Consider the following 144,179-nt stretch of genomic DNA (forward strand, 5'->3'; position numbering starts at 1 on the left):
AAACAATTTTAAGTTTGCTGCAAATATTTATTTCGAAAAGTAAGTTTTATAGATATTAAGTGTATTTGAGCGTATTTAACATTGCAAAGATCATTATAAATGTTAAGTTGCAGTCCTTAGTTTAGTTACTTTATTTTAATTCTTTTTATCATCTTCTTTTTAAACAGCTAAACCTACATAATAATTTTGAGTGCACAACAATTCAAATTAAGACAATTCAATTCTGAAATGTTTTAACGAAGGATCTAAACTTAAAAAGTTATATATCATTAAAAAGATATATAAAATCATTTTTCTGTCTTATTTAACATATAAAATCCTTTTTCTAGTATATGTTTAATATTTATTCAATTATGTTTAAAAAAAAACACATTTTAGTATAGTAACTTTTACTAACTGGTAAATTTTTGATAGTATTTTATATTTTTTTTTAAATGCTTTAGTTGTAAATATTAAAAAAGACCTACGATAGAACTTTTATTTTTTTCAATCTTTTAATACCTTTTTAAAATTGTTTTCTTAAACTTTTTTGTAAAAATTTGATTTTCATGCACGCAATTTTTTTTTCTAGTTGTTTTTTAGTTTTTATATTTTTTTTTCTTATACTCCATGCAAACATGCAAAAAAATCCTTTGCAAAGTTGTCTTCGTACATATTTGACTCTTTGACTGGTTTCTAATTGAGTTATGTATGCGATTAATTCAAATTTAATTGCTCTGGTTTGCCAAGAATTTAATATTTCCACATCTGACCCGCCTGTAAGCTGTTGATGTTGGACTACTATTAAAAAAGTATGTTTAAAAAAAAAAAAAATTAGTTGTAGGTCTATTTATTTAAACTCCTATGGTAAAAAAAAATTATTGAATATAAACTCAAAAAATTTCTAAACGTTAGTGTGATTAAATGGATTTTTCATATACTCTTGTATTGTTTTAATGCTGAATTTCATAAATTAAGTCAATTATCATCATTATGTGATACAGTTTTTGTATAAGATCTAGAGACTGAAAACTAGTCCTATATTATATCTATAGAACTATTTGTATATACATTAAATTATTTTTTCATTGAAGTATAACAATTGCCATTAAAATATTATTACTATGTTAAAAATTTCTTTTATATTTTTATAGTTTTCAACATTTAATACTAATTGTAATAATTTTTTAATTACATTTTAATTGTACTTAATTTTAGAAGTAGAGTTCTTTTAATAGTGTTTTCTGCTTGTTTTTTCAAATAGATACATTGTTCAAACCGTCTTGTATATTCAAACTGTCTTGTCAAAGTAAAATATTGAAGTAAGATAGTAATAAAATTAGTAAGTATTTAATTATAACTAGTGGTCCTAACAAATTAAGTATACCAAAATCCATGGGTTATAATCTAAAACTTATTTTATAAACATCTCAAAAAGTGTTCAAAAGTTTTCAAAATAGAAAAGGGTTTGTATTTTACAGCGTTTTCTTCGTTTAAAATATGTATGATGCTTTTTGAGTTGTGGCCTTTTTTTATGTAATTAAATTTTTGGAATTTTATTTGTCTGAATATAAGTATTCTACTTTCTTGTTTTGTAAAATAGTTTACGTTTTTGTCTTTTACTAAAATTCAGGTTGACTCATAAATCATAACTAATTGTTTTAAGTTTTGCCAAAGTTAGGTTGTATTTAGTAATTTGTTCTAAGTTGACATGATTTGTTTTAAATCATAGATCTTTAATTCCGCAACTATATTTTAAAAGTAGTTTGTGTTTTTAATAATTTAGTTAAGTAAAAAGTGTAGTAAAATGTACTATAACTAAACAATAATCATTATTTATAATTGTATTTTTGTTCTCGGAATTATGCATTATTTTACAAATCTTTACAAATTTTTATTTTATTGTTGTTAATATACCGGAATTATTAGTTTTAAACTTTTATTATTTGTTGTTATATCACTTTTGATTATTATTGTCATGATTTTAGTTAATTTATAAATCTTACAACTCAAACTAGTTTGTTGCTACTCAGGTTAGTTTTTCTGCACCGACTTTTTAACTATATATATATATATATATTGTACATATATATATATTGTACATATATATATATATTACTTTAAAATTTGTTCCTGAATATTCGTTGGTTGCAATTACAAGATACTTGTTTACGTAAATACTTATATTACACGTTTTTTTTTAAATATATAACTCTGTAAATAATTAACTTTTTACATTACTTGATATAATTTTTTTGAATTAAATAATGTATTGTTTAATGAAATCCGTGAACTTCTGTATATGATAATCAACTTTCTCAACATACATTACACTTATCAAACTTATCTATAGTACCACTACCTATATCCTAGATTTTATTGACAAAAAGTAAATACTAAGTATAATAATTTAAATATAAACAAAGTAACCGAACTATGCTACATTATATTTACTATTTTTTATTAAATTTTATAATTTTAGTTTTTAACGTGTTTCTAAAAATGCATATATCTTGCTAGCTGTATTATATTATAAACAAAAAAAGCAATTATGTCTTCTGATGAAGAAAACTCAAAGTTGGATTATCCATCATTTTTAACCAGTTTTGAAGATGAAGAAAATGAACAAGTCGACCTTGTAGAATGCGAATTTGCAACGGTAGTTTGGAAATATTTGGATTTTTTGCGAGAGATAGCAGCAAAATTAACGTTAGTAGATAAAAGCAAAAAAAAGAGAGAAAAGAGAAAATTCTCAGCTATAAAAAACGAGTTGTTTAATTTTCTTATCGCCCATAAAAAATTTTACGACATTAATGAAATAACAGTCGAGCTAGAGTATGATTCAGTTGTATACATAATAACATTTAATATCATAGACCATGGCAATGAATTTATAAAGTTGGAAGAAATTATAAAAATTCATGAAGCAGTTAAAGCAAATAAAGAAATAAGGACTTTTATAAATTCTTACAATAGAGAAGTGCTTGACGCTATTAGATTAAAACAAAGAAAGTCAGTCTTAACAATACAAGATGTTCACCAGTTTTTAAAATACAATTTATTAGTTGAAAAAAGCAACTTTAACACCAAATGCTCAAACTATGCAGACCTACAAGATTACATCGAACAAAGAATCGAAGACTATCTTAATGAAAAAGTATCTGTTGAAAATATTAATCACATGTCTTTTAGATTTCAAGGATCTATCGAAGACTATGAAGATGAGAAATCATGTAAGGTTTGCTTATATGATTACGAAACAGATCAAGAAGTTTGTCGTTTACCGTGCAATCACTTCTGCTGTAGAGTTTGCACGGAAATAATGTTTTCAACTCCTAACAAAAAATTACAATCAAGTTTTTTGTGTCCAATATGCCGAGATGATTGTACTTAACTGTAATTTTTGTGAGCTATAAATAAACTTATAAAAGAAAGAAAATTTGTATTACTAAATCATAAATTATCCTCAAGTTTTTATTTTAGTAAGAAAACAAAAATTATGTAAACATGAAGATTTTTATTTTCCTGTTTCGTCGTTTTCTTAAACTGTTTTATATGTTGTTACTATGTTTTATTAAATTTTTTAGTTGCATCGTAATTATAAGTACCTTTATATTGTTGATTATCCTTTGCTTTAATATTACTTTAATGTTGAACACATTTTCACTTTATAAGCTAAATTTGAAACTTTATTTTTAACTGCTTAGTGTCCATTTGGTGATAAAGCATGAAATAAATATTTTTCGGAATATTTGAGTCTTATGTATATTTTAAAAAGAATTCATTAAATTAATAAAAAATATTCTAATTTCTAAAAAAGAATTATTTTCAGAACTAAACTATTTTGATTTAGATTTTAATTTCAGTTCAAAAAAATCACTGTTCCAAGTACACAAATGAAGCAAGTTACTTATTTTAATGTCATTATTATGATTTTATGATTTAAATAGAATTTAAATTTTACTGATCTTAAAGTTATTAAAAGTTATATTAGAAATTTTTATTGATATGTTTTAAAAAAACATCAACATAATAACAAAATACTTTTCTAAGATAGAAACTATAAACTTTGTATGGAATTGTTATACGGTCGTAGATCTTATTTTATAACTCAGTTTAGTACCTTTAATATTAAGGAGTTTGAATTGCAATAAAATATCAATTGAACTTTGTTTTTAATTTAAATATGTATGAGTCAATTTAAATGTCCTGTACAAGACGTTAAAAGGTGTCTAAGTGGTGTGCAACTCGAATAACAGAAAGGTTCTTTGTACATCAGGTACTAGGACCAATTATTTTAAGCCTCTTTTTTATTTAAAAAACTGAAATAATAATAAACTATAAAATTCAAAAACACGAATTCAAATCTTTGTTTATAGTTTCTGTCTAAACATAAATAAGAATCCTTTTTTGTTGTTGAAGAACCTGGTTTTATATGAATGATTTAAGACTATTTGCTATTTTCCATGTACTTTCTATAAATAATATCCTAAAAAACTTCAAATAAGTACCATTTGAAGATTAAAACAAAGGTGAGTACTTTTAATACATTAAATATCAATGTGATTAAATGTTTTGTAATTTGGTAATTTGTACTAAAATTTAATATCTTGTTTAATAATCATACTGTTTTGGAAACGTTTTGTTACTGATATAGAGAGTTGTAAAAATTTTAACTTATGTAAGTTTTTAATTTGTGGAATACCTCATGCTATTAAATTGATAATAGTTGTTGTTTAAAAATTTTATAGTAAGGCTTTGTTCCTGTAAATTTTCATATTCTACTTCAGGACTTTTATAGTAAAGTTTATTATACAGGTATTACAAATACTCAACTCAATATATTTTTCACTTAAATTAATTGTGTACTGATGATAAAATACTTATTTCAACTTTATCATGCACTGCTTTTAAAGTCTTCTAGGCTTGTTTTCTAAAGTATTTACCAGAAGGTTTTATATTATATTTAAACGACGTAAAGCATTTGTTACAAAAATTTGTTTTCAGTTAAGCTTTTAGTGAATTAAATGATATATATTTATATATATCTATATCTGTAAAATTAAGCAAAATCTATAAATTTACTAAACACAATATACATATAAAACTTTATCTCCTACATAGACTCTCCTCATAATATTTCTAAAACCAGTAGCTACCTTTGAAAATATGAAATAAGAGAGATAATAAAGTTTAGTTGAAAAAAATTAAATAAATTGCTGCCCTTAAATCGTTAACCCTACTAAATTAGATACAGATAATATATAATTTATTACTATTTACTTGTACACTTCATTGCTGGAGAGAGTACAAATTAAAAAAAAAAAAAACAGGATTTTTTTTTTTAAGATATGGCATAAAATCTGTATGATTTGTTATATCTACATTTCATTTAACTTGCACAGTTATGTATATAGTTATACAAACGTTAAGTAATATATAAGATAATTAGTCTAAGAACCTCAATTTTTACAAAAATCCTTCATGCATAACTAAAACAGAGTTACCTAAATCCCTGAATTCTGGAAAAACTTTTTAATTTTAATTTAAATTTTAAACAAATTTTTACTTGTAAAATGATAAAATTTTGATGAAGCACGAAAAAATTGTCATATACAAAAAATAGTTTTGTGTTATTTACTTTTGTATTTATTTTAATACATATTAAAAGTAGCATTGTAGTATCTTTTTAGTGTTTTTTACTGTTATACAAAGAAGTTTATTCTTAACTTGGATAAACAAACTTTTACTCTCAAGAACTTTTAAAATATTAAGAATACCTAAAAAAAAACTTAAAAAGTATTTGTTAACCCTGTTAAAAAAACATACTTATTATTTTATAACTAAAAAACGTTTAATGATTTTTTTAAAATGTTTTAACAACTTTTAAACGACTTAAGTACGGTATACAAGTACGGTTCTTACTAAAAAATTTCTATAAAAAAATGATTACATAACAAAATACATAAATCTAAACTTTTTTGTATATTGCTGGATCACTATTCAACTATACATTATTTTTTTCTGATAATTTTTTTGTTATGTTGTATTGTTTTTGTATTACACATAACAGCAAACCAAAAAGAGTGTTCAGGTGTATAAAATAAGGTACGTAGTACTATAATATTATTTATATTTTTTTTAGTAACCAAAATGAACTTATTAAAATGGCTAATAAAAGCTACATTTAAATATAACTTTAAAGTTTATAGTTTATTGAACGACAAAAAAAAAATCGCTCAAATATTTGGTCCTAGGACCTGGTGCAAAAAGAACCTTTCGGTTATCTAATCGCACAACACGGATACCTTTTAACGTCTTGTCCAGGATATTTTAAAAGGATCAAAAGTATTTTGAAGTTTATCCATCATTTTACCTTTTTTAAAAGTTTTTGTTTCATAAAATGTAGAGAGATAACAAAGTTAGTATTTTTAATTTACAAATTATGCAGCATTTTTTTTTAATCAGCTTTTAAAAGTAATTGTTTAGTATTGTTTATTTTTAGATAGAAGCTATAATCATGGTTTAAGAATATTGAAAATTACTTTAATAGTAAAAAAATTGAATTCTATAAAATAATATTTGTTTTGATTTTTGTTTATATGGTCTTATTGCATTAGTAGTAATCGTAAAGTTAATATATTTTTTAACTTTAAGTATTTTAGTTTTATATAGAGATGTGCTTACTAAAAAACTATCAGTCAAAGATCAGATATGTTTGGACCGCTCAATACCAACCCGTATTTCTAATCCGATCAAGTCTAAGAACCACTTACCGACCAAGGGTAAGGCTTAGAAGTAACAGTGATAGTTTAAAATAAATATAAAAAAACAAATAAAAATAGAAAACAATAAAAGTTTTTGTGTGGAAGTTATGCTTGGGTCGGATTTGAACGCGAGTAATAATTGTAAGTATACCAAATACTTTAGTTTTGTTTAAATAAAATAACTGTGTTTACCTATCGTAATGATGCATCAATATTGAACTGAATCAATATAGTTAGCGTATATTTGTATATATACTCTATGTATTTTTTAACCTTGTGTCTTTAAATTAAAACTCAATTGAAAAAATATGCATAACAAATTTTTTAGCCTTTAACAATTATGTACAATAGACTACCGCTTAAGTACGCAAATTGAACCCGACCAAAAAGTGCGTACTTAGCACGGGTAGTGCGTACTTTTTGACGACATAGTATAATATGAAATTTAGTTGTTTGTTTTCTTTCTTATAACTAGCTACCAAATAATTAAGCCAAATAAAAAGTATTTTAATTTTAATTAACATTTGATAAATAATTCAAATTTGCAAAAATTTTTAATATCTTTAAAAGGATTAATTTTCTTATAAAAAGTTTCTACATAATGCTAGTAGTCAATAGTCAAGCTAAGTTTAGTTTATTTAATACATTTATTATAATTATCCATTAGCTAAAAAATGTTTGATTTTTTTTATATGAAAAAAAAAACGTTTCAGGTTTGTTTTTGTGAGAAAGTTTATATCAGTAGAAACATTTATAGTATAAGTGCACAATGATAAGATGCTCATTAATTTTTTGTTAACTTTAGTTTTTTTGTTGTTGTTGCTTTTTTTATGTGTTTATTTTGACTTATAAAAAATTATAACTAGTTTTGTATTATATCACATTAAAATTAGCCTTTCTTTTGCAGATGTTCTGAAAGTTTTTGAATAAAAAAAATTTAGAAATTTAAAAAAATGGATGGAAAGCGCCAAAAAATGACTCTATGGAACAAGTCTTTAGAAAAAATCTAAGTCTAAGAAAATTTAATTTTTTTTTGTCTTTCTAGGTAAGTGCGTACTTAAGGCGAGGTGCGTACCAAAAAAAGTGCGTACTTAAGCGGTAATCTACTGTAGTTAATAATTTTATTTAACATTATTTGTTCATAATTATACTAAAAATAATACTTTTAACTCAATGTTCAATTGTATCGGAAGCAAACTTGATACATAAAAATAAAGTCATATATTGTAAAACAAAAACGATTGAAAAAAATATTTTATAAAAGCCAAACTTGTGTAATATGTTAGACTCATCAGCAACCCTGAAAATATTTTTTAAATCTAAAACATCTAAATAGAGTATTAAAAGCAAACTTTATTTATTTTATAGATTTATGCAATATAACCTTTGCTAATATCATAAAATTTAAAAGATTAACATTATTTTTAACTTTTTATATTATACTTTTTTTTCAAGTGGTTAATATTCATAAAACTGTTTACTGTGCCTCTGAAACAATGTTAAGCTATATAAGTTGTCGCAAAATGTTAAAGTTATAGTTCTAATAACTATTTACTATATTTTCAACAAAAAAGACTTTTTATTGTATATAATATTCATTAAAAACAAAATTAATTTCGTAAACTGTTTTAAAAAACTTTGAGCTACTTGCTTTTAAGAACACAGTAAAACTTTCGAAGTATTTTAATTCTTAAAGAAATTAATGACATTTTACTTTGAGCTCATATTACTTGCTAAAAACTTTTAGTTTTAATATTCTTGTTTAAATAAACAAATTGTTCAAAATTTTATTAAAACTTTTCATCATTAGTCCACCTTTGTATTATTAGATTCTTTATTGTTTTTTTTTTATAAAACGTCTTTATTTCTAATTGTATTTTAAACTTTATTGAACTTTTTTTAATTTTAAGAATATGTGAAAAATATGGAATTATACTTTAGATTACTATTAATAGATGTTTGTTTTAAGTTAAATTTAGTTTCATAAAATTAATTTTAATGTTTTTTGAATAAAAACTTTAGTCTCTCCTTCTTGAAAATGCTATAAAGTGGTTTCAACCTACATACAAAACTCAAAAGTATGTTATAAAAGTTTTAAACCTCACACAATTAATTATAAAATATATTCTTACTTTTTAATATTTCTGAATGTTTAGTGTAAGTTAGTTCGTGCTAGTTAGAACCCGTAAGAGTTTGCATTGTTCCAAATATTCTTTTAATACTAAACACTTAGTTCATATACAAATATCCTGACAAATATCTCTCAGACTTTTCTTACTGTTACTAAACCATAAGATACCAATTGCCCCCTTAATGCTTAATTTCCAAGATTACCCCTACTAGTTATTTAATTTCACTTAACTATTATCGTCGAAAATAGCGAAATATCGCATGTTATTCAGATATAAACTTAGATACTTTTCTATTTTATAACAATGGCAATACACATTTAGATATTAACTATAATAGATATATCTTAACAAAACACTTCATTTAAACTTGTACTACATTTTATAATTATTCTATTTTTAGTTCTTTTGTTTTTTTAAACAAACTGGTTTATTTAATTTTAAAGGACAATTTTTTTTTGCTGCTTTTATGATTTTATTTAACATCATAAACTGTTTTCAAAATAAAAATACTCGTTAGTTTTGTAGCCCTGGTAACATACCAGTTTTTTCTTATTATACCAGTTTGTTATGTATATTTGATCCAAGTCCATTTTGTTTCATAAAAATTTTTAGATGCAATTATTAGTTCTTAGCAGTATTGCTGTTTAAATTTTCATTTGCAGTTATAACTTACCTTTTACAGTCATTACATAGGTTAAGTATTCTTAAAGTTGGCATATACTTTTATTTGTTCAATTATAGCCATTCAGATAGTGGTTGCTTATAGCTGTTAATTTTGAAATATACATGTTATTTTAAGCACATGCTCTGAAAGTGATTTGTAAAGCAATTTTTTTCATGCCCTTAACATACTTTAGTTCTACATATTGTTTTTAGATTACAGAATTAAAAACTTTTGGGAAAGGTTTAGACAGGGTATGAATTCTGAGTTTTAAGCCATAAGTGAACAATAAACTTACGAAATAAAACTTGTATATCACAACATTTTCTCTGAAAGCTTTGTTTGTAATATTAATATTGATTATTTTATTTTTTCTATTAACTTATAACCTTTTGTTTTCTGTTTATAAAATTTAGCCATTTAAATTTAAACTTATTTACAAGTTATCTATCTAATACAATAATTTCATATGATTTTAGTAGAAAAATAAACTGTCTTTTAAAGTAAATTTTTAAATTGTTCAAAGTAACCTTCTTTTAAATATATAGATAATTACCACTAATTCTGCTGTATAAAATAAGAAGCTTTTTGTTTGTATTTGTTGCTCATTTACTATATGGTATTAATTAGAAATATGCACATGTCAACTTTTTTGATTTTACTTTTTTTTTGTAAGAATCTAGCCTATTTGGAAATTTTTTTATAACTTTAGACTTACTTATTAATTTTTTTTTTCGAGAATATTTGGTATTACAATACTTGTTTGTTTTTTTATCAACTTATTTTCTAATCTTCTCTCAGCCTTACAGGGTTGTCACTTTACCTAAAAACCTGGAAAAACCTTGAAATTGACAAATTAGGCAAAAAAACCAAAAAAATCTGGATTTTGGGAAAGTTTGGATAGAAACAAGGAAAAATCTCGAATTTTTAACAAAAATCATTAAAAACCTGGAAAAACGTGGAATTTTTAACGAAAATAACTAAAAAATCTTAAAACCTGGAATTTTGAACAATTTTAACATGTTCAGTAGTAAAATTTCGATTTAACTAAAAATTCTATCATATAAATAAAACAATTTGCCATCATCAATTTTTTTAATATAAAAAAACATATTTAAAGTAGTCTCATAGTATCGTGTTAATGCTTACATATTTTCTAACACAGTTTCTCACATTGAACTTAACTTAGAACTGAAATAAAACGCAAAAGTGTGTACATTTAAAAACCTGAAAGAAATTTAGAAAACTTAGAAAAAACTTGATAAAAACGACAACCCTGATCCTTAGCAAAATAAAATAATTGAGAGGTAAAGGCATGTAGAAATAAATTGTATCACTATACTATACTTTCTGTGATTTTGATAACTAAAAAAAATGCTTAAGAAATTATTTTTTTTTACATTCAGTTTGTTTAAAATTTTAGTTATGATATTTTATATAAATATAAAAACCTTTTAATTTCCTGGCGACATATATCAAAACCTTAATTTTAAACTACATTTATAATTTTGGTTTCAAGTTGTAAAAAAAAAAAACTCAGGCTGTCTCAGGATTGTTGGCTGTGTTTTGCAAAATTTAAAGCTAATTTACTTGAATTTATATCTTTTTATTATACATTGTTATTTTATGATTGTTGTATTGCTGTCATTGTAAGATATGGATGGTGATGTAATGAAATGCTGCATTTACTTACATTTCCTATGTGTTGAACTTTGAATATGTAGAGTCACAAAAATCCATTCAACTGTAGTTTAATTTAATATTGTTTTATTTAATGTAAAGTACCTCCTGATGGAATCTTATAAAAAAAAAATAATTATATGTCGATTTTTTAATAATGTAGTAAAATATAGTTATTATTAAGATCATTTTTGAACTTTTTCTGTTGAGTTAGATTTAAGTAACTAATAAGTTATAAAGTGTTTTAAAGATTACTTCTCTGTAAAACTTGAAGTTGTTATTAAGTTTGAGCTATTTCAAGTGTTCAAATAAGTTAAAACCTCTGGCCTATCTAGAATTTTTTCTAAAACTTAAAACTATATTATAAAGCATTTTTTCTTCCTGAATATATAGTATTACAGTAATTGTTTGTTTTTTTATCAACCCACCCTAATCTTCTTTTATACTTACAGGGTTGCCTTGTTTAGCTTGAAACCTGGAATGTGAGAAATTTTGAGAAAACTTGGAAAAACCTGGAATTTTTAACAACTTTACCATGTACAGTAGTAAAATTTCGATTTGCCTTTAAAAATGTATGACATAAATAAAAAATTTTCATCATCAAACACTTTTTTATTAAAAAAATATTTAAGTAATTTTAAAATATCTTTTCAATGTTTTATAACTATTTAACATAGTTTTTATCTTAAACTTAACTTTATACTGAAAATAATCTCATAAATGTTCACTTTTACAAACCTGAAATTAATTTGAAAAACTTAGATAAATTTTAGAAAAAACGAGTGCCAATTTTTTTATAAGTATAAATTATTTTAAAGAACTTTTCATAAGCTTAAAGATGCTTTTTATGGTTTTAAAAATCTCGAATTATTTCTTGGTATATGACCAGTCAAAGTCGGACCGCATAATAGGTTGCCTATGAGAAGAGAAAACTAAAACAAAGAAAATTACTATTTTGCTTAAAATCTATATCCTCCTACATTTTTCAAGCAATCTTCTTCAAACCTTCACAGTCTAAGCTTTATAAAATAACAAAAAAACGCTACTTGTAGATTAAAATTAAATTAAATTTTTTTTTTTTAGTTTCGATCATAAAATTTTTATTTTTTCAAATTATAAAAATTCATAATCTATTTTTGTTTTATAATGTAAAAAACATTTCCTGAAAATTTTGAGATAATTGCTTGAAGAATGAAGAAGGAGATAGATTTTTAGTAATTTTTTAAATTTCTAAGAAAATTGACCCTGAAAAATTTGCGGTCCATACATTTATATCGGAAATCTTTTACAAAAAATTTAATATCTCAAAAAATAAATGATATTTTTGAGTCATATGAAAACTGGCTTATAGTTTGTAATTAAAACTTTCATATAAAAGACAAAATTAATTTTTGTAAAAAAAAGGGTTTTATCCCCTATGGCTATCAGCTTTTTTTTATTTTGTGAATATCAAGTACCTACTGATAGAGTTTTTAAAAACGACGTTATTTGCACGATGGTTTTCTAATACTGTTAAAGTATTCTTAAGGTCATAGGGGATAAAACATTTTTTTTGATGTCTTTAAATGTCTTATATCTTAAGAGCTAGATTTAAGTAACTCAAAGTTTTTAAATGTTTTATAGCTTACTGATCAATAAAATTTGGAGTTGTTATTATTATTATTGAGTTTGAACTATATCAAGTGTTCCTTACCTCAATTGTCTTGTCTGAATTTTATAAAATAGCATCTAGTTGATAAAAGTTAATAATTAAATAAAGTAGGTATTTACTGAGTATACCAATACCCACATTCTACAGTGGTACACTTAATTTATTTGTACTACTCATCATAATTAAGTCCTACCTTAAGTAATACATATCTTATAACTACTAGATGCTACTTTATAAAAATCAGACAAGAAAATTTAACAATGTATCAATTACAAGGATGCCACTTATTGTTAAAACCTGGAATTTTAAACAATTTTTACATGCCATGTCGAAAAATTTTTATTTGACACATAAAATCTACTATATAGATACTTTTTTTTTTGTCAAAACAAAAAAAAATTAATTACAAAACACATTTTAAGTAGTTCTACAGTATCTTTTCAATGTTTTATTCAAATAACACAGTTTTTTACCTTTATTTTTATTTTCAACTATAAATAGACCCAAATACAAATACTTTAAAAGTTTGGAGAAAATTTTCCAAAAGTCAGTGTCAAACCTGCTATTGTAAAAACAAACCACTAACGCTATTACATCAACATTAATTTAAAAATATTGGTAAGTTTTATAAATAACTTCAAAAAATAGAACTGAGTAATAATTTAATTAGATTAAAAAGTTTTAAGTTTTATTCTTCTAAAGTTATTTATAAAATTTACTTATATTTTTCAAATAGTGATGTTATAGTAGCTTTTAGTGGTTTATTTTTACAATAGAAAGGTTGTCGCTTACTTTTGGCAAATTTTCTCCAGGTTTTGAAAATTTCTTTCAGGTTTTTAAAAGTATTTGATTTCGGGTCTGTTTTTAATTTTTAATTAAGTTTAAGGTGAAAAACTGCTTTAAGTAGAACAAAAACATTCTAAACATACTGTAGAGCTAATTAAAATGTGTTTTTTAATTGAAAATTTTTGATGATGACAAAACTTTTTATCTATATGGTAGATTCTTTTTGTCAAACCAAAATTATAGTTTTTTTGTTTTTTTACTTGTAATACTTTATTTTAATCTAAAATCCTTCTATTTTTCTAGTGATATTTATCAAAACTTTAATTTTTGGTTTCAAATTCGAAAAAAAAACTTAGGCTGACTGAAGATTTTTTAATTTATCTTTGCAAAATTCAGGCTAATTTACTTCTATTAAAATTTTTTATTATACATTTTTATTCATATGTCATTATATTTGTCACGTTGTAAGATATAGATGGTGCAGTAATTAAATGCTGCATTTACTTGCATTTCCTATGTTTTGAATTTTGAACATAACGAGTCAGACAAATCCACTCAACCGTTACTTTAACTCAATGAAAATTTTAAATTTTATCTATTATTTTGTGTTAAGTACCTACTGATGGAGTTGTATAAAAACTAAGTAATTTTTATGTTGATTTTCTAATATAAAGTTATTATTAAGATCATATTTTAATGTTTTAAATCTTTTTTGTTAGATTTTAGTAACTAAGAGTTTTTTAAGTGTTTTATTGCTCACTAAAACTTTGTTGATATTAAGCTTGAGCTATTTTAAGTGTTCCAACAGTTATAAAAGCAATTTATCATTTTTAATTTTAGTTCTTTTAATATTTCACTGTTGTTCATTTTATAAAATAGATATATTACCTCAGTTGCCTTATCTGATTTGTATAAGATATTATTTAGTATTTATAAGGTAATAATTAAATAAATTAGGTATTAAATTATGAGTATACCAACACCCACATCCTACAGTGGTACACTTAATTTATTGGTACTACTCATCAAAATTATATCCTTCCTTAAATAATATATATCTTATAATTACTAGATGCCACTTTATAAAAATCAGACAAAACAGTTTTAAAGAGGTTTTTTCATCAATGTATCTATTAAAAGGAAGCCACTTAACCTTGAAACCTGGAATTATGAACAAAAATCACTATTAATCTGGAAAAAACCGTAATTTTAAACAATTTTTCATGCTAAGTAGTAACATTTTGATTTGACAAAAAAAATCTACTAAATAGATAAAAATTATTTGTCGTCAACAAAAATATTTTATTAAAATACACATTTTAAGTAGCTCTACAGTATCTTTCTGATATTTTATTCTATTTAACACGGTTTTTTACCTTAAACTTAATTTTAAACTAGAAATAGACCCTAAATCAAATACTTTTAAAAATCTGTAAGAAATTTTGAAAACCTGGAGAAAATTCGCCAAAAGTCAGTGACAACCCTATGTTGTAAGAATAAACCACTAAACGTTATAACAACAACATTATTTAAAAATAAAAGAAGTTCTATAAATAATTTCAGAATAATAAAACTAAATAATAATTTAAGTTAGGATAAAAAGTTTCAAGTCATATTTTTTTAAAGTTATTTATAAATCTTACATATATTTTTAAATAGTGTTGTTGTAATTCACAAAGTGCTGCATTAAATTCAGAGCTGCAACAATGTCAGAAAAGTCAGGAAATAATAAAAAAATGACAAAATTAAGAAAAACAGGGGTTTTTGAAAAATAGTCAGGAAAATCACAAAATTTGAAAAAATGTCTGATTTTTTCAGTTTAAGTTTACAAAATTCTTTATTTTTCAAATTCTTTAAATAGTAAATTTATTAAAAAGTCCTTCAAAGTCAGACCAAAATTTCAAAAGATTCTAGAAACTTTCAAAGTAACTTAATTTTTAATGCAATAACCACTATAAAATAATAAAATAAACATTGTAAAACTGCAAAGTTATTCTATTGTCATATTGAACAACTAACCTACTTGAACAAGCAGTTTTTGCGAGCTTTTCAATATTGATGATCTGTGACAATGACACTTCCATAGAGAAACTCTGGTATTGACACACAAGTTTATCTTGCAAAGATATAAAACCAAAGTGACTTTTGTTTTAGTAAATAACTAAGTTCTTGATAATCAATCACTAAAATTAGATATTCATATAACAAGTTTATGTGTATATTCTTTATAGTTTTTTTTTAAAGTTCTTTAAATTTGAAAAATAAATAGCTGATTATGTTTTTAACTTGCAATGTATTTACTTCATTTTACTTTACTACAAATAATTTTAAATTAAGAGTTTGAATTACAAAAATCAGAAAAACTTTAGTAAAAAGTCAGGAATTATTTTCAGCTTGATCTGTGGCAACCCTGTTAATTGTAGCTCCAAAACAATTTTAGAAATTTTTTTGCATAAAAACCTTGTTTATATTTGAAATGCAGCTGACACAGAATGTGTAGCAGCGATAATTAAATATAAGCTTTAAGCCTAACAAATTTATCATTAAACTTGATGAAAAAAATCAGAAAAACCAAAATGATTGATTTTTTTTTCCTTTTTTTTTCGTAATTGCAGCTCCAGTGTGCCATCCTACTCAACGTCCCTGGTCCTGGTTATTAATGTAATAACTCATATTACAGATTTAAAAAAAACATGACTAAGTTATCAACAATATTTTAACAGAACTTGTTATATTATTTTATTCAGGTCAATAATATAAGTAAGCTAATTGTTGTTTTCAGAATTCCGTGAACTTATGTCTTATAAAATAACTTTTCTAACGTGCCTAACATGTCTTATACTTAAAAACTATAATGCCACTAACTCTATTTAAGATTTAATTGATCAAAACAAACTAAAATGTTAAGTATAATAGCTTAAAATATAAAACAAGTAACTGATCTATATTATACTGTATTAACTTGATTATATGTTGATAGTTAATAATGTGTCTCTAACAAATATATATATATATATATATATCTTACAGCAGAAATTATAAATACTACTAATATTTAAACCATAATGTCTATCGATAATGAAAATATTCAAGTCAATAAACCATCTATGCTAACTAGTTTTGACGATTTTATAGAAAATGTACAAATTGACATTGCAAAAAACGAATTTACTAAGGTAGTCTCGAAATATTTAAGATTTTTGCTAGTTGTAGCTAAAACATTAACGGAAATAAAAAATGATGAAAATGAAAAAAAGAGAGAAAAGAGAAAATTCTTAGCTATAAAAAAAGAGTTGTTTAATTTTCTTAACGCACATAGAAAGTTTTACAACATAAATGAAATAACAGTCGAGCTTAAGGACATTTCAGTTGTATATAAAAAAATGTTTAACATTATACAACATGGTAATGATTTTTTAAAACTAGAAGACATTTTAAACATTAATGAAAAAGTTAATGAAAGTAATGTTGAAAAAATAAGGACATGTATAAAAAGCTACAATGAAGAAATACTTGATGCTATAAGATTAAAACAAGGAAAATCAGTCTTAACAATACAAGATATTTACCAGTTTTTGGAGAACCATTTATTATTTGAAAAAAGCGACTTTAACACTAAATACTCAAACTATGCAGACATACAAGATTACATAGAACAAAGAATTAAAGACTATTGCAATGAAGAAATATCAATTGAAAATATGAATCAGATGTCTTTTAGGTTTCAGGGATCTATCGAAGACTATGAAGGTGAGAAATCATGTACGGTTTGCTTATATGATTACGAAACAGATCAAGAAGTTTGTCGTTTACCGTGCAATCACTTCTGCTGTAGAGTTTGCACGGAGCAAATGTTTTCAACTCCTAACGAAGGGTTACAGTCAAATATTTTGTGTCCAATATGCCGAGATGATTGTACATAATTATGTTTTTTTTTTGTAAAACAGGTCTAAAATGCACGAGGTTACTAAATTGAATAAATGCACAAAGTTGCACCAAGTCAAATTTGCTCGAGGCCAAATTTGCACGAATTACATTTTTGCACAGGAGTAAAAAAATACAGAAAAAAATATAAATAAAAAAAAACAAAATAAACAACTTATAATGATATTTGATATACAAAAAAAAATTGCTGACTGAGGGTAATGGTTAGGATAACAGTGATAGTAGTGTAACCGCTTGGTAGCGGTTTAGAGTTGTTTCTAATTAGGGGTTTTTTCTGACTTGTTTACTTCTTGAAGCTGTACCGCGTGAGCGGTAATTGTCTCTTTTTTACTTTCTTTTTTTTTCAAGCGAGTATAAATTAAGAATATCGCGTAATTAGTTCAGTTCAGTTTTTCTAGTCTCTACTTCATTGAGTGGTCTGAACTCAGTGGAGCTTTTTGCTACACTTAAGTTTTAATGGTTTCAATCTTGTTGAAATGATTTCGATTTTAGAATGTTTTTTCTGAGTTTGGTTTAAACATGTAGTGTTTAGTTTCTGTTATTCTAGCGTAATGTTGTGCAGTTTTTTACCCTCTTTTCGTTTCGCATTTCATTGTAAATATATTCATGATCACAAATTCGAACTCAATTTAAATTAAGTAACTGATTTATTAAACATTTAGTAAATGGTAAGTAATTCATATTAGTTTATTTAAGCAATTATAATTTAAGCGTTATCTTGGGGACTTCTACTTTATATAAGTTAGAGCGCACGTTGCGTATTGAACCAGGCCAAAAATAGTTATATAAGTAGAACCTTTACGAGATAGCGACAGTAGAAAAATATAAAAATTAAAACTTTATAGAAAAATTATTAAAAGAAATTATCTAAAAAAAAAACTACTAAAAGAGAATAAGGGTTAGGGGTAACAGTGATAAAATAAAAAACTTTAAAAAAATTACTAACCGAGGGTAAGGGTTAGGGGTAACAGTGATAGGAAAAAAAAAATAAATTAATATAAAACAAATAAAAAATATATAATAAAAATTTTTAATTTGTACAAAAATGTCTTCGTGCAATTTATTCCCCTCGTGCAATTTTGTACGCTCGTGCAATTTTAAAAGCTACCCGATTTTTTGACCTTTCATAATAAACTAAAAAAAAGAAAGTAATTGTTGTATTACTAAGTCGTTGTATATTGAATTTTTTTTATAGTTTTTTTAAATTTCACAAAAAAAAAGCTTTGTTGCTTTTTCTAACTAAATTAAGTCTATAATTTTACATATAGGAGTTTACTTCAGCACAATTTTTTTTTTTATCCTTAATCTAAAAAAATTAATTTATTGGCATTATTTTAAAAAATTTAGTAAAAATTTTAATTGAATAATTAATTTATTTTAAACAAGTAAAAGAGTATTATTATTAAAACAAAAACATATACTTTAAAAATATATAAGTTTTCAAAAATACATAAGTTATTTTCAAAAACGCTTCATCGCATTTTAATATAAACGCAAAAAACATATCAAGTAAAAATATTTACGAAGAAATTTCATATAAAAATAACAACAAAATAATACAAGTATGATTGTAAAAAAGAAATACACAATCATTTATTCTTTTTTTTTTAAATGATCTTAACTGATTTAAGTGTAATGTCTACTAATAATTTCATACAGCAATGTATACTACAAGACAAATATTTACAGTGAAAAAGTTATACATTATTCATTAACAGTCATGTGCCTTATCCGGACGTTTTTTTAAATTAAAATCTGGATAGATCCAGAACTAAACAATTGTTTTTCTTTTTTTTTATTTAGTAATGGTAAATTTTATTTTATTTATTTTTTTTTTCTGAAATAATATAAATAGGGCAGCCAGAATTTTAGAAAAGTTCTTTTGTAAGTCGGTTCACGGTTGTATTTTAAAAAAACATTTGGTGGACTATATAGTTTTTAAAAGTTATGGTAATTAGTTTGTTTTACGTTGAAAGGGAAAAATAAATTAAAATAAAATTTTATCAGCACGACTGTCTAGAACTATACGTGTTTATTTTATATATTTATATATAAATTTTATATAAAATAAACAGGTTAAAAATAGTTAGACATTTAGTTCAAAAATTAAAATAAGGTTTCGATGTTTAAATTTTTTAAATAAATGTAACATTCATAAAGCAAGAAGAATTGTTCAATATGAGTTCGTGCAAATTGATTAAAATATTTTGAACTGTATTAAGTTTTTACGAAAAGAATTACTTTTCTTGAGAAAAAAAATATTAAAAAAGCAATAGAAGTTTAAGTTCACACAAATATATTCTAAATTTTTTTGTTACAACGAAAAAATATTCATATCTCTAAAGCAAGACGAATTATTTTATGTATGTTTGTCCAAATTTAATATGAGTTATTAATGCCATTAAATTTTTACTAAAACGTGTTTGTTGCAAAAAAGTGTTTAAAATTATTTGATTTTAAATGCTTCTTTATCCCGGCTCCGGTTGATCCAATGAATTCCTAATTCTTGAGTGTTTGATTTTAAATAACCCTTTCAAGACGTTCACTTTTTAATTTGACATTAGGTTCAGTCCTACAGTTACATATTCTGTCTGTTTTGCTAGTAATTTCAGTATGTTTTATGTTAAAAAAAATTAATAATGTTATTCACATTTGAAAGCCTCACTTTGTTTTTTTTATTGAACTACTACTTTTCTTAAGTTAAAACGGAAGGTAGCTTGATAAAAAAAGTCAATCATAGTTTTAATTTATAAATAAAGAATTTTAGTGTTAATAAATAAACAAAAAGAAATCACTGTGTTCAAATTCTAGAAGAACTTAACAATAATTTTCAAAACTTAAAGATTCAATTTAGATATGTTTATAGCTTGATATAAAAAGTCAATCAAAAGTTTAATCTATAAATTGAGAATTATATTGTTAACAAATAAACAAAAAATGATCACTTTGTTTAAATTCTAGTAGAACTTACTAAAAAATGTATTGCTGCCACCCATAGTTGGCAGATTTTAATTAATTTTTACAAAAGTTATACCAAACAATTTGAACTTTTGTAATAATAAAAGTTTAAAGATTTAAAATTGAAGAGGAAGTTATAGTATATTTAATTTTTTAAATTATTATAGTTGTTAAAAAAAACGACTTGACAAATTCTCACAAGTTTTTAACTAATGTGAATTTCTATTGAGAATTTTAATTAACCTGATTGAAAATTATCGTAAAACTTATTTTATACCTACTCAAGTTTTATAGTTTATATTCATAGTATTTACATCTAGTATTATGAATTCTATATTTAACTATTGTTTGAATCAAAAATCCACAGTTTTAAAGTGTACAAATGAACCAAGTTACCTATTTTGATGTTAAATAAGGTAAATTCAGTATACGCTCAAAACATTTGGTCCTAAGGCCTGTTGCAAGATAATCTTTTAACGTCATGTCCAGGACTGATGACATCATTATTTTAATGATGTTATTATTTGAATAAAACTAACGTTTACTGAGCCTTAGTTATCAAAAAATATAGAATTAGTTGTTTTTGATGTATTTAAATAAAAACATAAACACAATAACATAATACTTTTATATAAAAAATAAATTGAAAAAATCTATTAACTTTTTTTTTAAATAGTTATACAGTTTCAAAATATGTTTAAAAACTCAGTTTAGTAACCTCAAAATAAAGAGTTTAAATTGCAAGTAATTTTTTTTCTTTCATTGAGTCTTTAATTTAAAGATCTATAAAAAATTAATTAGTAACTTATTATTTATAGCTTCTGTTTTGTTTAAACATAAAGATGAGTTCTTTTGTGATGTTGAAGTACCGGTTGAATATGACTGTTTTTAGACTATTTATTGTTTCCGATGTATTTGCTAGAACTAATGTCATTCTACTTTTTTCTCTTAACTAAAAAATATCGTATGAACTATTGAAATTTTAAAAGCTTATTCAAATAATATCGTTTGATCATGAATAAGTTTTTAAAGAACATTATAGATAAACGACATTTTTGTGCAGGCTGCTATATTATTATTCTTGAAAATTTGTAACTTTTTCTGCCATAGATACCTGGTGGTATATAAAATAATTAATTGTTTATAACTGTTTTTTAAATAAACTTAAGTAAAATATTTACCATTTGAAGATAAATACAAAGGTAAGTATCTTTATTGCACCTAATATAAATGTAAGTAAAGGTATTAAAAATTGATAATTTATTTTAAAATTAAAAATCTACAGTTTAATAACTTAACTGATCTTTAAATGTTTTGTTGTTGATATACATAACTGTAAAAGTATGTTTTATATAGTTTATAAAAAAAGTCTAATTTTTCTACGACTTAACAGGTTCGCCACAAAATCAAAATACTCAGTACACTTATGATAACTTAGGATGTTTTAATTTTTTTTTTGAAATTCTAGGATATCTCAGAAAAACTCGAGATATTTTAGATTTGTTTACAAACTGAGACTTGCTCAGGTCAGTTTTTTGTTTAAAAATCAGGTTACTTTATTTTAAGAAACTCAGTACAGCTTTTCTATTTATATAAATGAGACTAAGTTGTTTTAATTTCAACATTTGGAGATTTTTTAACAAATTTTGTTAAAGAACCTTATTTTTAATGATTTAAAAAAAAAAGAGTTTCAAATAGCTCATAATGAGTCATACTAAGATTAAGGTCACTCAGGACAGTTTTTTTACTCGAAACATGTATAAAAATATTTTTTATAATTATTTAAAAACCCAACGTCTTTTGCTAAAAATCTGGAAAACTTAAAAAACTTTAGGCTTGAGAAATTTCGAAATCTACACATTGGTTTAAACATAATTCACAATAAAAGCTTAAAAAAAACCTGAAGTTTTTAACCAATTTTACATGAAAAGAAATAGAATTTAGTTTTAACACAAAAAAATCATTTAAATAAAATTACTTGCTATCAATAACATTTTTATTTTATTTAAAAAAACACATACATTTAAGACACATACAATAAAAAAACACATACATAAGTACTTTTTCTTTTCAATTTTGTTATACTATTTAAGACAGTTTTCTACCTTAAAGTTATTATTATACTAAAAATAGACCTCCAAACTTGTGATTTTGAAAACCTGAAAGAAATAACTCAAAATCTATTGGCAACCCTGTAAATATCAATTGTTAGGACCTACACAAAATATATTATATGTAAATAAATATGAAAGTTTTAGTTTTAAAAATATATGCATATGCTTCAGAAAATTGTATTTATTTTTTGCAAATAGGCAAAAAACTTTTTTCACTTAATGGCACATATGCAAAAATTCAATAGCCTCTGAATTCAAAACTTGTTTTATTTAAACACCTAAAATAATTTTTTTAAATAATCTTTGAAAACTCTAAAAGTATCAATTAACTATCTTTCAAATATTTTTTATTATTTATAGCAGCTTTTAACCTTATGTTTTAATTTATACTAGAAATGGAAAAAAAAACGCTCGTACTATCAGAAATCTGCAAGAAATTCAGAAAATATTTAATAAATTTTCAAAAAATATTTGACAATCCTGATTCCTGAATAAGTTACGTTTGAGACATAAGCAGAGTACTATAAGCTAACCTTAAATTAATTACTTAAAATTATAGAAGTAGTATCAGATATTTTTTCACTAATCCGTAATCTTAGTATTCAATTCAATAAGTATTCTTATAAACAAAAGGTTTTAGAATATTACTATTAAAATATTTTAAAAGGATGATCTTTATCAGTTCATAGTATAAACACTTGTATTTATAACTGTCATTTAACCATTCTAATAAAATAGTTTTAGTTATTAGAATTAAGACAATCTCACATTTAAGTTTTGATTTTTAATATGTTTTTTTTTTTAATTATATATATACTTACTATCTTAAATTGAAAAAGATCCAAAAGACTTCTATTAATGTCATTAGTCTGTATTCTTTTATATTTACAGTAATTTTTCAAAAGAAATCAAACATTTTAAAATGTTAATGGAAATAAATAGTCTATTTGAAAAATGTATATTTAACATTAAGAGCTTGAAAAACTTTTTCTAAATTAACTGAACTATAACTTACTGACGATCATAAAAAATTTTACATTTCAATGTGTGAAACAGCTGTTTAAATTAAAGTTTTTATATAATTAGATAAATATTTAGCTCTAATTTAATTTGTCGAGCACTATTAATCAGAACTTTTTGTAAAACCTTTAATATATATATATATATATATATATATATTTAACTTAAAAATTTGTTGTTTAATATTCGTTGGTTGCAATTACATGATATTTATTTACGTAAATATTCATGGTACAGGTTTTTTAAAAACATATAACTCTGTAAATAATAACCTTTTTTTCATAACTAGAAATAATTTTCAAAATTAAATAATGTATTGTTTTATAAGTTCCATGAACTTTAGTATATGATAATCAACTTAATCGACACATATTACACTTATTAAACTTATCTATAGTGCCACTACCTATATCCTATATTTTATTTACCAAAACTAAATGCTAAGTATAACAATTTTAAATATAAATCAAATAACCGAACTATGTTACACTATGTATACTATTTTTTATTAAATCTTTTGTTTTTAGATTTAAATGTGTTTCTAAGTATACATATATCTTAAATATGTATCATATTATAAACAATAAAAGCAATAATGTCTTCTAATGAAGAAAATACACAGTTGGATTCTCCATTAATGTTTACCAGTTTTGAAGATGAAGAAAATGCACAAGTCGACATTGTAAAATATGATTTTAATGAGGTTGTTTGAAAATATTTGGACTTTTTGCAAGCTATAGCAAGAGAAATAACGGTAGTATATGGAAGCGAAAAAAAAAGAGAAACGAGAAAATTCTTAGCTATAAAAAAGGAGTTGTTTAGTTTTCTTATTGCACATAAAAAATTTTACGACATGAATGAAATAACAGTTGAGCTAGAGGGCAGTCCAGTTGTATATAAAAAAAGAACTAATGTCATATACCATGATAATGATTTTATAAAACTAGAAGATATTATAAAAGTTAATGAAATAGTTAAATCAAGAAATGCAAATTGAATATGGACACTTTTAAAACCTTACAAAAGAGAAGTGCTTGACGTTATCAGATTAAAACAAGAAAAATGAGTCTTAACAATGCAAGATATTCACCTGTTTTTGGAGAACAATTTATTAATTCAAAAAAGCGACTTTAACACAAAATGCTCAAACTATGCAGACTTACATGATTACATCGAACAAAGAATCGAAGACTATTTCAATCAAAAAGTATCTGTTGAAAACATTAAACAGATGTCTTTTAGGTTTCAAGGATCTATCGAAGCTTATGAAGACGAGATATCATGTCCGGTTTGCTTAAAAGATTACGAAACAGATCAAGAAGTTTGTCGTTTACCCTGAAATCACTTTTGCTGTAGGGATTGCACGGAGAAAATGTTTTCGACTCCTAACGAAGGAATAAGGTCAAATATTTTGTGTCCAATATGCCGAGATGATTGTACTTAACTGTAATTTTTGTGAACTTTTATAATATACTTAAAAAGGAAGTTAAGTTGTATTACTAAATTATCAGTTATCCTCAAGTTTGTATTTTGATATGAAAACTAAAATTATGTAAACATAAAAAATTTGATTATAAAATTTCGTCGTTTTCTTAAATTGTTTTATAAATTGTTACTATGTTTTATTACATATTTTAGTTGCATTATAATTATAAGTACGTTTATATTATTAATTACGATTTGCTTTATTATTGAACACATTTTAACTTTATAAACTATATTTGAAACTATATTTTAATTTAACTGCTTAGTGTAAAGATAAATCATAAAATAAATATTGTTCGGAAAATTTCAGTCTTGTGTATAAGTTTTAAAGAGTTTATTAAAGTGTTAAAAAAGTATTTTAATTACTAAAAACGATTTATATTCAGAATTATACTATTTTAATTTAAATTTGAATTACATTATGAAAAATCACTGTTTTAAGTACACAAATGAAGCAAGTTACTTATTTTAATGTCATCATTATTATATAATTTTAATAAAATTTAACGTTTACTGACTCTTGAAGTTATTAAAAATTATAGTAAAAATCACTAGTGACTAAAGTTTAAAAAGCATCAACATAATGACATAAAACTTTTCTAAATTGGAAAAGATTGAAGTAAAACTATAAAATTTTTTTGGAATTGTTATACGGTCGTATATCTGCTTTTATAACTCAGTTTAGTAACTTTAATATTAAGAAATTTGAAATGCATTAAAAATATTATTTTTAATATAAATATATATAAGACTAATTAAATGTCCTGTACAAGACGCTTTAAGGTGTTTAAGTCGTATGCAACTCAATAACAGAAAGGTTCTTTGTACACCAAGTCCTAGGACCAATTATTTTAAGCCTTCTTTTTTTCGTTCAAAAAACTAATAATAAACTGTATAATTTAAAAATACGAATATAAGTCATTGTTCATAGTTTGTGTTTTGTCTAAACATTAAGAAGAGGTCTTTTAAACTCTATAATTCAAAAATTCTGTTGTTGAAGTACCTGATTTTATATGAATGATTTAAGACTATTTTCTATTTTCTTAGACTTCCTAGAAATAACATTATAAAAAACTTAAAATAAGTACCATTTGAAGATTATAACAAATGTGAGTATTTTTATTACATTAAAAATCAATGTGATCAAACGTATTGTAATTTGATACTTTGTTCTAAAATTTAGTATCTATTTTAATATCATACTATTCTTTAAACGTTTCGTTTTTGATATATTTAACTGTTAAAACATTTTCTACGTAGTTTTTAGAAAAGTCTAGATTTCTTTCTAAGTTAACAAGTTTCCTACACACTCAATATACTAAGGACACTCTGGATGTTTCAACTTTTTAAAAATCACTGGATGGCTCACAATACTTCGGGATATTTTCGGTTTGTTTTTTTATTTGTAAAATCAGACTCACAAAGGATATTTTTGTTGTTGATAAAAAGCTTGAATAGTTTTAAGAATTCAGAGAATCTCAGTTTAGTTTTTCAAGATTTTAAATGAGCTTTAGTTTTTTTCTGTTTCACAACCAACTTTTTTAAACAATTTTATTTTTATCGATCTCGAAATAAAGGGTTTAAAAAAGCTCACAATGAGTCAGTTTAAAGTCACTCATGACACTTTTTTTTACTCAAATAGTGACAACCATGAATCAAGTATAAATATTTAATGACTTTGTTCAAAAACCTCATAGATGTTTAATTCATTTTTAAAAGGTTTTACTAACTATTTGTAAACATTTACAGGGTTGCTAAAAAGCCTTGATTCCTTAGAAAATTAAAATCTGATAAATTTTTATAAGTAAGCTAGAATTTTGAATAGAAATTGATATAAAACCTTGAATTATAAGCTGTATTTAACGTAAAGTTATAAAACTTTGAAATCTATCTTTTAAATAAAATTCCATATTTTCTAAACTTCTATTTTATTTGAAAACATATTAAAAATACCTTTGTAGTATTTTTTATTTATTTATTACTATTTAAGACAATTTTCTACCTTAAAGTTATTGTAATATTAAAAACAGACGCACAAACTTTTACTTTTTTAAACCTAAACGAAATTTCTCTAAAACTTTTGGCAGCCCTGCATACATCAATAGTTATTTACACAAAATATATTATTTGCAACTTTGTCAGAAAATTGTTTTTATTTTCTAAAAAATAATAACAAATTTTGTCACTTAATGGTACCTATGCAAAATTTTGCTGTCCTGCTTTGATCTAGTAAATGAGTATTAAACGGGACCGGCTAAAAATTGTACGAAAACAAATTTTCACAAGGGGACAAAATTCAACAATTGTACAAAATTGCATGAAGACAATTTTGATCCAAGGGTCATTTTGCAGGGAGGTAAAACAAAGCAGAAAAATAAATGTATACAAAACACAGAAAAATGAAAACTTAATGTAAAATAATTAAAAAGAAAATTTACTGAACGAGGGTAAGGGCTAGGGGTCACAGTGATAGTAAAAATAAAAAATAAATAATGAAAAATATAATAAAAAGAAAAACAAATCAATAAAAAAAAGTTACTGACTGACAGTAAGGGTTAGGAGTAGTTTTGTTAAATCAATAAGTTTATAAAGTTTTTACTTAAATAGAAAATTACTTGTTTTTTAAAAAACCTGGAATAACTGCTCAAAAACTTTTGACAACTCTTAAACTATTGTTTTTTTTCTTTTAAATTTTTTAATACTTTTTAAAATAACTTTTTACCTTAAATTTTAATTCATTCTAGAAGTAGACAAACACGCTTGTACTTACAGAAATATGGAAGAAGTTCAGAAAACCTTTAATAAACTTCAAAATATATTTAACATTTTTGATTCCTGAATATGTTACGTTTAAGACATAAGCAGAGTACTATAAGCTAACCTTAAATTCTTTTAATTATAAGAATAGTATCAGATATTTATTCACTAACCCAAAAACTTAGTATTCAATTTATGAGTATTCTTATAAACTAAAGGTTTTAGAATATTGCTATTAAAAATTTCAAAAAGGATGATCTTTATCAGTTCATCGTAAAAAAACTTGTATTTATTACTGTCAATTAATCATTCTAGTATCTTGGTTTAAGTTATAAGAATTAAGACAACGTCACATTTAAGTTTTGATATTCAAAATGGTTTTTAGACAATAAGTTATATATATGCTTAATATTATAAATTATAAAAGTTCTAAAACACTTCTATTAGTATCATTAGTCTTTATTCTTTTATATTTACAATTATTTTTCAATAGAAACCAAACATTTTAATATGTTCGTGGAAATAAATAGTCTGATTGAAAAATATATACTTAGTATTTAGAGCATTAAAAACTTCTTCTAAACTAACAATTAACCAAATAAGCAACAGTTATTACTTATACTTAATAATTAAAAGTTTAAAAACTAGTACTAGTTTTAAAATAGGATTATTATAAAACTAAAACAAAAACAAAAAGAAAACTTGAGAAATAAATTCCTGCTTTACTTTAGGTTTTGCATATATTTTTTTTTTAATACGATGTCTAATTTAATAATTTAAACTAAGCAATTTAAGTGACAGTAAATAATTTTACTCAATGATTTTAAAAAGGTTAAGATAATTTTTTTCAAAATTAAAATTTATTTTTTCTTTACATTCAATCTAGTTTTTAATCACTATACCCTTGGCGAATACTATTAAAAATACAGTTTACTAGGACAATTAAGCAACTTAAAAGATATAATATTTAATTTTGTTGTTTATAAATTTGTCTTAAGTTAAATATTAAAATAACATCTTATACTTGTTTTGCTTTAAATTTGCTTTAAATGCGGTAAAAATTCCAATGAAAACAACTTTTATCATAATTTTTTAATAAGCTGGTACAAAATAATTTGTGTTTAAGTTTTCTGTTATAGTCTAACTAGACTCTAGCTATTTGAAGAAATAAAAAATAATTTTATTAAAATATAAAAATCTGACAACTCATTAAATTTAAGAACTATACACCTAGTACCTATTATAAGTGGAAGCATTTTTATATATACAACAAATAAATACTGTTTAACTAAATAAACTAATTAATGATTACTTGCAATATCGATTAAGAAAATAAAAACAAAACTCATTAAAGTTAAATTTGAAAGGTAATAGATTTTGACTTATTTTAGGTTAATTTTGTACAAAAAAAAACAATTATAAGTTTTACAGTAGATTTCTAACTTTCTAAAATTTTCAACCATTAAGTTTTTATTATTATTGTAATGTCATTAGGTAATTTAAATATACCACGTATTTAAGTCAACTAGTACTTACGTTTCATTTAAAGAGTAACAAGTAGTTTCATTTTAATGTAACATTTTATTAAAGTAAAAGTTTACTAACGTTTTCAACCAGTTTTATTTTAAAGTATAAAAAGTATTACGTTTTAATAAAAATGTTATTAAAGTTCCCATTGTTTTTACTTTAGCTGGTTTGATATAGCAATGTGTATTTTGTCAATAGCAATTCTTAAACTACAAGTTTTTGCTCTATATCAAGATCGGTAATAGCTTATTTTAATATTTAAAATAAGTCATTTTAAACAGAAATATAGTGACATTTTAACTAAATTCTCTTAAATATTTAAAATTTAATTTTTTTTTGCAATTACATATTTTTTCTTAAGTCAATAATTTGTTAATTTTTTAGTTAAATTATTAATTTATTAAAAAACTACGAAACTTCAGTATGATAAAGTTTAAACAGCTTAAATACTAACGATGCTTAAGTAGTTATAAATATATTAATTTACTCGAAGCATTAATTTTCATTAAGGTGGTAAGATAAAAATTATGTTTTATTCTCATTTTAGTAATATAATGGTCAAAAAAAAGTGTTTTATTCTTATTTTATTCAAATAATGGTCAAGTTATTTAAATTACATTGTCAGTTTTTATTGAACTATAATCAACATTTGACAAGAAACATTAAAAATAATGCTTACAAGCTTGCAAGAAATTGCTACTATATAACCAAGTTTGAAAATTCTTTTTTTTTTAATTTTAAGTTTGCTGAAAATATTTATTTCTACGAGTAAGTATTATAGATAGAAAGTTTATTTGAGCGTAATTAACATTGCAATAAACATTATAAATGTTAAGTTGCAGTCCTTAGTTTAGCTCCTATATTCTAATATTTTTTATCATCATATTTTTAAAGAGCTAAATCTACATGAAGTCCACGATTATTCAATTCTTTAATTTTTCTATGAAGGGTCGAAACTTAAAAGAGTTATATACATTTTTTTTAAAATTATAAATCGAATTTTGGTCTTGTTAATATATGAATTTTTTTTTAGTATATGTTTATTATTTATTCAGTTATATATAAAAAAAACTTTAAAGTATAGTAACTTTTACTAATTGTTAAATATTTAACAGTATTTAAAATTTTTCTAAAAAAATACGTTGGATATAAATACTAAAATGACCGACAAAGTTATTTTTACTTTTTTCAAACTTTTAATAGCTTATTAAAAATGTTCTCTTAAAATTTATTGTAAGAATTTAAATTTTCATACATCCTTTTTTTTTTCTAGTTGGTTTTTAATTCTTTTTTTGTAATCTCATGCAAAAATGCAAAACTTCCTGTGCAAAATTGTCTTCGTACATATTTGACTCGTTGACTCGTTCCTAATTAAGTATTGTTTTCAATATATTAAAATTGAAAATCTCCAGTTTGCCAAGAACTTAATATTTTTACATCTGACCCGCATGTAAACTATGGTTAACCACCATTAAAAAAGTATGATTTGGAAAGAATTAAAAAATAATTGTAGGTTTATTTGTTAGAATTCTTACGATAAAAAAAGATTATTCAAAATTAACTAAATAAATTTCTAAAACTAACTGTAATGGACATCTTTCATATACTCTTCTGTTGTTTAAATAATGAATTTCACAAATTAAGTCAATAAGTATCTGAGCTAAAAGAATCATCATTATGTGATACATTTTTTGTATAAGATCTAGAGACCGAAAACTAGACCTATATTATATCTATAGAACTGTTTGTATATACATTAAATTGTTTTTTCATTGAAGTATAAGAATTGCCATTAAATTATTATAATTTTGTTCTAGATTTCTTTTTTATTTTCATAGTTTTCAACATTTAATTAAGTTTTCAAATTACATTTTCACTTTATATTATATTTTACTTAATTTTAGAAGTAGAGTTCTTTTAATAGTGTTTTCTGCTTGTTTTTTCAAATCGATACATTGTTCAAACCGTCTTGTCTAGTCAAACTGTCTTGTCAAAGTAAAATATAGTAGTAAAAAGTAAAAAAGCTAGTAAGTATTTAATTATAACTAATGGTCCTAACAAATTAAGTATACCAACATCCATGGATTATAATCTAAAACTTATTTTATCTACATCTCAAAAAATGTTTAAAAGTTTTCAAAATAGAAAAAAGAGTTTGTATATTTTACAGCGTTTTCTTCGTTTAAAATATGTATGATACTTTTTGAGTTGTGGCCCTTTATTATTTTTTATGTAAATAAATTTTTGGAATTTTATTTGTCTGAATTTAAGTACTCTACTTTCTTGTTTTGTAAAATCTTTTACGTTTTTGTCTATAAATAAAATTCAGGTTGACTCATAAGTCATATCTAATTGTTTCAAGTTTTGCAAAAATTAGGTTGTATTTATTAATTTGTTCTAAGTTGACATGATTTGTTTTAAATCATAGATTTTTAGTTCCGCAACTATATTTTAAAAATAGTTTGTCTTTTTAACAAATTAGTTAAGTAAAAAGTATAGTAAAATGTACTAAACCTAAACAATAATTATTATTTATAATTGTATTTTTGTTCTCGGAATTATGCATTATTTTACAAATCTTTACAAATTTTTATTGTATTGTTGTTAATATACCGGAATTGTTAGTTTTAAACTTCTATTAAATGTTGTTATACCACTTTTGATTATTATTGTCATAATTTTAGTTAATTTATAAATCTTACAACTCAAGCTAGTTTGTTGCTACTCAGGTTAGTTTTTCTGTACTGACTTTTTAACTATATATATATATATATATATATATATAAATATGTATATATTACTTAAAAATTTGTTCCTGAATATTCGTTGGTTGTAACTACATGATACTTTTTTACCTAAATACTTATATTAAACGTTTTTTTTAAATATATAACTCTGTAAATAATTAACTTTTTAAATTATTTGAAATAAATTTTTTTTAACAAAGCATTTTTTTTACGAAATCCGTGAAATTTTGTAAATGATATTTTCTCAACATACTTAAACTTATCTATCGTGCTACTACCTATATCCTACACTTTATTGACCAATTCTAAATGCTAAGTATGATGACTTTAAATATAAACCAAGTAACCGAACTATGCTACATTATATTTACTATTTTTTATAAAACTTTATAATTTTACTTTTTAACGTGTTTCTAAAAATGCATATATCTTGCTAGCTGTGTTATATTATAAACAATATAAGCAATTATGTCTTCTGATGAAGAAAACTCACAGTTTGATTCTCCATCATTGTTAACCAGTTTTGAAGATGAAGAAAATGAACAAGTCGACCTTGTAGAATGCGAATTTATTAATGTAGTTTGGAAATATTTGAATTTTTTGCGAGAGATAGCAGCAAAATTAACGGTAGTAGATGAAAGCAAAAAAAAAGAGAGAAAAGAGAAAATTCTTAGCTATAAAAAAGGAGTTGTTTAGTTTTCTTATTGCACATAAAAAATTTTACGACATGAACGAAATAACAGTCGAGCTAGAGTATGATTCAGTTGTATACATAATAACATTAAATATCATAGACCATGGCAATGAATTTATAAAGTTGGAAGAAATTATAAAAATTCATGAAGCAGTTATAGCAAATAAAGAAATAAGGACTTTTATAAAATCTTATAATAGAGAAGTGCTTGACGCTATTAGATTAAAACAAAGAAAGTCAGTCTTAACAATGCAAGATGTTCACCAGTTTTTAAAGAACCATTTATTAATTGTTAAAAGCAACTTTAACACAAAATGCTCAAACTATGCAGACCTACAAGATTACATCAAACAAAGAATCGAAGACTATCTTAATGAAAAAGTATCGGTTGCAAATATTAATCAGATGTCTTTCAGCTTTCAAGGATCTATCGAAGACTATTTATATGAGAAATCATGTAAGGTTTGCTTAAATGATTACGAAACAGGTCAAGAAGTTTGTCGTTTACCGTGCAATCACTTCTGCTGTAGAGTTTGCACGGAGAAAATCTTTTCGACTCCTAACAAAAAATTACAATCAAGTTTTTTGTGTCCAATATGCCGAGATGATTGTACTTAACTGTAATTTTTGTGAACTATTATAATATACTTAAAAAGAAAGTTAATTTGTTTTACTAAATCATAAATTATCCTCAAGTTTGTATTTTAGTAAGAAAACAAAAACTATGTAAACATGAAGATTTTGATTTTTCTGTTTCGTCGCTTTCTTAAATTGTTTTTTAAGTTGTTACTATGTTTAATTAATTTTTTTAGTTGCATCGTAATTATAAGTACGTTTATATTGTTGATTACCCTTTGCTTTATTATTACTTTAATGTTGAACACATTTTCACTTTATAAGCTAAATTTGAAACTTTATTCTAACTGCTTAGTGTACATTTGGTGATAAAGCATGAAATAAATATTGTTTGGAAAATTTGAGTCTTATGTATATTTTTAAAAAGAATTCATTAAATTAAAAAAAAAATATTCTAATTTCTAAAAAAGAATTATTTTCAGAACTATACTAGTTAAATATAAATTTGAATTTCAGTTCAAAAAAATCACTGTTTTAAGTACACAAATGAAGCAAGTTACTTATTTAATGTCATTATTATGATTTTATGATTTAAATAGAATTTAACGTTTACTGATTCTAAAGTTACTAAAAATTTTATTAAAAATTTCTATTGACATGTTTTAAACAAGCATCAACATAATAACAAAATACTTTTCTAAGATGGGAACTATAAACTTTGTATGGAATTGTTATACGGTCGTAAATCTTATTTTATAACTCAGTTTAGTACTTTTAATATTAAGGAGTTTGAATTGCATTAAAATATCAATTTAACATTTTTTTAAAATTTAAATATGTATAAGTCAATTTAAATGTCCTACACAAGACGTTAAAAGGTGTCTAAGTGGTGTGCAACTCGAATAACAGAAAGATTCTTTGTGCATCAGGTACTAGGACCAATTGTTTTAAGCCTCTTTTTTATTTGAAAAACTGAAATAATAATAAACTATAAAATTCAAAAACACAAATTCAAGTCATTGTTTATAGTTTCTGTCTAAACATAAAAAAGAGCTCTTTTTTGTTGTTGAAGTACCTGGTTGTATATGAATGATTTAAGACTAGTTGCTATTTTCCATGTACTTTCTATAAATAATATCATAAAAAACTTAAAATAAGTACCATTTGAATTTAATAACAAAAGTGAGTACTTTTATTACATTAAATATCAATGTGATCAGATGTATTGTAATTTGGTACTTTGTACTAAAATTAAATATCTGTTTTAATAATCATACTGTTTTTGAAACGTTTTGTTACTGATATAGAGAGTTGTAAAAATTTTAATTTATGTAAGTTTTCAATTTATGGAATACCTCATGCTAATAAATTGATAATAGTTGTTGTTGTAAAATTTTAAAAAAAGGCTTCGTTCCTGTAAATTTTCATACTCTATTTCAGGACTTTTACAGTAAAGTTTATTATACAGGTATTATAAATACTAAACTCAATATACTTTTCACTTTAATTAATTGTTTACCGATGATAAAATACTTATTTCAACTTTATCATGCACTGCTTTTGAAGTCTTCTTGGCTTGTTTTTTAAAATATTTACCAGTAGGTTTTATATTATATTTAAACGTAAAGCATTTGTTGCAAAAATTTATTTTCAGTTATGCTTTTAGTGAATTAAATAATATACCATTATATATATGTAGACATGAAAAATTTAGCAGAATCTATAAATTTACTAAACACAATATACATATAAAACTATATCTCCTACATAGACTCTTCTCATAATATTTCTAAAACTAGTAGCTACCCTGGAAAGTATGAAATAAGAGAGATAATAAAGTTTAGGCTGAAGTTGCGCTGACCGTTTGGACTGCCCGTTATGGTGATGGCTAAAGTGGCTCTGATCGTTGGCGCTGGTCGTGGAGGTGCTGGCTTTGGTGGCGCTGACCGTTGACGCTGGCCGTGGTGATGCTGGCTGCGGTTGCCCAGACCGTTGGGACTGCCCGTTATGGTGCTGGCTAAAGTGGCTCTGATTGTTTGCGCTGGCCGTGGAGGTGCTGGCTTCGGTGGCGCTGACCGTTGACGCTTGCCGTGGTGATGCTGGCTGCGGTTGCCCAGACCGTTGGGAGTGCCCGTTGTGGTGCTGGCTAAAGTGGCTCTGATTGTTTGCGCTGGCCGTGGAGGTGCTGGCTTCGGTGGCGCTGACCGTTGACGCTGGCCGTGGTGATGCTGGCCGTGATTGCTTAGAACGTTGGTTTTCATCAGGTCCTGCTGCATTACCTAACGCTGTTTGTTGTATGCGGAGGATCACCTTCGGTTGATTTGAAGGTGTGGACACTTCGTTTGCTGGACGGTTGACCACGCCGTCCGAGGTATTTCTGGTTGGTCTTGGTTGAGGTGGGAGTTTCTGCTGAGGGGTTGTATTATGTACAGTTCGAGCAGCTTGGGTGTGAGATGGTGTGGCCCCAATCACTCTCCCTCTCACTGTGGAGAGTTTGGGAGCTGTTTTTTTGCATGGAGCGGGAATATGACTTAATTTCGCATGGTACATCTATGGTCAACACAGGTGTGAGCATTTGCACCGAGCCTCTGATGATTCCTGCATATAATTTTATCGTTGTCGGCTCTCCACTGCCGTTGTGTTCGCCCTGGCCTGTTTCGATTTGGGCGCGGAGCAGAGTGGTAATTTACGTTCGTAGCTCGCGCCTTCGCTTCTTGCTCATCTGTGTCGAGCATCACTTTCCAAGCATTTCGGAAGTCACTCTCACAAAGGTGAAGTTTTTAAGCAATTTTTTAAATGGGGAGGTGCTAGGTGTATTGTGACAAACTTTTCCAACATCCCCTCACTGCGGAACTCTGCCAGCAAATGGCTTATTTTGTCATCGAGTTCCCTACTTGACATGGCTCCTCTTTCGCTCTGCGGCAGAAGTATGTTGCTCATTCGCTCTTGCCCGCTCATCAGGAACTCTTTTAACGTTCTGCAGTTTCTCTCCTCTGTTCTATATCTCTGTGTAAAACGTTCCCGCTCCTTCCAGGTTACTAATGTTTCCAGCATTAATCCAGCTTTCCAGCATCCCTTTGTTCCTTCAAATCTTTCATTCCCTGTACTATCTCCTCCTCACTCTGTTCTTGAGGTGGTATTTGAATAGGGGGTCTCATGATGTTTTGGAGGGAATAGCCCATGTTAAGGTTGTTAAGATGGAGTTGTTGTTTGGATGGCATAGGTGAGTTTCTTGCTGCAGGGATGGAGCTGTTGCTAGGTGGTCCTGTCACCCTTGGTGGAAGCCCGTAGTTGCTTGGTGGGGAAGTTCGTTGGGGTGGGTCGCTTTGTCTGGGTAGACCACTTGGATTAGACTGGTCTCTAGAGGCGGTCATGCTAGGTGGCCTGAAGTTTGCCTGTGGATGACTGACCACATTGCTGCTTGGGGTTGTTCCTCCTCCTGGTTACCTCCTGACTGATGCACCCCTGCGCTCATGTCGATCTCGGCACTTGTTTCTATACTCTGTGTCTCAGACTCAATTAAAGCGTGATCAATGTTACCTGGGTCACCATATCGTACACTCACGGATGATACTTGTCCAGTGGGACAAGACCTGTCACGGAGCATTGCGGACGAATAGGCCGGGGCTTGGTCTAGCAGTCGGTTACTGACTCGTCTTGTAAAGTTAAGCTCACTCTCATTACTATTACTGGCCATGATGGAAGTTATTTAGGGAATAGAGGTGCTAAAGCCACACTATTGAATTACACGGATGATATTATTTAAACAGGGTGTAGGGGTGCTAAGCCACACTATTGAACAATTAGTATCAAATTGATATAACTTAGTTTGATAGAAAAACGTTAAGAAGTGAGGAACTGCTTGCAAATTATTTACTAAAATCACAATGATTTACACTTATGAATAGTGGTAGCAAAAACTAAAACTTATTTAATTATAGCAACAACCAAGTATAAATTAATTAACGGTTGGTTATTACAATATTTTACTCAAAGAATTCAATTACTTTAAAGCTCTTAAAATTAATCTTGACTGAGATAACTTTTAAAAGAAGCAAACTGTTTAAAAATCTTATTAAATTTATAGCAAAACACTTTCAACTAATAATGTGAATGTAGCAACCACAAAATTTATTCGTTTATAACCACTCACAATGTATAAACAAATCAAAGAATCTAATATAACACGAAATTTGTTGCAAAAACAATACCAAAACAAAATTGAATATAATCACTACTATTTATAGTCCGCTTCTATGTAAAATCCAATCTAAAAACTCCAAAAAAAAAACCAATCAAAACAGTAAGATTCGACACTACTCAAACTTTTGTTTGTTTGGCGGCAAAACAATATAACAAACCCTAAAATGTTTGCAATATTGAAAAGTTTATTTTATTTAGCCAGAGGCGTTACATCGTGTTAAATGTTTTTAAATTTGTTACAAAAGACTTCTAAACATTGCAAGAAACATTTCCTTAAAATTTGAAGTAGTTATCTCTAAAAACCTAGGAGAAGATATATTCTTAGTGATTTCTAGTTATTTGATGTTTTAGTTGTGCCTCCAATAAAAAACCTATTGTTGCCTCTGACTTTGACCGGCTATATCTCAAAAATTATTTTGAATTTAAAACCTGTAAAAAGCATCGTATACCTCAGTAAAAACTATATAAAATAAGATCACATTGCGAGAAAAGTGTTTTAAATCTCCTATTTCTTAAATTTATTCTTATCTTACACGGATGCATACTTCTTAAAGATGCTTTTTAAATTAAAGATAAATAATAAAAGACTTTTTATTTTATATAATTTTTTATAATAATATGTGCTTACTTACATAGTTATATAAACAAATAAAATTTGGAAGTGAATGGCTTTCATCACTCACAAATGTTTATATTCACAGGTAGGCCGACTTAACCACTCGTCCATGATGCCTGTAAAACAGCTGCAAATTTTGCGTTTTTAAATGTAAGATTTTTAACAATTTTTCAAAAGTTTTTGCATTGAAATTTATTCATGATTGTTAATTCAATAACAATACGATAACATAAATAATTATGTACCTATTTTGTTAACATAAAAAACAACTAAATCAATAATGACTTAGTTTAATCATTATATTTAATCAAGTATAATTCTTGCTATCAAAAAAACACAGAATAGCAAAACAAAAATTTACGTAATACACACAAATACAAATACACACACCTTTTTCTTTATTTTCGCCAAAAAAAATTATTTATTGTAAGTGTATATTAAAAACCTGATTGAGAAACTTTTTTTACTCAAATTTGTTTACATGTGATAAAAACCTCAACTCAAGATGTTTTATAAGCATTTTTGTGTTATTTTTTAATAAAAAAATTGTTTTCTCTGAGTGTTTTCCATGACAACAGCTTACATACAAATGAAAAATGTTTATTAAAAGAACAAACAATTAATAAAATTCATTACTAAACGGGTTATAAACCAATTAGAATTTAAATTTTGCAGTTTTGAGTTACTTTTTAAAAGTTATTACATAGGTTTAGTATTAGTAAAATTAGCATAAACTTTTATTTGTACAATTATAGACATTAAGATAGTTGATGCTTATAGTTGTTTATTTTGAATTATACATGATATATCAAGCACATCTTCTGATAGTTTTTTCTAAAGCAAATTATTTCATATCCTTAATTTAAATTAATTCAACAAATGTATTCATTTATTATAGATTAAACAATTTTTTGAAGGATTATATTTGGTATTATTTTTGAACTTTAAGTCATAAGTGAACATTAAATTTACAAAATATAGCTTGTATAAAACCATTTTTTGTTAGTGTAATGAATACGTGCATTATTCATTATTCAAAGTTGAGCTCAGAGAATATTTTGAGTTTGATACGCTTCATTGCACTAGCCAATGAGAATCATCTACGTGTTTCAAACTAATTCTGATGCAACTAAATATCAGAAAATAACAGTCAGTGTATTTGTAAGCAGTTGGTTAGTTTGGAGTGCAGCTGGAAACAAAAACCACCTTGAAGTGATTTGTGATTGTGTATTGTAAGTATTGTTTTAAAATTGAATATTTTAACTGGTATTTAATTGTTTAAATATTTAAACCAGGTTTATAGTTAAAAGTTTATTCTTTTACAGTTTCTTCTTTACTAAAAGTTTTATTTAATTTTTAGTTTATTGTTTAAAGTCTTTTAAATAGATTTAAATAGCTTGTAGTTTCTAAAAAGTTAGTCATAGTAATTTATAGTTTTGTATATGCTATTATTTCTTGTTGTGTTTTACATAAAAGATTCATCACTTAAAACTGTTTGTCTGATTTATATAAAGTAGCCTAGAGTAGCTTTAAGTGTTTTTTATATATTGTCCACTGATAATTACAAATTAGCACTTATAAATTAGTTATAGTACTATGTCCAACTTAGAGAATATTAATGATAAGTTGCCTGCAGCGGGTCCTGAAAATAAGCCTGTTAGAAGGTCACCCCGCTTGCAGGAAAAGTATGAACAAAACGGTCAGGTTGACTATCTGCCCACAGTAAGTCACCCTGACCCAATTGAGGCTTTAGATGTTGGGTCACCAACATCGGTAGCCCACATTAGACACTTTTGTTTGTAATAATGCTACGGATTGTTTTATTTGATCTACTAGTGTACAACATTTACTTTTTATTAATTAAATATTATTTAAAATTAAATTTTTTTAAAAGTTATCTATTTAATACAATAATTTAAAATATTCGTATTGAAAAATTAAATGTTTTAAAAAAATATTTTTAAATTGTTATAAAATAACCTTCTTATAAACATTTATAAATTTACTACTAAGTCTGTAGTACAAAGAAAAAAATTTGTTGTTTGTATAGTATTTTGCTAATTTACTAGATAGTATTAATTTAAAAACTATGTACATGTCAATTTAATTGAACAACTTTAGTTTAGTATTAGTCTTTCTTTTGTAAGGTTCTGGCCTATTAGAAAATTTTAGACTAATTTATTAAGATATAGATATATTTTTCTTGATACATTTAGTGCTACAATACTTGTTTTTCACCCTTACAGGGTTGCCACTTGAGCTAGAATTTGAAAAAAAAATAATAATGGAAAAACCTGGACTTTTGAACAATTTTATCATTGTAAATTTTTGATTTGACTTTAAAAACCTATCACATGAATAAAAAAATTTCCATAATCAAAAATTTTTTTATAGATTTTAAAAGTAGCTTTACAGTGTTTTTTCAATGTTTTATAAACTCAGTTTCTTACCTTAAACTTACCCTGATAGTGAAAATAGACCAAAAAATGGGTAGTTTTAATAACCCTGAATAAATTTAGAAAACCTGGAAAAATTTGGAAAACCTGGAAAAATTTCGAAAAAAACTAGTGGCAACTCTGATCCTTATCAAAATAAGATAGTTAAGAGGTAAAGGCATGTAGAAGTCAATTGTACTTTCTGTATTTTCAATAATTTAAAAAAATAAATGAGAAAGATTTTTTTTAATTAGTTTTTTTAATAAACTTATTTATTTTTAAAATAAAAACCTTCTTATTTCCTGAAAAAATATATATAAACCTTCATTTTGAACTAAATTTTAGTTTTTTTTGTTGCAAATTAAAAAAAAAATCTCAGGCTGACTGAGGATTTTTTGAATTATCTTTGCAAAATTCAGGCTAATTTCTGCAATTTATATCTTTTTATTATACATTGTTGTTTTAGATCATTTAATAGTTATATTAGTGTTGTTGTAAGATATGGCTGGTGGTATAATGGAATGCTGCATTTACTTTCAATTCCTAAATTTTGAGTTTTAAATATATAGAGACAGACAAATCCACTCAACCCTAAGTTTAACTCAATGTTATTTTTAGATTTTATTTATTATTGTAATTGTAAAGTACCTACTGATAGAGTTGTTAAAAAAAAAGTAATTTGTATGTTGATTTTCTAATATTGTTGAAATATAAAGTTATTATTAAGATCATATTTAACTCTTTAAAATCTTTTTTGTTAGATTTTAGTAACTAAGAGTTTTTTAAGTGTTTTGTTGCTCTCAAAAACTTAGTAGACATTAAGCTTTAGCTATTTCAAGTGTTCAAAGAAATTATAAAAATAATATCTATTTTTCAAATATAGTGTTTCTATTATTTTATTCTTGTTCATTTTATAAAATAGATACATTACCTCAATTGTCTCATTTGATTTGTATAAAATATTATTTAGTATTTATAAGGTAATAATTAAATAAAGAAGTTATTAAATTATGAGAGACCGACACCCACATCCTACAGTGGTACACTTAATTTATTGGTACTACTCATCCAAATTTAATCCTACTTTAATAAATACAGGGTTGCCACAAACTCGGAGAACTCGATAATTCACGGAAACTCAGGGAATTTTTAAGTTGTAGAAAATCTTAAGGAAACTCAGGGAGACTCAAGGAATTTCAATTTTTTTTTTAATTTCAGGGAAACTCAGGGCAGTTTTGATTTTTTCTAAAAATTGCAGGGAAATTTTAATTTTTTTTTTAATCTTAGGGAAAATGTTTTTTTAGATCTAGAATTAGATTTAGTTTAATCCTGTTTCAAAATTTTGTTCAAAACAGTTAATTTTATTTATTTTCAAGTGCTTATTTAGAAATTTTTTAGCCTTGCGGCTAGTTATTCAATATTCTTAGAATTAACATTGTAATTTTTTAATAAATAATAACATTTTTAAGAATTTGAAATAATTCAGGGAAACTCTGGGAAGTTTAAGGTTACTCAGGAAAGATTTTATGACCCAAAGAGTGGCAACCCTGTAAATAAATATCTTATAACTACTATATGGTACTTTTTTAAAATCAGACAAGACAGTCTTAATGAGGTTTTTTCATCTATGTATCTATTACAGGGATGACACTTAACCTTGAAACCTGAAATTTTGAACTAAAGTAACTTAACACCTGGAAAAAACTGGAATTTTAAACAATTTTTACATGTCAAGTAAAAACATTTTGATTTGACACAAAAAATCTACAATATAGATAAAAAAATGTAATATAAAGAAAAATATTTTATTAAAAAATTAACTTTAAGTAGCTCTACAGTATCTTTTTAATATTTTATTCTATTTAATAAAATTTTTTACCTTTAACTTATAGCTATATATAGAACCAATTACAATTTTTTTTTTAAACCTGGAAGAAATTTTGAAAACCTGGAGAAAATTTGTTTCAAGTGAGTGACAACCCTGCGATTGTAAAATTAAACCACTAAACTCTATTACATCAACACTATTTAAAAATCTATAAGTAAGTTTCTTTTGAATAGTGTTGTTATAGTAGCGTTTAATGGTTTTTTTACAATAGAAGGGTTGTCACTGACTTTTGGCAAATTTTCTCCAGGTTTCCAAAATTTCTTCTTGGATTTTAAAAGTGTTTAATTATGGGTCTGTTTTTACTTTAAAATTAAGTTTAAGGTAAAAAACTGTGTTAAATAGAATAAAATCTTTCTAAAGATACTGTAGAGCTACTTTAAAAATGTTCAAAAAAAATATTTATGTTTATGGTAGATTTTTTGTGTCAAACCAAAATTTTTGTTTTCTTACTAGTAATTTTTTTAGTTATCTTATTTTATTATATGCTAAAACATTTTTACCTTTCTGGTTTTTTACCTTTAATTTAACTTTATACTGAAAATAGACACAAAACTGTGTACCTTTTAAAACCTGGAATAAATTTGGAAAAGCTGGAAAAATTTAAAAAGAAAACTAGTGGCAACCCTGATCCTAATAAAATAATTGAGAGTTATAAGCATTTAGAACTAAATTGTATCCTTTTACTAAACTTTCTGTATTTTTGATAGTTAAAAAAAAAGTGGTTAACATATTTTTGCAATTAGTTTATTTATTTTTTTTAACTAGTATATATACTATATATAAATACCTTCTAACTTCCTGGCGACATTTAAAAAAACCTTAATTTTAAACTAAATCTTTGATTTTGGTTTTAAATTGTAAAAAACAACTCAGGCTGACTCAGGATTGTTTTTTTCAAGTTGATCTTATCTTATAGAATTTTTCCGAAACTTAAAGAGGCTTTTTATAGTTCTAAAAAAATCTAAAGATTTTTTAAGATATGACTAGTCAAAGTCGGGCCATATAATAGGTACCATATGGGAAGGGAAAACTAAAACAGCGAAAAAAGTCTATTTTATTTAAAATCTGTCTCCTTCTACATTTTTCAAGCAATCTTCTTCAAACTTTCTTAGTCTAGTCTTTATAGAATTTAAAAAAATCCTACTTGTAATTAAAAAAAAATTAAATAAAAGTTTTTTTTTTTTTTTAAATAAAAAACATTTTTTTTGTCATAAAATTTTATTTTTTTAGATTATAAAAATTCATAGGTAATGTTTTTTTTTTATAATGTAAGGAACATTTCCTGAAAATTTGAAGAAGATTAGTTGAAAATAAAGTAAGAGATAGAATTTTAATGAATTTTAAAATGTCCAAGAAAATTGACCCAGAAAAGTTTGTGATCAATACAAGTGTATCGAAAATCTTTTACAGAAAATAAAATATCTTAAACGTATAATTACATTTTTTATTTCTTTAAAAACTGGCTTATAGTTTGTAATTGAAGCTTTCATATAAAAGCCAAAATTATTTTTTGTAAAAGTAAAGTGTTTTAACCTCCCTTACTATGGTCTTAACTCATTGTTTAGCTATTAGCTTTTTTTATTATTGTGAATATAAAGTACCTACTGATAGAGTTGTATAAAAAAGACGTTATTTGTTGTATGGTTTTCTAATACTGTTGAAGTATAAGGTTATTTTAAAGACCACATTTGAATGTCTTATATCTTTTAAGCTAGATTTAAAAACTAAGAGTTTTTAAGTGTTTTATTGCTCACTAAAACTTTGTAGATATCAAGTTTGAACTATATTAAGTGTTCAAGTTATAAAATAAATTTGTATAGTATAATTAATTATTTTTCTTATCTTAAAGCTATCTAAAAATTTTTAATTATTTTAGAGAACGCACCTTTGTCTTTAATTAAAAAAAAAAATTGGTTTGGGGTTTGAATTATTTCATAGGGTCCCTCCAAAAATAAAGGGGTTTTTTTTTTCATTAATATGGTATTAAAATCAAAAATAAATATTTTTTATTTATTTGTTTTTTTTTCCTTTGTTTGCATGTTATTTAAACTGTTATATGTTTATTTTATAAATAATGTTAATATCTTTAACGATTTGGCCCCAAAGCAAAATGATGTATATTACACTATCATTTGCCTTGGCCATTTCCTAGATAAAACATTGATAAAAGGATAAAAAAATAATAAGAATATGAATTACAACAAATTTGAGTAAACTAAAATAATTTAATTAAATTTGTTCTAATTCACATTCTTATTAATTGTTGTAAGGAATGGATGGTTGAATGAAATGCTGCAATTACTTTTGTTACCTAAATTTTGAACTTTGAATATAAAGAGTCAGATAAATTCACTCAACCATAACTTTAACTTAATTTTATTTTTATATTTTATTTATTATTGTTTGTGCTAAGTACCTACTGATAGAGTTGTAAAAACCTAAGTAATTTGTATGTTGAATATTGTTGAAATATAAGGTTGTTGTTAAGATCACTTTTGAGTGTTTTAAATATTTTGTGTTAGATTTTAGTAATTAAGAGTTTTTTAAGTGTTTTATTGCTCACTAATACTTTGTTGATATTAAGCTTGAGCTATTTCAAGTTTTCCAACAATTAGTCACAAGTTATTAAGTAAATACTAACTTATATTTCATTTTATAAAATAGATACATTACCTCAATTGTCTCGTTTAATTTGTATAAAATATTATTTAGTAATTATAAGGTAATAATTAAATAAAGAAGTTATTAAATTATGAGAGACCGACACCCACATCCTACAGTAGTACACTTAATTTATTGATACTACTCATCAAAATTAAATAATCTATATTTTATTATTACTAGATGCTACTTTATAAAAATCAGACAAGAAAATTTAACAATGTATCTATTACAGGGATGCCACTTTACCTAGAAAAAACTGGAATTTTAAACAATTTTTATATGTCAAGTAGAAAAAATTTTGATTTGACACAAAAAATCTACTATATAGATAAAAAATTATGTCATCATCAAAATTTTAATTACAAAACACATTTTAAGTAGCTTTGCAGTATCTTTCTAATGTTTTATTCTATTTAACACAGTTTTTTAAATTAATTTTCGTAACACAAATACAAATACTTTTAAAAGATGGAAGAAATTTTAAAAACCTGGAATAAATTTGCCAAAAGTCAGTGGCAACCCTGCTATTGTGAAAATTAACAAATAATTTAAGTAAGATTTATAAATAAATTCAAAAAAACAGAACTAAATATTAATTTAAGTTTGTTTAAAAAACTTTAAAACTATAAATAGTTTAAACTATTAATTATATAAAAAACTCTTAAGCATCAAAAATTGTATAAATAGTATTGTTATTAATAAGTTTTTATCCAGTTTTTATTCTATAATAAAAGGTCTAGTTCTCAGTACTTAGGTCTTATCAACAACAACCACAATAATAAATGTAAATAGAGAAAGTTAATATTTAGCTTTGTTGCATAAACACAAATATTACGATTTTCTTTACTTAAACTCCATATTAAATCTTCAAAATAAATAATACAAGTAAACGTTGCTTATCCATTATATGTATCAAAATCATCAAACTGTAATTTATGAACTGTTTTAAATATCCCATATAAATCGGTAGCAAACACTCATGCAATTTTAATTGAGATCAGGTAATGAAAAAAAAGAGAAAACAAATAATAAGTTGAATAAAATTAAGACCAGAGCTATATAAAAAATTTAGAAAAACCTGAAAGAATTTTAGAAAACTTGGAATAATGTTTTTAAAAACAAGTGGCAACCCTGTTAAAACTATTAATAATTTTATTAATAATGATCTTTAAAAAACTTTTTATAACTTTTGGCTTGGACAGCTTTTTTTTTTGTATCTGTGTTGACCACTTAGTTTTGATAAGAGCTACCACAATGTCAGAAAAAACTAAAAAAATGACAAAAGCTTGGAAAACAGGAAAATCTGGAAATTTTACGAAATTTGAAAAAACGTCAAATTTTTTTCGTTCAAATTTACGAAATTCTTTATTTTCCAAAGCTTTCAACAGTGAAATTTAATTTAAAATTCTTTAAAGTAAGACCAAAAATGGCAAAATTTTCCCAGAAACTTACGAAGTAATTTGATTTACAATGCCTTCAGCTGGTAAAAAATAATAAAACATTGTTTTTAAGATTGCAAAGTTGTTCTATTACAACTACCCTACTTTAACAAGCAAATGTTGTCTGCTTTTTAGTATTGATGATCTGTGGCAAGGACACTTCCATATAAATCTATGTTATCTACACAAAAGTATTTCTTGAAAAATTTTGAAATCAAAAAATTTGTTTTAAGTAAATAATTAAGTTCTTAATAATTAAGCACTGAGTTTATATTTTCTTATTATCAGTTTATGTGTATACTTTACATCTTTATAGTTTTTTGAAAATTTTTCAAATTAGAAAAATAAGTAAAGTATTATGTTTTTAACTTGTAATGAATCTACTGCATTTTACTTATTGTTTATTTATTTTTTTATTATGACAATGTAGAGCGAGACAGCAATGACCTTATATGGAAGTGAACTCATAAAGCACCCAAATGAGTAAGAAAATTAAAATAAGTTTAAATTAAGAGTTTGATGAAAAGATATCAGGAAAATTTTAGTAAAAGTCAGAAACTTTTTCTTAGCTTGATCTGTGGCAACCCTGGTAATTGTAGCTCCACAAAATACCTTTCAACAACTTTTTGTGTACAAAACTTGTATATGATGTATATAAAATGCAGCTGACACAGATTGAGCTTGCAGCGAAACTTCACCAAATGTTTGAAGATCAAATATAAAACATGAAAAGCTAACAAACTTATTGTTGTATTTAATAAACAATGCAGAATAACTAAAATTGAGAGAAGTTTATTTTCTTCTTTTTTTTTTTTGAATACGTGTAATTGCAGCTCCAGTGTGCAAATCCACGCGACACCCCTGGTTGTAATTACATATTTTTTATATAAATACTCATATTACAGGTTTTATAAAAGTGCATAACCCAACAAATAATAACGTATAACAGAACTTGCAATATCATTTTTATATGCAAATAATAAAAATCAGCTAATTGTTGTTTTATAAATTACGTGAACATTTGTCTTCGATAACCTACTTTCCTAACATGCCTTCATATATATAATGCCACTAACTCTATCCTAGATTTTATTGACAAAAAAAATAAAGTGTTAGTATAATAGCTTAAAGTATAGAACAAGTAATCGAACTACGTTATATTATATTAAATTGATTTTATATTGATAGTTTATAAGGTGTCTCTAACATATACATATATCTTACAGCTGAAATAATAACATCTTATAAATAATAATACCAACAATGTCTACCAATGATGAAAAAGAACAAGTCGATTCTCCATCACTGTTAAGCAGTTTGGAAGATGAAGAAGAAGCACAATTCAATTTTGCCAAACACGAAATTGAAAAGGTAAATTTGAAATATATTGATTTTTTGCAAACTATAGCTAGAACATTAACGGAGTTAGAAGATGACGAAAACAAAAAAACAAGAGATAAAAGAAAATTCTTAGCTATTAAAAAAGAGTTTTTAAATTTTCTTAAAGCTCATAGAAAGTATTTCATCATAGATGAAATAACAGTGGGACTGGGGGAAAACTCAATTGTATATAGAAAAACAATTGACATTCAACACCAGGGCAATGATTTTCTAAAATTAGAGGACGTTTTAGAAATTAATGAAGTAGTTGATAAAAATACTGAAAGACATGTAGGGGTCTTTTCATTATTTAACAAAATAAAAATACTTGACCCTATAAGATTAAAGCAAGGAAAATCAGTCTTAAATATGGAAGATGTTCATAAGTTCTTTGAAAACAATTTTCTGTTTAAAAAAAGTAAATTAAAATCCAAGTGCTGCTCAAATTATGCAGACCTAGAAGATTACATCGAACAAAGAATTGAAGACTATTGCGATGAAGAAATATCTGTTGCGAACATGAATCACATGTCTTTTAGATTTCAGGGATCTATCAAAAACTATGAAGATGAGAAATCATGTCCGGTTTGCTTAGGTGATTACGAAACAGATCAAGAAGTTTGTCGTTTACCGTGCAATCACTTCTGCTGTAGAGCTTGCACGGAGATAATGTTTTCAACTCCTAACGAAGGACAACAGTCAAATATTTTGTGTCCAATATGCCGAGATGATTGTACTTAACTGTATCTTTGTGACTTTTGATAATAAATTTTTTTTTTATGAGTGTGTGTTACTATGTCATTGTATATATTAATTTTAAAAATCACGAAATAATATAAAAGTAAAGCTTAAAGCCTTTTTTTATAACCAAACTAAGTTAGATGATATAAATAATTCATATTTTAAAATAAGTAGTTATGACTGTTATTTACAAAAGTTTATATTTTTAACCTCGATATAAATAAAATTAATTTATTGGTATTATTTTGATAAGTCAACCAATAACTTAAATAAACAAAAAATTTCTTTCAGATAAGTAAACACATGTTATTTTAAATTGAATACTGATACCTTAAAAATACATAAGTTTTCATATTCGCTTTATAACATTTTAGTCCAAACGCTAGAAAACTTATAAAGTAACGATATTTACATAGATATATGATATAAAACTAACAAAAGTCTAATACAAATGAAAAATTATACGAATGTTGGTACGATTTTATTTCAATTAATTTAAGTATTATAAATAAAATGTAACGTCCACTAGTCATTTTAAAAATTAACATTGATAAATTCAAATATAAGACATTATTAGTGATATACATGATCCAACAGGGATGACGCGTCAGCGGGGGTTTTGTAGAAGTTGCTACGTCTATAAAAGACATTAATAAAAAACTGTTTAAACATTTTAACATTGTTTTTGAAGTGGCCTTCTCAGGGTTGCCGCTTTACCTGGAAACCTTGAAAAACTTGGAATTTTGAACCAAAAAAAACTTGGAAAAACCTTGAATTTTAATATTTTTAAGATGTTCAGTAGTGAAATTTCGATTTGATCCTAAAAGTCTATCATATAAATAAAAAAAATTTGTCATCCTTTAAACATTTTTTATAAAAAAACGTACCTTTATATTATTTTTTCAATGATTTTATACTATATAACACAGTCTCTTACCATAGACTTAACTTTATACCAAAAATAGACCCAAAAATGTGTACTTTTATAAACCTGGAAGAAATTTTGAAAACCTGGAAAAATTTTTGAAAAAGAAGTGGCAACCCTGCCTTCTTCAAAGAATTCGATTTAAAATGTGACCATTTTAACCAAAAAACCGGGCGATTTTTATGTAAAATTTGTGTATTTTAGTAAGATAAAAAATTGCTAATGCAAAATTTTCATACGAATTTCATCATAAAATTAGAATGGGCAAATGAAAATACCCTATAACTTAGGGGTCGGTAGGCAGTTTGTGCTCGCGGGCCAAATTGTAAGTTTCAAAATTTTTGAGAGCCGCAGTTTTAGTTTTAGCCACACTAATTCATAACCTTTATTCAGCTTTTTATTTAAAATGACTCTTAGCTACACAAAGAATGCCTATATAAATTATACATATTTAACGGAATTAAGTTTACATTGACTAATATACTAAAGTTTTAATAAAATATGAACTACCTTAAACAGTTTAAAAAGTGGTTTATAGTACAAAACATTTATAAAAGTGGCCTTTATAATTTTTTAATATTATCAACCACTTTTTCACATTTCTTTAAAGCTAACTGTAGAAAATAATTATTGCGTTTTAAATAATTTTCATTGGTTAGTAACTATTTAACTAAATAAAATTAATACCTATTTGTATGGTAAAAATATTAAAATAGTATTTTTAACAACATAAATACTTGAATATTTTCATAAAATACCTCACTAGATTGTAACTTATTTGAATTTTTCATCGTTGCCACTATAAAAACAAAAATGTTTGAGTTACATCAAACTAGCCTAACTTAATTGAAAAATTAAAAAGCCAAAAATAAATTTCAAAAATCAAAAGTTTAAATACCTAGTTTAAACCTAATTATCTTAAAAGAGTACATAATATGTAAGACTGTTTTAAATTACAAATAATAAACTACACTACAGTCAATAAAACTGTTCTGAGAATTCGAAGATTTATTCTAATATTTCAAATAAAAATTTCACACACAGTTAGTTTTTAGAAATGTCTATAACAAGTTTAAACTAGTATAAGATTTTCAAATTTTCATTCACGCCTGCTTATTTGACAACCCTGTTTTAGATAAAACTAGTGAAATAAAGAAAAGAGGAGTTTATTGACAGTGAAATAAATATATACTGCAAAAAATATTATTATAAATCAGCTTAAAGGACACTTAAGTTTCTTAAATATTTTAAGAAAAGTATAAAAATTTCTTAAGTTATTAATGAAATCTAAATTTACTTTTTATTGACCATTGTAGCAACTATCTATTGCTTTATCTGCAATAAAAGTATTGGATTTAATAAAGAAGAAAAGTTAATTTAAAAACGAACTATAAGAATAAAAAAATAATGGTTAGGAGTTATTGCTAGAACCGAAAAAAAAAGCGCTTAAGTCAGTTTTAACAAAGCATATGATTTTCTTCAGTAACTACATAGACTGATCATAAAGAAACTGACATGGCAAGTTATAAAGTAGCAAAAGTAGTTACTAAAAATGAGACAACGTTTATAATTGAAAAATTTATAAAATAACTTGTGTTGGCGGTAGTAAAAAGTCTTTGTTTATTTCTTCAATTGAACCAAAAAGTAGTGTTTAGAAAATGTCTGAAGATTTCAAGCTACATAAATTAAATTAAAACTTTAATCGATTTGTTTAGATGAGAGCACTCGTACAACAATTATTGCTTATCTAAGAATACTTATTAGATGTTTTTTACTAACTTAAGTATAATTTTTTTTAAATGGTTTAAAACGAGCATCTCCGTACATTGTTGTACATAGGAATTAACTTTAAGTGCACAAAAAAACTTCTAAATTAATCTAAATTTGTCAAAACTGAAAAAAAGTAATCTTTAATGCTATTTTATTTTATATGTTTTTGTGTACATTCAAATATAAATGATAGCTATATAACATCTATAAGAGAAAATAATGTAGAAAGTATGTTAAATAAAATACTTAAATTGTCAAGAAACGACATTTAAATTAGTTATTTTCATTAAAGTGATGACTATGATAATTTCTGTTTAAATTTACATAAAATAAAAGAACATTATACTGCGAAACTTTATAAATTGTAAGAGATGTTAACGATAAGAAATTCAAAATAGTTGGTAATTTTATATAAAACTACAATTATTACGTATTTGTAAAAACTGGTTTTTTATGTGTTGTATAAACATAACATATGTCAAACAAAAACATTTTATGCTGTTTTTAACTTTATAAATAATGTAAACACTTCGAAGGTTCCATAAGGATATAACTTAAATCTAGTTTAAACCTTTTAAACAGACTTTTATACTTTATGACGTAACTATTTTTCGCTAGACGTTTCAAAACTCATTCTATATAACTAAATTTGTACTACTAAGTTACAATTTTTTAGCTAAATTATTATACGCTGAATGAAAATAATTAATAAACCTTTTTTCAATGAGTGACTTATGTTTCAACTTTGTAGTTAAATATTAGCAGTTTTATAACTAATTAAAAGTTAATTAAAAAAACCTTAAAACAGTTTCTACTCTAAAAATTAGACTAAGTAGCGAGTTAGATTCATCAGCAACCTAACAATATTTTTTTAAGTCTAAAATGTCTAACTGAGGTATTTACAGCAAAGTTTTATTTTAAATTATTGTTTTATAGACTTGAACAGTATAAAATTAGCTGATATTAATGATTCAAAAGGTTAACGTCATTTGCTACTTTTTATAAAATATAATAAGATTTACAAGACACACAGTTTCAGTAAAATAATATTTAGAGTAGTTTCAATCAGTAGAGTACAAAACTAACAAGTGATAAGATTTTACAAAGTTATTAAATAATCAATTAATCATAAAGCAATCAAGAGATTGATAGAAGACAAAAGCTGTTAGTAAAAGTTCAAACCAAATAAGTTTATTTTCGTTAAAATTGATCTACAGTATAACTAAACATAAATAAAATGAAAACAATTCTTATAAAGTGTTACGGAAATAAAGAAACAGTTTAGTAAAAACATTTTAGCCTACATAAAACAGGTTTCCTTAACAAAATACAAATGGCTTCTAATTTAATCAAATCAAAAACATTATTACTAGTTTTAATAATTTTAAATCTATTTAGATTATAACTGTTTGCACAAGTTAAATTATTAACCAAATGTTCTGCAATAGATAAACGTTTAGATGCATTCAAAACATTGACCAGTATATCATTTTTCTTATCTGAAAATCAAAATTTCTATACACTCTTTGGTACATGCTCGCTTATTCTTTTTTTAGATGTCTTGTTAGTAATCCAATATAGATTGCTTTACAACAGCAGCTGTAGTAGTAAATTACCATACTTATATTTAAGTTTGGTATTGGATCCTTACCACCTTGTGTTAATAGTGGCTTGGAAGTGAAGAAAACTCCAGGATTTGCTGCAAAAAAAAAGTATTTCTTATTAGTTGTCTAGTTTTCTTTTCTAACGTTTCCGAGCTTTTATTTATGAATGGAATTTTTAAAGTAACTACATATTTCTCCGGTACTATTAATTTTATTCTATCTAAATTTTTCAATCGTAGATGAATTGATTTGTTAACTAGCTCTAGTCGGTAACCGTTTTTGTTATTAGTAACTTAATCTGTCTGAATTTACTTTATAACAATTCTGGGGAACAAATTTTGTGTGAACGATGACACAAAATTATGATTAGATCTAATTTTTTCTTTAAACTATAGTTCGATCGAACAAACTATGTGAAATGTTACAGAAAAAAGTTTAAATACTTTAAAAATTTCATTCATAAATGAAAGCTCGGAAAAGTTAGAAAAGAAAATTTGACAACTAATAAGAAATACTTATTATGCAGCAAACCCTAGAATTGTCTTTACTTTAAGCCACTATTAACACAAGGTGGTAAGAATCTAATATCAAACTTAATCAAAAGTATGGTAACTTACTATTACAGCTGCTGTTGTAAAGCAAGCTATATTGGATTAACAACAACAAATCTAAGGAAAAGATTAAAAGAGCATGTACCAAAGAGTGTATAGAAATTTCGCTTTTTAGATAAGAAAGATTATATACCGGTCAAGGTTTTAAATGCATCTAAACGTTTATCTATTGCAGAACATTTGGTTAATAATTTAACTTTGGCGAACAGTTTAATCTTAATAGATTTAAAATCATTAAAACTTATAGTAATGCTTTTGATTTGATTAAATTTGAATCCATTTGTAGTTTCTTAAAGAAACTTTTTTTTGTAAGCAAAAATGTTTTAACTAAACTGTTTATTTATTTTCGTAATACTTTTTAAGTGTTGTGTTTATTAATTTATGTTTAGTTTTACTGTAGATCAATTATAAAGTAAGTAAACTTAAATTATTTTAACTGTTACCAACTGTTTTTGTCTTTTTATCATTCTCTTGATTACTTTATGATTACTTGGTTACTTTATAAGTTCGTAAAATCTTATTACTTGCTAGCTTTGTACTTTACTTATGTAAATTAATTAAAATGTATTTAGTTTTATTGAAATTGTTGTTCTAATATATCTTATTGTACAATTACTGGTCACTTATGTTTACAATATTTTTAATATATTTTTTTATATTTTCAAGTAGTTAAATTTAACAAATTTGCTCAATATAAATGTGCCTTTGATGGAATGTTAAGCTATATAAATTGCAACATAACGTTTTAATAGTAGTTCTATTTTTGTTTTACTATAAGCTCAGTGAGTTAAACTTAGTTTATTGTATTTGATTTTCATTAAAGCAAAAAAAAAATGAATTATTTTAAAAAATTTTAAACAACAAAGTTTTGTGAACACAGTTACAACTATCTAAGTATTTTGTTTATTTTATCTTATATGTATTTTTATTTCTTCAAAAAGTTTATGACAATTTAATCAGATTTTATAATATTTAAAAACACTTTTAATTTTAGTATTCTAGTTTAATAAATTAGTTTTTCAAAGTTTTATTTAACATGCTACTAAAATAGTTCAAACTTTCTGTCCCTAGATTCTATATTTTTCATATTTTATAAAACTTTTTTTTATCTCAAATTGAAGTAAAACAGTATTAAATATTATTTAGGATTTTAAGTGTATAAAACAGTATTAGAATATTGTTTTCAATTATTACTAATGATGTTCGTTTCAACTCAGTTTTTGTTTTCAAAAAACTCAATTTTATTTTCTTTGAATAAAACCTATAGTTTTCCCTTTTTTTAATTATATAAAATGATCAAAACATCTACACAATACTTTCAAGTATGTTGTAAAAATTTTATACCTCAAATCGTTTATCTTAAATTAATAAAACATTAATTAAATTAACTAAAATTATCACAACCTCTATACAATACTTAAAAGTAAGTTGTAAAAAATTTATACCTAAATCATTTATCTCAAATTATTATTTTTACCTTTTTATTAGGCGAGAAAATCTAATGTAATTATAACCCGTAAGAGTTCTTATAGTTCCGAATTATCTTTTATAATTACAAATTCTTAATAAACTTTCAATTACACGATAAATTCTGACAATTAACCCTCAGACGTATCTTACCATTACTCTTTATTACAAACTATATAACACCTACAGCTCCATTATTATCCAGTTTTTATTATCGCCCCTTACGAGTTATTTATTTTAGCCAAAATGCGAAATACTGCACATAATTGAGCTATAACTTAAGTTACTTTGATATTTTACAATAATTAAAATACACATTAAAAGTTAACTATAAATAATAATTAATATAAATAATAGTTAATAGTTAATAGTAAATAGTTAATTAATATAAAGTACATATGTTTTAACAAAATAAACCATTTAAACTTGTAATAAAGTTTATATTTATTTTATTTTTGATTCATTTGTTTTATTTAATAACCGGGCTTACTTAAATTTTAAGAACAATTTTTTTTTGTATTTTCTGTTTTTCTTTTTAACATTAAAACTGTTTTTAAACTATAAACAGTTGTCAATTTTGTGGCCCTGATATTATACCTATACATTATTATATATTTTTTTAGTAAAAGTCCATTTTGGTTTATAAAGATTTTTTGATGCAATTATTAGTTTATAGCAGTATTGTTGTAAAAAGTACTTATATTTCATTTTTGCAGTTTTAATTTCCTTTCAATAGTAATTACATAGGTTTAGTTTAAAAAAAATAGCATAAGCTTTTATTTGTACAAACATAGACAATAAGGGTTGGGTGCTTATACAGGGTTGCCACGAGTTCAGAAAAAATCGGAAAACTTAAAAATCGGAAGAATTTAAAAAATGATAAAAGTCAGGTAAAAATAAGGGTATTGAAAAAAAGTCAAGAAAAATCAGGAAATTTGACAAAATTAAAAAAAAAGTCCGGTATTGTCAGTTTATATATACAAAATTCTTTATTTTCTAAAACTTCAAATGGTAAAAAAATAATTTAAAATACTTTAAAGTCAGAAAAAAAATTCCAAAGTTTTCCTAGAAATTAACAAAATTGTTTTATTTCCTATACCTTCATCTGATAGAGATAAATAAAATATCCATTCTAAAACTCCAAAATTTTTCTATTGACATATTGAACAAGTACTCTTGAACTTGAACTTGAACTTCTACTTGAACCAGCAGTTTTGTAAGATTTATTATTGATGATCTGTCACAAGAACACTTCCATAGTGAACTGATATATGAACAAAAATTTATCCAGCATAATTTTAGAATCAAAGTTTTTTTTATATCTAAATAATGGAGTTCTTAATAATTAAACAGTTAGTTTAGTATTTTATGTTACAAGTTGATTTGTGTGCTTTACCTCTTTATAGTTTTTTCAAAGATGTTTAAATTTGTAAAATAAGATTGTACTTACAGTTACAAGTATTTGAATAAGAATTTTAGTTTTTAGAATTTTAAGTTTAAAGCAAATAAGTGCTTGATATTGATTCAAACTTGTTACTATGCTTTGTTTAAAAAGCATACACTTTTTCCCATATCTAATAGAAACATAATAAAATCCAAGTATAGATGTGTGTATTAAAATACAAGTTTTTATTTTATACTTAAACTGTTGATAAATAACTACTAAACATACTAAATTTAAAGGAAAAAAACATAATTTTTTTGTAGTTAGCAACCAGGTTATCTATATAAATCTGTTCACTTTATTTTAACTGTATTAACTTACAGTTCTACAACTAAAGTTGTAGTATAAACATATAATTTAATCTAACCTTGTGAAATTCTATAATCTATGAAAGCAAAACTCAACTAATAGTCTAAACTGTATTAGATTAGTCTAAAATTCATTAAACTTTTAGTATTCACATGATCAATGGTTACTTAACAACTTTTTAGTTGTTAAACTCTATTGGCTTAACGATTTCAGACTTGATTATTAAAAATATTTAGCAGTAGTCTTCAAACCTTTTTATTAAACATTCTACTTTAACCTCAGAATTTTATAACAATTCTTAAGCTTATTTATTTTTAAGATGATTATTAAGTGAAGCTAAAATTAATTAAAAATCATTAAATGTTTGTACAATAATTAATATCAACAATTTAAACAGTAGATAAATTTATGGATTTATTAGTGATTTGTTAATGTTTATCTAGTATTGTAGAAAATATTACCTTGTTTAATGTTAAAATTTTAAATCAAGTACAATTATTTAAAAAAAACTTAGTAGTTTTAAAATCTTAAAATAGTAAAATATTTTCTAACTTTAAGTTAGATATCTATAAATACTTATTACTTATAAATTCTTATAACAATTTAATGTGTTGACTAAAAAAAAGTTTAAAGACCTTAATATATATTTACTAGAATAAGACATTAGTTTTAATAAAATATGAAAAACTTAAGAGGTGTTTAAGACTGATTACAAGCTTATTATAAACGATTGTTTACTAGTTACAGGTTTCTAAAAAAATGGTTCACAAAACGGTTAGCTAATCTTTTTATTATAAAAACAAATTAAGATTATAGAGTAATCTACATTATACATTAATTATAATTTATTTAGCACATACTAAACCTCAATTGTTTAAGTATAAAATAATAATAATAAATTACTTATGCATTTTTATAATTTTATATTACTTTTAACCACAGCTAAAAAAGTTTCGACTAACTCTGCAGAGAAACATAACAAGTTCAAATTTTAACTAACATCATAACTATCTACAAGTTATTTTTAGCTTTCAAGTAAGGAAAAAATCAAATTGAAAATATTTCTAGTTTATAAATAGTCAAACTATAGATAGTTAAATAGTTTCATGCAGTCGAGTTGTTTAAAAACAATGTAGAACTAAGCATTAGAAAATTGAAAAGAATATCCAAAAAATTTTCCCGCTATTGAATTTAGTCTTATTAAGTGCTTATATAGGTTTTTAAAGCATAATTTTGTTCGTTTTACATCATCTTACTGTTTAAACTATGATTTTAATTTAAAAAGATATAAATGTATGTAATATACTCATATCGCACTTAAAATGTTAAACAAGTTCAAGTGTGGTTTTTTGAAAGTAGGTAGTAAAACGTTTAAACCTTATTCATAATTTTGCTGAAAAAACAGTTAAGTTTATTTCAAAAGTACATTTTAAAATTATATAGTATTTGTATACAACAACATAATTCAATTAAATCTTCAAATAAAGTTTTTAAGAAGTTCCTGATGGTAAACTTTTAAATTATATTATTCTTTTATCTTGACTCTAAATAATTTTAAATATTTTGTAACAACAAACGTAAATATCTCTTTTTGAATAAAACAAAAAAGGTTGTACGAAGGTTTTTTTTCAAAAAAATTAAAATTATTAAAATAAAAAAGTTTTCCATTTTCATTCTTAAAATATTAACACTTCTTTTAAACCAATTTTTTTTTAAATTATATCAGTTTTCAGGAATTGTTTAGAAGGTTTAAATTTAAGATTAAAATCATCCTATTCAGATCATAAAACATAATATTTATTAACTTGAGCTTGACTTACAGCACATGAATAACAATAGTTTTGCTCTGATGGATTTGGTCGATTTTTCCTCTGGTATTTTATTTAAGTAAGTATAACTAAAAAAAATTATACTAGACATTTAACTTACCTAAAAAAAGGATTTATACATAACTATAAAGTTTTTCTACTTTCATCAGTAAATAAATTACAAAGATACATGAAAAAGTTAAACAGCCTCTTTTGAAAATAAACATCTTAACTGATGTGGCTTAATAACTAAATTGTTTAAGTTTTTCGCATATACATTTGACTATAACATTAAAAAATATAAATAAAAAAGTTTGATTAAATTTATTACTTAAAACAATGTTTTTATTTTATGTGAAGGTAAATGAACTGATGCTTTTGCTGTATAAGAAAATTCTATAACGTGTTTGTATTTTTCGATGATATTTAAGTACAAAGTATTTTTTTAATTCAATACAACTATTTTAAAACTAGTATTATATATTTTAATATAGACTTTTAAAGCAACAATACTTTTGTTTAACAAATTTGTAAATTTAAATGAATTATTAAAAGTTTAAAATTAATAAAGTAATGGACGTTTATTATGACAGAAAAATAGTACTTTTACTAAAGCATGATAAACAAGTGTTTCAACCTACATAAGATGTTTAGATTGTTTTTAGTAATAAACTTTTTTTCTAATTTAAACTAACTTTTAATAAAATTATATAAGCACAATAATAATTTTAAAATTCTAACTATTTTAATGAGGTTATTAATTATAAACAGACTATTTAAATTATCATTTTTAATACATATTTGAAAACATCAATAATTGACAAATTTAGATAAATAAAAGCTACAAAAAAAAAAAGTTTTTTTAAAAGCAAATGATTGAATATTAAACAAATAAAATTATTAAAGCAAACAATAACAACTAATAAGAAGTACGCTATTAAGAGAAGAACATTCTTAGTTAAAATGAGATAATAATGTATGTCTAAAATATATGATTGTTCAAATTTGTTCAAAGTTATTTTACATCTGTTTTTTTTTTTTTACTGAATATCTGTAATAAAAAAAGAAGGTAGTATTAGTTTAACTACATCTTCATAAAATTTATATATAATTCCAGCTGTTTCTTCAGATAAATTTCTAGTTGTTAAGTAGAAACCTGTTATAAAAATAATAAGTTAAAAACACTGGTATTATTATATAAATACAGTTAAAATTTGTTTGTTATGGTTTTAGGTTTTGTTAAGAATATAACTAAATTCTATTTTTAGATACTGTTACTATGTAACCAGAAATTATTTTAAACTTAAACTATAACTAGAGCTTAGTAAATACTAAAAATTTTAAATCAATGCTAAACATTAAGACCACTTTTTTTAGTATTTAATACTACAAGTTATCAAAACAATAAAAGAACAAACCTAATTTGTTTTGTAGACTATATTCCAGTATATCAACAATAACTTCTAAATAGTGTTTAGAATATTCAGAAGGCATTAAATTAAGAGCTCTAACTGCAGAACTTGGAAAGTGATTAGTGTTAGAAACGCAATACTCAAAAGTTTCTATTATAACTGCATTAACTTTTTCAAATGTTTGACATAAAATAATATTTTCAATTAAGTATTGATTTTCGAAGATTAGGAACTTCAGATATTTTTTCTTAACAATCTTTAGGTATCTTACTAAAGCGTAGACTTTTAAAATTCTTTCTTGATATTTTGCTTTTTCCTGACACTTAGTTGTTGTTTCATTTAATCTTTTTGTTAACAAGAAAGTATTGTTTTTCCGTTGTGTATAGCTTCTATTAGCTGTTTTGATATAAATAAGAATAAACATTTTGTTTAATTTTTAATTTTTTATTGTAAACTATCTATATAAGTTAAATTCTTCTTTAGGCCATTTATAAAATAATAATTAATCATTATGTAGAAAATATTATATATACTGAACGTTAGTTTTTTAAAATAATGATTTATTAGTTTTCAAAACTTAATTTACAACCTTTTTGCTGAAGTGAAATGGGTTTTATATTTCTTTGTGTTTCAGGTAGAATCAGTATTATCGAAGGTTTTTGTTTAAATTCTAAACATTTCTTCGTTTTTTGATAAACTTTGCCTATTTTAATAATTATAATGATATTATTGTTAAAATTAAAACAACTATCTACATTGTATAAAAATATTGTAATAGAGTTGTTTATAATTCAATACAATTTTTTTTATTGTAAAATTTTACTAATATAATAAACGACTAGTAGATTTTTTTTTAAGTTCTGAAATTTTTTATAATTTAAAAAATTACCTATTATTGAAGATTTCAACCATTTCTCGTATTTTGTGATCTTTTTATCTGAAAAGAATAACAACTTTTAAAAAAAAAATTTAAATATTAAATTATCAAAAGCCAGTGTGGAAGAATATTATAACATTATTTTTAAAAAACACCTGAAATACTCTTCATTGCTTGATACCTATATTTGTAATAAATGAGTAATAAGTTTTTATTAAGTTTGTAAAAAAAGTTCTAATTGTTTAAGATACACTGAGAAAATACTTGAATCTTTTATTACATTACTGATATACTTTTGGTTAACAGAATAAAAAACTAGTATGTAAAATGTCTAATTAAAACCATAAAGAACAAAAATATTTTTTTTAACGAAACTTCAATTAAAATTTAAAAAAAACTACCGTTACAATTACATTTTTTCTCTATGTTAAGTAATCTCCCATATTTTTTATCATCGTAAAAATGTTGTTTTAAAACGATTGATAACGGCCTTTGTTTAATAGCTGTAAATATTGAAATATGTTTATAAACTTATTTTATTTACTTATATAAACTAAAAATAAATGAAGAAGTAGACATTTTTTTAATGTTTTACATATAAGTTTTCTTTCTAAATAATTTTTTTAAAACTGTTTAACTGTTTTAGTTTTTCATTATATTTCATAACTTTTTTTTTGTTAATTTTTACAACTACTAAATACTAACCATTTTGCTTGATATCTTGCTGATTTTTTTCTACAAATTTCATCATTTTGTATTTTTACTTTTGTCGTATGAATTTCAATAAGTTATTCAGTTAATCTGTTATTTACATCATTAAATTAATCCAACAGATTGTTTAGCTTAGAAATTTTATTTTTATTACTTTTCATCTTTTAATACATATATATATTATATGTAAAAAAATACGAGTTTAATTGATTCACGTTTTACCACAGTAATATATAAGATTAATTTAACTTATTATACTATTATAATTTATCTTTAAAATTCGCTGCCTTAAAAATAGTTGATAAATATTCTTTTTATATGCTTTCTTTATTTTTCTATAATAAGAAGCTATCTTTAAAACTTCGCTCTAACTTTTATTTTACTAGTTTAATGTGTTTAAGTTTTATCTTTACTTAGACATAACATACTACTAAAGTTGTTTTTCGTTAACAACAAATTAGTTTTATTCTTTTTTTTTCTCGCAAAAAAATACTTGCAAATAGTTTGCAAGTTTCGATTAGTAACTTTTGTTTTTTTATTTATAAGTATTTTTGAAAGTATATATAAGTAAATTTTTGAATTTTTGTGTAATTTCAAATTGTGTATCATTGTATTTTGTAGTCAAAACAAATAAAGCTTATATCTTAATCTTCTTTGTTTTTACTTCAATAGTTTATTGTTCTAAAAGGATTAAATACAGTTGTTTTCGTTCGAAAATACAAAACATCATAAAAAATATTTTTATTTAGTAAAGTGTTCATTTAATCTTTCGTGTATTAGTAGTTTATTGTAACTAACTTATTTCCAGTTAACCTTAAACCAAACTAAGATTTTTTTAAATGAAGTGGAACCTATAAAAATTTTATAACTTTAACTTTGTATATTGTATAAAAACCTAATTTTTAATGTCAAACTGCTAAAGATTTCTATAATATACCTTATAACTATTACTTATGACGTTTAGACTAATCTATTATTATATATGTTTTTGGAGATAAAAGTGTTATTTTTTAATAAGCAAGTGCTTTGAAGAAGTTAATTTATTTGTTCACTTTTTTTGTTATAGCGTTGTTTGCTTACGATGGTATTCTCAGTAGTACTAACTTCGCGATACATACTGAGAAACCAACTTTAAATATGACATATATCATTAAAATATTCAATGTTTAACATTAAATTTTGTTTTATAAACTGAATGAAAATTCTTATCTAAAAAATTATTTAATAAGTTATTTGAATCCATTATTTTTTATTTCTCGTTAATTAAATAAACGATATTAATTTACTAAACAATTTAAATAGTTATAACAACATTTATTCTGATTTTTTATATATTTTAGTTGCAACATGCTGAAAATACATTATACTGTTTATTGTTCATAATTATTACAGGTTTCTACCACCTTTGTTAAACATGCTTTATTTTTGTTGCAATATCTTTTTATTTTTTTTTCATTGCAAAAAAAATTAATAATTAAATAATAAAAAAAATATAAAAATATAAAACCAAGTAAAACAGTCAAATTTTAAAGTATAGGACGATTTTTAAAGATCTTTTACACAACAGCTATTTGTTAATACGTACATTCTTTTTTTATTTAGTTAGTTTTTAAAAACATTAAACACTTTAAAACTCAACTAAAGTTTACAATATACCTTTAACTATAAAAATTTTTAATTAATAAATCAGTTAAAAGTAACTTTGGATTAGTAACATAGTTTTTAAAGTTTTATTTATGCAAAAAAAAAAAATTGATAAAATAATATTATAAAGAATCTAAAATCTGGTTTAAAAACAAAATTGTTCTATTTAATACTTTAGACAGCGTGTAATTTGTTAATTTATTGAGTCAGATGGTTATAAAAGCTAGAAAATGATATGTACAACGAAGTAAAAGTATTTTTTCTTAGCTTTGATTTTCCTTCAAAATGATTAGCAAAAAATCTTTGTTCAAAATTCATCATATTTAAATAAGCCGTATTTTAATAACAATACTAAAAAAAGTTTAAATTTTTTGAAAATTTTGTTAATTTATTTCATTTTGCAATCTGTTTTTAAGTTTGTATAAGCATCTGCAATAATAAAAACTATTTCTATTAAACTAATTAGTTTTTTTATTTTGAAATAAAAACTACCAAAACATATTAAAGCTAAAAAAGTATGAATTTTGAGCGTTAAATAATAAAATATTAAGCAAACATACTAATTCAAATTATAAAAAAATATCTTTCTTTATTTATACTATGATTATACTATATACTCTTAATCCATGTTCGATGCATTTTAGCAACAAAAAGTATGCCGATAGCCTTTTAGGTAATAACCCCTTTAACGAATGAACTGACGTTATCTATGCGTTGAAACAAGAGGTTTGCTCATACGAGAGAAGCGAATTTATATTGCTCTGCCGGCGTATGAAAAAAACTTTTTACAAAATTCAACAAATTTTAAGATGTTTAATGTTATAGTCATAGTTTTAATGTTATATTATCTATTGTTTTGTGATTTTTAGTTATTTGTATAGAAAAAAGTTAACTCTTCTACATAGTTTCATAATTACGTCATAGGCTTTTACTTTTTTTTTTTTTTGTTTTTGCGTGTTTTTTTTTTTTGTAATAAGCATTGTTAAGTGCAAACTTTATTGTTTTTATGAAACATATGTAATGTTCTTTGTTAGTTACACATAAACATACGTTATGTATTTGTTTTAAATTCATATTTTTGCAAAAAAAATTTAAAATTCTTTCATAACCTCTATCGAAGGTTATTATATTATATTATTATCTATAAGTATATATATATATATATATATATATATATATATATTAAATTATATAATAATATTATTATATAATATAATAATTAAAATTAAGAGCACAGCCAATAGCAGATGGTAACAACCCTGTTTGTAGGCTGTGCTTAAAAGAATCAACAGCCGTTATGTATGCGTTAAAAAAGGAAAGTTGTTTAAATAAGAGGAGCGAATTTATATCGTCTTGTCTACATATAAAAAAGCTTCTCTTAAAACACAACAAATTTTGAAGCATTTTATAGTCAATTAACTGTTGTTTTCGTTGATTTTAGTTGTTTGATTAGTTAGAAGGTAGATCGATTTTTGTACTGAATATTTGTAATGTACAATATTACGTCATACTGTTTTTTGTTTTTTTGCATAACTTTTGTATCTTTGTTTAGTACAGTGCTTTTTATTTTGAATTTAACTGGCTGATGATTAAAGTTTATGAAAAATTAAAGCTTTATGAAACATATGTTCCAGAATTTTTAAAATCGCCATTTTAATAAATTATATATATATATATATATATATATATATATATATATATGTAGAAAATATTTTTTTTTAAGTCTGAACAAGTTACAGAGTGTTTGTTTGAATTACCGAAAACAATTTGTTTAAAAACTTTGTTTAGAAACTTTTGTTACGTAAATGCACTATTGTTAAGCAATCTCTATTTTGTGTTTCTACTTGTAAATTAATTTTGTTTTCAAAGTGCTTCAGGTTTAGTGAGGTTTAACAAAAAGTTTTTAATTTCAGTAGTATTAGTCAAACCTAGTTGAAAACAGTGTGTGGAACATTGATGCAGAAAAAAAAATGAAAATTTTTGTTTTGATATACTAAACTTTTATACTTATCTAATGTTACAATGGTCATTATATTTTAAAACAGAAGATTAGAACTTAAATCGGAGCTAAATATTTGTTAATTATACAGCTATTATATAGCTAATTTTTTTAAACATGTTTTGCAGAAATGTTGAATTAAAAAATTTACAAGTGTTATTATGACTTATAATATTGAAAGTTTTTGTGCACTAAGTTAAATTAGAAAAAATACGCTAAATTTGGTTTTGTTACTGGTTTAAGAATTTGTGCATTGTGTAAATGTAAAGTATGGATAGGAAAGGTTGTATAAAAATTATTTTTAGTATTAAACTGTTCTTGTGCGCGGCTTAAAGTTATTTTGGTTTGATTTTTAATTGGGTTTGATTTTGCAAAAAAAGCTATTTTTGGTAATGAATGTATATATTTTACCTCTCAATTTTCTAGTTTAGTGTTATGGTCTTGTCTGGTATATCAATTTCTATTTTTGTTGCAAAGTTTGCAGCCGAATTTAGTATTAAATTTTAATTTTGTGCGTTTAGTGTTTTCCTTTTAATTTTTGCAAAGTTTAAAACTTTTTAGTTCCCGCAAAAAACCTTGCCATTTACCCAATGTATTCTAAATTTCTAACATAATTTCTAACACTGCCCTTTAAACAACCAATACCTAATTTCTGACATAATTTGTAGAGCAACAGCAACATCCAATAAAGCAACCAAACAGTACGTGGGATATACGGGAAATAGTTACAAACAAAGGTATAGGAATCACAAATCCTCGTTCAACAACATTAACAAAAAACATACAGCAGAAGTAGCGAACTATACTCGGAATTTAGTAGCTTGCAACATTCTCTATAAAAATTGCAAGGAAAACACTAAACCGCACAAAATTAAAACTAATACTATATTAAGCTGCAGACTTTGTAACTTGGAAAAAATAATGAAATTGAATAACCAGACAAGACCGTAACACTTAGCAAGAAAAGCGAAAGACAAAATATGTACATTCGCGACCAAAATATTTTTTTGCAAAATTTAACCTAATTAAATATTAAACCAAAATAATATTAACCTGTGAACACGAGCAGTTTAAAACTAATAATAGTTCTGATACAAACTTTCTTTTCAATACTTTACAAAATTTTAATAGAAATTAGTAAAACTTTTTCAAAATGTACTAATTCTTAAACCAGTAATAAAACTAAATACAGCGTATTTTTTCAATTTAACTTACTGCACAGTAACTTTCATAATTACTACGTAAAACTACTTACAAAATATTTGAATTTTATATTTTTGCAAAACATGTTTAATAAACTTTAGCTTGATTGAGGAATAAAAGAGATAGAAATATCTCATATACGAAACAGCTGTATAAAAATGTTGTTTATTATATAATTAAACAAAATTAAATGATAGAGGGTTAACAAAGTGCTTCAGGTTAAGTGAGATTTATTAAAAAGTTTCTCATTTCTGTAGTTTTAGTCAAATCTTGCTTTTAGTTTAAAATAATTTTTAAACAATCTAAAGAGTTTTTTTTTAACTTCAGTGTGTTAAATATAAGTAAATAAGAAAATTTTAAGCTCTCATATAAGTTACAATAACGCTTTTATAACATAAATAATGGCAGTTATTTATTTAAAACTTAATCGAAAAAATAGGACGAGGTTAAACAGTCTGATTTTTGAAAAAAAATCAATTTAATTTATTGCTCATGCGTTGTTAAATGTAATTGTGTAAATTGTATTCAACTCAAAATGAAAAAAAATGTAAAAAACTGTAAAAAACTTTCAAGAACGTGTAAAAACGTTCAAACATCAAAATGGAAAATGAAATTGGTTAACTTTTTCAAAAAAGAAAGTTTATAATTATTTTAGATATTTTCTTTTATGTTTGTTTTTTATTATTTTCTAAATGTGGTTATGTTCCAAAAAAATTGTTATAAAAAATTGAAAGTAAGCCAAAAATTCAAGTTTGTTAAATCGGCAAAATTTGTTCGTACTTTTAGATTAAATGTTAAACAAATTTTACAACGCAAATGTGTTTATTCTTATTTATTAACACAAATATTTTTACACAATATAACAAAACCAAAACAAATAAATCTCTATAATGCGTTAAGTTTATAAAACTAAATCATAACGAATTAGTATTGGTTGGTAAAGTCATATATTATAATCTAATATGGAAAAGAAAAAAATTATACAAGTTTCAGCATTTTTAATTTTGCTAATTATTACCATTGTTTTTTGTTCGTTGTATGCAACTAAAACTAGCAATGAAAATGAAAAAGAATCATTTTTGACTGCGGTAAACAAAAATAAAGTCATAGTTATAAAAGGTATAAGTTTAAACATTTATGTGTTTTTCTATGTTCATTTTGATACAGACGCTTTATTCTCAGACAGTTAACACAATTTGAGCTTATAATAATTATTTTTAAAAAAGATTTTGATATTATTACTTTAGTTCAAACTTAATTATTTATTTTTATGATTTTTTTTATAAGCTTTTATTGGTTTACAGTTAAATTTTATTCTCTAGAGTGTTCAATGCTACCGAAAAATATTAAGAATGGAAAAGTAGTAGTTTATAGTAGCAGAAAAATAACTTTTAATTGCAATCCGGATCACTTTTTATCAACAGAAGTACAACATTTTATTTGTAAAAGTGATGGTACCTGGAATTCTAAATATTTAAATCCGAAATGTATAAAAAGTAAAATATTGAATTTTACTTTTGTAAATCACAGTTTAACTTGAACTAATCATTATATAAGAATATATAAATTTAGATTTTATTTTTGTTGTCGAATAAAATTCAAAGTGAATTATTTTGATTAAACTTACAAACAAAAAAAATTATTTTTTAATAAAATCTGTTTATTAATTTCAAAAGATTGTGGAAATTTTCCTTTGATACCGAACGCAGAAAAAATGATAATTGAAAATGCAACGATAAATTCAAACTATCAAACTCCAGTGAGTGTGAAATATATTTGCAATGAAGGATATTCTTACACTTTGGACAACCCAATTGTTAATTGCACAGAAGAAGGCTTGGACAATGAACTTGGAAAATGTGTTGGAAGTAAGAATTTATAAACTTTTGTATTTGTTATTGTAAACATTTAAGTTAAAAATGTAAAGTAATTCAACTAGTAACAATCAGTAGATACGGTAAGTATTGTTTTGATAGTTGAAAATTCAATTTTTGCTATTGCTAAAGTTTTATATGATGTATACTTTATTGAAGTTTTCTTCAATGTGAACTGAAAGTTTATAAACAAATTGTGCGCATAATAGTTCACAAAAACTTTAAGCGTAAAATTTTATAAGCTAATTCAGTTTTTGTACTAATAGTATCTATATCAATTTAAACAAAGATTAAATAATACTTTGATGCAAACAATAAGTTCACATATAATTCTGTAACCAGTAAGGTAGTAAAAACCAACAAAACTTTAACACTTTATAATAACTGAATTGTTGTTTATTACATAGGCTATAAATTTATATATAAATAATCGAATTTTTTCGCAAATCATGTAATTTTTTTAGTTTGTAAAGATCTACCCAAAGACTTTAAAAATGGAAAAGTTAAAATTGAAACCAATATTTTAACAAACAAAACTGTAGTTTGTACAAAAATCAGTTTTGAATGTAACTATGAAAATAAACTTTCATCGGATATTACTAAATATACATGTCAAAAAGACGGAACTTGGAATAATGATATTAGTAGTCTTGAATGTAAAAAAGGTAATCTAAAGTTTAAAATAATATAACTCAGTAATTATCTATTCTAAATGTATAACATATAAGTTTCAAGGTGCCTTTTAAGTATAACTCGTTTAACAAAATGCTAAAAACAAATAAAAAAAAAACTACGAAGTCTTTGTTGCATTATTACAATGCTATACTAATACTATTTTGCATCTTTCAATTAATAAGAGAATAAGTTACATTTTAGTTTTTAACTAAAAAATATACTATAAACAGGGGTGTACGAATTTAAAATTACTAAAAATAAAGGAGATATAAATGCTGTAAGAAAACAGTGTCAAGTTTTGGGAGGGGATCTAATAACTGTAAATATGGGCCAAGAAGGAAACAAATATTACAAGTTTGTTTTACTTATTGCATAAATTTTAAGTAATTCGATTTAAAAATTTTAAGCCAAAAACTTATCAACATTTTTTGTTTGAGAATTATTTGTCAAACTTAAGTTTGTTTTTTTTTTTTACATAGTGAAATTCGCAATTTGGTCAAGTCCGAAAAGAAGAATTTTTTTGTGGGAATCACCGACATTGAAACTGAAAATGAGTGGAAGTTTGTTACTGACAATAAAAAATTTGACCCAAGCAATGGGTTGTTTCCATGGCAAGAGGGTAAACCTAATAACTACCTATATAATGGAAAATTTGAACATTGTGCTTTTCTTTGGTATGAGAATTTGAAATTGAACGATGAACATTGCGAATTTTCATATTACGGTTTGTGCGAAATATTAAAATAGTTGTCAGCAGAATTTGTCGAGCTTATGAAGTAAACAGTTGTTTGTCGGTAAAAACTTTCTTTAGTATTTCTACATATGATAGATTGTTTAGTTGTTTATGAAACTAAGTTATATATTTAAATATATGTGTGTGTATTTTTAATTCTGCTTACTTAAGTAATTTTTAATAAAGTTTTTGTTATTTTAAATGTGAAACTAAACAATACTTTTTTTACACAATCGAAGAGATGTATTTACTCTTTACTGCACACTTGTGGTCAACTTTTTATTTTCTCATATTTTGTGTTTATTCTCTCTTTTATCTTTTCAATATAAAATTCACACAGTTTCTGCATATCAACACACTAGATAACTTTATTATCAAGTTTAATTTTAAATTTATTTTTATGTGCTTACTTTTTTAATATCTTTTGTTATATTCTTTTAAAAATGTTTTTTTTCTTTTCTTTTCACTAAATTGTTCAATAAGTTTATTAAAATTATTATAGTAAAAATTTTAGCAATTCTAAAACTAACGTTTGTCCTTAGCAAAAAAAAGTTTAATCATTATTACAAAACTATGAATAAAATATGTTTAATACGTGTACGTTGCTAAGTTTAAATTTTAAAAGAAATATAAATATTTAATAAGTGTACTTATAGTTATGCTTTTTTAAGAATTAATTTCTATCAAATTTATCTATTAATTATGTCAAAAAACAACAAAAATAAAATAAAGTATTTTTCTAAGTCTACACTAATATTTTTTTTTTGTTTGTTTATCTAAAAATATTAACTTTTTTTAGCTAATAAAACTTTTCAGGTAAATGATACTTACACTCTTTTATAATTCTTCATAAAAAATTAAACATAAAAATATACTTAACTTTTGTTTAAATTACAACTATCAGCTTTGTATATAAATAATTATATAACTTCGATTTCAATCAATTATTTTAATTTATATTTTTAGTTCGTCTTTTGTTATACTTATAAAACAACTTTGGTTTACATTTTTAACGTTTAATGTTGAACAAATCAAAAATTTTTAAACCATAAAGTTTTTTTTTTTTTAATTTAGCAAAGTTTTTTTATAGTTATTATAAAAACCTAAAATAATAAATATTTTTTGATAAGTTGATAACAACCTTTAAATTAAGAAAAACTTACACAATTAATATTCACAATTAAACATATTTACTAACAATAGTTGTTATTATTTTAAAAGGAATAAAATATAAAAGAATAATCTTGAAATATTTGTCGACTACAAATAAAAAAAAAGAAAAAAAAAATCATCTATGATAACATACAACCATCGTACAAATATAAAAAGTTAATTATTTGTTTTTAGTGTGCACCTATTATTAAATTATTTTGATGTGCACATTATTTTTATTAAGATGAAAATTTTCTTTAAGTGACGTTTGTAAAGTTATTTGCTATTAAAAAACTAACTATAGCATAAATTAAAAGGCATTAAACCTTTTTTATATATTAAAACACTCAAAAAAGTAAAAAAAGTTTTTATATGAGAATCTATATTTTATGTGGAAGGGTCAATTTAAACTCAAATAGGTGACTCGAAGGATCACTTTTGACCAAAGACACTTTTGTCGAAGACAGTTTTGCTCGAGAAATCACCTTTGTTCAAAAAGTCACTTAAAACCGACCAATAGTAAATAACAATAAAAGTAAAAATGAATAAAATTAATAAGATATATTTTAACAAATAAAAAATTTCAACTTGTCAAAAGTAACCGTTCATGCGAAAATGTTTTTGTGCAAAAGTGATTCTTCGAGTATATTTGGCCAGACATGTTAAAAAGCTTTGCTTTGTTTACTCGAGCGTGAAATTAATAACTTAAAACAAACCAAAGTTTATACGCTTCAATGCTGAATGACCATAGTAACTATTAGCATTTTACCATCTCTGATATTTGGCCCTTCCTATTTTGATTCATATACAATGTAATTTAAAAATATTTTAAATAATTTGTTACAGTTTGAACGAGATTTGTTTCATATTTAATTACTACAACTTAAACCAAAAATATGTTGTTTGTAGTTAAATACTAAAAGAAAATCTTATATTTATTTTGTTTTAAATTGCCTTACACTTTTACCATGCTTAAAATTAAATTTTAAATTTGGAAGATTTTTTGTGAGAAAAATTCCTGTGAAAACAATTTTTACTATGATTTGGAAATATGCTAGTACAACATAGTTTGTGTTTAACCTTTGTGTTATAGCCTAGCTAGACTCTAGCTTTTTGAAAGAAAAAAAAAATTTTGTTAAAATTAAAAACATTTAATATCTCGTTAATTTTATGATCTATACACTTAATACATATTGTAAGGGGAAAATTGTTATTTATACAACAAATAAATACTACTCAACCTTTTATAAAAAATAATTAATGTTTACTTGTAATCTCGATTAAAAAAAGAAAAATAAAACTGGTAAAAGTTAAATTTAATAGGGCATAGCTTTTGTTTTATTTGGGTAATTTTTGTACAAAAAACGAATTATGAGTTTTACAGTAGATATCTAACATTCTAAAAGTACTTGTGAACCATAAAGTTTTTATTATTATTGTAATTTCATTAGGTAATTTAAATAAATATTTAAATCAACTAGAACACTAACTTAAAACTTATGTTTCATTTAAAGAGTAATAAGTAGTTTCATTTTAATGTAACATTTTATTAAAGTAAAAGTTTACTTAAGCTTTCAACCATTTTTATTTTAAAGTATAAAAAGTATTAAATCTTAGTAAAACTGTTATAAAAGTTCCCATTGTTTTAATTTTAGCTGTTTTAATATAGAAATGAGTATTTTGGAAGTAGTAGTTCTTAAACTACAAGATTTTACTCTAAAACCAGATCACTAAAAGCTTATTTTAATATTTAAAATAAGTCATTTTTAAACATAAATAGAGTGACATTTAAACTACATTCTCTTTAATATTTAAACTTTAACTTTTTTTGCATTTAAATGTTTTTTCTTAAGTCAATAAACTGTTTTTTTTTTGAGTAAATTATCAATTTATTAAAAAACTAAGAAACTTCAGTATGATAAAGTTTAAACAACCTATATACTAACTATGCTTTAGTAGTTATAATATGTAAAATTACTCAAAGTATTAGTTTATATTAAAGTGGTAAGATAAAAAGGTGTTTTATTGTCAGTTTAGTAATAAAGGGTCTAGTTATTTGAATTACATGGTTAGTTCTATTAAACTATAATCAAAATTTGACAAAAAACATTATAATAATGATTACAAACTTGCGAGAAATCGCTATTATATAACCAATTTTGAAAGTTCTTTGTTTTGAAAACAAAATTAAGTTTGCTAAACATATTTATTTCTACAAGTAAGTATTACAGATAATAAAAGTGTATTTGAACGTAATTAACATTACATTGAACATCATAAATGTTAAATTTCAGTCCTTAGTTTACTTACTATATTTTAATAATTTTTATCAGCATATTTTTAAAGAGCTAAACCTACATTATAATTTTGAGTGCATAAAAATTCAAATTATGACAATTAAATTCTTAAATTTTTGCATGAAGGATCTAAACTCAAAAAGTTATATATCATTAAAAAAATATAAAAACAATTTTTTGTCTTATTTAATATATAAAATCATTTTTTTAGTATATGTTTAATATTTATTCAATTATGTTTAGAAAAAATACATTTTAGCAATTAAGTTTTGCTAACTGTTAAATTTTTAATAGTATTTTTTTTAATGCATTAGTTGTAAATATTAATATGACCTACAATGCTACTTTTATTTTTTCAAACTTTTAATACATTTTTAAAAATTGTCTCTTAAAATTTTTGGTAAGAACTTGAATTTTCATGCACAAATTTTTTTTTAGTTAGGTTTTAATTTTTTTATACTTTTTTTTATACTCTCATGAAAACATGCAAAACTTCCTGTGCAAAGTTTTCTTCGTACATATTTGACTCGTTTTTTAATTGAGTAATGTTTGCGATTAATTTAAATTTAATTGCTCTGGTTTGCCAAGGACTTAATACTTCCACATCTGACCCGCCTGTAAGCTATTGATGTTGGACCACAATTGGAAAAGTATGTTTTTGAAAAAAATAAAAATTAGTAGTAGGTCTATTTATTTAAACTCTTATGGTAAAAAAAATAAAATTATTTAACAGAAACTCAAAAATTTTCTAAAACTTAGTGTTATGGAATGGATTTTTCATATACTCTTGTATTGTTGTAATGTTGAATTTCATAAATTAAGTCAGTAAATTACATAAAATATTATCATTATGTGATACAGTTTTTGTATAAGATCTAGAGACTGAAAACTAGACCTATAGTATATCTATAGAACTGTTTGTATATACATTAAATTGTTTTTTCATTGAAGTATAAGAATTACCATTAAAATATTATTATTTTGTTATAAATTTCTTTTTTATTTTCATAGTTTTCAACATTTAATAAAGTTTTCAAATTACATTCTCACTTTATCTTATATTTTACTTAATTTTAGAAGTAGAGTTCTTTTAATAGTATTTTGTGCTTTTTGTTTCAAATAGATACATTGTTCAAACCGTCTTGTCTAGTCAAACTGTCTTGTCAAAGTAAAATAAAGTAGTAAGTTAGTAATATAGCTAGTAAGTATTTAAATATAACTAGTAGTCCCAACAAAGTGTACAAACATCCATGGGTTATAATCTTTAACTTGTTTTAACTGAATCTCAAAAACTGTTTAAAAGTTTTCAAAATAGAAAAAGAATTTGTATATTTTACAGCGTTTTCTTCGTTTAAAATATGTATGATACTTTTTGAGTTGTGGCCCTTTATTTTTTGTAATGAATTTAAATTTTTGAAACTTTAGTTGTCTGATTTTAATTAGTCAACTTTCTTGTTTTGTAAAATGTTTTGTGTTTTTATTTAACTAAAATTCAAGTTGACTCAGAATTGACTGTTTCAAGTTTTGCAAAACTTAGGTTGTATTTAGTAGCTTATTTTAAGTTGACTTGATTTTTTTAAATCATACATCTTTAATTCAGCAACTATATTTTAAAAGTAGTTTGTCATTTTAATAATTTAGTTAATTAAAAAGTGTAGTAAAATGTACTATAACTAAACAATAATCATTATTTATAATTGTATTTTTGTTCTCGGAATTATGCATTATTTTACAAATCTTTACAAATTTTTATTGTATTGTTGTTGATCTACCGGAATTGTTAGTTTTAAACTTTTATTAATTATTGTTATATCACTTTTCATCATTATTGTCATGTTTTTAGTTAATTTATAAATCTTACAGCTTAAACTAGTTTGTTGCTACTCAGGTTAGTTTTTCTGCACTGACTTTTTAACTATATATATATATATAACTTAAAAATTTGTTCATGAATATTGTTGCAAATAAAAACTTAAAGTTTCAATTTTATTATTTTACAAAAAAAAAATGTGAAAAATGTATTTGATGTTTTATTTTTGGGTAACTTTTAAATTTTATTAGATATAGAATTTTCTATTGCCAACTCTTAAAATCTTTATTGTAAACATAATTTTGATGTTTAGGTTCAGGTTGTAAATAAAACTCAGGATAATCCAGGATTGTTTTTTTTATCCAAAGTTCAGCCTAAGTTAATAAAGCTTTTTTTTATTTCAAATATTGTGGTTTACATCTGGTGATGTTATTATTTTAGAATTGTTAATATTAAACCTTGATTAACTGTTTTTAAATCAATTTTGATTACTTATTTTATCTTTTTAATTAATTTATAAATCTTACAACTCAAACTAGTTTGTTGCAACTCAAGTTAGTTATTCTGCAGAGAACTTTTTGCTATATATATATAATTTTTATTTAAAAGTTTGTTCCTGAATATTCATTGGTTGTAATTACATGTTATTTATTTACGTAGAAACTCATGTAACAAGCTTTTAATAATATATAAGTTTGTAAATATTAACCTTTTTTTATTAAATTAATGTTTTATTTTATGAAATCCGTAAACTTTTGTATATGATAATTAATTTTCTCAAATCCATTACACTTATTAAACTTATCTATAGTGCCACTACCTATATTTTATTGACCAAAATTAACTTTAAATATAAATTAAGTAACCGAATTATGTGACATTATATTTACGAATTTTTATTAAATTTAATAAATTTACTTTTTAACGTCTTTCTAAAAATGCATATATCTTTAAGCTGTATTATATTATAATCAGTAAAAGCAATAATGTCTTATAATGAAGAAAATAAAAAGTCTGATTCTCCATCATTGTTAACCAGTTTTAGAGATAAAAATAATAAAAAAATTACCGAGATAGTTCGGAAATATTTGTACTTTTTACGAGCTATAGCAGCAGAAATAATGGTAGTAGAAGAAAGCAAAAAAGAGAGAGAAAAGAGAAAATTCTTAGCTATAAAAAAGGAGTTGTTTAATTTTCTTTTTGCACATAAGAATTTTTACGACATGAATGAAATAAAAGTCGAGCTAATGGTTCAGTTGCATTCAAAAAAGCATTAAACATCATATACCATGGCAATGAATTTATAAAATTAGAGGACATTATACAAATTAATGAAATAATTACTGCGAGCAAAGTAAAAACAATATGGACTCGTACAAAATGTTACAGAGGTGAAATTATTGACGCTATTAGATTAAAACAAGGAATGTCAGTTTTAACAATACAAGATATTCACCAGTTTTTGGAGAACCATTTATTAATTGAAAAAAGTGACTTTAACACAAAGTGCTCAAACTATGCAGACCTACGAGATTACATCGAACAAAGAATCGAAGACTATTGCTCAGAATTAATATCTGTTGAGAATATCAATCAGATGTCTTTTAGGTTTAAAGGAGCTATCGAAGACTACGAAGATGAGAAATCATGTCCGGTTTGCTTAGGTGATTACGAAACAGATCAAGAAGTTTGTCGTTTACCGTGCAATCACTTCTGCTGTAGAGCTTGCACGGAGAGATTGTTCTCAACTCCCAACGAAGGATTACAGTCAAGTTTTTTGTGTCCAATATGCCGAGATGATTGTACTTAATTGTATTTTTTGCGCGCTTTGATAATAAACTTTTAAAAAATGATTGTGTGTTACTAAATCATTGTATATATTATTTTTAATAAGCACGAAATAATATAAAAGTAAAGCTTAAAGCCCTTTTTTATAACCAAACTAAGTTAGACGATATAAATAATTCATATTTCAAAATAAGTAGTTATGACAGTTATTTATAAAAGTTTATATTTTCAACCTCGATATAAATAAAATTAATTTATTGGTACTATTTTGATAAGTCAACTAATAACTTAAATGAACAAAAAATTTCTTTAAGACAAGTAAACACATGTTATTTTTAAATTAAATACTGATACCATAAAAATACATTGGTTTTTAAATTCGCTTTATAACATTTTGGTCCAAACGCTAGAAAACTTATAAAGTAACGATATTTACATAGATATATGATATAAAACTAACAAAAGTTTAATACAAATGAAAAATTAAACGATTGTTGGTATGAACTTATTTCAATTAATTAAGTATTATAAATAAAATGTAACGTCCACTAATCATTTTAAACAATAACATTGATAAATTAAGAAGTAAGACATTATTAGTAACTTACATGATCCAGCAGGGAAGACGCGTCAGCGGGGGCTTTGTAGAAGTTGCTACGTCTATAAAGACATTAAAAAAAAACTGTTTAAACATTTTAACGTTTTAGCTTTGTTTTTATAGTAGCCTTGATATAAGACTTTAATTTATAATATAACCATTTACCTCAAAAACTGAGCGCATTTTGTGTGTAATTAGTGCATTTAAGTAAAATAAGAAATTGCCAATGCAAATTTTTTATATGAATTTGAGCACAAAACTAGAATGTGCTTTGTAGTTAAATATTAGCTCTTTTATAACTAATTAGAAGTTAATTAAGAAACTTAAAACAGTACCTACTCTAAAAATTAAACTAAGTAGCGTGTTAGATTCGTCAGCAACCTAAGAATAATATTTTTAAGTCTAAAATGTTTAACTGAGGTACTTAAAGCAAATTTTTATTTAAACTTTTGTTTTGTAGACTTAAACAGTATAAAGTTAGCTGATATTATAGGTTCAAAAGGTTAACGTCATTTTGCTACACACATAAATTACATTTAAAATCGGCTTATCACGTGTTAATGACATCACTTAAAACAATTTATACCTGGGCGTCTTATTATTTATTTGTATCTCCTTTTAAGTTGAACCAGTTTCGCCCGACTTGATCTACAGATTACAGACCAGACTATATTTAATTTCTCAAATGCCTACATTGAAGTAAATCTAGCGGTTGTGTTCACCAGGGGCGTAGCTTTGAAAGGGACACTGGTGCATGTGTGCCTCCTAAAAATGGTAGAATATAAGAAAAAAATTATAGAATATATTGCATTTATCCTTTAAGCAATTGGTTTCCCTGCTTAATTTGTTTTCGTCAACTATGTGTATTTAGTATTCGAAACAAATACATTCATAAAAATACAATATACTTGCGAACATACTCACTTAGTTACTTAATAAATCAATAAAAAAAATTGTTGAGTAATATCTAAAATCTAATAGAATGAGTAAAGTTTAGTTCTTAAAACTCTTTAAACTATTGAAAACGGAATAAATAGTTATAAAAAAGTCGACACATTTTAAGTCTTGAATGAAAAAGTAGAAAGATTAAAAATAGAAAAAAGTACGAATATGTTTTTCAATCTTTATTATGAAAAAAACTCTAATAAAGCGAGTCTTGAAACAAATCATAAAAGTCGTAGATTATTACAGTTACAAGTATTTTGATAAAAATTAAGTTTTTAGAATTTTTAATTGAAGAAAAATAAGTGCTTGATATATATCCAAACTTTTTGATCTGCTTTGTTAAAAATCATATACGTTTAATAAATTTTAATCAAAAATACATAAAATCCAAGACAAAATATGTTTTTAGAAGATAAGTTTTTTAGTTTATACTTACACAGTTGATAAATAACAACTAAACCTACTAAATTTAAGGTATAATTTTTTTTTTTGCAAATAGCAACCAGGTTACTTATTTAATGTCACAAGTTAGAAAACAAAAATCTTTCTATTTTCGATGTAATTTAGTTTGTAATGTTTAAGCTATTTCAAATAAACTTACTTTATTTAAAACAAACTTTTGTTTAAAAATCATGTTCTATTAATATAAAGCCAAAGTAAAACGATAAAATTGAATTATGTTTTACTTATATGTAGTAGGTTAAAAACTCATTAATCAAATAAATTAAAAATCAAAATAAAATTAATTAAGTAAAAATCGTTTTTGTGAGTTTATATAAATATCACATTGTAACATTTAATCATAAAAATAATAAGTAGGTAGACAAGTTCAGTTTTTATAAAACTTCAAATTTATAGAAGTGTTAACATCGAAATAATTATAAATTATAAACAAAAACAGTTGAATGTTGAATTTACTTCTACAAAGTTTGTTTGTTGCAACAAGAAAACAATTTTAACGGATGTCTTTCTTTTACTCAGTTTAAATGCTACACTAAGTGTTTGAAAAAAGTTATAAAATATAATTAAGCTGTTTGTAGACTGACGAACAAAATGTTTTTAGATGTAACTGGCTGACAATTAGGTGTGACTGACAGTATTCAATAAGAACGAAATCCATGTTACAGTTTACCAAAAGCTTACTTAAACTTGCTTCTAACTAACAACTTGAGTTTGTCTCGTGGCACAGGCTTGGCTCTAAAAAACTTTTACCGACTTTTTCATTTTTTAACCGAATATTTCAAACTAAAATAAAACAAAGTTTCGCGTTATTTTTTTTCTAGCCATTTGACAACAGTTTTATAAAAAGTTCAATTTTTTTAGGATATTATTATTGCTTTTGTCGTCTGTACAAAAATTTTGAAATTTTTTTGAGTCAGCATGGTTTATTTAAATTAAAATAAAACAAATGTACTGCGTTTTTAGCGTTTTCAAATTCTAGTGTTTCAAACTTCAAATTAATCATTAATAATATATTTTACAAAAACGTAAAAAGAAAAAACGTAAAACATTTAACTTTTATGCAATTGTTATACGGTCGTAAATTTTTTACAACTCAGTTTAGTAACTTATTCTAGAGTAATCAGTTGAACATTAAAGAACTTAAATTGCATGTAAAAAATTGTTTCAAATTATTATTTTAATTTAAACATGTACAAAAAATGGTTTATCCTAATTGACAAGCTAATATTTTTAGTTTATGGTTTGTTAAAGCATAAAAATAATTTATTTTCTATCCTTGAAGTACCTAGTTCATCACGACTGCTTTGAGACTATTTGTTATTTCCCGCATATTTTCTAGTCTAAGTATTGTAAATAGACTTAAAATAGGTGCCATCAATTTTATATCTGTGACAAAGGTAAGTATTATCATTGTATTTAATATTAATGATAACCAAAATATTGTGATATGGTAATGTTTTCTATTATTTAATAGTAAATATTATTATAATTTATTTTAAATCTTTTTTTGATACACACAATTGATAAAATAATTTTATTTGAATAATTTTATCAAAATTTTTTATAAACTAATCATAACTGCTTATTTTGATATTTAAATTTAAAAATGGTCAGAAAAAATTCCTAGTTGTTTTGCAAATTTAAATCAATTTTAATGGCTGATACTAATCAGGTTACATGCCACACTTATTCAGAAAGTATCTTTTCTCTGTAAAATGGTCAAAAAATATATATCATCTTATAACCATTATGCTAGAACATTCAATGAACAAGAAAATGACAGGTTGGCCACACCTTTAGGGTACTGAGATATTTTGTAATCCTAGTAAATCTCAGAATGACTTATGGTAACTCAGAATATTTTAACTTTTTTAAAATCCAGGATGACTGAGGACAGTTATGATTTTTTATGAAAACCTCACAGGGTTGCCACTTTACCTGGAAACCTTGAAAAACCTGGAATTTGACAATTTGGGCAAAAAAAAAGCTGGAATATTAAGCAAAAAACCTGGAATTTTAAACAGTTTTAACATGTTTAATTTAAAACAAAATATATTTTGCATAGATAAACATTTTTTGTCATCATAAAAAATTTCTATATTAAATAAGGGAATAAAAGTAGCTTTCAGTATCTTTTTGATGTTTTTATACAATTTAACACAGTTTTCTTACCTTACTTACTTAACTTAAAACTAAAAATAGACCCAAAAATATGTACTTTTAAAAACCTGGAAGAAACTTGGAAAACCTGAAGAAAAATTAAAAAACAAGTGGCAATCCTGATCTCAGGATAGTTTCAGGACTTTTAAAATTCTCATGACAGATTTTTTACTACATCAAGAATTAGGGTTCCCACTAAACCTGGAATCCTAGAAAAATGTGAATTAAGGCTTAAAAAACCTGGAAGTTGAGAAATCTTGAAGAAAATTTTAAACAAATATCACTAAAAAACCTGGAAATTAAAAAATTGTTAACATGTAAAGTAGTAAAACTTCAGTTTGATAAAAAAACCTATGGTCTAGATAACAAAATTTCTTATCTTCAAAAGCTTTTTTCATCAAAAAATACATTTGAAGTAGGTTTACCACATCTTTTCAATGTTGATAGACAGTTCTTTACCCTAAACTTTATTTCAAACTTAAAAAATATACAAAAAATTGTGTACTTTTAAGAACCTTGAAGAAATTTCCAAAAAAAAACTTGTGGCCAAACTGTTTTTTAAATTTTTTGTTCAACTAATAATTATTATATAAATTAGTTTGGCATAGACATATGCTCATAAGAAAGTTTTATATAGTCGATAATTCCGCATACTAATATTTTTTTATTGAATAAAAGTATTTGTAAATTTAATCTAAATTTAAACTTAATTAAGACTGAAGTTTTATTTAGTATTTATAACTAAAATATTTAGTAAAAAATTTAATATAACGACTCTTTTATATATTGAGTATGACATTTAAGTATTGTCATTAAATTTTGTTTGAGAAAATCTAGTTAACAATGGTATTTAAACAATGTTTTTAAATCTCTTTTTTTTTTTTGACCCCCTTACTTTATATTGCCAATCCTCACAAAAGACAATTTTCCCCATTATTTTGAAGGCACTGCTCTAAAATAACGTTTAAATCAAAAGTTGCATTCAAATCACATTCTGATAAGAAGTATGTCTCCACTTCAAAATGTTGAATATAAATTTAGATTTTGTTCTCATATGTTTTAAGGGCAATGCTTAACTTTTAAATACTACCTTTTAGTTCACTTTTACATTGCAAACTAATTATTTTTTAACAGCTTACAAATGTGATGACATTGAAAATCTTAACTCCATTTTGAGATGGCTTTTGACTGCAACCTTTTCATTATTAGTTAGTTAATTAATAAAGTCTATCTAAAGTTTAATTTCTATAATAAAGTAAATTATTTTTTAATTTCTAAACACAAATTACAGAAAATATTTTTATTGTGTTTATAATAGAAGCTCTAAGATTATTATTTGCCACAAGTGTTTGAACACTTTTCTTTTATTTAAGCCAAACAAAATGTTATAATTTCTCAGATAACTAGTACAAATAAACCTGACAAGACTTAACGGTATATAAATTAATCAGAATCGTGAATTTTAAGTTTAATAACATTATATAATATGTGTAATATTCTACTAGATGTTAAACTGCAAAATAGTATTTTTACTTCATCAATTAATTATAATGTTAAGGGCACAGGGGTTAAACACTTTGGATTAATGTTGTTTTTTACATAAATAATTAAGCTACCAGTGACTTCTAGAAATTTAAGTAGTTTTGATAAAAAAAAGATCAAAGTTTAAGATTTTACTAGGTTCCTAGTGGGAGATGCAAACCAAAAAGGTAAAAGTAGATTAATTCGTTGAAAACATTTCTCATCTTAAATTTTTTGAGTAATAACTTCAGAAACTATTCTGAAAGCTACTTAATAAATTTTGAATAACTGGTAAAAAAAGGATTTTCTATTGATTTTTTGATTAGAAAAAAAAAAGCTTTATCTTTTTTGGTCTATCTTATTTTCATAACTCTACCTCTTTTACTTTAATCGCAATATTATAAAGGGATGTTTCCTGAAAATTTGAAGTGAATTACATAAAATTAAAATGAAGGAACATATATTTTTAGTTATTTTTTTATACAAGCCACTCATTGATCTACAAAGTACTTCCGAACTTCCCGTTTGCTTAGTTTTTCTAATGTTTTTTTTTACGTTATTAAACTAGCCAAACAGTTTATTTTATTACATATCCTATCATTACAATAAGTGTTAAAGTATTTGATCAGTTTAAAATATAATATTTTTGTTGTGAAATGAGGTGTTTATTCAATGGTGTTTGCGTGATTCTATTTGTTATTTTTAACTGAAGTCCTCGAAGTTGTCTGTTAAAATGTTTCAAAAGCCATGGTCTTTTAATTAAGATGTGTTTTTTAGTCTTGGCATGCAATACATCTTATGATCTAAACTGCTGCTTCTGCCCTCAGTGCTTAAAGTTGTTGGTAATTGACTGATAAGTTAAAGTCCTGCTCTAGTTCATCACTTACTTAACCTTTAACAAACTTAGTTATGTACTTCTGTCACTTTTGTTGTATCAAAACGTTATTGATTTCTTTTCCATCTGGTTTTTAAGTATTTTCCTTGCAATCAAAAGTTTAAACAATTTATTTTATATAACTACTTGTGTGTGTGCAAAGTAATTAAATTGGTGTCCTATCTATTTCTGAACTTGCACATTAAATTTCACGGCAAAATTAAAATTGTAGAATAAAACATTCAGCAACTAAATTATATTCAATTTACATAATAATTAAACTAGCACAACATCTCTCACAGCTTAATTAATAGAAAAACTGATTTTTTTGTTTGTTGTCATCTTTATACTTATGTAGTTATTTTTATAATGTTAAAAATAAAATTCATACTTATTTTAACTACCTTCTTTGAAAAAGTTTAACTTTAAGTAACAATAGTAAGTGATATAATTTTATTTCTACAGAGCAGTGACGATATTGGATGGAACGTGGAAAGATTCACTAATACATGGGCACCAGACGATTTTTGCAACTGTCTTTTTCGAAAATGTGAGTTAAGTATTAGAAGTAAACTGTCAAGACAAAAATGTACAAATATGTTTAGATTCATGTTCATTAGTAGACTTAAAAAATGAAATAGATCAGTTTCTAAGCTGTAACTAAAAAAATAATAAGGTATTAGCTTCAAATTGTTTTTAACTTTTAAAAAATTAGATTGAAAAGATAATAAGACAGATTGTAAGTTTATATGATTCATTATTAAAAGCCAAACTGTTCTGCCTTTAGTTTAACTTTGTACCTAATTTTCCAATATAGTTTTTTAAAACAGATTACGGCTGTAGTTGTATAGGATACCGTATGTTTATTGTTTGTCAATTTTGTTTTTGTAAATTCCGGTACCTTTATTTAGATGAATTTCCTGTTGAATGTTTTCTTAAACGTTTGTTTATTCAGTTTTAAAATCTGAGTCATTTCAAGTTATATAAAACTTTAATTAATCGTTAAAAGTGATTGTTTTTGTTTTATATTGTTCTTCAATTATTTTATTAACTGTTATTAGCATAAAGTTATTAAATAGTTTGTTGTAGGTTTGACAGCTTGAGTTAAATTTGTTTAAGGTTATATATAAAATTATGTGTGAATTAGTCTGAAATCCACTGTAGTTATTGTGTTTTGTCTTAAAAATTTTTCGTTGTGTCGTTTAACAATTATTTAAACGACTATGTTACTTATAACGTTGTGATTTTGCTTTCTACTCTCTATGTACTTTAATTACGTTTTTCAAGAGTTATTTATTATACGTGTCTTTTGAACAAGATTTTATTAAGATACAGGGTTGCAAAAAAACCTGGAATATAGAAAAACCAGGAATTTGAAAAAACTTTGAGTTTCGAACTAAAATCACTAAAAAATCAGAAATGTCAAACTTTTTACATAAAAAGTAACGAAATTTCAGTTGGATAAAAAGTGTTTATATCACTAAACTTTTTCTTCTTTAGAAAAATTTATTTGAACGTTATACAGTATCTTTTAATCTCAATATTAAGATTTTTTTTAGAAGTTAAGTTTAATTTTATACTTAAAGTGGTCCGATAAACTAAATTTTTTTTTAATCTGGATGGCATTTACATAAAACTTTTGACAACCCAGAAAAAAACTGGATACTATTTTAAGTGTACAATTTACACTCAAACTCTATTTAAAGACAATTACATCATATTAACCATTAAATCATATTAATGTACATTTGTATTTTAACTCGCACCAATAATTATATTTTCAGAAACAGATTCTTTCATACATTTAGATACATATGAGAGCTAGATAAATACAAATTTTTATAATGCCAAGGTCTTCTAATATTTTTTTGTTGTGTTTTGCACTTAGTTGTTTTTTTAATTTTAAAACTAGGCAAACAGTTTATAGTTACCTAATAGTTTAAAATTTTCTCAAACTTAATATTATTATCAATGTTTTTCGCGCACAATAAGTTAAAAAGTTTTTTATTGTTCATTTGCAAGCTTTTCTGACTTTCTGAATTAAATTTAGTGTTTGTTTTATTGTGTGCATTGCGTAATATATATATCCGATTAAGTTTACAAGTAACCCAACGTGAACGGATAAGTGGGAAAGCACTGTACTGTGTTAATCTTTTAGAAGTTTATTTTAGAATGTTTTTGTAAAATATGTCAAACTTTTTAAAGTATTAAATATAGCTAGTGGACATACATTACAGTAACCTCTCGCGAATTTACGCACATTTGTCAGCAAAATTTTGTAGTTAAACGTGAGAATGTAACGAGATTACAAAGTTAAAACAACTGAACATTTGCAAGATGTACAATTTGACAATCAAACATGTTATTTTAAAGCATTATGTTAGAAAACATACAACAAATTTGTTGGTACAATATTAAAAGAGTTTCAAATTAGGTATACTTTTTGTTTTTTTTTTTTTGAGAATTCTATTTAAAACGAGAGTAGATAGATTTGAGAGAGGTTATTGTATTAAAATAGTATTCTGACAAGTTGTTGCTTATCTAAGTCTAAGATTGTTTCTGAAAAATTTCATATAAAATAAAATTCAATCGATTTTGTTAAATTAAAAATTAAGGAACAAGTAATAAATTTTCAAATGATAATACTTGTATAAATTTAAAATATGTTAATAAAAATAGCAAAATTTAATCAATGAATTTCTAGATCGATGGGTGCACACAAGCATACACATGGAAAAATTTACAACTCGAAAATGTACAAAAAATCTTATCTTCTTGTTCGTAGGATAAGTTTCAACTGTAATCAAGGATACGCTGGTCAGTTTTCTTAATAGTTTTAGTGTTTTGAGTTTTGTGTTGCTTAAGATCTATGCGGGTTTTTTATCAAATAAATATCAAGTTTGTTCGCGTTATATATAGTTATTATCGTTTTAAAGTGACTCAGCTTTCTATTTTAGTAAATGTATTTAACATTTGTATATATTTCTACAAAATGCTAGTTAGTATGTAATATCAAATAGTTAAAAACAATTTAAAGTCAGATTTGAATCTAAAGCGTAATTTTTACCAAAACCATTTATAGCTTGAACTGTTTTTGATAAATGTTTAGTTTTTATAATGTATCCAATCATAAAATTATTTTTATTACACATTTTTATTATTATTATTATTTTATTAAAATTATACATCCCCCTACTTATTACGCCCATGATAGCGAAAATGGTCTCGAGGGGATGTATTGTCAAATTTGGGGAAACCCCAAATAGAGGTTCAAACATTAATAAACATAATTGTTTCTAATAATATTAGAAAGTAGATTTAAGTCTGTTTAATACATTTAGTAATCAAGGTAAAATTTTATTTTGTAACTTACCTTTATAAAAAAATTAAGACAACTTAAATATTTTTTCACAAAACGCTATTCAGTATGTAAAATTAAATAATTACGATTTAATGCAAATAAGATTCAAATCACGGCCTTTAAAAAAAGTTATTTAATATGTAAATACTTATGTATAAACAACTAGAACTTAAAAACTTGAAAATTGAATGTTTACAAGAACGTTATTTATTTCTATTTAAAAATGTTCAAAATGTAATATTTAATAATATTTTGTATTTGAAACGCTTATTTAAATGACCAATTAAAATAAGACATAGTTAAGTGAAAATTCAAAAGTCTGTTACTTAATTTTTGATCTTCATAGTACATTGTATGCAATTAAAAATATTTAAATATATATTTATTAAATTAAAATAATTTATCAACTAAAACATACATGATAAGTGCAAGTATCGAAATTTGTTAAACTTTTTTAACAATTTTCGATTTATTTCCCTTGCCAAAAATATCATCATTTTAGTACTAATTGTATTTTATACTAGTGAAAACTATTATAATTAAATAAACTACCATTTCCATATTTATAACATAAAAATCTAAATAAAAGACTGTCATTTTAAAACCCCGAGTTAACTTAATACAAATTTGTTTTCTCATTAATATCTATTAAATTGTATAATTTAAAAAAGAAGCTTTGAATCATCATGCTTAAGCTTCATTTTATAAAAATTTAACACTAATTAACTTAGAAATATTTAAGCGACTATCAATCGGTTTTTGGTTAGGGGATTTTTTATTGGTTCAGTCAAGAAGAAAATTATAAAAAATTGGTAAAAAAAAGGTGCTCACCCTTCGGTGGCACCCTCTAGAAACTTAAGACTTGAAAAAATCTTTTTTCATAAATACAGTTAGTTGACTGATAAAAATACAACCAGAACCAAAAAAAACTTTCGGTAAAAAAAAAGACGCTCATCTTTCGACGAGCGTCTTTGAAAAATTATGGAAAGAAAAGATTGAAAAAAATTTGAGCAAAAAAAAAGACGCTCATCTTTCGACGAGCGTCTTTAAAAAAAATATGGAAGGAAAAGATTGAAAAAAAATTGAGCAAAAAAAAAGACGCTCATCTTTCGACGACCGTCTTTAAAAAAAATATGGAAGGAAAAGATTGAAAAAAAATTGAGCAAAAAAGGCTCCGATTTCGCCCGCGGGCGAAATCGGAGCCTTTTTTGCTCAATTTTTTTTCAATCTTTTCCTTCCATATTCCACCATTCCTACACTTTCCAAGCAAAAATTGCATCCGACAACTTTTCGAAAAAACAGGCCCTCCCATGTTTTTAAATTATTTTTTCAAAGCTTCTCCTGACCTCGCAAAATAATTTGCCTTATTTCACCTCTGAACGTGGAAGCGACTCTGAGATGCAGCCGCTTCTCTGCCTGTCACATTTTGAGTGCTTCGCTTTTCGCCTGTGCACTTTCTTCTAACTCGCCTTCCCTGCTTCAGTCGCCCGGTTGAAGCTTCACCTTTACAAATGCACAGGTTCAATCATTCATATATATGCACTCAAACGTACTTTTAACTGGGCTGAATCATGTCAGAGCTTACTGCTTGCGAGAGCCGGCTTCTATGGCTGTTTTCGGACGGTACTTGCCTTCTCTCGCTCTAATTTCCCTCCTTACTCATTCAATCAGGTCTGCTATACGACCTTTGACTGATTTAACAGCCTTTCGATGGCAGCTTAAGTCGACGGCCAGTCGACTCAAGCTATAACGAATCTCTGCCTCAAACTAACCCGCCTCGACGACTTGACGCCTACCCGTCTCGACGTCCAGGGATTTCTTCGTTAAATGCATACGAGCCTTCACATTATAAAATCCCTAAGCTTCAAGTCGACCGAACGCACAAAAGCGTCTCTCTTACTAGTGTAACATTAAGCATACGCGTATGATGCTCAAATGTTGCTCTTAAAAATATTTTACTAGGCTACCTCAAGAGAGTCAAAATTTTACCTTCAATTTTTTTTCATTACTTGTTTGTACATACATAAAACTTGCATAATTTAGTTTTAAAAGAATTATGTGACTTATGTATTTATATGTACTTACTTACGTACATATGTTTAATGATATTTAATTAGTTTTCTATTAATTACTGTTTATTTTGACTATTGAAATATAAAATTATTGTATTTATCTTTATTTGTTACACGCTTAGGTAAGGTGTATTTATTTGGGTAAAATATTGATAATTTTTAGAAAAATGGTTTATGGTTTCAAAAGTTATTGAAGTACTGATTTATTATTGATTTATCTCGTTTTCAAAACAATGGAATTCATCATTTGGCAGTAACTAATTTAAAAACTTACTGCTTCAGCCTACTCCTTCTTAAAAGCTGTTCAGTTTTACTTTTTAATTATGAATCTTGAAACCACACAAATTTGCTTTGGTATTTGATATTAATAGTTTTTTTTAAGTTTTGCCTGCATTATTTTTAAATAAAATAGAAAAAGTTTACAGTTTAAATACTTGTTTTTCGCATAGTATATTTATTATTTTTTTAAGTAACAAGTTAGTGTCTTTGTTTTAAATTTTGTATGAATAAATAATTTTTCTATTTTTTTAAGTAACTTAATACAGTATTTTTTAAGGTAACAAATTTTTTGTTAGGTTAAACTATATTGTGACCTAATGGCTAGGTTTTGGAAAACAACACTTATGATCATATTTGTTTGGTTTGTACAACCTTTTTTTTATTAATTAGCTATTATTAACTAGACACTTTCAGTAAAGAAAAGCATAGTTTTAAACGTTTTAAAATATTATAACTTGAAATATAGAGTTTAAATATTTTAATAAAAGCCCTTACACTTTTTTCTTTGTTCTAAATAATTTTTTCAAGTTTAAACAACGTTCTTTTTCCCTTATTTGTACGTTTTTAGTTTATATTGCCCATATCTCTATACTTAAATATTTTTTATGCTTGGTAAAACAAAAATTTTTTTTTTAGTTCTAACTAAATAAAAAAATTACCAGGTTAACAGCTGATACAGTTACAGCCAGTCTGAAGGAGGAGACGTACAGACGCCTGGCGACTTATCCATACAAAAAAAAATAACAGCCCTTGGAAGGGAAATTCCCAGGATCGAATACGTCGATGGTTGCTTGATATTTTTTATTACATGACAATATAAGCTCCGATAATTTAAGTTGGAAAATAATTAATTATGGCTATATCTCAAAAAATTGTACTTAAACAAATCAATTGTAGATCTAATTCATAAGATTAAATCAGTAAAAAAAATTTTGTTTAAGTTCATCAAATAATTATTCAAAATGAACCAAAAATTACTATATTAAATTAATTATTTTAAATATATCTCAAAAAATATTCAAAATACACATAAGAAAAAAAGCAACCGTAGATAATTAATAAAGTTACAACCATTTTTTTTTAATACTTACTATTTTTTAAGATAAAGTCCCTTATTTTTTAGGAATTTGAATAGCCGTTCACACGACCGTTTTGAATTATAAATAGTTAAAGTTGGAATGCTGAAAAGAAATCTAATTGACCTGCGTTTTGCTTACTAACTTTATTCGTTATAAAAAGACAAAAGCCTAAAATTCTAAATACAACTAGTTTATGAATAGTTCTACATTATTAAAAATCTAGTTCAAATACACTTAAAGAAAAACATATATAAATTAAAAATTATGTAAACACCTACCATTTAATAATATTTGATTTTAAGGGTTTTATGGTTTGAATGTAAAAACAAGATTGCTTATAATTTTTTCATAGAATATATTCACAAAATAAAGATTAGTTTTTAAAATTTTTTTTTAAGTTTAGAACTTATTGAACCATTTTAACTACTTATGTTAAAATTAAAAAGCGAATTTTAAATCAGTTAGCATACGTCTTTTATGAGCTAAAAAATTAATAACCTCACTGAAGTTAGAATATAAAAAATCAGTCTATATTTCAAACTGTTGTTACTCGGGTTACATGACTATTCAAATTCAAACAACTCCAATTATGACCATTCAGTTTATTGAAAATCTTTTAAAAGCCATATCTCTAAAAATATAATATATTTGAAAAAGTAAAATAGCGGTTTTAGATCTAGTTTTTAAGATTAAAGATAATGAAAAAACAAATTAAAATTAAATGAAAACATTAAAACGACTAAAAATTGCTGTATTAGACACTTATTTTAGCCATATCTTGAACAATACTTAAAATTATGCAAAAATAAAAAGTTGTAATAGAAATTTGTTTAAGTAAAAACCGAATAAAAATTATAAACTCATGTTTTTTTCATAATATAGGTTCTTAATTTTTTTATAATTTTAATTGTAAACATTTTAATTGTAACAGTTTGAATGTGCACTGTGTAATTTTTTAAAATAAAAAACGATGTTTTAGTATACAATTTGAACATATAATTATTTATTCTAACTAAAAACTATTACTAGATTTTGTGTTAAGTAAACTGCTTATTTAAACAAATAAAAAATTGCAAGTTAACTATTCCATTTATTACCAAATTTCAGTGGGTAAAAAGTAATCCGACTTTGTTAAACATTAATAAAATGATAAACTTCAAAAAATATTTTTACACCGTTGAAAAAAAAAAAGCTAAACACTGCAGAAAATCTTACAAGACGTTTAAAAGAAGAAAAGTATTTCTCGAGCTTCAACAACGTCACCAGAGTGCAGGCAGGTGATGACGTCACACTTTACGTGCGAATCACTGACGAGTATTTCGGATCCGCCTGCCAATTGGAAGCCACGCTTCAGCTCAGCAATCACGATGTTTGTTTTGGTTACTTTTATTACAAACAATTTTTTCATTATAAATTTTTTATACAAAAGAAGGCTCAAGTTGTTCTCAGAATTTTACAGCATTTTCTTTTATAATTATTTTAAATTTAATCGAAAATTTAATAGAAAACAACACTTATGGTGGTAGGTTTGAGTTTATAAAAAAAAATATTTTCACCAAATTCCAACTTTAAATGCTTTCAAACTAGCTTACCATTACATTATTCTAAAGATGACCGATCAGGCGTACTTGGTCGAAGAAGGACAGGCATTTTCTAAGCTGTGGAAAAATTATAAGAAGAAAAACACTCGCCAACCGATCACTCACAAAAGTCTCAAAGGGTTTTTGTTTCGTTGTTTAATAGTATCATTAACTACTTTATTGATTTTTGAAAAAGTTGGAATATTTTTACTCACCGAAACCTTGTAATATATAGATAACTATTAGCTTCGACAAAAAGTTGTATGCTTTAGTAGTGAAAAAAATATTTTTAGTTTTATTTGTTATTTTAATTATTTGTTTTTTTTTAGAAACGTTGAACTGAGTTCATTAAAAAATTGGTATTTTGTTAAATTAAACATTGAAAATGCCGGAAAAAATTTGGACGGTAGCATATTGACTTTTGATTTTAAATCTACCATTAAATCATGTCCAATTTGGAAGTTTAACTTAGTAACATTTTTAAAAGTAACCGGTAAGTATTAATTTAGAGTTTTATAACAAAAAAAAACTGTTTTTCTTTATTTAAATTATATATGTTTCTGTGTATTTAACGAATCATAACTAGTTACTGTTTTCTTTATATCAAGCTGCCTAATCACCTTAATGACCATTTTAAAGCCACCGGTTGGTCATTTGTAAATTTATAGTTTACTGTACTTTTTTTAACTGTAAAACTTTTATCAAAATTTTTAAAAGGATGTGTAAACATATGTACATATATATTATATACCTTGGTTATTCCATATCAGTCGTATTTTCTACTTCTTTTTTGGTTTCACTTTTGTCGTTTCACTCTTTAAACATAACTAACTTCTTAAATTTTGTGTTCATTTAGTTTTAACACTTAGTAAAAATTAATGTTCGATTACAAAACAGATGTGTGTGATAATTATAATGAATGCGATAATGGAGGAAAATGTGTCAGAAAATTTGACAGAAAAGGTTATTACCAAAATCGATACGAAAGCATTCCTGGTTGCAACTGCGTAGGAGGACACCACGGAAAAAAATGTGAAATAGGTAACTTTTAGTATGTAAAAGAACAAGTTTGGTTTCAAACACAAGAATTAGAGTTTATTGAAACTGTAGATATCCAACTGAGTGAAACATAAGTAAATATATAATTTATCTCAATCAATTGGTTAAAAGATTATAATGATAATTTTAGTAATTTATAAATTAAAATTAATTAAACTTACTGAAATAAAAATATCTACAGCTGGTGACTTATTTTCAAAACAGGCCCTTGTACGACTGGATCGATATTTTTCACAAATAAAACGAACTGTTTGAACGGAGGAGTCGCCGAGTCAACAAAAAACTCCCCGTTTTGTAAATTTAGCTGCCCCGATGGTTACCATGGGGATTATTGTGAAAAGGGTTAGTTACTAGTTGCTTTAAAACTGAACATGTTAGCTTGCAAACAACTTGTATCTACTAAATAGGTAACTAGATTATTGATAAGTTTATAAAATAACAGAACAGCATCAACCGATACCAACAATGCGATTAAAATATCTACGTTTATATTACACCGGACCAAAAAAAAATACAACCTCGCTAATGTCACAAATGATAATTAGAAATATAGTTTGACTCTTATTTCTTAGTCTGATTCGATCTCTTAAGTTTTTTCTTTTAATCTTTTCGATATATAATGTAGTAGATTGCAGTTTGTCGCAGTCATTTGCAAGCAATACAACTCATCATTACTAGTATTAAATTACACGTTTACATAATGAGTTGCTAATAATTAGTCCCGTTGCCGATGTATTTAAAATGAAATGTTGGAACAACGCGGTTGCCAACGCCCTACTCACTGTACATATCTTGAATGGAATTTAATCAGTATGTCTCTTTTGATCAAATTTTTGGTATCTCTGTTATTTTAACTTATGGCATGATGTCTAATCCTCGGATCAGCTTCTTAAAACAAAATGAACGGTTGAGATCTGAGCATGCTCTAGAAAACATACTCAGTTTTCTTAAATTTTAAGACCTCAATGCGCACTTTAACAGCATAAGAAAGAAATTTCCGAAAAAAGGATGTATTAAACCTTGTTTGTGATGATAGACAAATTAGAGACACTACCTTTTGAATAGTTTAAACATCATGAAATAATAAAGTGAAAACTTTTTTCACATCGATTTTGATTCTTTAACACTTAGAGACACAATTTATTTATTTGGCAACTTTATTTAAAATAAACTAAATTATGGAATAAAACGACTGAAAGCTGGTAAACTACTTTTCAAATAGGACCTTGCATGCCTGGATCAAAATTCTTCACGAGAAAAACAAGCTGTTCTCACGGAGGATTAGCCGAACCAACTGATTATTTTCCATATTGTAAATGTAAATGCCCCGATGGTTATGAAGGATATTTTTGTGAAAAACCACAAGGTTGGTTGTCTTTCAGTACTTTGATTTTTGTTAAAACTAGTTCAAAAACATTTTTTAATCATAATAAATATTGCACTGATTTTTTGTAAAACAAATTTAATATGCACAGAATTTCTATCTTAAAACTTTTAAAGTTTTGTTGTAACTAAAAATATAGTAAATAACCCTACTTTAAAACGATATTGAAAACTTTTTGTTGATTATTTTAATAAAAATACAAATTTAAGTTAAACTGTTTTACTTTTAGTGATTTTCGTGTAAACTTTGCAAAACTAAAATAGTATAAGATTTTTCATATTTTGAATTATATTTAGTTTTTTATTTAAATTTTTACGTTAAACAAGTACTTTCTTAATAAACATTATCTTATTTACAATTGAAACTAATTTATCTACTAAACCTTATAGATGTTTAAAAAATATTTTTTTTATATAAACTAATTTAGTTTCATTAAACAGCCAAACGATGCAAAAAGTCTGAAAATAATAAAATATGCAATGACGGAATTAGTGTTTGTAAATTTACAGAAGAAAAAAGTGGCTACTATTGTTTACCAAAAGAAAGTAAGTTTTATAAAACTTTTCTGTTTGAAAAGCATAGATTTAAGCATCTATCCGAAGTATTTAGACAAAAAATATAAAAGTTGTCTAGCTTTCGTTTTTATTAGAAATTTAAAAGTTATTTTTAAACTTGTTTTTTTAAATTGAACTACACAAACGAAGGATTAAAAATAATAGTAGATATTGTATTATTTATAACGGAAACATCTTTTTAAAAGGAAATTTAAGTTAATTTCTTTAACAAAACACTACTGTTTTCTGAAACCTTTTATTCTTACATTATATTTTTTAATTAATTTTATCCTACATACTCTAAATAATTTGTAAAAAATTATTTAAGTTTTATTATTTTACTACAGATCCTTCAGGCAAGCCGAAAAAAAAAAATAATGTTGTTTCTTATGTATTTATTTCACTTTCAATATTTTTTCTGTTCGTTTCTATCGGCTTGTTTTTTTATCGTAAAACGTTATAATGTTATAAATAAAAATTAATAAAGTGTAACTGTTAAATTTTAATTATAACAACTATCAGTACTGTACATTTATTGCTTTATTTTAACACAATGTGTTCTAGTTTAAGATAAATATTTTTTTAATACTTTAAAATCTCACTTGAAAAACATGTAGTTTACTTCAAAATTGGCTTATCACGTATTAATGTATATAACTTACAATAATTTATACCAGAGGCGTCTTAGTATATACTTGAATCTTCTTTTAAAGTAAACTATTTCTACCCGACTTGGTCTACAGCTTACAGTACAGACAACACTTAATTTCTCAAATGCCTACATTGAAGTAAATTTAGCGGTTGTGTACACCAGGGGCGTAGCTTTGAAAGGGACACTGGTGCATGTGTGCCTCCTAAAAATTAGAAGAAAATAAAAAGTAAAGAGTGTATTGCTTTTATTCTTTAAGTAATTAGTTTGCCTGCTTAATTTGTTTTTGTTAATTATGTGTATGTAGTATTCGAAAACAGTTACATTCATAAAAAAAAAAAAAACTTTCGAACATACTCATTTAGTTACTTACTAAATCAATAAAAAAGATTGTTAAGTAATATCTAAAATCTAATATAATGAGTAAAGATTAGTTCTAAAATCTCTACAAGGTATTCAAACTGCAGAAAATAGTTATAAAGAAGCCGACAATACTAAGTCTTAAATGAAAAAATAGAAACAACAAAAACTGAAAAATATTGTTTTTTTACTTAATTACATTTTGAAAAAAAAAAGCGAGCCTTGAAATTTATCACAGAAGTCGAATTTAATTACAGTTACAAGTATTTGAATAAAAATTTTATAATTTAGAATTTTTAATTTAAAGCAAATAAGTGCTTGATATATATCTAAACTTGTTGCTATATTTTGATTAAAAAGCATATACGTTTAATGAATTATAATCACAAATTCATGACAACTAAGAAAAATGTGTTTATTAAAAGACAAGTTTTTTAGTTTATACTTACACAGTTGATAAATAACAGCTAAACCTACTAAATTTAAGGTATAACTTTTTTTTTTGCAATTAGCAACCAGGTTACTTATTAAATGTCACAAGTTAGATAACAAAAATCTTTCTATTTTAGATGAAATATAGTTTGTAATGTTTAAGCTATTTCAAATAAACTTACTTTATTAAAAACAAACTTTTGCTTAAAAATCATGTTCTGTTAATATAAAGCCAAAGTAAAACAAGATAAATAAAATTATATTTTAATTATGTTTAGTAGGTTAAAAATTCAATAATTAAGTAAATTTAAAATCAAAATAAAGTTAATTAAGTAAAAATCATTTTTGTATGTTTATATAAATATCACATTGTAATATTTAAACAGAAAAAATATTAGAAAATAAGAAGACAAGTTTAGTTTCTATAAAACATTAAATTTATTGGAGTGCTAAGATCGAAATAATTATAAATTATAAACACAATCAATTGAATATGGAATTTACTTCTACAAAGTCTGTTTTTTGCAACAAGAAAATAATTTTAACGGGTGTCTTTCTTTTACTCAGTTACACTAAGTATTTAAAATGCTGTTATAAAATATAATTAAGCTGTTTGTAGACTGACGATTAAAAGTTATTTAGATGTAACTGGCTGATAAGATTCAATAAAAACAAAATCCAAGTTACAGCTTACCAAAAGCTTACTTGAAAATAATTGCTTCTAACTAACAACTTGAGTTTATCTCGTGGCACAGGCTTGGCTCTAAAAAACTTTTACCGATTTTTTCTTTTTTTTTTTTACGGAATATTTCAAACTAAAATAAAACAAAGTTTCGCGTTATTTTTTTTCTAGTCATTTGACAACAGTCTTATATAAAGTTCAAATTTTTTAGGATATTATTATTGCTTTTGTCGTCTGTACAAAATTTTTGAATTTTTTTTGAGTCAGCATGGTTTATTTAACTTAAAATACAACAAATGTACTTCGTTTTTAGCGATTTCAAATTCTAGTGTTTCAAACTTAAAATTAATCATTAATAATGTGTTTTATAAAAACATTAAAAATAACGTAAAACATTTAACTTTAATGCAATTGTTATACGGTCGTAAATATTTTACAACTCAGTTTAGTAACTTATTCTAGTGTAATCAGTTGAACATTAAAGAACATAAATTGCATGTAAAAAATTGTTTCAAATTATTATTTTAATTTAAACATGTACAAAAAATGGTTTACCCTAATTGACCAGCTAATATTTTTAGTTTATGGTTTGTTGAAATATTAAAATAATTTATTTTGTATCCTTGAAGTACCTAGTTTATCACGACTGCTTTGAGACTATTTGTTATTTCCCGCATATTTTCTAGTCTAGACTAATATTGAAAAAGGACTTAAAATAGGTGCCATACATTTTGTATCTGTGACAAAGGTAAGTATTATCATTGTATTTAATATTAATGATAATAAAAATATTGTAATATGGTAATTTTTACTATAATTTAATAGCAAATATCATTATAATGTACTTTAAATCTTTTTTTGATACACAGAATTGATATAATAATTCTATTTGAATAATTTTATCAAACTTTTATAAATTAATCATAATTATTTTATACTTTAATATCAATTAGCCTCGTATTTAAATTTAAAAATTGTCAGAAAAAATTCCTAGTTGTTTTGAAAACTTAAATCAATTTTAATGGCTTATACTAATCAAGTTACATGCCACACTTATTCAGAAAATATCTTTTCTCTATAAAATGGTCAAAAAATATGTATGATCTTATAACCACTATGCTAAAACATTCAATGAACAAGAAAATGACAGGTTGGCCACACATTAGGGTACTCAGGATATTTTGTAAACCTAGTAAATCTCAGAATGACTTATGGTAACTCAGAATATTTTAACTTTTTTAAAATCCAGGATGACTCAGGACAGTTTTGATTTTTATGAAAATCTCACAGGGTTGCCACTTTAACTTTAAAACCTTGAAAAACCTTGAAGTTGAAAGTTTAGGCAAAAAAAGCCTTGAATTTTAAGCAAAAAACCTGGAACTTCAAACAATTTTAACATGTTTAATTTAAAACAAAAACTATTTTGCATAGATAAAAAATTTTTGTCATCATAAAAAAATTCTATATTAAATAAGAGAATTAAAGTAACTTTACAGTATCTTTTTGATGTTTTTATTTTATTTAACACAGTTTTCTTACCTTACTTAACTTTAAACTAAAAATAGACTCAAAAATGTTTACTTTTAAAAACCTGGAAGAACCTTGGAAAACCTGAAAAATTAAAAAAACAAGTGGCAATCCTGATCTCAGGATAGTTTAAGGACTTTTAAAATTCTCAGGACAGATTTTTTTCTACATCAAGAATTAGGGTTGCCACTAAACCTGAAATCCTAGAAAAATGTTGAATGTGACAATTAAGGCTAAAAAATCCTGGAAGTTGAGAAATCTTGAAGGAAATTTTAAACATATATCACTAAACAACCTTGAAATTAAAAAATTGTTTACATGTAAAGTAGTAAAACTTTAGTTTGATAAAAAAACCTATGATCTAGATAACAAAATTTCTTATCTTCAAAAGCTTTTTTATCAAAAAATATATATAAAGTAAGTTCACCACATCTTTTCAATGTTGTTAGACAGTTCTTTACCCTAAACTTTATTTCAAACTTAAAATATAAAAAAAATTGTGTACTTTAAAGAACCTTGAAGAAATTTCCAAAAAAACTAGTGGCCAAACTGTAGAATGACATTTGATTGATCCAGTTTAATATTTTATAAAAACCCAATGGTAATAACTTGATAACAGCTGTTATTGTAAAATTTTAATTAAGACTTTTTAAGTTTCTGTAGCTTGTTATATTTATTTCATAAGTTTTACTGTGAATTTCACTTTTTTAAGTATTATTTTGAACATTTTTTCTATATCACTGTATATAAATAACTTTTAAAATAAGTATTATGGACATAGATAAAAAAAGTTTGCTTATTTTCAGTTCAACACACACAGTTTTTTAAAATCTTACATGTTTAATTTTAATTTATTTTAGTTTTATAACTGTAGGTTTCACATCTTGTGTGGAAAAAAAGTATGCATTGCAAGAATTTTTTTAGATATACATTCAGTGATTTTAGTATTAAAGAAAACACATCCTTATCAGTTTATTTAATTTACATTGCATCTATATATCTATAGAATAAAATGTATACATTCAATTAAATTAAATCTCCTACATGATTTTTTCTCAAGAAATTTCTAAAACCATTGGTCTTCCTTTAAAACATAAAATCTGAGAGATTAAAACTTTATTGAAAACCAAATAAACTATTGTTCCAAGTCATTACCCCTACTACATAAAGAATATGATAATTTATTTATAAACATGGTTACAGGAAAGGGTACAAGAAAAAATCACAAAAATACTATTTTAAAGATATGACATACCATTTATATGATTTTTTTTTAATTTTCAGTTGACCTTTAAGATATATTATGTTATGTAAAAATTTATGCAATCATATGGGAAGCAATTTCTCAAAATCAGTTTCAAAGACAAATAAAATATTATTAAATATAAGATTCAGTTAGATCTTTCTAAAAAATTGCAATAAAAAAAAATTAAGTAATAAAAAACTAATTTTTTTGTTTAGTTCTGGACCTATGTTTAATTATACACTCATTTTTTTTAGTATACTGTACTTATTTTGAACTATGTTTAGCAGCTAAACAATAGAGTGTCCTGTTAGAAAAAGCTTAAGGAACTTGGTAATAAAAATTTTAAGAAAGTATTTTTTAAATACAATACCAAGTTTTACTTACTGAAGTGGTTCATCAGTTTAAAAAATGCTTTATTAAATTATAACTTGAAATATTTAACATGGACTAAATGTTTTTTTAGTTTAACCTTTTACCTTTTTTATAAGTTTCAGTTTTATTTACAACGAAAATAACAAATAAATAGTTTTTAGATGTAATAAGTGTAAAGATTTCTTTAATAAATAATTATTAGGTTATAGTTGTAACTATATGATAATGCTGAATAGAATATTGTAAAAAAAACTTAAACTGATTTTTAAGTTTTTTGTTCAACTAATAATTATTTTATAAATTAGTTTGGTATAGACATATGCTCATAAGAAAGTTTTATATAGTCGATAACTCTGTATACTAATATTTTTATCGAATAAAAGTGTTTGTAAATTTAAACTTAATTAAAACTGATTTTTTATTTAATATTTATAACTAAAATCTTTAGTTAAAATTTCATATAACGACTCTTCTATATATAAAGTATGAAATTTAAGATATTGTCATTAAATTTTGTTTGAGCAAATCGAGTTAACAATGATATTTAAACAATGTTTTTAAATCTCTTTTTTTTGACCCCTTTACTTTATATTGCCAATCCTCACAAAAGACAATTTTCCCCATTCTTTGGAAGGCACTGCTCTAAAACAACGTTTAAATCAAAAGTTGCATTCAAATCACATTCTGATAAGAAGTATATCTCCACTTCAAAATGTTGAATATAAATTTAGAGTTTGTTCTCATATGTTTTAAGGGCAATGCTTAACTTTTAAATATTACCTTTTAGTTCACTTTTACATTGTTAACTAATTATTTTTTTACAGCTTACAAATGTGATTGATGACATTGAAAATCTTAAAACTCCATTTTGAGATGGCTTTTGACTGCAACCTTTTCATTTTTAGTTAGTTTATTAATAAAATTTATCTAAAGTTCAATTTCTATAATACAGTAATCTATTTTTTAATTTCTATACACAAATTACAGAAAATATTTTTATTGTGTTTATTAAAGAACCTTTAAGATTATTAATAGCCACAAGTGTTTGAACACTTTTTTCTTTTATTTAAGCTTAAAGAAATGTTATAATTTCTCAGATAACTAGTACAAATAAACCTGACAAGACTTAATGGTATATAAATTAATCAGAATCATGAATTTTAAGTTTAATAACATTATATCATATGTGTAATATTCTACAAGATGTTAAACTGCAAAATAGTATTTTTACTTCATCAATTAATTATAATGTTAAGGGCACATGGGCTGAACACTTTGGATTAATGTTGTTTTTTACATAAATAATTAAGCTACCAGTGACTTCTAGAAATTTAAGTAGTTTTGATAAAAAAAAGATCAAAGCTTAACAGTTTACTAGGTTCCTAGTGGGAGATACAAACCAAAAAGGTTAAAGTAGATTAATTCGTTGAAAACATTTCTCATCTTTTTCAATTTTTTGAGTAATAACTTCAGAAATTATTCTGAAAGCTATTTAATAAATTTTGAACAACTGGTAAAAAAAGGATTTTCTATTGATTTTTTGATTAGAAAAAAAAAAGCTTTATCTTTTTTGGTCTATACTTTTTTCATAATTCTACCTCTTTTACTTTAATCGCAATATTATAAAGGGATGTTTCATGAAAATTTGAAGTGAATTACTTAAAACTAAAATGAAGGAACATATATTTTTAATTTTTTTTTTTATTCAAGCCACTCATTGCTCTACAAAGTACTTCCGAATTCTCCGTTTGCTTAATTTTTGGATTTTTTTTAGTTTATTAAACTAGCAAAACAATTTATTTTATTACTTATCCTATCATTACAATAAGTGTTTAAGTATTAAATCAGTTTATAATAGAATGTTTATGTTGTAAGATAAGGTGTTTATTCAATGGTGTTTGCGTGATTCTGTTTTTTTTTTTAACTAAAGACTTCGAAGTTGTCTGTTAGAATGTTTCAAAAGCCATGGTCTTTTAATTAAGAAGTGTTTTTTAGTCTTGGCATGCAATACATCTTATGATCTAAACTGCTGCTTCTGCCCTTAGTGCTTAAAGTTGTTAGTAATTGACTGATAAGTTATCAGTTAAAGTCCTGCTCTAGTTCATCACTTACTTAACCTTTAACAAACTTTGTTATGTATTTCTGTTACTTTTTTTTCGTTCAAAACGTTATTGATTTCTTTTCCATCAGGTTTTTAAGTATTTTCCTTGCAATCAAAAGTTTAAACAATTTATTTTATATAACTACTTGTGTGTGTGCAAAGTAATTAAATTGGTGTTCTATCTATTTCTGAACTTGCACATTAAATTTCACGGCAAAATTAAAATTGTAGAATAAAACATTCAGCAACAAAATTATGTTTAATTTACATAACAATTAAACTAGCATAACATCTCTCACATCTTAATTTATAGAAAATCTGAATTTTTTGTTTGTTGTCATCTTTATACTTACGTAGTTTTTTTTTATAATGTTAAAAATAAAATTCATACTTATTTTAACTACCTTCTTTAAAAAAGTTTAACTTTGAGTAACAATAGTAAGTAATATAGTTTTATTTTTACAGAGCAGTGATGATATTGGATGGAACGTGGAAAGATTCACTAATCCATGGGCACCAGACGATTTTTGCAACTGTCTTTTTCGAAAATGTAAGTTAAGTATTAGAAGTAAACTGTCAAGACAAAAATGTACAAATATGTTTAGATTCATGTTCATTAGTAGACTTAAAAAAAGAAATATATCAGTTTCTAAGCTGTAACTAAGAAAATAATAAGGTATTAGCTTCAAATTGTTTTTAACTTCAAAACTAGATTGAAAGATAATAAGACAGATAGTAATTTTATATGAATCATTATTAAAAGCCAAACTGTTCTGCCTTTAGTTTAACTTTGTACCTAATGTTCCAATTTAGTTTTTTAAAACAGATTACGGCTGTAGGTATATAGTTTACTGTATGTTTATTGTTTGTCAATTTCGTTTTTGTAAATTCCGGTACCTTTATTTAGATGAATTTACTGTTGAATGTTTTCTTAAACGTTTGTTTATTCAGTTTTAAAATCTGAGTCGTTTCAAGTTATATAAAACTTTAATTAATCGTTATAAGTTTTTGTTTTATATTGTTCTTCAATTATTTTATTAACTGTTATCAGCATAAAGTTATTAAATAGTTTGTTGTAGGGTTGACAGCTTGAGTTAAATTTGTTAAAGGTTATATATAAAATTATTTGTGAATTAGTCTGAAATCCACTGTAGTTATTGTGTTTTGTCTTAAAAAATTTTCGTTGTGTCGTTTAACAGTTATTTAAACGACTATGTTACTTATAACGTTGTGATTTTGCTTTCTACTCTCTATGTACTTTAATTACGTTTTTCAATAGTTATTTATTATTTGTGTCATTTTTAACTAGATTGTATTAAGATACAGGGTTGCAAAAAAACCAGGAATTTGAAAAAACTTCGTTGAGTTTTGAATTAAAATCACTAAAAATTCAGAAATGTCAAACTATTTTACATAAAAAGTAACGAAATTTCAGTTGTATAAAAAATGTTTATATCATTAAACTTTTTTTTCATTAGAAAAATTTATTTGAACGTTTTACAGTATCTTTTAATCTCAATATTAAGATTTTTTTTTAAAGTTAAGTTTAATTTTATACTTAAAGTGGTCCGATAAACTATTTTTTTTTTATCTGGATGGCATTTACATAAAACTTTTGACAACCCAGAAAAAAACTGGATACTTTTTCAAGTGTACAATTTACACTCAAACTTTATTTAAAGACAATTACATCATATTAATGTACATTTGTATTTTAACTCGCACTAATAATTATATTTTCAAAAACAGATTCTTTCATACATTTAGATACATATGAGAGCTAGATAAATACAAATTTTTATGATGCCTAGGTCTTTTAATATTTTTTAGTTGTGTTTTGCACTTAGTTGTTGTATAAGGCGCTTTATTTTTCAAAAAAAAAGTATTTCAAGTAAAAATCATGTTAATAAACAATGATCTCAACAGCAGTTTCTCGCGGCTACGCCTGCTTGATGAGTCCTGATAAGGACGAAACTGGTCGTACGTTGTCTCGGATGCTGTTGTGGATGGTAGTGTGGTGAAGTTCATTATATATTGTTAATGGCACGAACATCTCAACTTTGTTGATGATGGCCGAATTAAATATTGGATAAAATAAAAGTCATAAAATGTTTATCTATTTTTACAATTAAAACTCTATAAACAATCTATAAATTTTAAAATGTCCTTATTTTTTACAACTGTTTTAGAGTTCAAAAGTGCGTAACCAAATGAGTGCGTAGATTTGTGAGAGGTGAATGTAACTCATTACAAATTTGATTGGGTTCATTCTGGTTGACATAAATCTTGTACAAATGCGTCACTAACAGTTTACTTTTTTATATTAATTTATTAAACTTTTATATGAAAAGTAGATTTATATATTTAATTTAGAATAAATCAATGTTTTTGTGTACTTTTATGTTTCAAATTAGTATATAATAATTGTTTAAAATCAATATATTGTTCGCAACTTATAAGTAAGGAGAATAACACCTATAGCGTTATAATCAACTGTTTCTTTTTGATAAGAAATTAACAAAAAGTGAAGATCTTACTTTAAATTGATTAAATGAGTAGAGTTTTGGTAGTAATATTAAAAAATTAGAAGTTAAAATTTAAAGTGTTTTACTTCAAATACACGATTAAATCAATTTTTTAACTAGGCAAACAGTTTATAGTTACCTCGTTGTTTAAAATTTTTCTCAAACTTAATATTATTATCAATATTTTCGCGCACAATAAGTTAAAAAGTTTTTTATTGTTCATTTGGAAGCTTTTCTGACTTTCTGGATTAAATTTAGTGTTTGTTTTATTGTATGCATTGCGTAGTATAAATATCCGGATTTACAAAATAACCCAACGTGACTGGATAAGTGAGAAAGCACTGTACTGTGTTAATCTTTTATAAATTTATTTTAGAATGTTTTTGTAAAAGAAGTCAAACTTTTTAAAGTATTAAATATAGCTAGTGGACATACATTACAGTAGCCTCTCGCGAATTTACGCACATTTGTCAGCAAAAGTTTGTAGTTAAACGTGAGAATGTAACGATATTACAAAGTTAAAACAACTGAATATTTGCAAGATGTACATTTTGACAATCTAACATGTTAATTTAAAGCATTAATTGAAAACATACAACAAATTTGTTGGTACAATATTAAAAGGTTTAAATTAAGTATACTTTTTGTGTTTTTTAAGAATTCTATTAAACGAGAGTGGAGAGATTTGAGAGAGGTTATTGTATTTAAATAGTATTCTGACAAGTTGTTGCTTCTATAAGTCTAAGTTTGTTTCTGAAAAATTTCATACAAAATAAAATTCAATCGATATTGTTCAATTAAAAATTAAAAAACAAGTGATAAATTTCCAAATGATAAAGCTTGTATAAATTTAAAATATGTTAATAAAAATAGCAAAATTTAATCAATAAATTTCTAGGTCGATGGGTGCATACAAAATGTACAAAAGTCTTCAGTCCTTATTGGTATAAGATCGGATAATTTCAACTGTAAACATGGATACGCTGGTCAGTTTTCTTAATGGTTTTAGTGTTTCGAGTTTATTTCAAATAAATATCAAGTTTGTTCGCGTTAAATATAGTTATTATCTTTTTCAAGTGACTCAGCTTTTTATTTTAGTAAATGTATTTAAAATTTGTATATATTTCGACAAAATGCTAGTTAGTATGTAATATGTAATATCAAATAGTTACAAACAAGTTAAAGTCAGGTTTGAATCAAAAGCGTAATTTTTTACCAAAACAGTTTATAGCTTGAACTGTTTTTGATAAATGTTTAGTTTTTATAATGTATCCAATCACAAAATTATTTTTTTATTTTACATCCCCCTACTTATTACGCCCATGATAACGAAAATGGTCTCGAGGGGATGTATTGTCAAATTTGGGGAAACCCCAAATAGAGGTTAAAACATTAATAAACATTATCGTTTCTAATAAAATTTTTAGAAAGTAGATTGAAGTCTGTTTAATACATTTAGTAATCAAGGTAAAATTTTATTTTGTAACTTACCTTTATAAAAAATTAAGACAATTTAATATTTTTCCACTCAACGCTATTCAGTATGTAAAATTAAATAATTACGATTTAATGCAAATAACATTCAAATCACGGGCTTAAAAAAAAGTTTTTTAAATATGTAAATACTTATGTATAAACAACTAGAACTTAAATACTTGAAAATTGAATGTTTATAAGAACGTTATTTATTTCTATTTAAAAATGTTCAAAATGTAATATTTAATCATATTTTGTATTTGAAACGCTTCCTTAAATGACCGAATAAGAATAGACATAGTTAAGTGAAAATCCAAAAGTCTGCTACTTAATTTTTGATCTTCATAACACATTGTATGCAATTAAAAATATTTAAGTATATATTAAATTAAAATAATTTATCAACTAAAACATACATGATAAGTGCAAGTATCGAAATTTGTTAAACTTTTTTAACAATTTTTGATTTATTTCCCTTGCCAAAAATATCATCGTTTTAGTACTAATTGTATTTTATACTAGTGAAAATTTTTATAATTAAATAAACTACCATTTCCGTATTTATAACATTAAAAACTAAATAAAAGACTGTCATTTTAAAACCCCGGGTTAACTTTATACAAATTTGTTTGTTCATTAATATATAGTTAATTGTGTAATTTAAAAATGAAGCTTTGAATCATCATGCTTATAGCTTTATTTTATAAAAATTTAACACTAATTACCTTAAAAATATTTAAGCGACTATCAATCAGTTTTAGGTTAGGGGATTTTTTATTGGTTCAGTCAAAAGGAAAATTAAAAACAATTGGTAAAAAAAAGGTGCTCACCCTTCGGTGGCACCCTCTAGAAACTTTAAACTTAAAAAAATCTATTTTCATAAATACAGTTAGTTGACTGATAAAAATACAACCAGAATTAAAAAAAAAAGTTCGGTAAAAAAAATACGCTCATCTTTTGACGAGCGTCTTTGAAAAATTATGGAAAGAAAAGGTTGAAAAAAAATTGAGCAAAAAAAAAGACGCTCATCTTTCGACGAGCGTCATTAAAAAAATTTTGGAAGAAAATATATTGAAAAAAAATTGAGCAAAAAAAAAAAGACGCTCATCTTTCGACGAGCGTCTTTAAAAAAAATATGGAAGAAAAAAGATTGAAAAAAAAATTTGAGCAAAAAAGGCTCCGATTTCGCCCGCGGGCGAAATCGGAGCCTTTTTTGCTCAAATTTTTTTTTCAATCTTTTCCTTCCATATTCCACCATTCCTACACTTTCCATTCAAAAATTGCATCCGACAACTTTTCGAAAAAACAGGCCCTCCCATGTTTTTAAATTATTTTCTCAAAGCTTCTGCTTCCCTCACAAAATACTTTGCCTTATTTCACCTCTGAACGTGAAAGCGACTGTGAGATGCAGCCGCTTCTCTGCCTGTCACATTTTGAGTGCTTCGCCTTTCGCCTGTGCACTTTCTTCTAACTCGCCTTCCCTGCTTCAGTCGCCCGGTTGAAGCTTCACCTTTACAAATGCACAGGTTCAATCATTCATATATATGCACTCAAACGTACTTTTAGCTGGGCTGAATCATGTCAGAGCTTACTGCATGCGACAGCCGGCTTCTATGGCTGCTTTCGGACGGTACTTGCCTTCTCTCGCTCTAATTTCCCTCCTTACTCATTCAATCAGGTCTGCTATACGACCTTTGGCCTATTTAACGGCCTTTCGATGGCAGCTTAAGTCGACGGCCAGTCGACTCAAGCTATAACGAATCTCTGCCACCAACCAACCCGCCTCGACGACTTGACGCCTACCCGTCTCGACGTCCAGGGATTTCTTCGTTAAATGCATACGAGCCTTCACATTATAAAATCCCTAAGCTTCAAGTCGACCGAACGCACAAAAGCTTCTCTCTTACTAGTGTAACATTAAGCATACGCGTATGATGCTCAAATGTTGCTCTTGAAAATATTTTACTAGGCTACCTCAAGAGAGTCAAAATTTTACCTTCAATTTTTTTTCATTACTTGTTTGTACATACATAAAACTTGTATAATTTAGTTTTAAATGAATTATACGACTTATGTATTTATATGTACTTACTTACGTAGATATGTTTAATGACATTTAATTAATGTTCTATTAATTACTGTTTATTTTGACTATTGAAATATAAAATTATTGTATTTATCTTTATTTGTTACACGCTTAGGTAAGGTGTATTCATTTTAGGTAAAATATTGGTAATTTTTAGAAAAATGGTTTTTGGTTTCAAAAGTTATCGAAGTACTGATTTATTATTGATTTATCTCGTTTTCACAACAACGAAATTCATCATTTGGCAGTAACTAATTAAAAAACTTACTGCTTCAGCCTACTCCTTGTTAAAAGCTGTTCAGTTTTACTTTTTAATTATGAATCTTGAAACCACACAAATGTGCTTTGGTATTTGATACTAATATTTTCTTTTAAGTTTTTAAATACTTGCTTTTCGCATAGTAAGTTTATTACTTTCTTAAGTAACAAGTTAGTGTTTTTGTTTTAAATTTTGTAAAAATAAATAATTTTTAATTTTTTTTTTTAAGTAACTTACTACAGTTTTTTTTTTAAGGTAACAAATTTTTTGTTAAGTTAAACTATATTGTGACCTAATGGCTAGGTTTTGGAAAACAACACTTATGATCATATTTGTTTGGTTTGTACAACCTTTTTTTTATTAATTAGTTATTATTAACTAGACACTTTCAGTAAATAAAAGCATAGTTTTAAACGTTTTAAAATATTATAACTTGAAATATATAGTTTAAATATTTTATTAAAAGCCCTTACACTTCTTTCTTTGTTTTAAATATTTTTTTTAAGTTTAAACAACGTTCTTTTTCCCTTACTTGTACGTTTTTTAGTTTATATTGCCCATATTTCTATACTTAAATATTTTTAATGCTTGGTAAAACAAATTTTTTTTTTAACTCTAACTAAATAAAAATATTACCAGGTTAACAGCTGATACAGTTACAGCCAGTCTGAAGGAGGATACGTACAGACGCCTGGCAACTTATCCATACAAAAAGGAAATAACAGTCCTCGGAAGGGAAATTCCCAGGATCGAATACGTCGATGGTTGCTTGATATTTTTTTATTACATGACAATATAAGCTCCGATAATTTAAGTTGGAAAATAATTAATTATGGCTATATCTCAAAAAATTGTACTTAAACAAATCAATTGTAGATCTAATTCATAGGATTAAATCAGTAAAAAAAAATTTTGTTTAAGTTCATCAAATGATTATTCAAAATGAACCAAAAATTACTATAATAAATTAATTATTTTAAATATATCTCAAAAAATATTCAAAATACACATAAGAAAAAAAGCAACCGTAGATAATTAATAAAGTTACAACCATTTTTTTTTAATACTTACTATTTTTTAAGATAAAGTCCCTTATTTTTTTAGGAATTTGAATAGCCGTTCACACGACCGTTTTGAATTATAAATAGTTAAGTTGGAATGCTGAAAAGAAATCTAATTGACCTGCGTTTTGCTTACTAACTTTATTCTTTATAAAAAGACAAAAGCCTAAAATTCTAAATACAACTAGTTTATGAATAGTTCTACATTATTAAAAATCTAGTTCAAATACACTTAAAGAAAAACATATACAAATTAAAAATTATGTAAACACCTACCATTTAATAATATTTGATTTTAAGGGTTTTATGGTTTGAATGTAAAAACAAGATTGCTTATAATTTTTTCATAGAATATATTCACAAAATAAAGATTAGTTTTTAGACTTTTTTTTAAGTTTAGAACTTATTGAACCATTTTAACTACTTATGTTAAAATTAAAAAGCGAATTTTAAATCAGTTAGCATACGTCTTTTATGAGCTAAAAAGTTAATAACCTCACTGAAGTTAGAATATAAAAAACCAGTCTATATTTGAAACTGTTGTTATTCGGGTTACATGACTATTCAAATTCAAACAACTCTAATTATGACAGTTCAGTTTATTGAAAATCTTTTAAAAGCCATATCTCTAAAAATATAATATATTTGAAAAAGTAAAATAGCGGTTTTAGATCTAGTTTTTAAGATTAAAGATAATGAAAAAACAAATTAAAATTAAATGAAAACATTAAAACGACTAAAAATTGCTGTATTAGACACTTATTTTAGCCATATCTTGAACAATACTTAAAATTATGCAAAAAGAAAAAGTGGTAATAGAAATTTGTTTAAGTAAAAACCGAATAAAAATTATATACTCATGTTTTTTTCATAATATAGGTTCTTAATTTTTTTATAATTTTAATTGTAAACATTTTAATTGTAACAGTTTGAATGTGCACTCTGTAATTTTTTAAAATAAAAAACGATGTTTTAGTATACAATTTGAACATATGATTATTTATTCTAACTAAAAACTATTACTAGATTTTGTGTTAAGTAAACTGCTTATTTAAACAAATAAAAAATTGCAAGTTAACTATTCCATTTATTACCAAATTTCAGTGGGTAAAAAGTAATCCGACTTTGTTAAACATTAATAAAATGATAAACTTCAAAAAATATTTTTACACCGTTGAAAAAAAAAACTAAACACTGCAGAAAATCTTACAAGACGTTTAAAAGAAGAAAAGTATTTCTCGAGCTTCAACAACGTCACGAAAGTGCAGGCAGTTGATGACGTCACACTTTACGTGCGAATCAATAACGAGTATTTCGGATCCGCCTGCCAATTGGAAACCACTCTTCAGCTCAGCAACCACGATGTTTGTTTTGGTTACTTTTATTACAAATTTTGTTTCTATACAAAAGAAGGCTCAAATTGTTTTCATTATTTCACAGCATTTTCTATCATAATTATTTCAAGTTTAATATTATCACATAGCAACTACAATGTTAGTAGTTACAAAACCTGGAAATAAATGCATCTTAAGAAAATTATTTGCGTAAAAAAAGAATTTTTTTATATTTTAGTTAAAAATAATTTTGTTAATTTAAAATTAATTTTTGCTGGTAACACTAGTGAATTGATTTGTGATCTTTACTAATTGACTAGTTAGCTGGCTTGGCTTAAATTTGTTAGCTAAACTTTGTATTAAAAAACTTTGTGTTTGGTCTTCGAGCATAGCGGAGCAATGAAGAATAAGCTTAATATATAAGAAATTAAATAAAATTTTACACTATCATAAAAAAATTAAATTTTTTATTTCGATACAAAACTTTACAAACGGTTTATAGTCATGTTAGTATTTTAATCGTTTTAAAAAACTTTAAAGATAACTAACTAGCAAACTAAGATAAAAAATAAAATCTTAATAAGAGTTGTTAATTTTTCACGTGCCGACTTTTGTTCATTGTTGGTTAGCATAAATTGAGGTTTATTTAGGGTTAGAATTTACAAGTGCCACGTTTTTGTACCTCAAATATTCGTGATTTCAGTTGACTGCAGAACATTACACGGTTTAGTACAGCTAGAGTAAATAATTTTTAATTTAACTACTCTTATTTTCAATTTAATTACAACGGCTCTTATTTGAAAAAAATCGTTTAAACCGAAAGTTTAATAATAAACAACACCTATGGTTGTAAGTTTAAGTTTATAAAAAAAATATTTTCAACAAAATTCCAACTTTAAATGCTTTAAAACAAGCTTACCATTACATTATTCTAAAGATGACCGATCAGGCGTACTTGGTTGAAGAAGGACAAGCATTTTCTAAGCTGTGGAAAAATTATAAGAAGAAAAACACTCGCCAACCGATCTCTCACAAAAATCTCAAAGGGTTTTTTGTTTCGATGTTTAATAGTATCATTAACTACTTTATTGATTTTAAAAATAGTTGGAATTTTTTTACTCACGGAAACCTGGTAATATATAGAATAATTAAGTTGTGCTACTAATTTGTCAATAACTATTAGCTTCGACAAAAAGTTGTATGCTTTAGTAGTGAAAAAAATATTTTTAGTTTTATTTGTTATTTTAATTATTTGTTTTTTTTTTTAGAAACGTTGAACTGGATTCATTAAAAAATTGGTATTTTGTTAAATTAAACATTGAAAATGCCGGAAAAAATTTGGACGGTAGCATATTGACTTTTGATTTTAAATCTACCATTAAATCATGTCCAATTTGGAAGTTTAACTTAGTAACATTGTTAAAAGTAACCGGTAAGTATTAATTTAGAGTTTTATAACAAAAAAAAAACTGTTTTTCTTTATTTAAATTATATATGTTTCTGTGTATTTAACGAATTATAACTAGTTACTGTTTTCTTTATATCAAGCTGCCTAATCACCTTAATGACCATTTTAAAGTCACCGGTTGGTCATTTGTAAATTTATAGTTTACTGTTTTTTTTTTTAACTGTAATACTTTTATCAAAATTTTTAAAAGGATGTGTAACATATGTACATATATATTACATACCTTGGTTATTCCATATCAGTCGTATTTTCTACTTCTTTTTTGGTTTCACTTTTGTCGTTTCACTCTTTAAACATAACTAACTTCTTAAATTTTGTGTTCATTTGGTTTTAACACTTAGTAAAAATTAATGTTTGATTACAAAACAGATGTGTGTGATAATTATAATGAATGCGAGAATGGAGGAAAATGTGTCAGAAAATTTGACAGAAAAGGTTATTACCAAAATCGATACGAAAGCATTCCTGGTTGCAACTGCGTAGGAGGACACCACGGAAAAAAATGTGAAATAGGTAACTTTTAGTATGTAAAAGAACAAGTTTGGTTTCAAATACAAGAATTAGAGTTTATTGAAACTGTAGATATCCAACTGAGTGAAACATAAGTAAATATATAATATATCTCAATCAATTGGTTAAAAGATTATAATGATAATTTTAGTAATTTATAAATTTAATTAATTAAACTTACTGAAATAAAAATATCTACAGCTGGTGACTTTTTTTTAAAACAGGACCTTGTACGACTGGATCGATATTTTTCACAAATAAAACGAACTGTTTGAACGGAGGAGTCGCCGAGTCAACAAACAGCTCACCGTTTTGTAAATGTAGCTGCCCCGATGGTTACCATGGGGATTATTGTGAAAAGGGTTAGTTACTAGTTGCTTTAAAACTGAACATGTTAGCTTGCGAACAACTTGTATCTACTAAATAGGTAACTAGATTATTGATAAGTTTATAAAATAACAGAACAGCATCAACCGATACCAACAATGCGATTAAAATATCTACGTTTATATTACACCGGACCAAAAAAAAATACAACCTCGCTAATGTCACAAATGATAATTAGAAATATAGTTTGACTCTTATTTCTTAGTCTGATTCGAGCTCTTAAGTTTTTTCTTTTAATCTTTTCGATATATATTGTAGTAGATTGCAGTTTGTCGCAGTCATTTGCAAGCAAATACAACTCATCATTACTAGTATTAAATTACACGTTTACATAATGAGTTGCTAATAATTAGTCCTGCTTGCCGTTGTATTTAAAATGAAGTGTTTGACGATTGCGGTTGCCAACGCCCTACTCACTGTACATATTTTGAATGGAATTTAATCAGTATGTCTCTTTTGATCAATTTTTTTGGTATCTTTTTTATTTTAACTTATGGCATGATGTCTAATCCTCGGATACTTTCTTAAAACAAAATGAACGGTTGAGATCTGAGCATGCTCTAGAAAACATACTCAGTTTTCTTAAATTTTAAGACCTCAATGCGCACTTTAACAGCATAAGAAAGAAATTTCCGAAAAAGGATGTATTAAACCTTGTTTGTGATGGTAGACAAATTAGAGACACTACTTTTTGAATAGTTTAAACATCATGAAATAATAAAGTGAAAACCTTTTTCACATCGATTTTGATCCTTCAACACTTAGAGACACAATTTATTTATTTGGAAACTTTAAAATAAACTAAATTATGGAATAAAACGACTGAAAGCTGGTAAATTACTTTTCAAATAGGTCCTTGCATGCCTGGATCAAAATTCTTCACGAGAAAAACAAGCTGTTCTCACGGAGGATTAGCCGAACCAACTGATTATTCTCCATATTGTAAATGTAAATGCCCCGATGGTTATGAAGGATATTTTTGTGAAAAACCACAAGGTCGGTTGTCTTTCAGTACTTTGATTTTTGTTAAAACTAGTTCAAAAACAGTTTTTAATCATAATAAACATGGCACTGATTTTTTGTAAAACAAACTTAATATGCACAGAACTTCTATCTTAAAACTTTTAAAGTTTTGTTGTAACTAAAAATATAGTAAATAACCCTACTTTAAAACGATATTGAAAACTTTTTGTTGATTATTTTAATAAAAATACAAATTTAAGTTAAACTGTTTTACTTTTAGTGATTTTCGTGTAAACTTTGCAAAACTAAAATAGTATAAGATTTTTCATATTCTGAATTATATTTAATTTTTTTATTTAACATTTTTACGTTAAACAAGTACTTTCTTAATAAACATTATCTTATTTACAATTGAAACTAATTTATCTACTAAACCTTATAGATGTTTAAAAATTTTTTTTTTATATAAACTAATTTAGTTTCATTAAACAGCCAAACGATGCAAAAAGTCTGAAAATAATAAAATATGCAATGACGGAATTAGTGTTTGTAAGTTTACAGAAGAAAAAGGTGACTACTATTGTTTACCAAAAGAAAGTAAGTTTTATAAAACTTTTCTGTTTAAAAAGCATAGATTTAAGCATCTATCCGAAGTATTTAGACAAAAAATATAAAAGTTGTCTAGCTTTCGTTTTAATTAGAAATTTAACAGTTATTTTTAAACTTGTTTTTTTAAATTGAACTACACAAATGAAGGATTAAAAACAATAGTAGATATTGTTTTATTTTTAACGGAAACATCTTTTTAAAAGGAAATTTAAGTTAATTACTTTAACAAAACACTACTGTTTTCTGAAACCTTTTATTCTTATATTATATTTTTAAATTAATTTTATCCTACATACTCTAAATAATTTGTAAAAAATTATTTAAGTTTTATTATTTTACTACAGATCCTTCAGGAAAGCCGAAAAAAAATAATAATGTTGTTTCTTATGTATTTATTTCACTTTCAATATTTTTTCTGTTCGTTTCTATCGGCTTGTTTTTTTATCGTAAAACGTTATAATGTTATAAATAAAAATTAATAAAGTGTAACTGTTAAATTTTAATTAAACAACTATCAGTACTGTACATTTATTGCTTTATTTTAACACAATGTGTTCTAGTTTAAGATAAATATTTTTTTAATACTTTAAAATCTCACTTGAAAAACATGTAGTTTACTTCAAAATTGGCTTATCACGTATTAATGTATATAACTTACAACAATTTATACCAGGGGCGTCTTAGTATATACTTGTACCTTCTTTAAAGTTGAACTATTTCCGCCCGACGTGGTCGACATTCTACAGCTTACAGAATGTATTTAATTTATGTGAAAATTTGAGTATTTAGAGTAAATCTTGCGGTTGTGTGTAATAGGGGCGTAGCGTGGGGATAGACACTGGCGTATGTGTACCTCCTAAAAACAAAAGAAAAAAGTATATAAAACATTGTAAATAGTAAGTTATTCAAACCGGAGAATGCAGTCATAAATAAGTCAACAATACTAGGTCTTAAATGAAAAAATAGAAAAAACAATAACTGAAAAATAATATTTTTTTACTTAATTAAATTTAAAAAAAAGAAAACGAGCTTTGAAACTTATCACAAAAGTCGTAGACAATTACAGTTACAAGTATTTGAACAAATGTTATTAGAATTAATAATGTTTTTGGAATTAATAATTTAAAGCAAATAAGTGTTTGATATAAATACAAACCGGTTGCTATATTTTGTTTAAAAACCATATAAGTTTTATCATATTTGATCAAAACATTAAAAAATCCAAGTAAAAATTAGATATTAAAAGACTGTATTTTAAATTATACTCACACTTTTGATAAATAACAACTAAACCTACTAAATTTAAAGGTACAAAATATATTTTTGTAATTAGCAACCAGCTTATTTAAAAACCTGTTCACTATAGGTAACTCAGTAAAATTTAAAGTTTTATAACTAAAATTATAATTTCAACATGTAAATTGAATTGTAAATAACTTTTTTTGAATAAAATAAAAAAGTTTGTACAAACACTTTTTCTCAAAAAATTTAAAAGGTATTTTGGTTATATTAAAAAGTTTTCACCTTTTATTCTCAAAATATTAAAATTTTTTCTAAAGCCAATTTTTATTAAAATTATATCAGTGTTCAGAAATTGTTTAGAAGGTTTGAATTTAAGATTAAAATCATCCTACTCAGATCATAAAACATATTGTTTATCAACTTGAGCTTGACTTACAGCACATGAATAACAATAATTTTGCTCTGATTTTCTCTGGTGTTTTAGTTAAGTAAGTAAACTTAAAATTTTAACAAAAATAGCTATAAAATGTTTCTACTTTAATCAGTAAATAAATTACAAACCCACATAAAAAAGTTAGAAAGCTTTTTTTGCAAATAAACACCTTAACTGATGTGAGTTAATAATTAAATTGTTTAAAGTTTTCGCATATACATTTGACTATAACATTAAAAACCACAAATTAAAAATTTTGTTTAACATTAGTTAACAAACTATTTTGAATATATCAAAAAGCTTCTTCTAAATTTTAATTATTTGAGCATTTTTACTTTATATATTTTAATAAATTAGTAGTTTATTGAAAGTTTTTTATTTTGTTAGCAGTGTTTTATGTAATGTAATGTAATGTTAAGTTTAATATTAAATATAAGTTTATTTTATTACTTACAAAACTTCTAGTAAATTAATTAACTTTATTTTAGCTTAATACGTTTTTATAGGGGTTAACTAAAATTGTATTTTGAATTAAAAGTTGTTCTTAAAATTCATAAAGACTGTATTAATTAAAAGATAATAAGGTATAAAACTTTTACAACTTTGAAAGGTGAACAAGGTGTTTTTCACTTTATTATTACGTAATAGAACAAACAGATGACGTACAAACAAACAAGTGATAATGAAAAACCAACAGACTTAACAAATTTGTAAAATTTTGTAATTAAGCTTTAATGAATTAAAAATCAGTGTAAACTACAATTTAAAAAAAAAACATATAAAATCAAAAGTTATTTTATAAGAAGAATGAAGCAAAAAAAAAAAGTCATCAAAGAAACAAAATAAAAATATTTAAAAATATTGATTACTAAACATTTCTTTTTCTGAACTTAAAGTTGTAAACGGCATGGATAAGTTTTTCTTCCATATAAACTTCAAAAACAAGCATTTTAATTACGCGTTTAAAAATAAGTCTAATCATTTAAAACTGTTTTTTGCAAGTTTTATTTTTTTAATTATTTTAAGAAAAACATCTTATTTTCATACGAGTTGATAATATAATAGTTTTTTTACACTTAAGTAACAAACGAACGCAGCAAATAGCCTGTTTTTAAACATTTTATATTTGATATTTGCTTATTAAAAGAGATATTACGATATATAATATCTAAATTATTTTTTATTATCATTAAAACATTAAAATAAAGTATAATTACTAATGTAGCTGCATCAAAAAACAAAAATTTATTTTAAATCAAGCTGCTGACCATATTTTTACACATAAACAACTACTGATAAGACAATTTGCTACTTATTTCATTTGCATTAACTTCAATTACTATTATTTAAAATATAACTTATAATCTCTTTAAATTCTATAGATTACTTACATATTATACATTTTTATGAAACTAGTTATAAAGAAGTTGTGTAATTTAAATAGTATAAACTACTTAAAATTTTAGCATCACATGTTAAAAACTGTATGAAAACAAAAGTATACTGTTTTCTTGAAAATTTTTTCTGAACAAAATGGGAAATTTTAGCTTTAAAACATTGTTAATATAAAACTAAAAAACACAGATATTAAAAAAAATTGCTATAAGGTTTATGCTCTAGTTATTTTTACTAAATAATCACCTATACTATATTAACCAGCATTAACAAAACACAGCTGAAATGTTCAAGAAAAAAAAAACGAAGAGACCGTTTTTTATAAGTAAACAAAAACACATCACAAGATTTAACTTTTGTTTACTTTTGTGACGTAAAATCAATAGTGCACAAAATCTTGACCGTTAATTAACATGATACTTAAATAATATAAATATGTAAAGGCAAGGCTATAACAAATCGATTATTTATTTATTTTATAAATAGCTTCTATGTATACATTTTTTTAATAAATATATTCTTACGTATGTAACTAATTAATATACATGTCTAATACTTTATTTCTCATAATATCTGTTGTTATACTGTTTTAAAAATTTGTTTATAATATACTCTGAGAACAATTTTTTTATTAATATTTTTGTTCACTTAACATCTGTGAAAAATATTTAGTTTCAACATATTACGATTTGGTGTTTTTCTTGTTGATTAAAGAACAGTAAGTCGTTTTAGATTTTTGTTTTATGAAAATTTGTTTTTATCATTTATTTGTCTATAAATACTTTAATTTATGTATTATTCATTTTTATATTCTTGAATCATGTTTAAGGAATTTTTAAAGCGAAAAGTAAGCCGTTAACCTTTAGCCGATGGTAATAACCCTATGTGTGTGCTTAAAAGAATCAAAAGTCTTTATGAATGCGTTGAAACGAAAGGGTTGCATAACCAAGAGAAGCGATTTCATAACGTCTTGTCGACATATTGAAATAAATCTCTTAAAATTGACTAAACTTTAAAAATATTTGATTTTATAGTAACTTACTACTATTTTTTTGTTTTTTAGTTGTTTGTTTACATGGAAGTTCAATTTTTGCACTGAAGTTTGTCCAGCACAACATTTCATAATTACTTCACAGTATTTTTGTGTATAATTTTTAAACTATTTTAATGCACAGTTCAAATTAATTCGAACTTGAACAGCTGAAGGTTGTAAGTAATAGCAACTGTTAGTTACAACTGTTTCGATTTTTGAATTCGAAAACTCAAGTAAACTATTTGAAAGCACTTTAAATGAGCACTGTGAAAGTCAATTTAGTTAATCTAATTCTAATCTTTACTTGATATAAACATAAAAAATCGAAATTAAATTAAGTTTGTTTAAATATTGAACTTGCAGATGTCCTTAAGATGATTTAAGTAATTTGTTACAGTTTGAACAAGTTTTGTTTCATAAATATTTACTTTTACTACAAAAAACGTTGTTTAAAATTATTTTATAATTTCTTAAATACATTTTTTTTCAAGTTTATCTATTTGGGTGTTTTTAAATTCCAGTTCTTAGCTACCTTTGTATCTATATAACGTTTATAAACAAAATATAATTAATTGACAAATTATTCTAGCATACTTTAAGGTTAATTTTTTACACTCTTACTTACAACTTGAAAGTATTAGTTTTGAATAATTGACTCATAAACTTAGTTGCTAAATAAAGTTTAGTTATACTTAGAAAGATTCAAACGTCCAAATTAAAACCGATTCATAACATGTTTATGTACATATATATTCATATATATAAACTTATATAACATATACGTATATATGAACATACTTTTTTTAAGTTTTAGTCAATAGTGCTCGACAATTAATTTGAGCTAAATATTTGTTGAATTATATGATAAACAGCAGTTTTATACGGCTGTTTCGTATATGAGATATTTTTATGTCGTATATTTATCAGTATACTTAAATTTTATTAAACATATTTTGCAGAAATGTTAAATTTAAAATTTTTAGATAATAGATATTTTCTTGTATGTTTGTTTTTTAATACTTTCTAAATGTGATTATGTTCCGAAAATATTGTTATAAAAAATTGAAAGTAAGCCAAAAATTCAAGTTTGTTAAATCGGCAAAATTTGTTCGTACTTTTAGAGTAAATGTTAAACAAATTTACAACGCAAATGTGTTTATTTGTATTTATTAACACAAATATTTTTACACAATATAACAAAACCAAAACAAATAAATCTCTATAAAGCGTAAAGTTTATAAAACTAAATCATAACGAATTAGTATTGGTTGGTGAAGTCATATGTTATAGTCTATTATGGAAAAGAGAGAAAAATTATACGTTTTAGATTTTCAATTTTGCTATTTATTACCATCGTTTTTTGTTCGTTGTATGCAACTAAAACTAGCGATGAAAATGAAAAAGAACCATCTTTGACTGCAGTAAACAAAAATAAAATGAAAGTTATAAAAGGTATAACTTTGAATATTGAAATATTTTGTGTTTATTTCGGTAAAAACGCTAAACTCAAACAATAAAGAAAATTTAAGCTCAAGATATTTATGTATAAAAAGTTTTTAATATAATTACTTTTATCAATACTTCATTATATTTTTCTTACGAGTTTATTTTTTGTATAAATTTGCACTTGTTTTAAGGTATAATTTTGTTCTGTAGAATGTTCAATACTACCGGAAAATATTAAGAATGGAAGAGTAGTAGTTTACAGTAGCAGAAAAATAACTTTCATTTGCGATCCGGATCATTTTTTATCAACAAAAATAGAAAATTTTATTTGTAAAAGTGATGGAACCTGGAATTCTAACGATTTAAACCCGAAATGCGTAAAAAGTAAAACATTGAATTCTAATTTTTGTAAAGCATAATTTCAATTTGAACTAATCATTGTATAACAATACATAAGTTTAGATTTTATCTTTGTAGTCATAGAAAATTTCAAAGTAAGTTATACTGATAAACTTACTAATATTTTTTTTTTAAATTTAAGTCTATTTGTTAATTTAAAAAGGTTGTGGAAATTTTCCTTCAATACCAAACTCAGAAAAAATGATAATTGAAAATGCAACTATAAATTCAAACTTTCAAACTCCAGTAAGTGTGAAATACATTTGCAATGAAGGATTTTCTTACACTTTAGACAACCCAATAGTTAATTGCACAGAAGAAGGCCTGGACAATGAAATTGGAAAATGCGTAAAAGGTAAAAATTCATAAAATGTTATATCTGTTATTGTAAACATTTAAGAATAATATTAAGTAATTCAACTAGTAACAATCAGTAAATACGGTAAAGATATTCTTAAACGTTAAAACTTTCAAAAATTTTTCAATTTTTTGCTATAGCTAAAGTTTTATATGATGTATACTTAATTAATGTTTTTTCAATGTGAACTGAAAGTTTATAAACAAATTATGCACAGCATTGTTCACAAAACTCATAGCGTAAAATTGTATAAGCTAACTAACTTTTGTTACTAAAAACATTCTATGTCAAATAAATCACAGTTTGAACAATACTAGATACTGCAAACAATGAGTTCACATATAATTTTGTAACCAGTAAGGCAGTAAAAACCTACGAAACTTTTACACTTAATTACTGAATTGTTGTTTATTATGTGGGCTATAAATTTATAGATAAATGATTGAGTTTTTTCCCAAATCATGTATTTTTTTTAGTTTGTCAAGATTTACCTAAGGACATTAAAAATGGAAAAGCAAAAGTTGAAAAAGACATTTTAACGAATAAAAATGTAGTTGGTACAAAAGTCAGTTTTGAATGTAATTACGAATATAAACCTTCATCGGATATTAATGAATATATATGTCAAAAAGACGGAAATTGGAATAATGATATTAGTAGTCTTGAATGTAAGAAAGGTAATCTAAAGTTTAAAAAAATTAATTCAGTAATTATATTTTTTAAGTGTATAACATATAAGTTTCAAGGTGCCTTTTAGGTATATTTCGTTTAATAGTATGCTAAAAACAAATAAAAAAGTTAACTAACAAATATTTGTTGCATTATTACAATGCTATACTAATGCTATTTTGTATTTTTCTATTAACAAGAGAATAAGTTACATTTTAGTTTTTAACTAGGATAACTAAGAAATGTACTATAAACAGGGGTGTACGAATTTAAAATTACTCCGAACAAAGGAGATATGGATAGTGTAAGAAAACAGTGTCAAGTTTTGGGAGGGGATCTAATAACTGTAAATATGGGCCAAGAAGGAAACAAATATTACAAGTTTATTTTACTTATTGCATATATTTTAAGTAATTCGATTTAAAAAATTTAAGCCGAATACTTATAATATTTTTCTTTGTTTGAGAGTTATTAGTAAAACTTAAGTCTGTTTTTCGTTTTTACATAGTGAAATTCGCAAGCTGGTCAAGTCCAAAAAGAAGAATGTTTTTGTGGGAATCACCGACATTGAAACTGAAAATGAGTGGAAGTTTGTCACTGACAATAAAAAGTTTGACCCAGACAATGGGTTGTTTCCGTGGAAGGCGGGTGAACCTAATAATTATTTAAATAATAAAAAATATGAACATTGTGCTGTTCTTTCATATGATAATTTGAAATTGAACTTTGTGCCTTGCGAAGTTTCATTTTACGGTTTGTGCGAAATATTAAAATAATTGTTAGCAGAATTTGTCGAGCTTATAAAGTAAAGAGTTGTTTATCGGTAAAAAAGTTCTTTAATATTTCTACATATGATAGATTTTTTAATTGTTTATGAAACATATATTTAAATATATATATATGTGTATTTTTAATTTTGCTTACTTAAGTAATTTTTAAACAAGTTTTTGTTATTTTAAATATGAAATTAAACAACACTTTTGTGTACACAATCGAACAGATGTATCTACTCTATACTGCACACTTGTGGTCAACTTTTTATTCTCTCACATTTTTTGTTCATTCTCTTTTTTTTTTTTAATATAAAATTCACACAGTTTCTGCATACCAACACATTAGATAACTTTATTATCAAGCTTTATTTTAAACTTATTTTTTATGTGCTTACTTTTTTTATAACGTTTGTTATATTGTTTAAAAAATTGTTTTTGTTTCTTTTCTTTTCACTAGAGTTGTTCAATAAAGTTATATAAATTATTAGTGTAAAAAATTTAGCAATTCTAAAACTAAGGTCTGTCCTTGGGAAAAAAAATTAGTTATTATTACAAAACTATGAATAAAATATGTTTAATACGTGCACGTTGCTAAGTTTAAATTTCAAAAGAAATATAAATAATTAATAAGTGTACTTATCGTTATGCTTTTAACGAGAATTAATTTCAAACAAACTTATCTAATAATTATGTCAAGCAACAACAAAAATAAAATAAAATATTATACACTAAAAGCTTTATTTGTTTGTTTATCTAAATAATATTAATGTTTTTAAGATAATAAAACTTTTCAGGGTAAATAAACTTACCTTCTCTTATAATTCTTCATAAAAAACTTAACATAAAAATATACTTAACTTTTGTTCATATTACAACTATCAGCTTTGTAAATAATTAATTATATAACTTGGATTTTAATCAAATATTATAGTTTATATTTTTAGTTCGTCTATTGTTATACTTATAAAAAAACTTTAGTTTACATCTTAAACGTTTAATGTCGAACAAATCAAAAATTTTTAAACCAATAAGCTTTTTTTTTTTAATTTAGCAAAGTTTTTTTTATAGTTATTATAAAAACCTAAAATACTAAATATTTTTTGATAAGTCGTTCACAACCTTTAGATTAAGAAAAACTTACACAATTAATATTCACAATTAAACAAATTTACTAACAATAATTGTTATTATTTTAAAAAGAAAAAAATTAAAAGAACAAACTTAAAAAATTTGTTGATTACAAATGCAAAAAAAAGGAAAAAAAAATCAGCTATGATTAATAGATCGTTAACATACAACCATCATAAAAATATAAAAAGTTAATTATTTGTTTTCAGTGTGCACCTATTATTAAATTATTTTGCTGTGCACATTAATTTTATTAAGATGAAAATGTTCTTTAAGTGAAGTTTGTAAAGTTATTTGCAATTGAAAAACTAACTATAGCAGAAACTAAAAGGCATTAATCCTTTTTTATATATTAAAACACTCAAAAAAGTGAAAAAAAGTTTTCATATGAGAATTTATATTTTATGTGGAAGGGTCAATTTAAACTGAAATAGGTGACTCGAAAGATCACTTTTAACCAAAGACACTTTTGTACGAAGACATTTTTGCTCGAGAAGTCACCTTTGTTCAAAAAGTCACTTAAAACCGACCAATAGAAAATTAAGCGTAACAATGATAGTAAAAAAATGAAAAATTAATAAAACAAATAAGAAATTTCAACTTGTCAAAAGTGCGTTCATGCGAAAGTGTTTTTGTGCAAAAGTGATTCTTCGAGTATATTTTACCCTTCCTATTTTGATTCATATACAATGCAATTTAAAAATATTTTCAATAAGTTTTTACAGTTTGAACGAGTTTTGTTTCATATTTAATTACTACAACTTAGGCCAAAAATATGTTGATTATAGTTAAATACTAAAAGAAAATCTTATATTTGTTTTGTTTTAAAATGCCTTAAACTTTTACCCTGCTTAAAATTAAATTTTAAATTTGGAAAATATTTTGTGATAAAAATTCCTGTGAAACAATTTTTACCATATTTTGGTAACGTGCTAATACAACATAATTTTTATTTAATTTTTGTGTTATAGTCTAGGTAGATTCTAGCTTTTGAAAGAAATAACAAAGAATTTTGTTGAAATTTAAAATATAATAACTCGTTAATTTTATGATTGATACACTTAGTACATATTATAATTAGAAAATTTTTAACTATACAACAAATAAATACTACAAAACAACTTATTAAAACTAATTATTGTTTACTTGTAATCTTGATTAAGAAAATAAAAATAAAACTGGTTAAAATTAAATTTAAAATGTAACAGCTTTTGTCTTCTTTGGATTAATATTGAACAAATAAACAAACATGAGTTTTACAGTAGTTTTCTAACATTATAAAAGTACTTTTGAACCATTAAGTTTTTTATTACTTTGTAATGTCGTTAATTAATATACATATACCACACATTTAAGTCAGCTATAACACTGGCTTAAAACTTATGTTTCATTTAAAAAGTAATGAGTATTTTCATTATAATGTAACATTTTATTAAAGTAGAAGTTTACTTATATTTTCAACCATTTTTATTTTAAAGTATAAGAAATATTAAGTGTTAACTAAAATGTTATAAAAGATCCCATTGTTTACTTTACTTTAGCTGTTTTAATATAGCAATGAGTATTTTGGAAATATTAATTCTTAAACTACAATATTTTACTCTAAAATAAAATCACAAAAGCTTATTTTAAGTTTTAAAATAAGCCATATTTATACAGAAATATATTGAAATTTCAACTAAATTCTCTTAAATTATTCAAATTTTAACTTTTTTTGAATTTAAGTATTTTTTCTTAAGTCAATACAATGTTTATATTTTAATTGAATTATTTATGTATTTAAAAACTAAGAAATTTCAGTATGAAAAATTTTAAGCAACTTAAATACTAACGATGCTAAAGTAGTAATAAATATATTAAATTACTCGAAGCATTATTTTTTATTAAGGTGATAAAATAAAAAAGGTTTTTTTTTCTTACTTTAGTAATATAGTAGTCAAGTTATTCAAACTACATGGTCAGTTTTTACTGAACTATAATCAACATTTACGAGAAACATTAAAAATAATGCTTACAAGCTTACGGGAAATTGCTGTTATATAACCAAATTTATCAATTTTTTTTAAACAGTTTTAAGTTTGCTCAAATATATATATTGACAAGTAAGTATTACAGATAAGAAGTATATTTGAGCGTAATTAATGTTGTTTAAATCGTTGTAATGATCGTTATAAATGTTAAATTGCAGTCCTTAGTTTAGTTACTATATTTTAATATTTTTTATCAGCATATTATTAAAAAGCTAGACCTACATGATCATTTTAAGTGCATAACAGTTTAATTTATGACAATTCATTTCTTAAGTTTTTGTATGAAGGCTCTAAACTTAAAAAATTATATACATTAAAAACAAACATATTTAAGTGTTGTTAATATATTAAATCCTTTTTATTAGTATATGTTTAATATTTTTTCAGTTATTTTTAAAAAACCATTTAAAATATAGTAATTTTTATTAATTTTTAAATATTTGATAATTTTAAAAGTTTTTTTCTAAAAAAAGCATCAGTTGTATATATTAAATGACCTACAAAGCTACTTTTATTTTTTACAAACATTCACTACTTTTTTTAAAATGACCTCTTAAATTTTTTTGTGAGAATTTTAATTTCGTGCATGCATTTTTGTCTTTTCTTGTTCGTTTTTTTAACTCCTAGCAAATAGTCCTGTGCAAAATTGTCTTCGTACACATTTGACTCGTTGACTCTTTCCTGATTTAGTAACGTTTGCAAAAAATTAAAATAAAAAATCTTCAGTTCGCAAAGGACTTAATGTTTCCACATCTGACCCGCCTTTAAACTATGGATGTTGGACCAACATTGAAATAGTATGTTTCGGAAAAGTTAAAAATTATTGTGGGTCTTTTTGTTAAAATTTTTTTGGTAAAAACAAAATAAAATTACTTAACAGAAACTTCAAAAATTTTTAAAATTTACTGTAATGGACATCTTTAATATACAATTCTATTGTTTTAACGTATGAATTTTACAAATTAATTCAATAAGTACAATGGGCAAAGTTATCATTAATTTAAAATACAGTTTTTGTATAAGATCTAGAGACTAAAAATCAGACCTATAGTATATCGTAAATACTGTTAGTATATATATTAATTTATTATTTAATTAAAGTATATGAATCGCTACTTAGATATTATTAATTTGTTCTGTAGTTATTTTACATTTCCATAGATTTTAACATTTAATAAACGTTTTAAACAACTTTTTCACTTTCACTTAAATTATACTAATTTTAGAAGTAGAGTTCTTTTAATAGCGTTTTGTGCTTGTTTTTTCAAATAGATACATTGTTCAAACTTTATTGTCTAGTCAAACTGTCTTCTCAAAGTAAAATCTAGTAGTAAGATAGTAATAAAGCTAGTAAGTATTTAATTATAACTAGTAGTCCCAACAAATTAAGTATACCAACATCCATGGCTTATAATCTAAAACTTATTTTATCTACATCTAAAAAACTGTTTAAAAGTTTTCGAAATAGAAAAAGGGTTTGTAGATTTTACAGCCTTTTCTTCGTTGAAATAATGTATGATATTTTTTGAGTTGTGGCTCTTTACTTTTTTTTTATGAAATTAAATTCTTGGAATTTTCATCGTCTAAAATTAAATAGTCTACTTTCTTGTTTTGTAAAAAGTTTTACGTTTTTGTTTATAACTAAAATTCAGGTTGACTCATAATTTATTGTTTTAAGTTTTGCCTAACTTAGGTTGTTTTTAGTAACTTATTCTAAGTTGACATGATTTTTTTAAATCATAGATCTTTAATTCAGCAACTAAATTTAAATTTAGTTTGTCCTTTTAATAAATTATTTAAGTAAAAGTTATAGTAAAAATTACTATAACTAAACAATAATCATTATTCATAATTTTATTTTTGTTCTCGGAATTATGCATTATTTTACAAAACTTTTTCGTTAAAACATTAATTATAAGTTACATTAAAAATCATTATTTTTACTAATAACTTTGAACTGTTGACATTAAATCTTAAAAAAGTTGGAGTAAAATTCGTAAAGTTGCAAATAAATACTTTAAGACTTGCTTAAAGTTACAATTTTATAATTTTACAAAAAAATAATTGTGAAAAATGTAATTGATGTTTTATTTTTGGATAACTTTTAAATTTTATTAGATATAGAATTTTCTATTGCCAACTCTAAAAACCTTTATTATAAACATAATTTTGATGTTTAAGTTCAGGTTGTAAAAAAAACTCAGGATAATCCAGGATTGTTTTTTTTCATGCAAAGTTAAGCCTCAGTTAATAAAGCTTTTTTATTTATTTCAAATATTGTGGTTTACATCTGGTGTTGTTAATATACTAGAATTGCTAATATTAAACCTTGATTAACTATTTTTCTATCAATTTTGATTACTTTTGTTATCTTTTTAGTTAATTTATAAATCTACAACTCAAACTAGTTTGTTGCAACTCAAGTTAGTTATTCTGCAGAGAACTTTTTGCTATATATATATATAATTTCCATTTAAAAGTTTGTTCCTGAATATTCATTGGTTGTAATTACATGTTATTTATTTACGTAGAAACACATGTAACAAGGTTTTAATAATATATAAGTTTGTAAACATTAACATTTTTTATTAAAATAATGTTTTATTTTATGAAATTCGTAAACTTCAGTATATGATAATCAACTTTCTCAATATGCATTACACTTATTAAACTTATCTATAGTGCCACTACCTATATTTTATTGACCAAAATTAAAATTTGATTATAGTAACTTTAAATATAAATCAAGTAACCGAATTATGTTACATTATATTTACGATTTTTTATTAAATTTAATAAATTTATATTTCAACAAGTTTCTAAAAATGCAGATATCTTAAAGCTGTATTATATTATAAACAATAAAAGCAATAATGTCTTATAATGAAGAAAATACAAAGTTTGATTCTCCATTATTGCTAACCAGTTTTGAAGATGAAGAAAATGCACAAGTCGAAATTGTTTGGAAAGAATTTATTAAAGTAGTTTGGAAATATTTGGATTTTTTGCGAGAGATAGCAGAAGAAATAACGTTAGTAGATGAAAGCGAAAAAAAGAGAGAAAAGAGAAAGTTCTTAGCCATAAAAAAGGAGTTGTTTAAATTTCTTATCGCACATAAAAAGTTTTACGACATGAAAGAAATACAAGTCGAGCTAGAGGATGGTTCAGTTGCATATAAAAAAGCATTAAATATCATACACCATGGCAACGAATTTATAAAATTAGAGGACATTATACAAATTAATGAAAAAGTTAGCGCGAGCAAAGTAAAAAAATTATGGACTCGTACAAAACCTTACAAAAGAGAAGTGCTTGACGCTATTAGATTAAAACAAGGAAAGTCAGTCTTAACAATGCAAGATATTCACCTGTTTTTGGAGAACCATTTATTGAGTGAAAAAAGCGAATTTAACACCAAGTGTTCAACCTATGCAGACTTACGAGATTACATCGAACAAAGAATTAAAGACTATCTTAATGTAGAAGTATCTGTTGAAAATATCAATCAGATGTCTTTTAGATTTGAAGGATCTATCGAAGACAATGAGGATGAGAAAAAATGTCCGGTTTGCTTATATGATTACGAAACAGACCAAGAAGTTTGTCGTTTACCATGCAATCACTTCTGCTGTAGAGATTGCACGAAGATAATGTTTTCAACTCCTAACCAAGGGTCAAGGTCAAATGTTTTGTGTCCAATATGCCGAGATGATTGTACTTAACTGTAATTTTTGTGAGCTATTATAATAAACTTAGAAAAGAAAGAAAAATTGTATGACTAAGTTATGAATTCTTCTCAAGTTTGTATTTAAATATGAAGGTTTTGATTAAACTGTTTCGTTGCTTTCTTAAATTGTTTTACAAGTTGTTACTATGTTAAGTTTTTAGATACATTATAATGAAAAGTACGTTTGTGCTGTTAATTACCTTTTGCTTTGATATTACTTCTATGTTGAACACATTCCCACTTTATAAGTTAAATTTGAAACTTTATTTTAAGTGCTTAGTGTACATTTGATAATAAAGCATGAAATAAATATTGTTAGAAAAAAATGGATCCTATGTATATTTTTTAAAATATTTTAAATTGAAAAAAAGATCTATATTCAGATTTGAAAATTCGTTAGTTAACTATTTTTATTTAAATTTGAATTTAAATTTGAAAAATCACTGTTTTAAAGTACCTAAATGAATCAAGTTACTTATATACATGTCATTATGATTTTATAATTAAAATAAAATTAAACGATTACTAAGTCTAAACTATTAAAAATTACACTAGAGATCACTATTGACATGTTTTTAAACTGAATTAACATAATAACATAATACTTTTCTAAAATGAAAAAGATTGAAATAAAATTATAAACTTTTTATGGAATTGTTATACGGTCGTAAGTCTTATTTTATAACTCAGTTTAGTAACTTTAACATTAGAAATTTTGAACTGAATGTAAAATACTATTTGAACTTTGGTTTTAATTTAAATAATATAAAGAAAAATCTGATTCTTTTTACAAGACGTTTTAAGGTGTCTAGGTGGTGTGCAACTCAAAATCAGAAAGGTTCTTTGTACACCAGGTCCTAGGACCAACTATTTTAAGTCTCTTTTTTCGTTCAAAAAACTGTAATAATAATCTTCATAATTCAAAAATTTTGTTGTTGAAATACCTGGTTGTATACGAATTATTTTGTTGAACGAATTTGAGACTATTTGCTATTTTCCATGCACTTTCTAGAAATAATATCATTAAAAAACTTAAAATAATTACAAATTGAAGATTATAACAAAGGTGAGTACTTTTATTACATTAAATATCAATGTGATCAGATGTATTGTAATTTGGTACTTTTTTCTAAAATTTAATACCTGTAACTTAATAATCATACTGTTCTTAAAATGTTTTGTTTCTGATATAAAGAGTGGTAAAAATAATTTTTATGTAATTCTTAACAACTTTCTAAGTTTTTTTCTAAGTTAACAGGTTTACTACCAGCTCAAAATACTCAGGACACTAAAGATGTTTTGAAATTTTTGAAATTCTCGTGATGGGTTAAAATAACTCGATATATTTTAATTTTTTTTTTTAAACTCAAACTCACTCAGGTTAGTTTTGTTTTTGATAAAAACTTAAGATAGTTTTAAGACTTCTGAAATCTCAGTCCAGTTTTTCTTTGTTTTAAATGAGATATAGTTGCTTTTTTGTCAAAATTAGTTTTTTTCACAACCAACTTTGTTAAAAAACTTTAGTTTATTTATTTGGAAATTAAAAGTTTCAAAAAGTTCACAATGAATCAGTTTAAAGGTCACTTACGACAGTTTTTTTACTTAAAAAGTGACAACCTTAAATTAAGTACAAATATTTTATAATTTTGTTGAAAAGCCTTATTGAGGGTAAATACATGTTTATATAGGTTTTAGTAATTATTTGTAAACATTTATAGGGTTGCTAAAAAAACTGGTATCATTGAAAAACTTAAAATATGATAAATTTTTAAAAGAAACGTATAATTTTGAACAGAAATCGATATAAAACATGGAATTATTAGCCATTTTACATGTAAAATTATGAAATTTTAAGATTTACACAATAAGTCTATCTTTTAGATAAAGTCATTGTTATTAATTACTTTTATTTTATATTTGAAAACATATTAAAAATACCTTTATGGTATTTATTTTAACTTTTGTTTTACTACTTAAGACAGTTTCCTATCTTAAAGTTATTGTTATACTAAAGATAGAACCACACACTTTTACTTTATAAAACCTGAACGAAATTTCTCAAAAACTTTTGGCACCCTGCATATATCAGTTGTTATGGTCTACTTAAAATACATTACATGCTCCTTTGTCAGAAAATTGTTTTTATTTTCTGCAAAAACGATCACAAAAATAGTGTCACTTAATGATGCAAAAACTATGCAAAAACTTAATTGCCTGCTTTGATACAGTTAATGACTAGTCAAGTCAAAATTGCACGAGGAAAAAATTACATGAAAATTAATTTTCACAAGGGGACAAAATTGCACATTGGTAAAAATCGCACGAAGAAAATTTCGCACCAAGGGTCATTTTTGCACAAAGGTGAAAAAAAAAAAACAGAAAAAAATATATATACAAAACAGATAAAAAATAAAACTAAATGTTAAATTATAGACAGAAAAATAAGTTATTGAACGAGGGTAAGGGCTAGGGGTAACAGTGATAGTAAAAATTAAAAAAATAAACTAATGTAGATTATAATAAAACGAGAAAAAATCAAGAAATCTAAATTAATTTAAAAAAAAAAGTTATTGACCGACAAGGATAAGGGTAGTTATTTTAAATCAAAAAGTTTATAAAATTTTAAAATAAATAAAGAATAATATTAAAACTTGTTTTTTAAAAAAACTTGGAAGAAGTTGTTCAAAAACCATTAAATACTCTAAAGACATTATTAAATTCTTCAAAAAAATTTTTATACTATTTAAAACAATTTTTATTTATATTTTATTTATACTAGAAATGGTCAAAATCGCTTGTACTTTTATTAATATGCAAGAAATTCAAAAAAATTTAATAAATTTTCAAAAAATATTTAATAAATTTTCAAATATTTTACAATTCTGATTCCTAAATATGTTACGTTTAAGACGTGAGCAGAGTACTATAAGCTAACCGTAAATTAAATACTTTAAATTATAAAAAAATATCAGATTTTTATTCACTAACCCGAAAACTTAGTATTCAATTTAATAAGTATTCTTATAAACTAAAGGTTTTAGAATATTACTATTAAAAATTTCAAAAAGGATGATTTTTCAGTTCATCGTAAAAATATTTGTATTTATTTATGTCAATTAACCATTCTAATATCTTGGTTTTAGTTATTAGAATTTAGACAATCTCACATTAAAGTTTTGATTTTCAATATGGTTTTTTGACAAAAAATATATATATACTTACTATCTTAAATTGAAAAAAAAATCCAAAAGACTTCTATTAATGTCATTAGTTTGAATTCTTTTTTATTTACAATTATATTTCAATAAAAATCAAGCATATTAATACGTTCATGGAAATAAATAGTCTATTTGAAAGTATGTATTTAATATTTAGAGCTTTAAAAACTTTTTCTAAACTAACCACTTACCAACTTAGCAACAGTTATTACTTCTACTTAAGAGATTAAAAGTTTAAAAATTAAGGCTGGCTTTAATAATAGGATTATTATAAAACAAAACTAACTTGAGAAATAAATCCAGCTTAACTTTAGGTTTCGAATATAATTTATTTTGTTATGATATTTAATTCAACAAGTTAAACCCCAGCAACTTAAGTGACAGTACGTAATTTTACTGAATCATTTCAAAAACAAAAGTAAAAATTTATTTACCCTATACATTTAATCTAGTTGGTAATCACTATATTCTTGGCGAATTTTATTTCTAAAAACAATTTACTAGTACAATTAAGCAACTTAAAAGAGATAACAACTAATTTATTCTGTTTATAAATTTGTTTAAAGTTGAATTTTAAAAGAAAATCTTATATTTGTTTTGATTTAAATTGCCTTAAACTTTCACCCTGCTTAAAATTAAACTTTAAATTTAGAAAACTTTTTGTGATAAAAGTTCCTGTGAAAACAATTTTTACCAAAGTTTGGTAATATGCTGGTACAACATAAGTTAGTTTTTAAAATTTGTGTTATAGTCTAGCTAGACTCTAGCTTTTAGAAGAAATAACAAAGAATTTTGTTGAAATTTAAAATATAATAACTCGTTAATTTATGATTGATACACTTGGTACATATTATAATTAGAAAATTTTTAACTATGCAACAAATAAATACTACAAAACAACTTATTAAAACTAATTGTTGTTTACTTGTAATCTTGATTAATAAAGTAAAAATAAAACTGGTTAAAGTTAAATACAAAAAGTAAGAGCTTTTGTCTTATTCGGATTAATTTTTAAGAAATAAACAATTATGAGTTTTACAGTATTTCGAACATTTTAAAAGTACTTTTGAAACATTAAATTTTTATTATTTTGTAATGTCATTAAGTAAATTAAATATACCACATCCTTCAGTCAGCTAGTAAATTAACTTTCTACTTATGTTTCATTTAAATAGTAATAAGTTTTTTTTACTTAATGTAACAATTTACTTTGACAATTCAAATTCATAAATTTTTGTATAAAGAGCCTAAACTCAAAAAGTTGTATAAGTTTAAAAAAAATTATAAATATATATTTGGGTCTCAATAATATATAAAATCCTCTTTTTAGTACTTATTTAAATTTTTCTTAGTTATGTATAAAAACAACTTTAGAATAAAGTAACTTTTAGTAATATTTATGTTTTTAATAATATTAAAGTTTTTATGGAAAAAAGCATTTGTTGTTAATATTAATATGACCTATAAAGCTACTTTTATTTTTTTAAAACTTTTGATATATTTTTAAAAATTGTCTCTTAAAATTTTTGGTAAAAACTTGAATTTTCATGCACACAACTTTTTTTTTTAGTTGGTTTTTATTTTTTTTTTAATTTTTTTTACTCCCATGCTAAAATGCAAATTGTTCTGTTCAAAATTGTCTTCGTACATATTTGACTTGCTAACTCGTTCCTTATTTAGTAATGTATGCGATTAATTTAAATTTAATTGCTCTGGTTTGTCAAGGATTTAATACTTCCACATTTGACCCGCTTGTAAGTTATTGATGTTGGACCACTATTGAAAAAGTATGTTTTTGAAAAAAAAATTTTTTGTAGGTCTATTAATTTAAACTCCTATGGTAAAAAAAATAAAATTACTTAATAGAAACTCAAAAATTTCTAAAACTTAGTGTGATAGAATGGATTTTTCATATATTCTTGTACTGTTTTAATATTGAATTTCATAAATTAAGTCAATTATCATCATTATGTGATATAGTTTTTTTATAAGATCTAGAGACTGAAAACTAGACCTATATTATATCTATAGAACTATTTGTATATACTTTAAATTGTTTTTTCATTGAAGTATAAGAATTGCCATTAAAATATTGTTATTTCGTTATAAATTTCTTTTATATTTTTATAGTTTTTAACATTTAATAAAGTTTTCAATTTACATTTTCACTTTATCTTATATTGTACTTGATTTTAGAAGTAGAGTTCTTTTAAATAGTTTTTTCTGCTTGTTTTTCAAATAGATACACTGTTCAAACCGTCTTGTCTAGTCAAACTGTCTTGTCAAAGTAAAATATAGTAGTAAGATAGTAATAAAGCTAGTAAGTGTTTAAATATAACTAGTAGTCTCAACAAATTAAGTTAACCAACAACCATGGATTATAATCTAAAACAGTTTTTATCTACATCTCAAAAACAGTTTAAAAGTTTTCAAAATAGAAAAAAGTTTGTATATTTTACAGCGTTTTCTTCGTTTAAAATATGTATGATACTTTTAGAGTTGTGGCCCTTTATTTTTTTTATGTAATTAAATTTTTGGAATTTTATTTGTCTGAATTTAAGTACTCTACTTTCTTGTTTTGTAAAATCGTTTATGTTTTTGTCTATAACTAAAATTCAGGTTGACTCATAACTAATTGTTTTAAGTTTTTCTAAAATTAGGTTGTATTTAGTAATTTGTTCTAAGTTGACATGATTTGTTTTAAATCATAGATCTTTAATAAAGCAATTGTTTTTTAAAAGTAGTTTGTCATTTTAATAATTTAGTTAAGTTAAAAGTATAATAAAATGTACTTTAACTAAACAATAATCATTATTCGTAATTGTATTTTTGTTCACGGAATTATGCATCATTTTACAAATCTTTAAATATTTTTATTTTATTGTTGTTTTTATACTGGAATTGAAAGTTTTATATTTTAATTAATTGTTGTTATATCAATTTTGATTATTCTTGTCATCTTTTTAGTTATTTTACAAATCTTACAACTCAAACTAGTTTGTTGCTACTCAGGTTAGTTTTTCTGCACTGACTTTTTAGCTATATATATATATATATATATATATACTTAAAAATTTGTTTCTAAATATTTGTTGTTTGTAATTACATGATATTTATTTACGTAAATACTCATATTACAAGTTTTTTAAAATATATAACTTTGTAAAAAATAACAATTTTTCATTACGTGAAATAAACATTTTCAATCAATTGATGTATTGTTATATGAAATCCTTGGACTTTTGTTTATGTTATTTTCTCAACATACATTACACTTTTTAAACTTATTTATAGTGCTACTACCTATATCCTAGATTTTATTGACCAAAATTAAATTCTAAGTACAATAACTTTAAATATAAATTAAGTAACTTACGCTACACTATATTTATTACTTTTTATAAAATTTTATGTCTTAAGCTTTTTATGTGTTTCTAAATATACATATATCTTAAAGGTGTATATAGTATAAACAATAATGTCTTCTAATGAAGAAAATACACAGTTGTGGTCTCAATCATTTTTAACTATTTTTGAAGATGAAGGAAGTGCACAAATCGACCATGTAGCATACCAATTTGCCCAGGTAGTTTACGAGTATTAGAATTTTTTGCGAGCTATTGCAGTAATATTCACGGGAGTAGATGATAGCAAAAAAATGAGAGAAAAGAGAAAATTCTTAGCTGTAAAAAAAGAGTTGTTTAATTTTCTTTCGTACACAAAAAATTTTACGACTGGAATGAAAAAACAGTCGAGCTAGAAGACAGTTCAGTTGCATACAAAAAAACATTGAGTATCACATACTATGGCAATGAATTTCTAAAATTAGAAGACTTTATACAAATTAATGAAATATATAAAGGAAGAAAAGCAACAAAATTATGGATTCGTATAAAACGTAACAAAAGAAATATTAATAACGCTGTTAGATTAAAACAAAGAACGTCAGTCTTAACACTACAAGATATTCACCAGTTTTTGCAGAACCATTTATTATTTGAAAAAAGTGACTTTAACACCAAATGCTTAAACTATGCAGACCTACGAGATTACATAGAACAAAGATTCGAAGACTATTGCTATAAAGAAGTATCTGTTGAGAATATTGATCAGATGTCTTTTAGGTTTCAAGGATCTATCGAAGACTATGAAGATGAGAAATCATGTACGGTTTGCTTAAATGATTACGAAACAGACCAAGAAGTTTGTCGTTTACCGTGCAATCACTTCTGCTGTAGAGATTGCACAGAGCAAATATTTTTAACTCCTAATGAAGGATTACGGTCAAATACTCTCTGTCCAATATGCCGAGATGATTGTACTTAACTGTAATTTTTGTGAGCAATTATAATATAGTTTAAAAAAAAGTACATTTGTATTACATAAAATAGTATCAAGTTTGTTTTTTGAAAAATTAATCAAAAAGATTTTGATTATACTGTTTCGTTGTTTTCTTAAATTGTTTTATAAGTTGTTACTATGTTTTGTTAAATATTTTAGTTGCATTGTAATTATAAGTCCGATATTATTAATTACGCTTTGCTTTATTATTAATTTATTATTGAACACATTTTCACTTTATAAACTATCTTTGAAACTATATTTTAACTGCTTAGTGTACATTTGAAGATAAAGCATAAAATAAATATTGTTCGGAAAATTTTAGTCTTGTGTATAAGTTTTAAAAGAATTTATTATAGCGTAAAAAAAAGTATTTTAATTACTAAAAACGATTTATATTTAAAATTATACTATTTTAATTTAAATTTGAATTTCATTATGAAAAATCACTGTTTTGAGTGCACAAATGAAGCAAATTACTTATTTTAATGACATTATTATAATTTTAAAATTTTAATGAATTTAACGTTTACTGAATCTTAAAGTTATTAAAAATTATAGTAGAAATCACTATTGACATGTTTCAAAAAAGCATCAACATAATAACATAATACTTTTCTAAAATAGAAAAGATTGAAGTAAAACTATAAACTTTTTATCGAATTGTTATACGGTCGTATATCTGCTTTTATAACTCAGTTTAGTAACTTTAATATAAAGAAGTCTAAATTGCATGTAAAATATTATTTAAATTTTGTTTTTTTTTTAAATATGTATAAAACAAATTAAACGTCGTGTACAAGAAGTTAAAAGGTGTCTAAGTGGTCTGCAACTCAATAGCAGAAAGGTTCTTTATACACCAGCTACTAGTACCAATTGTTTCAAGCCTCTTATTTTTCGTTGAAAAAACTAATTTTAATAAATTATATATCTCAAAAACACGAATATAAGTCATTGTTTATAGTTTCTGTTTATAGTTAAACTAATTAATTCAAAAATTCTGATGTTGAAGTACCTGGTTGTATGTGAATGATTTAAGACTATTTACTGTTTTCCATGCACTTTCTAGAAATAATATCATTTAAAAACTTAAAATAAGTACCATTTGAAGATTATAACAAAGGTGAGTACTTTTATTACATTAAATATTATTGTGATCAAATTTATTGTAATTTGGTACATTTTTCTAAAATTTAATATTTGTAACTTAATAATCATACTCTTTTTAAAGTGTTTTTTGGCTGATATAGAGAGTTGTAAAAATAATTTTTATGTAATTCTGAACAATTTTATAAGTTTTTTTTAAAGTTAACATGTTTACTACCAGCTTAAAATACTCAGGACACTCAGGATGTTTTGAATTTTTTGAAATTTGAAATGTCATTAAGCAAATTACATATACCACACATTTAAGTCAGCTAGTACACTAATTTCAAACTTACGTTTCATTTAAAGATTAATAAGTAGCTTCATTATAATGTAACATTTTATTAAAGTAAAAGTTTACTAACTTTTTCAACCAGTTTTATTTTAAAGTATAAAAAATATTAAGTCTTAATAAAAATGTTATTAAAGTTCCCATTGTTTTTACTTTAGCCGTTTTAATATAGCAATGAGTATTTTGGCAATCGTAATTCTTAAACTACAATATTTTACTCTAAAACCTGATCAGTAAAACTTTATTTCAATATTTAAAATAAGCCATTTTGAAACAGAAACATAGTAATATTTTAATTACATTCTCTTCAATATTGAACTTTTTTTTGCATTTAAATATTTTTTCTTAAGTTATAAAATGTTTATCTTTTAGTTGAATTATTAATTTATTTAAAAAAACTAAAACTCTTCACTATGAAAATATATAAACAACTTAAATACTAACGATGCTAAAGTAGTAATAGGTACATTAAAGTACTCGAAGCATTTTTTTTAGTACGGTGGTAAGATAGAAAAGGTGTTTTATGCTCATTTTAGTGATAAAGTGGTCAAATTTTTTGAATAACATGGTTAATTAAGTTTTGTGAGCTATTATAATATACATATAAAAGAAAGTAAATTTATAATATTAAATCATTAAAAAGCCTTAAGTATGTATTTTGTTAAGAAAGCTAAAATATGTAAACTTAAAATTTTTGATTAAACTGTTTCCTTGTTTTTTTAAATTAAATTATAAGTTGTTACTATGTTTTATTTTTTTTTGCATTGTAATTAGAAGTACGTTTATATTGTTAATTACCTTTTGCTGAATTATTTCTTTTACGTTGAACACATTTCCACTATTTAAGCTAGATTTGAAATGTTATTTTTTTTATTTGGTTTACATTTGATAAAATTAGCATGAAATAAAAATTTTCTGAAAATTTGAAGTTTACGAATATTTTTTAAAAGAATTTATTAAAGTCTCAAAAAAATTCATTAAATTAAAAAAAAAAGTTTATATTAAGAATTATAAATTATTTCGTTAACTATTTTGATTGAAATGTTATTATCATTTTAAAAATCATTGTTTTAAAGTACACAAATAAAACGAGTTACTTATATTGATATCATTATTATGATGCTCAGATTTAAATAAAATATTAACGTTTACTGACTCTCTAGAAATAATATCATAAACTTAGTATAAGTACATTCTGAAGATTATAACAAAGGTGAGTACTTTCATTACATTAAATATCAATGTGATCAAATGAATTATAAATTGGTACTTTATTCTAAAGTTTAATATTTTTAATTTAATAATCATACTGTTCTTAAAATGTTTTGTTGCTGATATAGAGAGTTGTAAAAATTACTACTTATGTGATTCTTAACAATTTTCTGAGTTTTTTTTTTCTAAGTTAACAGGTTTGCTACCAACTCAAAATACTCAGGACACTCAAGATATTTTGAATTTATGTAAATCTCTGGATTCCTCAGAATTACTCGGGATATATAGTTTTTTTTTCAAACTCGAACTCACATAGAAGTTTTTTTTAATAAAAAACTGGTTAGTTTTAAGACTTCTGAGAATCTCAGTCTAGTTTTTCCATTATTTAAATGAGATTTTGTTGCTTTTTTTTCAAAATTAGTTCTTTTCATAACCAACTCAGAATTACTCGGGATATTTTCAATTCACTTTTTTTCGACTCAGACTCACTCAAGGTAGTTTTGTTTTTTCATAAAAAATTCATTTTATTAAAAACCTAGGATAGTTAGAAGACTTCTGAGAATCTTAGTCCAGTTTTTCTATATTTCAAATGAGATTTAATTGCTTTTTTTCAAAATTCGATGTTTTCATAACCAATTTTGTTAAATAACTTTAGTTTCTTGGTTTGGAAATAAAAGGTTCAAAAAAGCTTATAATGAGTCATTTTAAGGTCTTTTATGACAGTATTTTGACTGAAAAAGTGACAACCTTGAAGTAAATATAAATTTATTATGTTTTTGTTGAAAAGCCTCATTGAGGGTTAATACATGTTTATAAAGGTTTTAGTGATTATTTGTAAACATATATAGGGTTGCTAAAAAAACTGGATTCATTGAAAAACTTAAAAAATATAATATATTTTAAAAAAAAAGTATAACTATAAACATAAATCGATATAAAATCTGGATACATAAGCCATTTTTACATGTAAAGTTATGAAAGTTTAAAATACACAACAAGTCTATCTTCTAGATAAAATTCATTGTTATCAATATTTTCCTTTTTTATTTGAAAACATATTAAAAGTACCTTTATGGTATTTTTTAACTTTAGTTTTACTTCTTAAGACAGTTTTCTACCTTAAAGTTATTGTTATACTAAAAATAGAACCACACACTTTTACTTTTTAAAACCTGAATGAAATTTCGCAAAAACTTTTGGCAGCCCTGCATATATCTGTTGTTACGGCCTACTTAAAATATATTACATGCTACTTTGTCAGAAAATTGTTTTTATTTTCTGCAAAAATGATCACAAAAATTTGTCACTTAATGATAACTATGCAATAACCTAATTGCCTGCTTCAATCTAGTTCATGACTACTCATTAGGAACACGTCAAAATTGCACGAAGAAAATATTGCATAAAAACTAATTTACACAAGGGGACAAAGTTGTACATTGGTACAAAATTGCACGAAGACAATTTCGCACCAAGGGTCATTTTTGCACAAAGGAGAAAAAAAAACAGAAAAAGAAATATATACAAAACACAGAAAAAATAACCTAAATATTAAATAATAAAAAGAAAAAAAGTTATTAAACAAGTGTAAGGGCTAGGGGTAACAGTGACAGTAAGATAAAAAAAAATTGTTAAAACTATAATAAAACGAGAATGAGTTAATAAAAATAAATTAAATAAAAAGAAAAATAAAGAAATTACCGACTGACGGTAAAGGTTAGGGTTGGTTAGTTTTAGTCAAAAATGTAATGAAATTTTAACTTAAATAAAAAATAAGCATCAAAACTTGTTTTTTAAAAAAACCTAAAGAAATTGCTCAAAAACCTTTGACAACTCTGAATTTATTTTCTAATTCTTTAGTCAAAAATTATACTAATTAAAACAACTTTTTACCTTATATTTCTATTCATACTAGAAATGGACAAAAAAGCTTGTACTTTCAGAGACCCATAAGAATTTCTAAAAAAAGTTATAAATTTTCAAAATATATTTAATAATCTTGATTTCTGAATATATTACGTTTAAAACATAAGCAGAGTACTATAAGCTAACTTAAATTAAATACTTTAAATTATAAAAATAGTAAAATATATTTATTCACTAACCCGAAAACCAAGTTTTAAATTAAATAAGTATTTTTATAAACTTAAGGTTTTAGAATATTACTAATATATAAAAATTCCAAAAAGGATGATTTTTATCAGTTCATCGTAAAAAATTGTATTTATTACTGTCAATTAAGCATTCCAATAACTTGGTTTTAGTTATTAGAATTAAGACAATCTCACATTTAAGTTTTGATTTTCATTTCGGTTTTTTGACAAAAATATATATACAAACTCACTATCTTAAACTAAAAAAATTCGAAAAAGACTTCTATGAATGTCATTAGTCTGTTACTTTTATATTTAAAATTTTTTTTCAATAGAAATCGAACATTTTAATACGTTCATGGAAATAATGAGTTTATTTGAAAAATATATATTCAATATATAGAGCTTGAATGACTTTTTCTAAACTAACCTTTACCAATTTAGCAACAGTTATTACTTATACTTAACAAATTAAAAATCTAAAAATTAAGGCTGGTTTTAATAATACGATTATTATATAACTTTAAAATAACATAAATAAATTGAGAACTAAATCCTGTTTTACTTTAGGGTTCGCATATAATTTATTTTAATATGATATCTAATTCAATAATTTAAAACCCAATTGAAGATTAAGTGACAGTACATAATTTTACTGAATCATTTTAAAATCATTAAGATAATTGTTGAACTAAATTAATTTTTTTTTTCTAGACATTCAATATAGTTTGTAATCACTATATTCTTGGCGAATTCTATTAATAAAAACAATTTACTAGTACAATTAAGCAACTTAAAAGAGTTAATAACTAATTTTTCTGTTTGTAAATTGTTTAAAGTTAATTATTAAAAGAAAATCTTATAATTGTTTTGTTTTAAATTGCCTTAAACTTTTACCCTGCTTAAAATTAAATTTAAAATTTAGAAAATTTATTTGATAAAAATTTCTGTGAAAACAATTTTTACCATATTTTGGTAACACGCTGGTACAACATAATTTGTGTTTAACTTTTGTGTTATAGTCTAGGTAGACTCTAGCTTTTGAAAGAAATAGCAAATAGTTTTGTTGAAATTTAAAATATAATAACTCGTTAATTTTATGATTGATACACTTGGTACATATTATAGTTAGAAAATTTTTAACTATGCAACAAATAAATACTACAAAACAACTTATTAAAACTAATTGTTGTTTACTTGTAATCTTGATTTATAAAGTAAAAATAAAACTGGTTAAAGTTAAATATAAAAAGTAAGAGCTTTTGTCTTATTCAAATTAATTTTGAAGAAATAAACAATTATGAGTTTTACAGTATTTCGAACATTTTATAAGTACTTTTGAACCATTAAATTTTTATTATTTTGTAATGTCATTAAGTAAATTAAATATACCACATCCTTAAGTCAGCTAGTAAATTAACTTTAAACTTATGTTTCATTTATATAGTAATAAGTTTTTTCACTTTAAGGTAACAATTTATTATGACAATTCAAATTCATAAATTTTTGTATAAAGAGCCTAAACTAAAAAAGTTGTATAAGTTTAAAAAAAATTATAAATATATATTTGGGTCTCAATATATAAAATCCTCTTTTTAGTACATTTTTAAATTTTTCTTAGTTATGTATAAAAACAACTTTAGAATAAAGTAACTTTTAGTAATATTTATGTTTTTAATAATATTAAAGTTTTTATGGAAAAAAGCATTTGTTGTTAATATTAATATGACCTATAAAGCTACTTTTATTTTTTTAAAACTTTTGATATATTTTTAAAAATTGTCTCTTAAAATTTTTGGTAAGAACTTGAATTTTCATTCACGCAACTTTTTTTTAAGTTGGATTTTAATTTTTTTTACTCCCATGCAAAAATGCAAAATGTCCTGTGCAAAATTGTCTTCGTACATATTTGACTCGTTAACTCGTTCCTAATTTAGTAATGTTTACGATTAATTTAAATTTAATTGCTCTGGTTTGCCAACAACTTAATACTTCCACATCTGATCCGCCTGTAAGCTATTGATGTTGGACCACTATTGAAAAGTATGTTTTTGAAAAAAATAAAAATTAGTTGTAGGTCTATTAATTTAAACTCCTATGGTAAAAAAAATAAAATTATTTAATAGAAACTCAAAAATTTCTAAAACTTAGTGTGATAGAATGGATTTTTCATATACTCTTGTATTGTTTTAATGTTGAATTTCATAAATTAAGTCAATTATCATCATTATGTGATATAGTTTTTTAATAAGATCTAGAGACTGAAAACTAGACCTATATTTATTCTATAGAACTATTTGTATATACATTA

The sequence above is a fragment of the Thalia democratica genome, chromosome 5, assembly GCF_965202585.1.
Source record: "Thalia democratica chromosome 5, ktThaDemo2.hap1.1, whole genome shotgun sequence".
NCBI classification, from domain to species: Eukaryota; Metazoa; Chordata; class Thaliacea; order Salpida; family Salpidae; genus Thalia; species Thalia democratica.